This window comes from Gobius niger (assembly GCF_951799975.1).
Source record: "Gobius niger genome assembly, chromosome: 11".
NCBI classification, from domain to species: domain Eukaryota; kingdom Metazoa; phylum Chordata; class Actinopteri; order Gobiiformes; family Gobiidae; genus Gobius; species Gobius niger.
Window position 1 is genome coordinate 27,786,020 of NC_136862.1, and position 144,179 is coordinate 27,930,198.

A 144,179-nucleotide genomic window follows, 5' to 3' on the forward strand; every position below is an offset into this window, starting at 1 on the left:
CTATGATCCTTTTATTTTAGCATAGGGACTTGGATTATAAGTGACGGCCATTTACATTTGAATTTGAAGTTTCTGATGACTGACCAACTAGTCACGGTTTCCTGTTCTTTTAAAACTATCCCCCCAAAAAACACTGTTTTCGCTGAGGTGAAACTTTAGCTGGGTTTCCATGGCAATCGGACTATCAAACAAAGGAAAGAAACGATGGCAAAAGTGTTTCAGCTTTTACATTTCCAGTTGTGTTAAGTGCAGATAAACGGCTCCCCCTGAGTGACACGAACTTCCAACATGTGCAGTGTTTTTCCCACGTGACAGTGGAATCTTATGAAAACAGTGACATTCAGCTTAAGGAATGACATGTTTAACAATAATTCCAGTTTATTTTTCTTTCGTAGCTGAACAAAATATAATTACTTTTGTTGTGCAAGTGACATTCTACAATTTAAAGGTCCCCCACTTGTGCCGCTTGTATTGAATATCTATTGTATAACATCGTCATCACTGAATTGTGTAAAATCTCAGCTCGTAACATTTTAAATTAATGGGGAATTACACGGAAATACTCGTTGGAAGTCTCGTGTAAGAAAATCTTGGATTTAGAAAAGTATTTCTTACTTTTCCCTTACTTGGGTTGTTAAAGTACATGTAGTGTGAGCAACTTTTTGAAGTAACTGTACTTCCTAGAGTAGTAAATTACAAGAAAACCTGTGACAAAATCTTCATGTGACATAAAAAATGTAGTTTGCGTTTATTGCGTTTTATTTTCAGACTATTTTCATCTTTTTGTATCTGTCTTTTCTACATGCACTTAAGTACCGATACTCTTGAGTGTTTTTGTCTCATGTAGTCGGGCAGGGGACCTTTGAAGCAATCGCGTCAATAAACCTATTGTCTTATGTGCTGTCGTCTCTATAGATATAAATAAACCCTTTTACAGTGATATGTCATGTATATTATTTTCCTCCAGTACCATGACTTCGACGGAGCTCGCTGTGCCTTTGGAAAACCCGCCCTTCGTACAGTACAGTCGTGACTTTGTGCTGGAATGATTCAAGGATCTAAAAAAAGCGCCTATAGACAAGCGGTTAGTAACAGTTACGCCGTTAAAACAAAACAAAACAAAAAAAAGGGTAAAGGGGAGAGACGGGTCTAACAGTGCTATCGCTAAAAGAGCGGAGAGGAGACTTCATAACACCGCCATCTTGGCTTCACTTTGACCAGCAGCAGCAGCAGCAGCAGGAGGAGAAGGAGCAATACTGTGAAATGTGTCGCTCACACGTCGTCCGCCGGGAGATCGGGGATAGTGGACTTAGCTCGAGTGAAGAATGCCATTTTCTCCCTGAAAGCAGAAAAAATCCATTAAAGTGGATATAACAACTTTGCTAAATCTATTTATCTATTTGTTGAAAACTATGTGAATTAAGCCAAATATTAAGCCAGGTTTTGACGACGGAACGTTACATCATGGTTGAAAGTATAAAAGGATGTTAGGAGAGAGTTAAAAAGGACTTTCTAAACGTCTCCGTCCAGCAGCACAGGGAAACGAGTCCCCCACTGACCGAAGGTGTTGATGAGATTGGTCTGTTCTCCCTCCTGACCATACTTCCTCATACTCACACCACAACAGCAGTGTCATCAGAAAACTTCTGAAAGTGACAGGACTCCGAGTTGTTATAGAAGTCTGCTGTGCACAGTGTAAAAAGAAATGGTGCCAGAACTGTTCCTTGTGGGACCCCTGTGCTGCCCAGGACTGACACGTCGTTTAGACAGGTACTCTGTGATTCTCTATTGGCCTCGACTGACATGTGAGAGCAGCGACGCATGACATCATCAGTATGTATTAGTAAGTATCGATATCGGAATAAAAAGTATTGGTATTGTACCTTGCAGCAATACACTTCACAAAAACACTTGTCCTAAAGCTTAAAAAAGCACATTTTGCACGATATGACACTTTACACTCATGCATGCATCGGTGAGGTTTTGCAGTTCTTGACAGTGTGCATTCTCAGTAATGAGGACAAAAACCTGCTTGGTATTGTATTTTACCTGAAGGTCTGAACCTCAGGAACCTCTTTGCGGCTCTGGACCCTCATCTTGTTGACGTCTTTCGCTGCTGCTCTCATCATCTTCCCCACTCTTTGCTCCTGAAGCTGCTCCTCGCGAGTCTGCCACACAGCAGGAAGATCAAACAGCATATAAATTATTCTAAATCACCCGCATTGAATTGAATATAATAATAAACATATCACAGTTATACCGACCTGTTTCTCTGCGTGTTGCAGCAGCAGCCTGAAGCGCTCGTCCTGCCTCACCCACAGGGGGAGCTCTTGCTGGCCCTCCAGCCGCGCCCGCTCCAGCTGGCTCTTCAGCTCGCGCAGGACGTGCAGCTCCTGGGCCAGTCGCGCCTGTCGGGTCCTGCTCACCTGCAGGTCCATCTCCAGGTCCAGGGACGTCCGGAGGAGGCCGTCCAGAGGCTTCACCACCGCAGAGGGCTGAGTCAGAGTCAGGGTCAGAGCTCAAGCTAATAATATACGGTAATATCCATAATAACAGGCTTTATACAGCAGGCAGCAAGTCATATGTAAAGCTTTTCAAGGAAAAAAGTTAAATAGTTGTATTTCATTTTTTCTACTAGGCCTGTCTGTATTATCCTCATCTTGTGTTTTTATGTGTCGGTGATTCATTTCAATCAAATCTATTCTATTCTATTAACATTTTCATGGCACAAAATGAAAGAAAGAAAAAATATGTGTCAATATTTAATTTCTTCAAACAGCGCAATGAGGGGACATTTTAATATTCAAAAGCAAGTCAGAAGTAAAAAGTTCATTTTGGCAAAACTCATTGATTGACTTATAGTGATACTCTGCAAGATTATGAACAGATTGTGTATAACTGACCACCTGGGTCAGAAATTTGATGGAACACAAGTAATATTATATAATAATATAAATTCCACCCTTTGCTGATTTCAGACACTAATCAGAATCACCGGGATACCACTTTGACCAATGAGACAAGCTTTCCTGACGGGCCATCCTGTCAGGTCCAATCAGGAGGAAGGGGGATGGAGCTTTGTTATTTACTTTTGAAAATACTGTTCCTGCTCTCCTCATTTTACAAACTAAGAAAGGCTTTCTGGTTAAAGAGGAGAGGAATTTGGTTGTTTACTTTCATATCTCTATTCACTTTGTAAACTTACAGATTATCACTTTAATACTTCCTAATGCCCAACTGAAAACCAGTATAATTACATGAAATTAAAGACGTTAAGTATTAAAGGCAGTACCTTCTTCATCCTCATGCTCCGTCTCTCGGAGGCGTTTCTCACAAACGGGGACTTCTTGGACAAAGTGGACGAGTCACTGTCGCTGCGGTTTATCTGCAAACGCACACGGATCGTACGTTTAAAGTAACACGTCTGTGTAAAGCTCGGACGTGCCCATGAAGAAGAGCCTTACCCTGCAGATGTACTGGCTCTGCGGCCCCGGGGAGAACGTCTTGGAGCGGATGATGGTGTTTCCTCTCATGAAGGCGTTCTGCTGGTTCTGGCCCAGTTCTGGGCGCCGCTCTTTGGGCCGGACCACGGGGCGAGGCGAGAGCAGGCTGTTCACGCTCGTCTCCTTGTTCACCTGCGGAAACAAGGGAAAGTATTTAGGAGTTTTCGAAAATTTGCTCCGGCAGAGAAGATGACAAACTTTGTGTTGGTGGTCTGGTCTGTACCTTCTCCGTGAGGTTTGCAGCAGGTTTGGGCCTGACACGCGGTTCTCCTGGTTCAGTCTCCGTGAATGGACTTTCCTCGGGGTAAAACTCCTGCTCCGCTCGCTCCTCTGCCTCAGCGCTTCCATCTTCATCCTCAAAAATGTCTTCGTCCAACGGTTCGTCAGGCCTGGAGGAAAAAAAACTTTCATTTTATAGACACAAACAAGATGTCACACATTTACATTACACTTCTATCGAACTAAATGACAAATGTAGAGTGGCATGAAAGCTGCAGGGTCGGGAACATTGGTCTGAAGGGGGAAATTCGATCGACTTTGTATCAGTCTGTCCAGCCTCTGCCGGTGCAGTAAATCTCGTTATGTAAGAGAAACTTCAAAGATGTGAAACACTGATCCAACTTCAGCAGTGCGGAGGTTGAGGCTTCGCTTTGACAATCATTCCACACAAAAATTGGAAAATACAAAATATCCATGTTTGTTTAAACAATTAGGCTGCAGTTTATAGAACTGTGCAGAGTTTAAGTTATTCTATTATATATAAATACTTGTTTTTCTTCTCGATTGCACGATTTCTGTAATCCTTTGTTGTAATAATCATGATTAATTGAAAGATTGGATTAAATGCACAGCTGTGTTGCGAACTGAAAAAGACGGATACGTTTGCAAAAACTGACCATTCCTCTTCCTCTGGGGCTCTTCGACTTTCACTGGACACACGGCTCTGAAAGAAGAACATGGCACTAACAGTCATAATGTTCAGGTAGAGTCTCTCACTGTCCTGCCAAAGGACACAGTGACATGACACAGTGTGATAATCCAAAATGGATGCCAGTCCTTACCTGTGCGCCGTCGTTGCCGCTGTCGTTTTTGTCTTTCTGGCCGAGGTCAAGGGAGCGACTCAGGAGGTTGTACCACTTTGAGCTCCTCTCCTCAGAACTGCCCAGGTCGGCCAAACTGATCTGAGCGCCCGCCTGGAACAACACATTTGTTAGTGTAGTACTTTTAATATCAGTGCAAGTATTTGGTAAAAGTTTCAACCCCATCTAGATAACTCTCTTTTACTTTATTGGTTAGAATTTGCTATAATGATATAAAACAGCGTGTTCCTTGTTCCCTTGTTCGTTCTCCTTGGTTCAATGAGAGCTCTGTCCCCCTGGTTAAACCCGTCACTTACCAGGACTTCCTCGCGGCCAGCCTTGCCGGCGTGGCAGACATCGACTCGGAGCGTCTTCTGCCGCAGAGCGCTGTGGGAGATCTGCATCCCGAACACTTCGTTAAAGTCTGTGAGCTCCTGAGGCACGGCGGCGCGGGTTCTGAACAGGCATCGAGCAGCTTCCACACAGGGCAAGACCACCAGGCGGACGTACCTGCGCCAAGGAAGGGAAAGAGGAGGTAAGGCACTTTTCACATGACACGAGTCCATCAAAGAGAAGAGCATAATATAAAATAGAAATGTTGTGACAAGGACATAATAGAGCTGGTGATGAAGCAGAGGAGCTCCTTCAGTGAGAGGCTGCTCTCGCTCTCCTGCTCAAAGGATCGGCTCAGGAGATCCTTCTTGCCCAGAGCGATCAGGCTATATAACAGATCCTTGGGTGGGAGGGGCTAAATGGGAATGAAATGTTCTTTTTATAGTACCTCTATATTTTTATACTTATACATTATTATTATATTTATTCTCTGCACTATTCTAGTTATGTTTAAATCTGATGTTTGTATGTGTGACTTGATTGTGCAGCTGATGAACTGAATTTCCTTCGGGATTAATAAAGTATATCGTATCGTATCGTATCGTAATAGGCGATATATTTGATTCCAGACAAAATTCATTTTTTGATACTGGAAACTCAATTAAGTTTCATTTCTATTTTAATTTCTTTTAATATTCCAAATCTACTTCTACCTCCACCTGGAAGAGATGTCAAATATTATGGCTTAGTGCTGCAATGATTCAATTATTAAAGTGATCATCTGTAAGTTTAAATGTTTTGCTTATTTTATAGATTGTGCATAATTGCTAACTACAGCCCTAGTATGGTTACAACAAATGATTATTACTGTCTTCGTCCTCTTTACGTCCTGAGGTCCGGGCTGTACTTACATCTTGTGGCCGGGCGGCAGACAGAGGGCGCTGCAGTTGGACAGCTGCGACACAAACGCCGTGAACCTCTGGTCCCTGGACTCGAACCTGAGACCGACGTGGATCTGAGCGCAGCCCAGGGAGAGGCGCTCCTCCAGCTCCGACGGGACCCCGGACCTGAGCGGGACACAGTGACCGAAGCCAAGGTGGGATTAGACTTTTCTTTTCAAAAACTTGTGCTGCTGCATTCATAATCCGCAGCTCGGATCCGCCTCCTCACCTGCGGTCGGCCGGCTCGTACACCCCGCTGTCTCCGGCCACCGACTCGTCAGAAACAGCCGAGGTCACTCCCATCTTCGGGCCGGCTCCTCTCAGCGCGGGGGACACCTCTGGACAAACATAGGAACTCGGTTGAGTGTGGGATAGACGCTAGAAATTGATTATTCTTCTCTTCATTGTTGCAAGAAAGGCAAACTTTTAGCCTATTGCCAAAAGACAGCAGTTCTGTCTATTGTACTTTACAACTAAAGTTCATAATGGAGTTAGGGCTGGGCGATACTGACAAAAATGTACAGTATATACCTTCATATTTTTGGGGACTTTCTCGATAACAATGATGAAACTATATTTTTGCAAAAAACATGGCAAAAAATGTGCTGTCAAACATCAGAATGCACTTTTCATTTCTTCCACTTTTTTCCCCAGATTTCATCACATTGGAGATAAAAATCGATTTTGTACATTTGCAAATCTTCCAAACAGCCATTTGATATCAGTGGTTCCCGCGGGGAACACCGGGGAGCCTCAGAGACACTACGGGGCCCCCAACGCTTCTCTACAAAACAAATCCACTGAAAAATACTGATCTTGAAAGGAAGAATCTATCTATCAGCTAAAATGTACAACTTTATATCAGTATTTCGGTCACAGTCATTGCTACATGCAGCTTTTTGAGCAATATTGAGCTGTAAAATCATGACAAATGATTTTGGACAGAGTCAATTAATCCCCTCCTGGAACCGCCACCTTAATGTGGTGGAGGGGTTTGAGCGCCTGAATGATCCTGGAGCTCTGTTGTCGGGGGCCTCGTGCCCCTGGTAGGGTCTCCCATGGCAAACAGGTCCTAGGTGGCGGGTCAGACAAAGAGCGGTTCAGAAGCCCCTTATGAGAGACCAACAGGCCCGGATAGAACCATGAGGCCGTCCTTCTGTGGACTCACCATCTGCAGAAGGAGCCATAAGGGGCTGGTGCAATGTGATTTTGGACAAGTGGAAGAAAATGGATGGATGGATTGAGAGTCAATTAATATAACTGGGGGGGTCTCAGAGAGATTTCTGATTGTCTCAGGGGGCTGTGATGTCCCAGACTTTGGGAATAGCTGTTGCAGACAATACTACTGACAAGCTCTAAATGGCGTGAGCATATAAAGTGTGCCGGAGCAGGATTTATGAGTTAACACAAAGAGAATTCAGTGACTTTTATTGCTTCAGTTCATGATGCACAAACCTATGAAACGGTGAGTCCAACTAGAAACATGTTTAGGCAACAGCGGAGGGATTTCACTAAACTACCTATAACTTTCACTACCTTCCACTGTGTGATTTTGTCGGCCCGGAAAATCAAGAAAATCCAGTTGATTCGAGAATGGACATTTATCTAACAAAGAAAAAAAAAGACGACAAACCCAGGCACCTCAGGCCAATATGAGCCACACAGGGATGGCGACATATTTGGACCATTTCATCCACTTTCTAGCCCGGTAGTTTAGACTTTAAAATGTGAACCTTGATTATAAACTATAAATCACAAAACTACACTACTTTCATCCTGCAACTCTCGTCTTGTCTTTACCTTTGTGAGCAACAATTAAAGTATATTATCATCCGTGTCTAAATTCCAGCACGATTAAAAACAGATGAAAGAGATGACTCATGCCACTGTAATAACTAGGAGGAGCATATTGCTTGGAGATTAAGAGACCAGTTTCATCAAGGAGGAGAATTTAACTACTACAATTATTATCTGCAGAAACTTCATTACCTACCGTGGACAGGATTGGGAAATCTGGTGCAAAAGATCCCGGAAATGACGAGGATAGTGAATAAATGGTGTTGCGTGGAGTGTTTTTACCTTTTCAAACAATAATATTTAAGTAAAACAAAAGTGTTCTCGGCAAGCTCCAAGAGACATAAATGACAGATGAGGACGGGTTATCAGAGAAACGCATGGTCCTTCTACATCAAAACAAACATGGCGGATCACACGAGTAAAAGGAAATATAAACAAAGAACTAATAAAGATCACAGTGAAGATGGAGAGACAACGTGGACTTCTGCAGAACCAATAAGAAGGACTTGGAACGGTTGAGAACCTCTGAGGTATTTCTGTTGTTGGCGTTTGGCATTAAAGGACCACCCTGTGACTCCATTACCTTTCCCCTCCTCGCCCAGCGCCTCAGTGGGCTCCCGCTTGCCTTCCGTTTGCCCTCGCGCCTCGTCGTCCCTCCTCTGCTCCTCTCCCAGACTCATCTCCAGCTCCTGCAGCCGACTGCGCAGCTCCAGGTCCAGCCCCTCCTCCGCCTCCCCGGGCAAAAACACCGCCCCCTCCGTGACCAGCGGCGAGCAGGGCGGCGACAGCGAGGACAGGGAGGAGCGCGGGGACAGCGAGCTCATGGATTTGGGCGTTTCGGACAGTTTTTGGATGCGGTTCAACGCTGAGTTTTCAGTTTTTTGTTCCTGGGGTCTGTCGCCGTCTGTTCCCGCGTATGTCGTGGTGACCTGCGGGCACACAGGGAGGGCGGAGCGTTAGTGAGAGGCAGGAGGTTACAATAAAACACACAACAAATAAAGCATTAACAAAGGGGTAAGCTCAAGTGAAAATGAATGAATCCCTGCCACTTCCTCCATTATACACTCAGCATTAGAAGGATCTGGAGGGGACTGGGTGAGGCCAAATGTTGGAATGGGTTGGAAAAAACCCACTCATCACTGGAGGCTGCACTGGCACTGATTTTATTTCCCTTGCTTTTTTGATCTGAAATGATTAAAAGTCCCGCCTGCCGGTCCCCCTGCTTGGAGAAACCCCATACCTCGTGTTCGTGGATGGTGGGGATGGAGCTGGAGGGCCGGTAGCCCGCCTGGCCGCCATCTTGGAGCAGTAAGTCCAGCTTGTTTTGGAAGTCGGGGTCCTGCAGTTCGGGCTGGTCCAGGTAGAGGTCAGTGTAGCTGAGGGAGGAGGTGGAGCCCAGGCTGGAGGTGGTGGCCAGGGACCCGCGCGACGAAGTCAGAGAGCCAAGACTGCTGCCGGACGAGCAGGACAGAGTGCTGGCCGAGAGACTAGAGGGAGAGAGAGAAAGTTCATAAAACTGAACGTACTATCTCCACTCTGTTCCCAGCTCTAATGAACGTAAGCTGCACAAGACAGCCATGGACCAAACCATTTCTTGCCTGGGAGTTACATCATCTTATCTCAGCGCTGAATAATTTAAGGAGGTTTAGAAATGTGCCTCGAGCGGCTCCGAAATGACATAAAACGGATAAGATTGTGTTCAACGTTCAAAGGTTAAATACTTACACTGACACCAAATTAATCCTCGGCATTTCACTTAGACATTCTTTAAGCCTGACGGACACCCTGCATTATTCAGTTTTTTGTCTTGTTGGATTTTTAGATGTCACATTTCAACACGTAGAATCATGAGCCTCCACTGGTCTCCATTGTGCGATGGTTCAAACACTGAATTGTAGCTGAAGCCAATGTTTGTTGTAGCGAGTGTCAAGCTCTGGATGGCATGATGGCTCTAACTTAATAACATGAAGGTTGTGAATGGAGGCGCCACTTCAACGCTAACATGACGGGGACAAACCTTCATCAACAAGAGTTAGTGGCACTATATCTGCACAGCGCCACCTGCAGTTCAGGTGTATGCATTGTAAGGCTTTTGAATACTTTTTATTTGAGGAAAGTCACAACTGTTCCCTGTCCTTATTCCTATGAATAGTAAGTGTGTCGGGTTGAATAAAAAGATATTTCAACAGTCGGTTGTTGGAAAACATGAAACTGTTGAATAATTCCTGAACCTCTTAACCCACGCCCAAGCTGAGCACACTTTCTCCACAAATCTAAAAGCAAAACGCACTAAAACGCAAAGTAAATGAGGAAATGCCTCAAAAAAAAGCATCAAAGACCAAACAAAACAGGCAACAAAAAAGCGACAAAAACAAAACAGGTGTAAAAAACCATGACCAAAATAGCACCAAAAATACAATAAAAAGGTGGCAACAATGAGAGGAAAAATCTTAGATCCGTTGTGTAGCTCTTAGCTTTCAAACGAGGCGTTACACTGGCCAATAGACTGTAAACTCCAGTCGAGAAGCTTTTGTATTGACCTTTATTTAAAAAAGGATAGTCCCACTGAGATTAAGAATCTCTTTTTCAGAGGGGAACCTATTGTACAGGTTTTTAGTGGTAGGGGAAACCGGAGTACCCGGAGGAAACCTACGCAGACCCGGGACCTTCTAGCTGGGGCGACAGTGGCGCAGATGGTAGAGCGGGTCGTCTCATGATCGGAAGGTCGGGGGTTCAAATCCCACCTCCTGAAAGTGCACACTGTCGTTGTGTCCTTGGGCAAGACACTTCACCCACATTGCCCCCAGTGTCTGCGTACATTGGTGTATGAATGAGAGTATGAATGGGTGAGTGGATCCTTGCTGTAAAGCGCTTTGAGTGCCTAATGTAGGTGGAAAAGCGCTATATAAGTTGAGACCATTTACCATTTACCATTTAGCTGTGAAGCACGAGCACTAACCGCTGCGCTACCGTGCTTTTAGATTTGGCTTGAGCTGAACTCAAGAAAATGTGCTCAGTTACGGCGGGGGTTGAGAGGTTAAAACAAACCTTTACACAGGACACAAATACTTCAGCGGAGGAGACCTCTGTGTTTATAAATGCACATGGCTAACAGGAAGTTAGCCCAAACCTTCACAGCACAAATCCTGTTTGTTTTTCAAATGTGGTGGAGTAAAAGTAATACGTTAAGTACGTAATTACAGTGCTTCAGTAAATTCACCTGAGCGATGCAATTTGATACAAACTAAAATAAACAACACCCTGCAAAAGCGGCAAAGTTGCGTAGCAGACAACAGAAGGTTGAAGTGTCAGCTGTTTCAGGGACACAAAAGCTCTGACATCAGCAGGTGAGGGGCTTGTGTTTACAGAGCGGAAGTGGAAATGTACTCACTTTTTTGCCAATTCTGTTCTGTTTTACCTTTTGAGCTGCGAGTGCAGAGAGGAGGCGAGTCGAACCATTTCCTCCAATTCACGGACCAGCTTGTTCCTTTTACAGTGAAGACGCAGCCTGCAAACGGCAACACACAGACATTACATACATCACATCACATACAGAATATAAGAAATGTCTGCAAGACACCGCTTGGCTCCATAAATAAAGTTGTACTGTTTAGTTGTGGTTCAATCAATCAATCAATGGTTTTGTAAGGCCCAATATCACAACTGGGGTTTCCTCACAGGGCTGAACCAAACATTAAAGCAATGAAACAAAACAGTTTAGAACAGTTTTAGGTCTGTTTTAGATAAGTGGTATTTCGTTGTTCAGATTTGGTGTGAATACATTTGTTTCAATTGTATTCAACTGAAACAAATGCTCATTATTTAGTATTTTTATTGAGCATCACAGCCTTGAACTAAAGCTAAAAATTGCCACTTTACACACTCATGACTAAGCTTTGGATGAAAAGCTTTTTAAAACTGGGGCAAGAATGTGCTACTACACCTCTTCAGTCTATTCTACTGAAATGGGGCTTTTGTGCCTAATATGAGCGTCTGTATTACTCAGTGAAGTGTCGGCCTCCTCTGAGCGGCTCTTTTGTGTGAAATCGCAGCTCTAGTGTCATGTTTTTGAAAGAGTTTGGTCTCAATGAACAGCTGTTGAATGTGGAGCGCGCTCTAATGGAACAGAGGTGAGAACAGCTGTGATCAGGTTTCACTAAAATTGTCGGAAAAAAAGAGGGAAATTGGTTCGACACTTTTTATTGGAACATTTATAAATAACAACAATGGGCCTTTGCCAGAGAGACTAACACACATGCATCACCTGAACTTACGAAACCTTTAAATGTCAGTCTCTCCATCTCCTCTCTCCCTCCCTCGCCCCATTCTGTCTGGCCCATTGCGTTGGGTCTCGGACACAGGTGGCGCTTGTTCAGTCGCTACCTGTGCTCACTTTGTCTGATGTGAAACCCTAGACTGCTCCAAAGTGCCCCACAAAGAGACTTCCTTCAGTCCGTCAGAACAAGCACACGGGTTGTTCTCTGATAATGCAGCGTGAGAGAAAGATATTTCTTCACAGGCTAAAAATGTCAACTCAACCGCCCTAGAGCAAAGAAGATTTATTTTTACCAGCTATATGGTATTATCAAGAAGACGCACTTTCAATGAACTGATCTGAACTAGTCTGGTGAATCTGCCTGACCTTCTGCAGCAAAGACTATCCAATCAATTCATACAGAAGCTTTAGTTGGGAAAACAGTATGGGGGAGAAAATGAGCCTATGTGGGGCTACCGTAGTGTCTTAATGGGAAACCGTGCCCTCACCTCTCGGTCAGTGCCTTGCTCTGGTTGTCCCGCGCAGCCTGGAGGTCTTGCTCGAGGCGTTTCTTCTGCGTCTCCAGTTTCTCGGCGTCGTTCGGCTCGAGGCGTTTCCGCGGCTGAACGTACTGCAGCTCCTTCAGGAGCTCCTCCTTCTCGTTGATCAGAATAAGCCGGTCACGCTCAGGGTCCAACAAACCGGGCCACGCTTCGCTGTCCAGTTTCGCGATCTGCACCTCGATGTTTGCTATCCTACAAGAGTTAAAGAAGCATTGGTTAGTATATCATGTTTTAGAACACAAAACAGTGTCTGTATGGGGAAAAAATAATTTCTAAGCATACAAACTGCCCGAACTATCCTACACATCGCACAGAGGGGATCTCTGCCCTACAATATGAAGAATGACCTTATCAGACTGAGTCCAGAGAACACTGACTGGACTTTCTTATTTCGAACTCTTGAGAAGGAGCTTGGCTAAGTGAATAACAAATATGCAGGCTGCACAATTTGGGCAAAGAGGGACTATTCACACACATCTTGATCACTATCACGCACTATCTGATTAAGTCTTGCTAAGCATTCTTCCTGGTTCAACACGTGCACTGTCTATAAGGTTGCCTCCCCCTCGTCCCTTTGTTCACCTTCACAACAACCAAAGGTCATTGTACTGCTTTAATATTTACAGTCTCCGCTATTGGCTAGAACTTCTGAAACTAGGATAACTATTCAATGGCAACCAACTGTGCAGATATACACATAAGCAAGTCCAAATAACCTAAACCCCAGATAATTATTAATAGCAGTGGTGGTGAAAGTATTTCATTTTATTGCTGCACTAGTTGAAAGTACAAATCAGTTTAAACAAGTGTTTGCAGTTTCAAAAATATGAAGAGTCGAGAGTCAGCGGCATAGACAGTACATCTCTGAACACCTACTGCTCTGAAGTGTGCATCATAAGGCTTTCACATGCAAGGCCAAGGGAGCCAAGGGTGCTGAGCGCACTGCAGCACCCCCTGGTGGATAGTTTGCATATTGCAAGCAATATTAATAATTAGGAACTAAGCACAGAATAAGTGTGTTTTGGGGACGATCTTGTCCTTCAACACGGCCCAAGCAAAAATAAGTTCTCACAGCTCTGCTTACATGGTTTATCTTTCAAATGCAGCAGAGTAAACGTAAAAAGGTTTCAACAAAAAGACAGTTCCTCAAAAACTTAACGTAGGTAAATGAGAAGTATTGGTAGTACCTTCTCTTGGCTTCTTCATACTTTAGACTGAGACGGACTTTCTCGGCCAGTTTGTTGTTGCTGGGCATCACCTAGACAAGCAACAACACAAAGACTTAGATTGTTTTCAGGCATTTCAGCTTCAAGAATAATGCAAACTCACACGGCAAGTTTAGATACATTCATATTTATAACCCTGACCTCGGCTGGTATGTCCGTCTGTGAGCCCGCGTCGGAGAAGAGGCGGTGGATGGACAGCTCAGAGTTGGAGAGTGAGGGAGAGCTGCCCCAGAGGTCCTGCTGAGAGCCGGAGTCCACTCGGAAGCCATCTTTTAACACTGCCAGTTTCTGAAGGAGGGAGAGACAGAGACTTCTTAATATGCTTTACTCATATGTCAAGGTAAAGAAGGTGATTAGTGATTATGGGACAACGATACAAGATTTCATTTTTCAGTCAAGGCTCGAGCTGATACGCGGAAGCATTGCTGTCAGGGGGCGGGTTTTATTTTGCAAAAAAGGCTGGGGATAGATATAATATATATATTTTTCAATGCATGTACTTTAACTATACTTCTACGAAACCAATACCTGCAAGATACATTTTTCCTGAAACGTAAACTAAAATATTTGTCATCTAGAACCATGAAACAGAGCCATGTTCATTTATTCCACAAAAGACTATTTCTTTTAACCCCTTAACTCCCACATGAACCGAGCACTTTTTCTCCAGCTTTACCCCAATCTAAAAGCTTCTGGAAAAAAGGTGTGAAAATAGCGACAAAACTGAGACGAAAACAAGGATGAAAATGTGAAAAAAGTGAGAAAAATTTGACAAAAAATTTAGAAAAAATGGACAAAAAAGTGATACGAATTTGGCGAAAAAATGTGAATAATTTGACGAAAAAGTGACAAAAAGTGACAAAAAAAAAATCGAAAAATTTGTCGAAAAAGTGACAAAAAAGTCACGGAAATTTGACAAAAATGAGATGACTGCCCAGCAAAAAAAGTAATGAAAAAAAATCTGATACTGTGAGGAAAAAGATCCATTTAGTTTTGTAGGTCTTTCAAATGAGGCGTTACACTGGCCTACAGGATTTGGGTAAAACTGAACTGGAGAAAATGCTCTCGGTTCAGGTGGGAGTTAAGAGGTTAAATGAAAACTGAAACTAAGTAACTTTCTTTAGTGCTGTCCCTGGACCCAACAGGCATCAAAATTTGTCAAACCTTTTTTAATCTATATCTAATCTATATTTTTTAATCGTAGGTAACTGTAGGGCTTCGTTACGGTCAGACTGGCTGTATGAAAGTAAAGAAAATCCCCAAAGTCTTATCTAAACAGCAGGAGTGAATGAGTGATGTTTACAACACTGTATGTGACTGTGATGAACTCTGTGGAATGTGCCTTATCTCCGTGTTATAAATGAAGCAGAAAGAAAATGCCATTTCACTGAACTGATAAGATTTACTGTCAGCGAGCACTTTGGACAAAGAGGGGCTTAAATACATCAAAGCTCAAATGATGGAAGAAACAACATTTTAATAATCAGGGCTGAACAATCCTGGACAAAAGTTTTATAATTCTTAACAACATCCGAATCTAAAAGTCAGTTTATTTTACCCTCCGCATATCCGCTCAGGGTGTTTTTAGTGGAAAGTGCAGTTTCATTGAGGCAGACAATAAAGAACTTTGTGATTTCAGACTTTTGCATCAGACGCTTTAAACATTCATGAGGCAGACTTTATTATTCTGTGCGGTGCACCTGTAGCCTATGAATAAACTCCAACTCCCATCATGCAACATTAATGCCGTCTGTAGAGGAGAGGAAGGCAGGGGATTAACAGCTTGCACACTAATCATACTTTTTGACACACACAGACAAGTTCAAAACGGGATCGAGCGCCAGATTGGCAGGGATGCTCTCTAGGTCCCACCATTTCAGAAAAGTAGCCCTTTAGCTACCAAAAAAACGTATTGTGTAAACATTTTCTGACTCAAAATGTCAAGCCAGGTTTATATGTATGGTTTTGTTGAGATATCACGGATAACACGCTATTTGTTGGGTTCAAAACTCAATAAGTCTGGACATGAATTAGATAATTGAAAAAGCCCTATGAAACAAAAATAAAACGATTGTTCCGTACAAGACAAGAAAGTTAGCTGGAGATCTAAAGTTTTGAAATACATTGTGCGTACTTTCGAGGTTGGCATCTCAGCAAATGACCATATTTAAGTAGCGTTGTTTAGGAAGTCGAGAGTTTCACAACTGTATCAGGCATGTGGTAAACATTTTGTGATTTCCCGACAAAATCCCAAGGTGCAAGTATTCAATAAACCCCGTAAAGGGCGAGTTTGGTCTGTTTTTTCCCCCACTTTGGCATTAAAATTAAGATTTATTGTGATTCTTCTAGTGTTGTCCCCCTTGAAAATGAGCTGCTGCATCTCAAGGGGTTTTCCATTCATAAAATTAAAATTGTCCCTTTACCTGCATGAGCTCCAGCTTCTCCTTCTCTCCGGAGCTGATGGCGTCTCGAATGGAGCGGACTTCGTTGAGGATGGCCTGAGCCTCCTGCGGCCTGTACGCCGGCGAGTTGCGTGACACTTTCTGGTCAATCCTAACAGAAGGGGAAGAGAAAGAGGGGGGGGGGGGGGGGGGGGGGTTTGGGTGAATCAGCAGGACGACTCAATATGCTGCCAGGCCAGTTATGAAATATTAAAGACCAGCTTCGTTTTTTGGAAGGGAGTTGGTACAAGCTGCCGCAGAAGCAATGAGACGGATACGCACAGTCACAGATCCGATGGCTTTGGGGAGCGATATCTTTAAGCGGGCAACGTTCAAAAGATGTAATATACACATAAAAAAAAAAAGGCCACAGTATATCACAAAATCCTCCTCCTTAGATCCTACTTATAGATACAGATGGCAGCGCATACAAGGGGGCGTGGCCTAGCCGAGCGGGAAGAAGACCTCTCACGGGAATCACAATTTGTCACTATTTTTCTGGCGGACTTAAAACATATTCATCACACAAAAAAAAAGTCAAGGCAAAATGTTTTTTCACACCAAACTATTCAGTAGAAGCGAAAAAGGGCACTTGTAGCTAAGGTTAGCATATGTAGCATGACGCTAACATTAGCTTCATGGTTACCATTGTCAGTTTTATGGGCTGTTGAACCACTTTGCTCCTTTCCGTGTCGAACATATCGCTTGAAAATGACCATATATCGGCAATTCTAGCTACGACTGCCATTTTTTCCCGCTTCTACTGAACAATCTGCTGTGAAAAAACATCTATGTGGACTCGATTTAGACTTGACTTTATTTGTGTGCAATAAATAAGTTTATAATCTGGATCAGGAAAACTTAAAAACGTTGTTTCCCAAAAGATACTTCCTACCCCCTCGTCGAGGCCACGCCCCCTTGTATGGAGCGATGCCAGGACGCTTTCCTAACCCCCTTGCTACACTTAATCCTTGGCTTCACAACATCTGCACAGCAAAAGAGAGCAAGAGGTGGGGAATAGGACGGGATTAAGGAGATTGCACGAAAATCAGTGTATCAACATAACCTAGTGGATATTTTGTTTTAGATCAATATTGCAATTTCTAACCAATAAAGTGTAAAACAGCGACAAAGACGTATTTGAGATTAGGCCTGACAGAAAGGATGGTCTTCTTCAGGGCACGCCAAAAAAGCTCTTTATCAATGAGGAACACACAGCTAGTTGTAGCGTACATTAAAGAGACAGTATTGCTCGTTGAATGTTTTTGCATAAACTCATGCCTGTGAAGGAGGTTAGAAATGCATTGGCAAATTTGGAAAGAGTTTGGACCACAACTATTTCAATTTGACAGGTTTACATGAGCTAAATAACTGGAGCCCATGCGACTTTCCAATAGTTGCAAATAACTTTACAGTCCAAGTTAGTCACTCAGAAACAATGCTGTAGAGTAAAACGTTTCCTCATAGTGGCAAGTGTGTTTGTGATGAAAACAATAGGTAATTGTAATCGTAGCCGCAAGAGGCAGCCTCCACCGCACAGTCCAATGTCAACATAAAGTCATGCCTCGGTTTGAATGAACCGGTCCCACCGCATTCCTCCGGTCAGGACAGAGTCAGAGCGGGAGGGAGGGAGGGAGGGAGGAAGAAGAGAAATGGCTCAAAACAACAACGCCAGGGAACAGAAGAATAATCCTAAAGACTAAAGCTTTTTAAGATAAGATAAAACTTTGGCTTGCACATCAGCTGTAAAAACCTCATTGAAAAAAAATCGCAACCTCATTCAGCGTTCATTCATGACCATTTTTACTCCTCCTGCAACGAGGCAACTGAAAACGCTTCCCATAAGTAACTAACAGCATGAGCTCTCAGTCACATCTTTATCACCATCTTACACTTTGTTAATCAGAAAATGCAATATTGGTCAAAACGGTTGAAACTAAATATCCAGTTATTTCACTTCCTGACTTTCAGGCGATATCACCATAAGCAGCTCCACATAATGACGCTATAGCGAGTGTTTTTACTTAGTGTTGAAAGGATTGAGATGGAGAGGCGAGGAAAGCTTTTCCTGGATACGTAGGACCTCGGGAGGAGCTTTTCGGAAGCCATGGTGCAAAGAATAGCCACAGAGGAAGTTTCAAAGATTACTCAAAGAAGCACGGGTGGGTCAAAACACAGCTCCAGGTATGTTTCAGATGAGAGAACAGCATTGTAACATGGTACAAAGCTCAACAACAACAACAACAAAGAGTCAATATCGCGTATTACATGTGTGAGAGGGAAGTTTACGCTGCACAAACAGCACTGTCATGGCCCAGCAAAGGACACAGAGTGACATCATTTCACCGGCGATATGAAGACACACAAACTGAGTCCAACGCAAACACCGGCGGAGTCTCGTGATTCGTGGCGTGGCTGGAGGATTTCGACGTCATGTCATGCGATGCCTATTGACACAGCGTGTTGTGGTCAAAGGCAAAGGCTTTGGTGCGAGCGGTCAGAGAACTTTAGGGAGCGATCGGAAGCACATCCGGGCCCAGCTCAAGACGATCCAAGCTACTGTGAGTGGGGACCTTCGAGGAGGAGCGCTTGAAGACACACACTGGGTTGTTCGCAGACAGACGGCAACAGTTTCAACAATAGAATCTGAACAACAGAAAAGACACTAATAAGCAAAGGGGTTTGACCACAGACAACTCAAGAGATGCTTCTTGGAAGAGGAAAACTGAAACAAAAAACAACTCCAGTTTTGTTTTTGAGGAGGATACACCGATAGAACATTGTTAAAGCTTGAAAAAGTATAATATAGGACTTTAAAAGCAACGAGTTTGGGGACACAATAGAACACAACAAAAAGTTCACAACTTTTGCAGGACTTGTGACTGGAGATTCCATTCCAAAACACAGCCTCACCCTACATTTGTAATAATGACGACCGATGAGATCATGACACTGTGGAATGTGAAAGCAAACAAATGAAGCGAGGTCAAACAGTGACTTAACGGGAATGTTAATATCAGGGAGATAAAAAGATTCATAATGTGACTTTGGAGATAGTGGGGATCATTAAAAATATGGTTACGGGAATTTGTCTCGAAATACCGATTATCCAATGAGTGTGACAGGTTTACGATTCCATTCAAGTACTTTATTCATATTTTGGGCTAAAGACAACCATTTCTTCAATATTTAGAGCCGATTTTAAAGGTCAGTACCTGTAAAATACTACTCCGGGGTTTGGTTAGGAGACAACCTTCTAAGATGTGTAATATACTGAATAATGTCTCCTTCAAGCCCCTTTATTTTGGTCCACAATGTCCTCCCGCAGCTACAGTGTTGCCCTATTCCTCCGTTTGAATCTGGACTTGTTTTTATGCCTCGCGGCTTATCTCGTGTAATCATTGGCTCAGAGTTATTGCCTCTCGCCTCCGTTGTCAAACACCTCGAGAGCAGCAGCTGAAGTCAGGTGACCCATTTGCGGAGCAACACGTGTGTCGCAATATCTCATCAAACAGGCGGTGTGTACACTCACGGCAAAACCGCTACGGGGCTGAGTCAGAAGGAATGTGGACTATTGTCAACATACAAGTTTGTGTGGAGCAGGGAAATGCACTTTCGGGGGTAAAATTTACACCCAGTGTGTTTTTGTAATCTCCTTTGGTCGTATGGGGGCAGGAGTAAATATTTTTTTCTTCTGCCCACTTACCTTCCGAGTGTTGTGTTTTAACGGTCTAAAAACATGGCAGCTACAGGGTTTTGACTGTGCCACAGCTCGGTACAGCCAAGAAAGATATTGAAACATGTAGATTTTATAGCAGTTCAAGCATTTTTGTACTTGAGCATCACAAATCAGCACAAACTTCTTAATCTCTCCATACATATAACATACCAACTCACCGAGATTGATTTTGGTTCTCATCTTTGGCACATCCAAGGCTATAAAAATCTACCACAACTCCAGAACTCAATTATTTAATGCTTTTTAATACCCAAAGAGTATATTTTTAATGCTACAACTATTTCCTTTCTTAAAGATTTGCAAACATTCCATCAAACAGGAATGAGGGGGATTCGGATACAATGGGCAACTTTTGAGCAAAAAGTTGTAAACAGTTTTCTGCAGAACTGTTGTTCAATGTGTACTGAACCAAAGGTTTTGTATTTTTGAAGAACTTGAGCAGCAGTGTTGGAGGAATGTCATTATTTTCCATTTGATTTAGATTTAATGCCAGTTCGAATCCAATATAATACATTTTAATGACATTTAACGCCTTAATGTTGGCACAATTTATTTAATGAATTTCAATGCCCCATGGAAACCCTGTAGTAATTATATAGATGATATTAAATGTTTGTTATACATAGAAACAAGCATTTAAAGGATTAAATTCAGAAAATTATTGAATATTTCAAGTTTTTTAATTTAAAGTAGTAGTAGTAAAGGAAGATTTACTCAAAAGGAAGCACATCTATGTGTGTCGTTTTTTTCCCCTTTTGTTACCGTTTTCAGGCATGTACACAAGAGTCGGGTTCAATTTAAGTATTTTGTTTGTTGACAACAACAACAAAAAAGATAGTATTGTGATTTCCATTAACTGTAGTTCTTCTTGTTCATCTTGCTTTCAGCCACTCTTACTTTCTTTCGTTACAGTAATGTCTGGGGGCCGTCTCACAGCAAATCATTTCTTTCCTAACTTTGGTGATGATCCAAGAACTGAGGCTTAATTGTACATTTTCAATCAGTCTTATGTTCTGTATCCATGAAAGCCAACTTAATAACTAATTCTGCCAAAGTTAGTGCTTTTTCTTACTCCACTTTCTGATTTTCATTACCTCTTCTTCCATTTCTTTTTTAAATGTTTCATCAAAACATAAAAATGATCGCCAATAATCATAACTCCAGACTATTAAAAATCACGGCTGAAAACAACACTCGCGCTGTATTCCATCCTCAAATCGCCTTTGCCTAAAGTTTGAAAAGCGGATATCGAAGTGTGTCCTTTTCCATTCAACATCCAAAATGACTGCCCTAAGGTTGTAAAGCTGTGGTGCGCTGATGTCATTTCTAGCTCTCACAATACCTCCCACTTACCGCTACTTCTTTACTCATCGTCACGTGGTCCTGCAGAATGAGCCCCTCGACGGCTCAGTCGTTACATGAAAAGTGAATGCGTTTATTTGGGCGCGTGATGGGGAGTTTCCGTTGGGAGAGTGAAAGGCGGATTCAAGTGGCTCGACCAGATTCCATCCCTGGCTCTGGTCCTGTTTCACGCACGCCACACGTCACTCTGCAGCCGCTCGCTGTTTGCACTAATACGAAAGGGCTCAGGGCAGGAATGTGCCTCCCAGGATCACGGCGCAACTGAAGTATGACAATATAATGGGACGGTGGAGCGACGTAAAAGATTAAGCGCAAAATCAAATTGAAACCGCAGTGTTTGTAGTTACAACTGTCAAAAGGCAAAGACGACAGTTATTAAGGCAAAACAATCAGCGTTCTTTGGAGTTGTATTGCAGCCAGAAGCACAGGGGGCAATCATGGGCATAACGAAGGATGGATTAAATGAACTTCCAACAAATTCTGGGGGGAAAAGCAACACCATACGCAAAAAAGCTGAAAGGTTGGCTTCAACAAATGGGTAATGGATTGTAGACAAACTTCGAAATCCATGATGGATCACGTCAAGAGGAGCGGTCTGAAGGTCTTACCGGACCCTTCGAAGTCTCCTGACCAAAACATCATTAGAGATCTGTGGATAAACCTCCCAAGAGCAGTGCGTGACAGACAGCCGAGGAATCTCCTAGTTCTGGGAGAGTTTTGCAAGGAAGAACGGGTATAAATCTCTCAAAAGAGTTTTAGAAGACTCTTGGCTGCCTAGAAACGCATTTAAAGCTTTATTACTTGCGATATACTACGACAGGGGTAGGCAAAGTCAGGCCCGGGGTCCAAATCCGGCCCTCCAGCACAGGACTTCTGGCCCTCAAGATGACTTTGAGAAACATTCTTACACAAATCAGAGAGTACTTTTAACATTATTAGAGTTAAATGGGAGAAAAAAAGGTACAAGCACTGTCAATACACCCAATTAGGTCATATATTATGTACAGCACTGGTGTTTGAAGGAAGTGCACTGGAAAAAGAATAATCGTTTTAAGGAAGAAATTACATTCATCTATTTGAATTAACAGATAAATTCTAAGGTTTGAGTGGATTTGGTCTGGTCTTAGACGAGATAAAACCTCTAGTAGTAGTTATTCTCTTAATTCAGATAATTTGGTGTCATTTCAAGTGAAAAACAATTATTATTTGTCAAGTGGGTTTTATTCTTGTTCCATTGGTGCTAGCGTTTGTATCTTGGATTAGTTCAAACAGACTCAAATTCAACATTGAAGAACTTTAATTCAAGCAATTTTAAGTCATTTATCTCATGATGGTCATTTTTCCAGTGTTGTGCTTTACTTTGGGCTAATAATCAGCGGCTTTGGCCCTCGGTCTATTTACAATAAAGAAAATCGGCCCCCCACCAAGAAAACTTGCCTACCCCTGTACTACGAGGACTGTCTTATCTGTAACATCATTCCTTCTGGAGATCATTTCATCTTCCCTTCGCATCATTGTTCACATCAGTAGGAATTTGGATCAGAGGTGCCTAAACCAAAATCGTTCATCCGAAGTCGGCACGATCTGCTGCCGTAAACTACAACCGCAGATGCCTTTTCCGTGTTCGCCTCGTCTCACATTCAGATCCACAGAGACGCGGTTGATGGGCTTGAAGGCCATTAGAAAACTTCCTGTATTGATTTCAACTTAGTAAATCACACCGAGTGCTGCTCCTCTGACCACATCCGTCTTCATAACGCGCTCCGCAGGGACGGGGGAAATCACGGCAACACCATCGCTCTACGTCTGAACAGCTCCTTCGATAAATAAGTAATGGGTGCTGAAGTCTTTAGCCCAACTCACGACTCATGTCTGCTTTCTCCATGTCCGTGATTATCCTCTTCGGTCTTCCTCACGTTTCCTAGCAGCTGGCAGCTTGAGTGATCTTTGAGTGTTCTGCAGTCCCTCCAAGAGCAATTCTTGTGATTTTCGCGAGCCATGAAAATTATGTTTTCAAGAGTTGCAAAGTATGTTGTGATTTTATTCTGTATTAGACTTTTAGATTGATATCACATTTAACCACAGTTCTATCAAAGAGGAGTTGGGGAAAAAGAGAAAAACTAAAGTAGTAAACATAAAACTAGCATCTTTCGGGTTAGAGTTTGCACATTGTGTCTGCGCAGGTTTCATCAGGGTGCTCCGGTTTCCCCTACCACTAAAAATATGTACAAGTTCCCCTCTGGGACCAGGACTTTGCTGAAATAAGAGATTCTGAAATCTCAGTGAGACTCATTTTAAAGAAGAAAAAAGGGCACCAGCACCTTTCTTGAAAGCTGTGTCATTTTAATATAGACAAGGCAATGCTCACTATCTTTTCATAGCTCTTGCATTTTAACTGTTGTTCCCATTGGTGGCTTCGTTTGGAAACTTGTCACCGAAGGACAGGAACAAAATGAACCAGATTATTAAATGGGCCAGCCGATTGATTGGGGACTCCCAACTAAGTCTTAAAGCCCTGTCCACCAGGCAGGTGCAGCCTGTAGCCACTAACATGTGACTCTCATCCTCTGTCCGAGGAGTTTAGTCTGCTTCTATTGGGTTGCAGGTTTCAGGTGCCGAGCTGTGAAACAATGTGCTATAGCAACAGCTTTGTCTCTTTCACAGCTATTCTTTAAAAAAAAAAAAAAAAAATGGCCTATGGAGCTGGTAATAGACCAGTTAATGAATGTATTTACAGTATTATTGTTGGTACAGTGACACTGAAATAGATTTTCCTATGTATGGTGAGCCAATATGCTAATGTTTGACTATGTGTGCACTTTTTGATATGTATAACAACTATTTGTCCTGACTACGAGTACTAATAAAGTAAACCTGAGCTTTCCTGGTTAAATTAAGATTAAAAAAAAAGCTAAAATCCACGTTACAAAAAAAGCACCTTCACACAAACACGCATTGGATCACATGGGGAGCAGGAGCGGTGTAAATGCATTGATCTGTTGGAAAACCGCAAATTAGGATCCAGTTGGCAGAGAGACTCGGGGCGATGGTGTGAGGAGCACTGAGCTGTAAAGTCAAACCCGAGGTGAGCACGAGGGGGGCCTGGGGACACTTCAGTCTGAATGACTTGGCACTTTCTTATGCGTAAATTAAACAAGTAAAACGCATTTAACTTGCGGGGAAGTTGCAGAGTTTGCGGCTCATTGGGAAAAGTGTCAGGGTTTCCGAAAAGTCGACACACCAATTTTTGTCGAGCTTGCTAGAACAGTTCAATCGAATTCAAATCCTGGAGGGTCTTGCTTCAGTGCCAGCGCTTACGTCGCTCCTCGTGACCCGGAGCTCCTCCCGCGGCGCTACATAAACCAGGAAACTCTCTCCTCGCCTCCTCAGTCTTCTGTCCTATGTTAATGCTCTTAGGCACGTTAACCTCTTAACTCCCGCCTGAACCGAGAGCATTTTCTCCAGTTCAACTTTACCCAAATCCTGCAGGCCAGTGTAATGCCTCATTTGAAAGCTAAGATCTACAAAACTTATCTAAATGGATCTTTTTCCTCACGTCATCAGATTTCTTTTCCATCATTTTTGGGGGGTGTTTTCAACTATTTTTTGTAATTTTTTTGTAATTTTTTGTAATTTTTTGGTCAAATAGTATATTTTTTGTGACTTTTTGTCAATTTTTTTGCCACTTTTTCATAATTTTTTGGTCAATATTTCGTAATTTTTTGTCACTTTCTGTTATTTTTTGTCCTTTTTGTCAATTTTTTGTCATATTTTTGTCATTTAGTCAATTTTTCGTCATTTTTTGTCACTTTCTGTCATTTTTTTGTCCTTTTTGTCAATTTGTTGTCACATTTTTGTCATTTTTTGTCAATTTTTTGTCCGTTTTTTGTCATATTTTTCTCACTTTTTTGTCATATCTTCATCGTTGTTTTCGTCTCAGTTCTGTCGCTATTTTCTCACCTTTTTTCCAGAAGCTTTTGGATTGGGGTGAAGCCAAACTAGAGAAAATGTGCTCGGTTCTGGTGGGAGTTAAGGGGTTAACATGTGCACCGTCATCTGGATTCTAACCGACATGTATCGCAAATCCAAAAATGTGACTTACTCTTTGAGGGTCTCGAAGCCTTGTTCTTTAAACTGGAGCTCCTGCTTCATACAGGCCAAGTCCCGCTTCAGCTTATTCACCTACAAACAGACGACACATGAACAAAAATCAACAGCAACACTTTTCATCTTTTACTTTTGTCCAACTGCATAAAAAAAAAAAAGAAAGACGGTACAGTTTGCGTTCATGACTGATCTTTGAAAGTAATTTGCCGTTTCCCGTCACTCTTTTATAGTGCGTGTTATTTCGGCCAATCAAATCCCTGTCTTATTTATTAGCGACTCGTAGTTTCTTCAGACGTGTGTTCTGGACGGTTATGGCACAACACTAGGAACAGCATTTTGGTTTTGGGCTGTAACTTTGGAAGATATTTGTAGAAAGAGAAGAAACTTGCACAATGAGACGGCGACGTGAGGTGCCAAACGTGCATTTTACTTTCTCTTTCGACCAGAAGCCATTTAGTGACATTTCAGCACTAAAGAGCACATTTTCTCAGCGAATAAGACTGACTTCCCAGACCCCGGCCTCTGATCGTAGTTTAGTGTTTATACTGTATCTTCTCGCGTCTGTACGACAGGCAGCGATGACTCACTCGACTTTTGGACGTGGCGATCTCCGCTTTGAGGATGTCCGGGTCGTATTTACTTGAGGTGGACGATCGGGAGTTTACTGTGGAGAAAAAAAAAGAAGGTAAGATTAAAAACCCATCACGGAAAATGATACATATTTTAGAGAGTCTTAAAGAGGGGGTATTATGCTTTTTTCAATCACATAGCACCAGTCTATATCACACTACAATGATGACGAAACCTCCTGTTGGTCTGTCAATGCAGTAAATTAGAATAACTGCCTTGTATAAAATGTCTCTCTCAAAATGGCTGTAGTGAATGTCTTGAAATAGGCCTCTGTCTCTTTAAGAACCTCTGAGCCTTTCCGACACGCCCCCTCCACACGCTGTCTGTGGCATCAGTGGGGAGGGGGTTCTGCTGAGGGGCAGTGGTTGGTTACTCAGCTGGTGACGAAAGCTCGGAGGCGTCTCCAGGAGGTGGGGGCGTTCCTAGGAGGACTCAGGCAAACCTATCCCTAAAATGGCCGCCATCAGAGTTTTTACAGATTACTCAAAAATACGTGAATGTGTCAAGGCAACACTTCAGGCATGTTTTTAATGAGGGAATGACATATAACATGATGTAAAGCTTGAAAAAGTCGATTTTGCATAACACCCCCCCTTTAAGAGACTTAAGAAACCTAGCATGAAAGTCTGTCTGATCTGATCCAGCCTGCAGCAATACTGCCGGTCCCCATACGGTAAATTATTACAGATTTTTAGAAAAGGGAATTTGGCAAAGTTCCTTCGTCTCACTACCATCGGCAAATTTGAGCTTAGAACCAAGACTAGATATATCAATATATCAGTCTCCGGAACCATAAGTGACAGAGGCCTCCCGTTTGCCGCACTGAGAAGAGCACAATCAGAGCTTTAAAATGAATCCTCCCACTGTTTTATGTTGCAGACTTTTGCTTACCTTTTTTTGTTTTGGAATCTGTACGTTTTTGTCTTTAAAACGAGCTCCCTCTGAAATACCGACTAATCCTGAATGTCCTGAATAAATCAGCTCTAATTAATTGCTTCTCATAAATTGCCCCCCTGCTGTCTCAGTTCAACAACAGGATTATGGACAAGACATTTAGAAAAATCAGCCAGAACTATCTGCCATAAATACAGGTGGTGCATATCGGCATCAGCCTCAGACAATATTTTGCTGACAGATAAAAAACAAACATAAATGTAAAGGAACTAAAATCCTCTAAACTTGAGTTCGAAAGGACCGCGGCTCGACTTACGGCTGGTGTGGGAGGTGGACTTGTCTCTCCACGCCTCGCTCAGCTGCCTGTACTCCTGCTGGGCAAGTCTCAGCCGCTGCTCCTTCACCTCGTAGATCTCCCTCTGGGCGCTCAGAGCGTCCCGCGCCACAGAGAGGTACTCCTTCAGCATGGTCTCCTGCTCCCGCTGCCACTGGGCACGGGGGTCCTCCAGCTGGGTACTCTCTGCACAAACACAACACCAGGACACACACCATGAGGAGGCTTAGAACGAACCACAAACTGAACGCTATGAACCAGAATGATGAAAGTCAAGTCGTGAGGCATTTTCAGAAAAAATACCAGTGTTGTACAAAACGGGATGGGAGAAGGCCCCCCTCTTCCATCCCGTTTTGGTCAAAGTGGAGAAGAAGATGTAGAGCAGAAAGTCAAAGTGGAGAAGAAGATGTAGAGCAGAGGGACAAAGTGAAGAACAAGATGTAGAGCAGAGAGTCAAAGTGGAGAAGAAGATGTAGAGCAGAGAGTCAAAGTGGAGAAGAAGATGTAGAGCAGAGAGTCAAAGTGGAGAAGAAGATGTAGAGCAGAGAGTCAAAGTGGAGAAGAAGATGTAGAGCAGAGGGACAAAGTGGAGAAGAAGATGTAGAGCAGAGGGAAAAAGTGAAGAAGATGTGGAGCAGAGGGTCAAAGTGGAGAAGAAGATGCAGAGCAGAGAGTCAAAGTGAAGAAGAAGATGCAGAGCAGAGAGTCAAAGTGGAGAAGAAGATGTAGAGCAGAGGGTCAAAGTGGAGAAGATGTAGAGCAGAGGGTCAAAGTGGAGAAGATGTAGAGCAGAGGGTCAAAGTGGAGAAGAAGATGTAGAGCAGAGAGTCAAAGTGAAGAAGAAGATGTAGAGCAGAGAGTCAAAGTGGAGAAGAAGATGTAGAGCAGAGAGTCAAAGTGGAGAAGATGTAGAGCAGAGAGTCAAAGTGGAGAAGAAGATGTAGAGCAGAGGGACAAAGTGGAGAAGAAGATGTAGAGCAGAGAGTCAAAGTGGAGAAGATGTAGAGCAGAGGGTCAAAGTGGAGAAGAAGATGTAGAGCAGAGAGTCAAAGTGGAGAAGATGTAGAGCAGAGGGTCAAAGTGGAGAAGAAGATGCAGAGCAGAGAGTCAAAGTGGAGAAGAAGATGTAGAGCAGAGAGTCAAAGTGGAGAAGAAGATGCAGAGCAGAGAGTCAAAGTGGAGAAGAAGATGCAGAGCAGAGAGTCAAAGTGAAGAAGAAGATGCAGAGCAGAGAGTCAAAGTGGAGAAGAAGATGGAGAGCAGCGAGTCAAAGTGAAGAAGGAGATGCAGACGTAAGGTTAAACTCACTCGTGTTGTGGTCCACGAAGTATGAGCCCACCACGGGGTCGTACGCCTCCTCCCATCCCACCGGCAACTCGTCCCCGATGCAGTCCGCAAACGTCAAAGGCTTTGTGTGTCTGGAAAACACAAAATCATTTATAAATGAATGAAAATCTCCTTTTCTTCTGACCAACAATGAAACAGACTATAGTAACTGATGCTAAGGGAGGTCTTAATTGTACATAGCACTAAGTTTTCAGTGTAAAGAGGAACAGGTTTGAGTGGCGAACTGGGTGCCAATAGTTCTGGCGATTCCCAGCAAGTTTAAGTTTAGGGACTTAACACATTTGGAAAACGACTAAGACTAAAGATCTAGCGACTAAAAAGTACAAAATACAAGCTTTTAACCTCTTAACTCCCGCCTGAACCGAGAGGATCTTTTTCTTCACGTCATCAGATTTTTTTTCCATAATTTTTTTGTTGGGTATTATTCAACTCATTTTTGTAACTCATTTTTTTGGTCATTTTTTGTCACATTTTTGTCATTTTTTCGTCAACTTTTTGTCAATTTTCTATCAAATTTTTGTCATTTCTTTTTGTAATTTTTTCGTCTAATTTTTGTCATTTTTTGGTCAAATTTTTATAACATTTTTGTCATATTTTTTGTAATTTTTTTGTCAAACTTTTCTCACTTTTTAGTCACATTTCCATCATTGTTTTCGTGTCAGTTTTGTTGCTATTTTCACACCTTTTTTCCCAGAAGCTTCTGAATTGGGGTAAAGCCAAACTGGAGAAAATGTGCTCGGTTCAGGTGGGAGTTAAGGGGTTAAAAGAGGTATAGTATGTGGTAATAAAGCAGTTAGCATGGAGCATTTTTTGCGCATAGGGTTTCTTACAGAAAGGTATAACTAGTAAAAAAACACAACATAGAACCATTGAAACTATGACATGTTTTCTTCAATTATAAATATTACTAAAATTACTTATTGTACAGAAGAATTCTCATAAAACTTGTTAAAAATGTAAATTTATCTATGAAAGTGAGTCACCTTGTATCAGAGGAAAAGTGGTGTTAGTGCAAAGTTGTTTCAAAAGCCTCAAAATATTCAATAGAAAAGTGTGAATACAGTTGCTGTTATAAAGCTGCACGATTTCATCAAAAAAGCATTGCGATTTTTTTAGATTTGAAATTTATGCTTTAAAATAGGGGCACAGCGGTTAGCGCTTGTGCTTCGCAGCTAGAAGGTCCCGGGTTCAATTTCCACCTGGACGGGGCCTTTCTGTGTGGAGTTTGCATGTTCTCCCAGTGTCTGCGTCTGCGGTTTCCTCCACTACCACTAAAAACATGTACAACAGGCCAGAATGAGTGAGTGGGGGTGGTCGGAGGGGCCGATGGCACAGACTGGATGCCTCGCTCAGTCTACCCACAGTGTAGGGTCACAGTGTAGGGAGTGAACGAATAATGACCTTAGTGTAGAGCTTTGAGAAACTTGGTAACACAGGCTTGTAAAGTGCAATACAAGTGAAAGACGTTGTTATTATTATTATTATTATAAATAAATAAAGATTTGGTACTTAGTATAAATATTTCTCTAAGTAGTAGTCGTAGCAACAGCTTTATCTGACTATGTTGTGCTTGGTTGTCCTTCCCTCGTAACGGCAAAATAAATCAAATGAAAATCAGATTACACACACAATAAAAATGCCATCCCAATCTTTGTTGTGAAGAGCGAGAGGAGAATGAGCGAGAGAGGGGAGGGGGTGGAGCGTGACAATGGGAGCGGCGTGTCCCGGGGCATTCCTAAAGTGGCTCCGACACAGCCCGGAGGTTTCTGGGGCAACGGGGAGAAGAGCGGATCCCAGAATGAGGCTCCGCTGCCGGGGAAGACGGCGTGGACGGAGAGGGGAGGGGGGTGCGGCACGTGGTTGGACCGAGAGGAGATGACTTCAGCAACTGAGCAGAATCGGTGCCATAACTTTGACCAATGAGACGAGCTGTGAGCCGGGCTGTAGATTTCAAATTCTCTCTCCTCATTTTGCAATCTTGCAGACTGTCACTTTAATAGGGCTGCAGTGCTTCACCTCTTTCACAGAGGACATGAATACTACCAAGTACACGATCTGCCACGGATAAAGCAGAAGGAAATTCGATGGCATTTGAATGAACGAAAGCAAAAATCATACGCATTTTTGTTATTGTTGGTTTGTTTGTTCAAATCAGGGTCAAAAAAAGGCTCAAAAGGAACCAAACCAAATGAAATCAGAACTTAAGACAGAAATTGTCAAGCTCCCATGCATTTTTGTTTTCGGATGTGTTAGAAATGGATGATTTTCAAAATATTGAACAGTCCCTCCAGGATCAATGAAGGTCCTAGAGTCAATTTCTGTACTCTGGAGTTGAAGCGTAGAGCATTTTGCCTCTCATCCAAATGTCTTCGTCAGCAACACTAAAGTTTAAGCCCAGCACACAGACTAAATACAGAGAAGACAAAGCAACAAAGCAATGCGATTTATTCTATTTGATGCAAAGAAGGGGATTGCAAAGATCATTCATTACATTGGTGAAAACTAACAACAGCTCCAGAAGAGGATTCATCAACGCCGTAGGGAAAGCACAAGCGGCCCCCAGTCTGCTGTTCATCTCCACCTTAAAGCCACCAACCACTCCTTTGAGGACAGGGAGGTTAAAGTTTTAGCTAAAGAAAAACGTCGGTTTGAAAGAGGAGTCAAAGAAGCAGTTTTTGTGAAGAAACAAAATCCCTCCATGAACAGGAATGGAGGTCTTAGATTCCACCTGTCCCGCTGTACAGCAGCCTTCTACTCCCCAGGCCTGGAGGGCTCGATCAAGCTAATGAGGCTGATCCACAGGTAATTAGCAGTGATCAGCTCAGAGTAGGGCCGTTCAGACTGAAACTCGGGTGTGAGTTAGGTCGTTAGGACTTAGAACTACAAAGTCCTAGAACTACAATGAAGTTTATCCACAAGTGAGAGTAGCCATTAATAGAGGGGATGGACTGAGCCAAGCTAAAACTCCTCCCAGAAGATGACTCAAGAACCTTCATTGAAGATGGGCAACACCTGAACGACTGAGAGCCGACACAGCCATGTTCAGCCCTAATTAGCTTCATTCTAATTCAAGCACCCTCTACTGGCAACAATGGCTCTTTCCATGGACTTTAAAAGCTTTGCAACCAAATACTCCCCGACTCCTGTGCAACTCTGCCCCACAGTCAAAAACATATCCATGTCCGTATTAAAAGTCTGGAGGCTCGGTGCGACACGTGGCGCTGCCCTCGCACTCTCCCGTTACACCGCTGTAGTAATAGTAGTAGTAGTAAAAACAACCTCATATTTAGGCATACGAGGCCGTTGATTTGGTCAGCTGACTGCTGTGGGCCAATGGGAGCGCTCATTGCGGTGTCCCTGTCTGCAATGTGAGCGGAGCGAGTTTTTCAGTGAAAACGCGTCCCGAGGATAGTGTGACGGTGTCTGTTTCACCTGGACAGGTAACTCCATCCTTAGAGAGAAGAGCTCGGCAAATAGCTGCTTTAGGAGCCGAGGCGAGACACTGCGGGGGAATAGAACAAAACGCGATTGTGTGGGTGATTTTGGCGATGATGTTTTGTCACGATTGTTTTTTTTTTGTATTTCCTTGATCGGGCAGGAACTACAGGTGGCAGAAAAAGCCTATTTTTGGGCAATTAAATGTAAATAATGCATAGAGCAAAGATTAAAAATATGGTTTTATTTTGTTCATTCTTTAAAGATGTTTTCAGAGAGGATTTTTGATATTTTGTTTACCTATTATATAATGTAGTTATTGGTGAAAAAATCCGTAAAAATTGTTTCAAAACTCAAAATAGCTCAGGATAGGAATTAAATATGAAAGAAAACAGTGATAAAAAAAAAACAAAGACTGAAAAGTGTGGAGTCTGTAGGAGCTACTTAAGTGGAGACGTTGTTGTAAAGGTGTAAGGAAAACCTTCATTTTTAGAAAGCTGGCCCTGAAGTTTTGTCGGGCACATACGGCCGCCATCTTTCACAAAAGAAATGGCCATATTTAGATTATGGAGTCTTGTCGGGGGCATTATTTATAAGTGCATCATGTGAACTCCAAACATGCCTTAGATCAGACATTTGGACACCTTAAGTCTAGGTATTTTATGCAAAGTGAGTTAAGAGTCTGGACAAGGCCTGGGATATTGTCATTCAGTGGTTTTTCAATTCACTAGTTCTGCTTCGGTGATTTAAGCAATCCTAGTCAAGTGTGAAGTTTCAAAAGAAGAAGATAGCACATTTTAATTATCTTTTAGTGGAAACACAACATGAAATGTGATCAAATCGAAATTGTGGTCAAAGGACATTTGCTGCAGCAGGACTACAAGGAGGACATGGACAATCGGCTGTTTGGGCTCCAGGAAAATGCAACAAAACCGTGCAACAACTCAATTAATAATTTAAAGTAAGAAATCACACAAACCAAAAGACAGGCCAAAGAAAAGCCACAGCCCAGAGGAAACCAATAGTGTGATAATTCCGTTAGAGTTATACAAGACTTGTAAATACCTCCGTCTTTGTGACTCGAGTGTTGTCAGGCTAAAGGAATGTTCCGCGCTGATAAGACATAAAGAAACTGGCTGGAATCATGAGGTTTTATTTACCTGCACAAGTACAGGCAGCTAACAAAACTATAGACAATATGATAAAAACTAGAGTTTAAACTATTTTATAATAATGAAATAATAATTATTCACATCATATGTTTGGACCTGACACTCCTGAATGTAGTCGGCCCCGGGCTAAGCTCACAGCCATGCTCACATAGCGTTTTTGTCCTCGCAGCTAGAAGAGCCAGATGCAAAGATGATCTAAAAGATGTAAAGTAATGCAAGAAAAATCTACTGTTACAGAAAACCATAAGAATCACATGTTTTACAGAGAAAAAAAGCTAATGTTGTCTTTGCACCCAGCGAGATAGTTAACATTAAAGGGACTAATGGAGTTTAAAAATGTTAAAACTATGTATGTTCATCCCCCTGCATGTTCCAGCCATTTCCAAATGTGTACAATGAGCCCAGACCTGTTCACCACAACTGCCTCTAAAATCCTGCACTGTCACTCAAAAAGCTGTTACTTCGGGTCCAAAGTGGCGTCATGCACAAGCTCAACATAGAGACCGCAGTTACGCACAAGACCTAAGGTGGCAGTAATGAGCATAAAATGATCAACTTGCATCTAGTCTCTAAGATAAACCGATCACAGAAAAGTAGAACCCTTTAAAGATCTAAACAAACATGGCGGCTTGAGGGAAAGAAGAACTGTTTCAAACAGTACAAATCACATATAAGACTAGGGCTGCGGCATCGATATTTGTGTCTTACAATGATTTATTATTTGCCGAAATATTCGCCCTTAAAGCTGTTCCTAGCCGGGCAGTACACATTTCCACCTGAAACGTCGCTAGAGAAGAAGAGTATAGAGCCTGAGGCAAGAAGACGATGAGAACTTTACTCAGCCCAACAAAAGGCTGAGAAAAACTGTTGAAGCACAGTGGCTTATGTCGACTTCTAGCTGAATTTAAAAAAATCATCACAATCAAGTTGAAAATGCAATGGTTGCAATTAGCAAAGTGTAAGGAATACACTTGTTCAGATAATATAGTACTCTGAAAATCACACAAAATCCTGTGTTTGTGGGATATACGTTAATACACCTGCTACGAGTGTTCAGACATCTCCAAGTTTAGCTTTCAGTCCCGCACAAATTTCAATAAACTAAAACGTGCACTGTAAAATGAACTTTGAAACTATAATTGGCAAATCCATCCATCCATCCATCCATCCATCCATTTTCAATTCACATAAAATAGAAAAGTATAGAAATTAGAAAGGAGCGAGTTACAAACTAAAATGATCTTGAAACATGTTTTCATCTAGCTACTGGACGCAGAATGTCTCCAAAACCACAACTCGTCACTACCTGCTAAACAACGGTAATTATTGTCATTCTTTGTGGTTCAAAACATCTCTGCTATTTTCTACTCAAGAATGCATCCTGTTCCATGCCGTCTCAGGTGTTGACAAGAGACGTTTCGTAAAGCAAACTCCTCAAAGGTGATGTCCCTCTGCTGAAAGACCGCTGTCAAACTTCATTCCTAAAAACCAGATCATAACAACAGCTTTTCACGTGATGCCCCAATTTGTGTTGCTCCCTTAGTAAATAAGTTAAAAAACACAAGGATCTCTTGGCTTGTTATTTCAGACACAGGCGCCAAGCGTTGTCTCCGCTATGTCCTCTGGAAGTTCGTCGCATTGTCAGCAGTTAGGGCTGTACCGGTACCATTTTTTTACATGATAAACTGGGCTCAAGGTGGCGGCCGATACCGTTCCAATACTACGAAGTGACGCAGCTCAATAAGCCGCGCTGCGCTGTGTGGGTCAATCAGGCTCCTAATTTCAGCCCAAAGAAACCACTCCGCCATTGAAATGTGTGAGCGAGTCCGGGTAGTGGAGCGTGAACACTGAAGTATATTGAGCCATAACCGTGACCCACAAGGCTCACGGGCATTGGTTTAAAGACTATAAGTCTCAAGTGACATTTCCTGCAAATATTTGTGTAGTCAATATCTTGAAAGCGGAAAAGTCAGGACGGCAGCTCCGTAGGCAGGAGCGGACCAGAGCGGACCATAGCGGACCATAGCGGACCATAGCGGACAGGACCTGGGATCAGCCCGACACAGACACCGCCTGTCTGTGCAGCCACTTTTTAAATCATTTCAATTTGTCCTGAAATCATAGGGGAAAGTTTCAAAATGGTGTTGATGTTAAACATAGAGGGTAAATTTCCGTCAAATTAGCGATCGATTAGCCATGTTGTACCATCAGATCACTCATAAAATAATATACAAATAAAGTACATTTGGCATAGCCTATATGTGTACGTGGATCTTCGTTTGACCAAACAAAACAAGGATTCTATGTCTCATTCAGTTTAAATGTAATGAATATTGGCCACATGAGGCTGGACTTTGTCCAACAATTGCCTTCAAGGGTCAAAAATGTTGTTCTCACATAGTTATTCCAACTATGTGAACAAGGACTAGGCTAGTCGTCACTTTTGAAGCATCTCTACATATGAACGGTCGTTCAGTTCTTTCCGTTTCTGTCTATCTCCATACGCAGCCCTGGTTGTAAAAATAGACTTTATGCTAATATTGCAACAAGCTCCATGGCGCAAAAAAAAAAACGCTTTAAATCGTCAACTTTTAAAACCATAGAAATAAAAAGTTAAACGGTCCAAATCAGAGCTTTCTTCGTTGCTTCACGCTAGCTATTGATATTGTCAAAATAAATTCCATTACCCATAATGCAACGGGCGATCCGAGATGGGCATTCGGCTTATTCTGCAACAGTTAGTGAAAGGATTCTCCTCGACTTTTTTGGAGCTTTTACGTCTGAGACCCTTCATTGTTTTTATGCTGCTCTGAACGCTAGCGCAGATGCCACGGTGCAACGACCACGGCTGGCATCAGCGGGCACTTATTTAGAAAAATACTGCGTGGCATCAGATCGGGGACTTGGATTAGGAACTTGTGTCGGTATCAAAACGACCTGGTGTGATCTGCTAACGGAAAATCACATCAACTTGACGATCATTTCGTCAACCTGGATGATTTCGCTTGCAGCCCAGTTTGAAACTGTGAAAGGTCTTTTGTTTAAACAGCTTTGCAGAGTCACGGCAGCTCAGGTCATTTCCATCAATCACCTCAAAAACACTCAAATACCACTGATGGCATTTCCGTGTGTCCGCAAAAGAATGAAAAATACTTTGTTGGAAGTTCAGCGAGTCAAAAGTCAAGAAAGGGCAATAAAAGAACACCTTAGGCTACAACTCATGAAGAGCCTTCCAATACATGTCCATCACTGCTCTGGATTCATTGGGCTCTAACCTTAATGCAGTGATGGATGGATGCATCCAGCAGCCTTCGTCGGTCTGATTAGGTGGACATTTTTGTCTTGAGGCGGACATATCATGCAAATGCGACATAGAGCGGGGCTGGATCTGAGTTTTCATGGGGCTCCCCCTACAGGCAGCGGTGGGAATGCCTTGGTAATCTCAACAGTAGTGAACATACTTTCAGCGCTCAGTGTTGGATTATGGGCTTTTAAAATGTGGAAGACGGTTTTGTGTCATTTTTTCCCTATGATGCAATATAACCCAGGAAGTACAGCAGGAACTAACCAGGGAATAACAACCAAGGTGAAGAGGATTACTCAAAACTGTGTCAATGAAGAGAAACACTACTCCAGGATTGTTTTTGACGAAAGAACATTTCAACCTGGTTTAAAGCTCTACACAGTCAAATCTGCAGGATGGCTTTAACATTGAATCTCCAGAGGTCCACAACTAAGGCTTTAAGTCATTAAGATCTTCATATTCCCACATGTCCATGAAACAGAACAAGCAGAAAAACAAGCGTAAGCCGCTGGATTCCAGACATAAACCATTAAAGGGATTTGGTCTCAAAGTCCAGAGGCGCTGAGGTAACAGGTCATTCATGAACACAGGAATGTGAGCCTGTTACAAAGCACAGAAAAGGAAGGAGAGATGGATGGTTAAATTATTTCAATCTAATCATTTCAATTCCAATATCTGTCCCACAATTTGTACCCTGGACTATGAAAACAATCTTTCAACTTCCATCATGAAGTGCAGATACTTCCATCCATCTTCCCTGTGGGACCTCATGCCTGCGATTTCACCATGAAATTGTTTATTTGATACGAGACATGCCAGGCTGGATCGTGGCCACTAGAACGATCACAAATGCTCTAATTCACACGGGCCTATTGTACATGTTTCTTGTTTTAGGGGACACCAGAGCACCTGGAGGGTTCCTGCATACATGGAATCCAGAAACTTATTGCAGAGAGGTGTGAATATCTATAGTAGGATAAAACTAAAACTAAAAACCCACTAACAATGCTGGCACTCATCAAACACATGTTAAAATCCCTGCAGCGTGTCCAGTCAGTGTCAACATTAATCTGAATGTTAATAGCTTTACATAAAGACAATGACACCCAGATGAATATGGCAAAGATGGCAGGGATTAAGAAACTAATCTGAGAAAGAGCCTAAAGCCAAAGGGCACAGATGGTGACAACACAATCCAACAGCACCGGGTTTGAACAGAGGGCAGTGAACGCACCACAACTGTGTGATTGTGGGTCACGGATTGATACTTCAAAAGTCTGACCTTCTTCAGGGAATAAAAACATTATGGAAACCTCAACAATTGACAAACATTAGGAACAAAAAAACGTTCTAAGTTAAATCATGTATATTTGACACAAAACTCTGTTACGAGTTGAAGAAAATGACACATCAGTTAAATAAATGGAAGAGGATTACAGTGCCAAAACACTACTATCGTGATAATGCCTGATCTCATCGTATATCGGAGGCCAAGTGGGTTGGGACCAGGGTCTCCGTTAGCCGGCTGTAGCCAGGTTTTAGCCGGTTTGAAAGTAAATGTCCGGTAAATATTTCCATCAGCCAAACAGGCCGACAACAATAACTCTGGTGAAATATTGTATTTAGCCAATTTCCCTATTTTTCTCCAAAGTCAGTGACTGGTCGGAGATTGTCAGGCTCGGTTCTGTTTCCGTAAATCTATTATTTAAAAAAAAAACTTCCACTGGGGTTTTTGCGACCAGAAAGTCTAAGCACAAGTTGCTGAATGTTAAACGGAATCGGCTTACTTTCAATCACACAAAAAAACATCCAATGATCAGTTTTGTACAGGGTCAAATCAAAACATGGCTAAATCAACTAAATGTCCATGTAATATTTTTTGCCCTAGATAATCCATATGTCGGTCACAACCAAACTCAAGCAGACAATACTCCAGGTCTGATGCAGGAAAAGCAATGTAGCCCGGGTAAAAGCGGTACGTTTGGCGGAACATGGTTAAGATGCACCAGTAGTGGATTAGACAGTGGTGGCATTGTGTTGCGGCTTTGGGCTCTTTAAAATTGCAGCAACTCACTTTCGCTGACACTGGACACCGTGTTATCATGACAACAGCAGGCATTCCTCTGTGCCATTAGTTATACATGAACCAACCGAGTCAAGCACAACACCGCGGCTGCATCTGAACCGCAGCGAAACCAGCCTCGCCGACGGGCTGCGTGATGGGAAATATCCAACTGCAGTCTGTCTCAGGAGAGGTTCACTTCGCCAGATTTGTGATTTCAATTTAAACGAGGGCCAACTCGGGACAAAAGAAAATCTAAATCAGAATGTAGACCTAATTTAACGATAGCAAGAAGCCAAGACTAGTCTGACTGTAGTAGAAGTAGAAGTATTAGTAGTGGCACAGCGGTTAGTGCTCATACATCACAGCTAGAAGGTCCCGAGTTTGATTCCCACCTTGATGGCGCCTTTCTGTGTGGAGTTTTCTTGCTCTCCCTGTGTCTACGTAGGTTTCCTCCGGTTTCCCCTACCACTAAAAACATGTACAATAGGCCAGGATGAATGATGTGCGTACATAAATGTATGGTGGTGGTCAGAGGGACCGTTGGCGAAGATGTGTGCAGTCGCGACAACCCTTCTGTCAGTCTCCCCCAGGGGAAACTGGACACCACAGTGTGTGTGGGGTGAATGTCTCATGTAAAGTTCTTCCTTCTTCCTAAAGCTACAGAACAAAAGGTTTAGGTAGTACCGGCATCAAAAAACTATCGAAAGCAAAATATTTGCACATCTATCTTCATAGACCAAGTTTTGATGGCTGTGCTAAAGAAAGTTGTTCGGATGTTTCGGCTCAAATAAATGATACAAATTTAAAAGAAATTGTCTTTTATGGAATATATTAACACTATTGTTCATTTTTTTATTCTAGATGATAAATATTTTAGTATAGGGATCATAAACCAAGTATTGTTAAAGCTACATTATGAAACTTATTATGTGGAAAACAAGGTTGATATTTGTGCGTATTTGACCTTGTACCAGCATCGAAAAAACAATGTTTTAACAGTACCAGCCATATTTAGGCCAATCTATGAAGTTGCCTAAAAACTTTAGCAGGTTATCCCGATTGACAGCAAGATGTAACATAAGAGGAGGGAACTAGAGTCCCACTTTTATGGAAGGAATCTGCTGTAGGACGAGTGACAACAACGCATTATGAAATAGTGTTCTTCATAAAACGGTTCATAAAATGTCTTATTATCGTTGTCATTAATGGTGTTTATTAATTTTGAAGAATTCTGTGAAGAGTTGAGATGCTAGGCGTGCATTAGGAGAGAATCAGTTTAAGTTTTTTACCCCAGCATCGTTTTTGTAGATTCTCACTTGATACAGTGCATTTTCATTCGATAAGATAAGCCTTTATTGATCTCACAATGGAGAAATTCATCTTCTATTCAGCTCTATTAAAGACTCAATATGTTTTCTTAGAAGTGCAAGAAAACTAAAAGCAAAGCTGGTCCTTCAAAATACTGTAAAAGCCGACATTTGCAGTAAAAAAAAGGACTTTTGTGTGCTGTGTATCTAATTATGAAGTTTCTGTATTGAGGGTGATCAAGTTGTTGCTGTTTAGCGTTACTGCTCACTGAAAGAAGTGAAAAGTGTCAAGAACTCTTCCCTGTGAAGAACGTGGATGTTTGCAATGCATTTGGAAAGTTAGGAACGAGTTTGGACCACAACTGACTTAATGAAACACTCCCTATTTCAATGATTCTAATCAATAAAATCAGGAACACGGCATTTAACACATTGAGTGCCAAAAATGGAAACTAGACACTCTAATACACCTTATGTGTGATTTTGGTAGCTCTGTGATGAACAGAAGTGAAACACGATAAAAAACCTGTGAAGAGTCACGATCTGGACGTTTTATGTAATTAATTTCATATAAAAGAAACGCTATATATATATTTATTTATTTATTTTTTGTCCGGGGGCGTGGTGTTGCGTAGCGAAACAGTTGAGATTTTAGCGTTTCTCTGCGTTTTTAAATGGTCAAATTTGATCAAAGGACGACTGAGAAAAATCCGTGGTAAGTCTTCAATCAGAGAGCCAGGCTGTTTAAATGCACATGTGCACAATGTTGTCTTTGAAAATTGACTTGAAACTAAAATATTTAGGCATTTGCCTCTTCCCATAACGTTAGTGTCCGTCCAGAGAGGAGAGAGAGGAGTTAATCAGAAAGAAACTTGCCTCTGTTTAAGCACGTATTCGACCTTTCCGTGACCCAGTGGCTATGAGTGGTTAGCTTAGCACCTTTGCTTTCCATCCCGGGTTTCAGGTTTTTACGGTTGCTGGTAGGTTTAGGTAACTAACCATAGATACCATCAGCCGAGAAAACCTACCAGAAACCCTACAAAACAATTGGTCCGGGGAGCATTCTAGAGGCCACCGGGATGGAAAGTAAAGGCATCATGCTAACCCCCCATCCAGCCGGTGGGTCACTGAAAGGTCAAATAGCACTAATATTAACTTCTTTTTTTCCACATAAATAGTGGCATAATGTACCTTTAACCTCTATTGACAGAGTGCATTTTCTCCAGTTCAGCACTACCAGAATCTAAAAGCTTCTGGGAAAAAAGCATCAAAACGAGGAAGAAAAACGCAAAATAGCAATGAAAAAGCAACAAAAAATCTACAAGGAGAGACAAAAAACGTGGTGAAAACACAACACAGAAGCAACGGAAAATAAAGCCGCAAATCGACGATTATCGGCCCTCGCCAACCGCCCTGCCCAAAGCAAGGGGGCGCCTGGCACAGAAAAAATGTGTTATTTAAGTTTTTTGACAATGCTCACACTACATCTGCAAACTGAAGCATATTTCTACATTTTTTACTTGGGCTTACGGCTGCACCGCAGAAAATCCACAAAGTGGTTCCTCACTTCTCTAGATCTTTTTCTCCAGGGTTTACCCCGAGGAGATAGAAAAAGCGCATGAGTCGCTGAATTATGGAGTTTAACAATTTTCCATCAAAATAAAATGTGACGTTCTGGTCATCGCTACGACAACACCGTGAAAAATATGGCATGGGTCTGATCGACTTTTCTGATCGGAACGACCAAATGTAATTTTGTGCCAAATTATTTGTATTTTCGTAGAACAAAAATTTGTACTCTCCATATAATTCCTATAGGGGGCGATATCGCGTCCAATTACAATGTTCGTTTTCTTGATACATGTGCAACGAGTGAGCGCTTCGCACACTCGATACGATTTCAAGAGCCCCCAAAAACTAGACAAAAAAGAGACGAAAACCTGACAAAATTGCTCACGTTCTAGAATGTGATAATAATCGCAGGTGGGGGCTGGGGCCAATACAGCTCTATTTCAGAAATACAGTTTGTGGAAGAAATCTCCAAAACGAAACCTGACATATGCTTTTCCTCATCAGTATTCGACAGTGTTTGGATTCAGAGACCTGACATTTTATTCTTATGGCTGAAAAAGTCCTTCCTACTGGACAACCTCACGCATGTTTTTGAATATTGTCACCAATTTTGGATGCCTTTATGAATGCATAATTTGACAATAGTTTATATGTGCTGACAGAAAAGACAAAGTACTGTGAGACAGTTTTTGTTCCATGTGGATTCTCCCAGTAATGACTGAGATATGAGCCAAAACTAAGACAGCTGCAGTTTGCCAGTTACCATAGTTACCATAATGGACTTAATGGACCTCAATTTTAAACTATAGGCTCTTTAGAATGTTGTGACGTTACGTGACACAACCGGCGACAACGTGACAAAAAATAAAATCACTCGTGCAGGTCATAGCTTTCAAATGAGGCGTCACACTGTTGATCTCCAGTTAAGAAGCTTTTAGATTCAGGTAAAGCTGAACTGGAGAAAATTGACTCGGCTAAGGAAGGAGTTAAGAGGTGAAGTGTTTTACTATTTTTGTCTTCATATAAATGCCACTCCATTAACCCTGCGATACTTACCAAGAGCAAGATCTCATCACACTAAAAATAATTTAAAAAACCATCATGCACTTTTTATCTTTTTATGTTTTGCAGCACAAGTCAATGGGGGATCAACACTGCCAAAAAAATCAATTCATCAATCAATAAATTAATAACATACGTGAAAAATCATTAAAGGGGGGGGTATTATGCAAAATCGACTTTTTCAAGCTTTCCATCATGTTATTATGTCATTCCCTCATTAAAAACATGCCTGAAGTGTTGCCTTGGCACATTCACGTATTTTTGAGTAATCTGTAAAAACTCTGATGGCGGCCATTTTAGGGATAGGTTTGCCTGAGTCCTCCTAGGAACGCCCCCACCTCCTGGAGACGCCTCCGAGCTTTCGTCACCAGCCGAGTAACCAACCACTGCTCCTCAGCAGAACCCCCTCCCCACTGATGCCACAGACAGCGTGTGGAGGGGGCGTGTCGGAAAGGCTCAGAGGTTCTTAAGGGGAGACACTACAGGCAAAACTAAATTTTTTCAGTTTTCAGGTTTTGGCCCAAATTGGTCTCTGAACATATAAGCTTTCACTCGAAAACAGAAAATATGCCTAATCTTCACAATAACATGTTTAAATATTGCGCTGATTCAATGTCCCCCCATAGACTTGTATGGGAGAACACAATTTCAAGGGCCTTTTTCTCAAAACACATTTTTCTGTCATTGTGGCGACACTATGTCCACGTCAGTCGGACCTAAAGACTTCACATTTTCCAGCCTTGGACTGAACAATATTTGGAAGATTTTTTCAGAGGGATTTTTTATTATCTAATCCCTAAACCTCATTTATTGAGTTTTAAATGGCAAAAAATGAGGCGAAAATTAAATTTTTACAAATTGTTCCACTTAAAAACAGATTATTTTAAAACTAAACAAGAAATCCTGAATCCCCTCTGAAAAAGTCTTGGTAACTCATTCATCAATTAAATGAAACCACACATTTGAATGTAGCTCTATCCATTATTCAGATTTCGTCGCCGAAAAGATGGGAAATTTGGGGCATTTTTAAGCATAAAACACCTTGTTCTTATATGAAAAGATAAAATGACAGAAAACTTGCCATGTATTTTTTTTCTCACATTTATGCCAGTGATCGACAGCAACAGTTTCAAATTGATATCTTTAAATTTAATTTTTTTCCCTATTCACCTGCAGTGTCTCGCCTTAAAGAGACAGAGGCCTATTTCAAGACATTCACTACAGCCATTTTGAGAGAGACATTTTATACAAGGCAGTTATTCTAATTTACTGCATTTACAGACCAACAGAAGGTTTGGTCATCATAGTGTGCTATAGACTGGTGCTATGTGATTGTGAAAAGCATAATACCCCCTCTTTAAAATACCACTGAAAATGCTGAAATAAAATTATATTTTTATCAACATGGTATTTTTGGGTTTACATGAACAAATAAAGTCCTATAATTATTATGTTGCTGCCTAAATACATTAGTAAAAAGGCGTCTCTTTTTTTATTAAAATAAAAATGATAAAGACATATAATTATATTCTGTCTACATTTATTTAATCCTTCATGTATTTATTTATTTATTTATTAATGTATGAATTTATTTCCACTTTTATTATATATACATACATATACATATATGTACATATACATAATCCTCTTCTTGATTTCTCTCACCTCTTGCAAGTTAAGGGGGCGGGGTCATTGGCCCCCTTAATTTGCAGAAAGAAAAGAACAATGTAGGCTGTAAAAATAACAGTGGAAGTAAATAAATAAATGCATAAATAAATGAAAGAATAAATAAATGCAGACAGAAAATTATTACTGTATATGTCTTTATTATTATTGTAAAACTATATATATATAAAAAAATAAAAATAAAAAACTGGGCAGCAAAATAAATTATAGGACTTTACTTGTTAATCCAAAAAAGCATGTTGGTTGAGAATATATATTTTTAATGCATTATTTTGGCAGTTTTGGTCCCCCCCACACGCACCTGGCGTCAGCGCGCGCAGGCAGGCAGCCCCCCCCCCCCCGCAGACTCACCTGTCTCGCGGGTCGATCCAGCTCGTGCAATGGTTGATGTGATCGATGTAATAAACCTTCCCATCGTAGTCTCTCGCTTCCTCCCAGCCTTCGGGTAGTGGCAACTCGCTCCTCGGCATGTCCAGCCAGTCCCCATGTAATATCGCCTACCCCAACTTTTTTTTATTTCTCAGAAGCGCCGCGAAGGGGAACCGTCGCTCTTCTCGGTCATCATCCCGTTAGGTTTTGCTCTCAGCGATAAAAAATCCGGCTTCAATTCCGGCGCGCAGCCAGGAGTGTAATCCGAAAAATCCATAATAATCCACAAATAGGTCAAATTCAATGGAGGAGGCCGGCGAATGTTGCGCCCCGACCGCAATTCATTCCTTGTTTTTGTTTTTTTTAAGGCGCTAAAATCAGACAAAATGATGCGGTTTGTGGTCGTAAAGGTCAAATGTGATGCGTTTTCTCAGCTACACGCAAACGGTTCGTAACTTTACCGAACTCCCGAACCCAACTTTTTGGAAAGCGGGACTACTTCTTGAAAATTATCCACGGTTCACGAGACACGAACATTGCTGTGCGTCCCTCTCAACAGTTGGCTTGTTTCAGCGGGAGAAAACTACTCCCAGAGGCGATAATTTAAACACGAAAAACAACTTAAAAGCAGCCGATATGTCAAAGTGTGATGAGATTGTTATTAAGAGTTCCAGGACGGTCCATAAAGGGGCTCCTCTTGTTGGGGAAAGGCCACCTCCATGTTGAGTCGAGCAGCAGCGAAACGGCAGCGGCCAACCAGCCAGCCGAGCACCGAGCGCCGGGGAGACACTGAGGAAACACCGCCGAAAACAGTCCCCGAACCTCTGTCGAAACGGATAAAAACTTGGCCCCGGGTCCGGCGGGTTTATCCCGGTGACGTCCGCGGTGAAACGGCGGTGGGAAATACTGCTTTCGCGGCGGTAAAGTGCTTCGTTGACAGAGAAGTCTTCAGTCCCACTCCACTTCGGCCGCCATCAAGTCTCCATCAATAATACAGTAACCGGAAGTCCTTCAAAATAAAAGCGCCCAATGCAAAGCGTACATTCGCCACTTCCGGTTTAACAGTTTAACAGTTTAAACAGTTTAGAGCAGTGTTAATTTTGACAACATATTTTAATTTAGTTTTAGTCTTAGTCTTTTGACGAAAATGTGATTCGATTTTAGTGTAGTTTTAGTCAAAAAAATATCTTCAATTTTAGTCTAGTTTTAGTCGACTAAAATTGCATGTCAATTTAGTCGACTAAATTTAAGACGAATTTAGTCGACTTTGCATTGATAATATTCATTATAATCATATTTAATCTTGTTCCTCTGCTTCATGGAGCTGCTCCACATGAACAAAGCTCAGAGCTGATCCTTTGGCAGAGACTTTACATGATCTGAGGCTCTTTCAGACGGTCAATAGAAGTTTGGATGATTTTAGTTTCTCCCTTTCATTTTTATTTAGTCTTATTTTAGTCTACGAACATATCTGGACATTTTAGTCTCATGAAAAACTTTTAATTTAGTTTTAGTCCAATTTTAGACGTCAAAAATAACACTTTGACTAAAATTAAGACTAAATATTTTAGTCGACGAAATTAACACTGGTTTAGAGGCCACCAAAATCACTATGTAAACATTTAGGGGCTCCCACTGTACAAAGAATTCAATGCTAATGATAATACCAGGCAGCCAAACGTCTACAATCTAGTTTAGTTTGCCTCGTTATTTTACTTAATTTCACAAATATTTGGTGTTTTCAAGTCAAAATGAGCCTATATTAAATACAGTGTCATTATCTGCCTTTTTTTTTTTTTTACATCTTGAAATAATTTTGCCCGACCCCTGCCAGGTTATCCGTTCATCTATTATTCATCACATATTACACAGGCCTTATGAGTCCATTGATAAAGGACTTTGATTCTACAGCGCCCTCTAGAGACGGCAGCAGTTAGGTTATAGCAGGGGTGTCCAAAGTGCGGCCCGGGGGCCAAATGCGGCCCTCAGACCAATTTATGGTGGCCCTCGGCCTCTTGCTGTATCGGTACACATCACCAGAGATGGACCTTTTTATTTGAAATGTAATAATTCTGTACAATTCTAACTGAACAACTAACATTTTATTGTGAGACTGAGCTGGCATGAAGGTTTTAAGCTTAAATAGAGGTATGGGGCACAATTTAAACCTCTGCTAGTCGAAGGTTTTGCGGCACTAACTGCAGATCTACGGCCCTTCACCCCGTGTACACTTCAACATGCGGCCCCCCATGAAAAAAGTTTGGACACCCCTGGGTTATAGAGAATGAGTTCACGTGAAATAAGTCAAACAATGAATATTGCATTGACTACAAATGTTGCATATAATGAGAGCATAGTAGCACAGATTGCTACTATAAGTCCAGCAGTCATCTTTAAAAAAAACAAAAAGTAAAACAAAAATAAATCAAAACAAGTAAACTACATTTATAGAAATCTCTCGATATAAAATAGACCCTTTGTCACTGATTATTTTCCAAAACAACCTAATATTTGAGGATGTAGTCTAATATTGAGCAGAGGGAAACAGCCTGTAGATGGTGCTATAGCTCCATCCTCAGCTGTCGGTCCACAAGTTTGCCTGTATATAGGAGGCTATAGTGCCTTTCAAAAAAATAAATCATATTTCTTTCATTTGCACTACATTTTATTTTATTTTTTATTTTATTTATTTATTTGAGCATGTAGTGGGTTTACATAATTCACACAGGGAACCCAAGTTCCGGAGTTCCGGGGGGGGACAATATAGAGAGTGGGACATTTCCTGTTCACTCGTGTTGTGAGAGACTTAACATTGAGTTCTACCGTTGTAAAACGAAAGGCTTCATGTCATTAAAAGAAGCATCCTCTTTTGACACTCCGCCTCCGACTCCCGTCCTTGCACACTACATTGGTGACCCCGACATCAGTCCCGCTGAAGATTCCGAGACTGAACAGAATTCCGAGCGAGACGACATGGCAAATTCCGCCGTTCTCAAGTTGCCTGAGTTTTGGGAGACGTCCGCTGCAACGTGGTTCGCGCAGGCAGAGGCTCAATTCGCCCTCCGTGGGGTTACAGACGATGTCACGCGCTATTACCACGTCGTCTCGGCCCTCGGGAGCTCCACTGCGGCCAGGGCAGTGAGTTTTATCACAGCCCCTCCCGCCCAGGAAAAATATACGGGGCTCAAAGCTTACCTTCTCAAGATTTTCGAACTGTCGCGATCCGAACGTGCCCGACGCCTGCTCGCTATCCAAGGCCTAGGAGACAGCAAGCCCTCTGAACACATGGAGATGATGTTAAACCTGCTAGGTGCTGAGGAGCCGAATTTCCTCTTCATAGAGCTGTTTCTACGACACATGCCACCGCACGTCCAGACGGCGCTCGCTAATACATCTATTACAGAGCCACGCGCTCTGGCGGAGGAGGCAGACCGATTCTTCCTGGCCACCCAGCGTTTCGCCCCTGACGTCCTGGCCCCGACGCGCAGCTACACGCCCCCAGGCGCTGCCGTTATCGCTGGCAAAGGACACACTGCCGCTGACAGCCGTACCAGCCCAGGTTTGTGCTACTTCCACGCACGTTTTGGTGCCAAGGCTAAAAGGTGCCGCTCCCCTTGCAACTTCAACGCGACGGGAAACGCCAAGGCCTGCGCTCAGTAGTGGCCGTGAGCGCAGGCACAAAAGGCCGGCTGCTGTTCATCGTGGACACCCTCTCCAAGCGCGAATTCCTGTGTGACACCGGCGCCCAGAGGAGCGTGCTGCCGGCTACAGTGGAGGACACAGCTGGAGGGTCGCAAGGCCCGCCCTTAACATCTGCCAACGACACCCCCATCCGGACATATGGCACAAAGACTGTGGACGTATGTTTTGGGGGTCAGCGCTTTACATGGGACTTTGTCACAGCCGACATCTCCTTCCCCCTCCTCGGCGCAGATTTTTTGTGCGCCCACGGACTGCTCGTTGATGTCAAAAATGGTCGTCTGGTGGATGCGTTGACCTTCTCCTCGTTTGCATGTGTCCGCGATGAAGGGACATATGACGGCCTCTCCAGCTCACTCTCTGAGGGCGACAAGTACCAGCAGCTTCTCGGGGAGTTCCCCAGCCTGACACAGCCCACATTCTCGGCCACCACGACTAAGCACGGAGTTGAACACCACATCGAGACCAAGGGGCCCCCCATTCATGCCAGGGCCCGACGACTCAACCCGGAGAGACTGGCGACTGCAAGGGCCGAATTCGCCAACATGGAACGACTTGGCATCATTCGCCGTTCCGACAGCCCATGGGCCTCGCCCCTCCACATGGTTCCGAAGCCAGACGGGGGCTGGCGTCCGTGCGGCGACTACCGTCGCCTGAATGATGCCACCACGCCCGACCGCTACCCTGTTCCCCACATTCAGGACTTCTCTGTGCATTTGGCTGGGAAGTGCCTGTTCTCTAAAGTGGACTTGGTCAGGGGTTACCACCAAGTTCCGGTGCACCCTGCAGACATACCGAAGACGGCGGTGGTGACTCCTTTCGGGTTATTTGAGTTCCTCAGGATGCCGTTTGGCCTAAAAAACGCGGCCCAGTCCTTCCAGCGACTGATGGACTCAGCTCTTAGGGACATGCCTTTCATCTTCGTGTACTTGGATGACGTCCTCGTCGCCAGTTCGTCGGTGGAGGAGCACCTGACGCATCTCCGGGCTCTATTCACAAGGCTCGACCAACACGGACTGATCATTAACCTGGCAAAGTGTGTCTTTGGGGTGCCGTCCATCCAGTTCCTCGGGCATCTGATCAGTCGTGATGGGGCCGCCCCTCTCCCGTCGAAGGTGGAAGTTGTTTCCGCCTTTCCCCGCCCACGCTCGGCCCGGGGGCTCCGGGAGTTCCTTGGGATGGTTACATTCTACCACCGATTCATCCACCGGGCAGCCCACGTTATGCGGCCACTGTACGAGGCCCTCAAGGGTAGAACCCCCAACCAGGACATTGACTGGACCGCCGAGAGGGACAAGGCATTTGAGGACACAAAGGCTGCGTTGTGCCAGGCCACCATGTTGGTTCACCCGTTGCCTGGAGCCCCAGTCGCCCTCACAACCGACGCATCGGACTACGCGGTTGGCGCTGTTTTTGAGCAGTTGGTTGACGGCGCCTGGCAACCGCTTGCATTTTTCAGCCGCCAACTGGTCCCCAGGGAGCGCAAATACAGCACCTTCGACCGGGAGCTGCTCGGTGTCTGGTTGGCAATCCGCCACTTCCGCTTCGTCCTGGAAGGGCGCGAGTTTACTGTTTTCGTCGACCACAAACCACTCACGTTCTCCATGTCCAAGGTTGCGGAGCCGTGGTCCGCCCGCCAGCAACGCCAGCTGTCTTTCATCTCGGAGTACACCACAGACATCCGACACATTGCTGGCAAGTCCAACGTGGTCGCAGATTGCCTCTCCAGAGCGATTGTCAACACGGTGCAGCTAGGTCTCGACTACTCAAGTATGAGTGCAGATCAAGCCTCGGATGATGGGATTCAGTCGCTCAGGGATTCGGACACGGGCCTGCGTCTGGAGGAGGTCGCGGTCGGCGACTCGGGGGTCAGGTTGTGGTGCGACCTCTCTACCGGTCAGCCTAGGCCTCTGGTCCCTGTCGGATGGCAGCGGGCTGTTTTTGAAGCAATACACGGCCTCTCCCATCCCGGCAGAAAGGCTTCCACGAGGCTGGTGGCTCAGAAGTTTGTCTGGAGAGGGCTGAAAAGAGACGTGCGGGCCTGGGTTGACTCATGTGTGGCCTGTCAGCGCGCAAAAGTGCACCGCCACACCAAGGCCCCATTGGAGCTGTTTGCTGTCCCCGAGAGGCGGTTTGACCACGTCAACATTGACCTGGTGGGTCCACTCCCCCCTTCACAGGGTTTCACCTACCTCCTCACAATGGTAGACGGGACGACCCGCTGGCCTGAAGCCGTTCCCCTCACCTCAACAACGTCTGCTGACGTGGCCCGAGGGTTCATCAGCGCGTGGGTCGCACGTTTTGGAACACCTTCAGACCTATCCTCCGACCGCGGTGCACAGTTTACATCGGAGATCTGGAACGTGGTCGCCAGGGACCTGGGGGTCAAGCTACACCGCACCACCGCATATCACCCCCAGGCTAATGGGTTGTGCGAGAGGTTCCACCGTTCCATGAAGGCAGCTCTACGCGCCAGCCTGACAGATGGCAACTGGGTGGACAAACTTCCCTGGGTCATGCTGGGCCTTAGGACGGCCCCCAAAGAGGACCTGCAGTCTTCGTCTGCTGAGCTCGTCTACGGCCAGGTGCTGCGAGTTCCTGGAGACTTCATTCCTGACGCGACGACACCCTGGTCCGCGGCCAATCAACGGTCCACCCTGCTGGAAGTCGCAAGGGCGTTCGCACCCATCCCCACATCACAGCACTGCGCCCCTGTTTCCCATGTGCCGCCGAACCTGCGCACGGCGGAGTTTGTGTTCATCCGCCATGACGCCCACCGCGGACCGTTACGTCCACCCTATGACGGACCCTTTAAGGTCTTGCAGCATGGGGATAAGAGCCTGGTCGTGGACATTGGTGGTAGGCCTGAGACTATCTCTATTGATAGGATTAAGCCTGCTCACGTGGACGTTTCCAGGCCATTGGAATTGGCCCAGGCCCCACGCCGCGGACGCCCCCCGGCGCCTCGTCCGGCAGCTCTGGCCGGGGCTCCTACTGCTCTGTCAACGCCATTACTGCCTAACTCTGCGCTTTGTCCGGATGCGCCGGCCACCCTTTCCCCCCCCTCGGCCCCTGCCACCTTTACCCGCCGTGGTCGGGCCATTATCCCTTTCCGACACGGGGACTTTGACTATGGGTGAATTCTGGGGGGGCTTGTGTAGTGGGTTTACATAATTCACACAGGGAACCCAAGTTCCGGAGTTCCGGGGGGGACAATATAGAGAGTGGGACATTTCCTGTTCACTCGTGTTGTGAGAGACTTAACATTGAGTTCTACCGTTGTAAAACGAAAGGCTTCATGTCATTAAAAGAAGCATCCTCTTTTGACACTCCGCCTCCGACTCCCGTCCTTGCACACTACAAGCATACATTTTGCTCAAAAGGAGTAGGCTGAAGCAAAAGCTTATGAGCGCCTGCCCCCAACTCAAAATGATGAACTTTTCATTTCTCATAGTATAATCAGTGTAAACAAAACAACAACAAGGAACAACAGAACTCGTTTCCTTTCAGAGCAGCTTTTTGACTCACAGCCACTGTTTGAACTATTCACATAATAACAGAACCAAACACTATTACACTATTACTATTTACTACATTACATTTATACATTTCCACGGGTGTAGGGCGGTAGATATTTAGCCTACTTAGATTCCTAAGGGGATTTATAATAATAACAAAATCAATCAAGTTGGGAAGAAAAATCTAATGTCACACAAATGATTCTGCTTGTGGACTAGTTTCTGTAAAATATGTTTTTATTTATTTAATTACGTTTGGTAAATGTCTTCACAAACACCAAGGCTGATCTTTCTCCCTCTTTATAGCCTATAGATCTGATCTAAAGTTAGGCTACGTGAAATGGGTAAGAGTCCCTGTCATTTTTATCAGCCCCAATCCTTTAATTCGCATTAAACCGGTACTGCCATTTGCCTGCCTTTATTACACTTTCATACACGCCTCTCATGCCCTGCACGTCACGCCCTCTTGGTGCCGATTGGCTTTCACCGAAACAAAAACAAGCGCCTCTCTCACTCTCACATGTAGTAGCGCGTTTCGTCCAAACACGACCTGGTCCTGGTCCGCTCCAAAAAAAAAAAACACCGGTCTAAACGTGCTCTCGCGGTCCTACCCCTTGGTCCGACTCAAACCCCAGTTGTGGTCTGAGCCCGAAGATGGTCCTGTTAAAACACGTGCACGTCGCTCTCTCTGCGGCGACGGCTGCGCTCGGATCAGCCTTGTTCATCGCCTTCACTTCTTTCTACCAGCGGCGAGTGTGGGCCCCCCAGCGGGACTACTGCACCATCAGCGAGGTGAGCGCCGTGGGGCCGGGGGGACTAGGACCCGGGGTAGGGTCGGGGGGGTGGGGTTATTACAGTGGACTTTCGTGCGTAAACCTGCGCGTTAGAGATGGGAAGCGTTGGAGGAATTTGGTGAAGTGAAACTTGAAAAGAAAACGTGACACAAACCTGACGCGTGTTTTTTTTATTATTATTATGGGGTGTAAATCAAGACTGAACTGACATGACTAAAGCAGAGCAAACCATGTCTATTCCAAGACTAAACCAGGACAAAACCTGGACTAATCTTAATCTCAACAACGAGGTTTAGACCAGGACTAACTAGTGGCGACAGTGGGGCAGATTGTAGAGCAGGTCGTCTCATGATCGGAAGGTCTAGGGGTTCGAATCCCACCTCTTGAAAGTGTACACTGTCGTTGTGTCCTTGGGCAAGACACTTCACCCACATTGCCCCCAGTGTCTGTGTACATTGGAGTATGAATGGGTGAGTGGATCCTTGCTGTAAAGTGCCTTGAGTGCCTAATGTAGGTGGAAAAGCGCTATATAAATTGCGCTATTTATATGGATTAAATCAGCGCTATATTAATTGATATAATCCAAGACTATCCAAGACAAAACCTGGATTAATCCAAACTAAACTACTAGGTCTATACCAGGACTGATTTAACCAGGGCAAAACAAGGACTAATCAAAAGCTAACTAGGACAAAACACGAATCTCGATCTCAAACAAAAGATTAACCTAAACAGCCTGTCCTAAACCAACACTAATCCAAGACTAAACCAGGACAAAACCTGGACTAATCTTAATCTCAACAACCCGGTTTATAACAGGACTAATCCAAGACTAAAGCAGAATAAAACTAGGAATAATCCGAGATTAAACCAGGGCAAAACAAGGACTAATCAGAAACTAACTAGGACAAAACACGAATCTCAATCCAAACAAAAGAATGACCTAAACAGCCTGTCCTAAACCAGGGCAAAACCAACACTAATCCAAGACTAAACCAGGACAAAACCAACACTAATCTTAATCTCAACAACCCGGTTTAAACCAGGACTAATCAGGGTAAAACCAGGACTAATCTCACAATAAACGAGGACAAAACCTGGATTAATGGAGAAGTAAACTACCCGGTCTATACCAGGACTAATCCAAGACTAAACCAGGACAAAACCTGGACTAATCTTAATCTCAACAACCCGGTTTAAACCAGGACTAATCAAAGACTAAACCAGGGTAAAACCAGGACTAATCTCACAATAAACGAGGACAAAACCTGTATTAATCGAGAACTAAACTACCCGGTCTATACCAGGACTAATCCAAGACTAAAGGAGGAGCAGGATAAAACTAGGACTAATCTGAGATTAAACCAGGGCAAAAACAGGACTAATCAGAAGATGAACTAGGACAAAACATGGACAAATCTCAATCCAAACAAAAGATTAATCTTAAACCAAACAGCCTGTCCTAAACCAGGACTACTTCAAGAAAACCAGGGTAAAACCAAGACTAGATCTAATCTAAACTAAAATGAAACAAAAAAAAACACAGTCTAAACCAGGACTACTTCAAAACTAACCTCAGATTAAACCCGTGCTAGTGCTAATCCGGGGGGAAAAAACGAGACTAAACCACAATATATACCGTATTTTCTGGACTATAAGTCGCTCTATTTCTCATAGTTTTGGCAGTTCCGGAAAAGCAGGACTGAAACCATTGTAAACCAGGATATATTCACATAAAACAAGGACTAAACCATGACTAATCTGACACTAAATCAGGATTACCGTAATAACCCTGGGCCAATGAACCAATTAGACCAAGTTCAATACTAAACCAGGACTAACCAAAGAGTAAATGAGACTAAACCTGGACCAAACCACGGCTGACCCAAGAATAAACCAGCAACAACGCAAGATTATTGGATTAATAGACTTGAATATCAACGCGATACAAAGGTCTTCCATCATCAATAGAAGATCTTGCAGAAAAATGACTGCGGCACTGGACGGGAAAATAAATCTTGTGACATCGCAGAGGCTTATCAAAACAGCAGTCCAAGAAAATATTACCAGTTATTACCAGTTGACCGGTGTTTATGTGCAGTTTTCTCTCCACAAGACGAGTGGAGCAGACGTGGGCCCGGTTGAAGGCTTTATCTCCTCTGGGATTGTGGACTGTCGGAGCGTTTCACATGTCTCACGCTTCAGTTGGGTTCAGGCTCTTGAGAGAAGAGCGAGAACTGGCAAAGCTTCTTTTTTTTTGTTCCTCCCCAGTTTTAAGCCAGATGTAACTGGAGAATAAAAGTTGTTTTCTTCAGTGACAGCTTCTAGTGGAGTAGAGATTAGTTAGTAGTATTTAGTGCCTTTTCTCATTCATTGTTGGGTACTGTACTGTAACTACATTTTCAAGACATCAGACAGTTTTGGGTTGTTGTTTTTTTCACCTTCTCATCTGTTGTCAGATAAGTAATTTCTTGATGTCAATTTTTTATGGCACATTCTTTGGATTTATCAGTGTTTGTGTGGCTGTAAAGTTGAGTTCTTGCTGTCACCGATTTGTGAATTCATCTTGTGCTGCTCCCACTGATGTGTTTGAATCCGAAACCAGAAGTGGTTTGGGCCAGTCTAGTGGTCAGTATGGTCTTTAATAAAACACTGAAACATAAATTAATGTGCAGCTCACAGGAAAAACACAGGAGAGGCATTTTTACAATTTAAATGTTCATATATAATTTTATTTTTGGGGTGAAATGTTACACAGTGTGGCTTTAATATTTCGATGACAGAAAAGGCTACTCCCTGCTACAGTTTCACAAACGCAAGACATTTTTTGTAATCTAACTAATCTAACTATTAACCTCTTAACACCCACCTTAACCAAGTGCATTTTCTCCAGTTCTACCTGAATCTAAAGCTTACAGCCTCTAAGCCAGTGTAGCGCCTCATTTGAAAGCTAAGACCGACAAAACTGATTGTAACTTTTTTGTCGGGTTTTCGCCGCTTTGTTGTCACATTTTTTAAGCGTTTTTGTCAGTTTTTTTATTCACATTTTTTGTTGCTTTTTTGTTGCTTTTTTTGTAGGTTATCTTTTTTTTTTTTGCATTTTCGTCACTTTTCTGTCACTTTCCACTGTTTTTCCATACTGAGATATGTTCTTACCTGAGCTTAGACGAGTTCATACGTACCTGTCTGGTCTTTATGCGTACGCTCAGTCACGCACAATGACCAAAGACGTTGTTAGCATTTGGCCTCTCCTAGCATATTCTGTAACTACACTTGGATCGTGTAACTTTTCCCGTAACCGTATTTAAATTTATTCTGCAAAATTGACTTTTTCAAGCTTTACATCATGTTATTATGTCATTCCCTCATTAAAAACATGCCTGAAGTGTTGCCTTGGCACATTCACATATTTTTGAGTAATCTGTAAAAACTCTGATGGCGGCCATTTTAGGGATAGGTTTGCCTGAGTCCTCCTAGGAACGCCCCCACCTCCTGGAGACGCCTCCGAGCTTTCGTCACCAGCCGAGTAACCAACCACTGCTCCTCAGCAGAACCCCCTCCCCACTGATGCCACAGACAGCGTGTGGAGGGGGCGTGTCTGAAAGGGTCAGAGGTTCTTAAAGAGACAGAGGCCTATTTCAAGACATTCACTACAGCCATTTTGAGAGAGACATTTTATACAAGGCAGTTATTCTAATTTACTGCATTTACAGACCAACAGAAGGTTTGGTCATCATTGTAGTGTGATATAGACTGGTGCTATGTGGCTGAAAAAAGCATAATACCCCCTCTATAAATAGGGAAAACGTGGAAGTGCGTGGTCGCTTCTAACTCCACCCCTGTTTGGAGCTATAGGAATATGCTGGGAGACGCTACATGCTAAAAACCTCTTTCGTTTATTTACGTGACTGTGGGCACGCACAAAGACCAGACAGGTACGCAGCAACTCGTCTAAGCTCAGGTAAGAACATATCTCAGTATGTAAACGGTGGCCTGGTCCTTTAAACAAGGTGCGCTTCATCCAATCAGCAGAAAATCCTGCGCCAAAAGTTCATCGATTTAAACTGGAGCAATCCCAGATTGATATCAGTGCTAATGTTATTGGCACAGTGATATCAATATGGCTCTTGCCAGGTTAATGTTCTGTGTCCTATTACAGCAACTCAAAAACATAATTCAGACTTTTATGCTCTAACAGTTCGCCAATCATTTAAGTAACGTGACTCTGACTTGAGTGAATATTTTGCTGCTCTGCTCACCTCTGTTTCTATCCTTCACAGCACTCACAACCGACCTCAACATCTTTGACCTTTTCACTTGAGCGTGTTCCAGTCAGAAAGTAAAATAACATACCTCTCATCTTTTCAAATGGAAAAAATATCTCGTGAACTAGAACAGGTACAGTACATCCAATCCCAGGCCAAGCGGTGACTCAGACCGAGACAAAACAACAACAACAACCCAATTGTAACCCAACAACACCAAACAGGACTAAACCCTGACTTTATTAACATTATTTACAAAAGGAGCCCTTCCTCCAACACAGTGCAACATATCCAGTGAGTGTTTGCCAGTAAATAACGGCCCTTTAATTAAAACTGGATGGAGATAGCAGAGGGACTCGTGTTTTTCTCTGAAGTGGGATTTGGATCTGGCCCAGAAACAGTTTGAGCAGCTGAATCTATGACTCAGCTCCTGCATTCATTATCAACATTCAACAAATCTGTATGAAATTTTACCATGAAGCAGCGCTTAAGAATACATACAGCAAGTGTTTCATATTGTGAATTTAGGAGGATCTAGATGGAGGACTGGTCGATACATGAGAAATGACAATAGGGAAACTATAGTAGTGCAATTTGGGTGCACTGTGCAAGCCAGACTAAACAGAATAATAAAGAAATAAATAAGGCTGGAGGAAATCCCATCTGAGGAGCCGTCTGCGCCGGGAGCAGCAGGCTCCCACAGGACAGCACCCACACAGCAACAGCCATCACCGCTTCAGAGGCAGAGGGCCCCTTCAGAGGAAACCCTGGGAGAGCCTAAAAATATAAGAAACCATCCAAAAACATTCATAAAAGTATAAAATCCGGAAGTAAAAACAATCAAGGAAGCTAGAAATAAATGTAAAAATATCAATGAATATCACAGATTATCAAGATGAACAAAGATATAAATAATTAGGACTAAATAAATAGATATCAGTGAAAAGCTAAGCTACAAAGGTGTGTCTTGAGCCTGCTCTTAAAAACCTGAATGTTCCCTGCGGCCCTGAGAGCTTCTTCAGGCCCTTCCAGAGGCGAGGGCCGTGATACTGGCCTCACCGTGAGTGTGTGTTCTGACTTGATGATAAGGAGACCTGTGCCGTAGGAGCGCACCAACCGCGAAGACAAAGTCTTTAAATTAAGACATTTAAAGACCATTAAAAGAACCTTAAAGGAACAGGCCACCGTTTTTCCATACTGAGATATGTTCTTACCTGAGCTTAGACGAGTTGATGGGTACCTGGCTGGTCTTGGTCGCTTCTAACTTCACCCCGTTTGGAGCTATAGGAATATACTGGGAGTGACTGAGCGCACGCATAAAGACCAGATAGGTACGCATCAACTCGTCTAAGCTCAGGTAAGAACTTATCTCGGTATGGAAAAACGGTGGCCTGTTCCTTTAAACTCGATCCTGAAACACACAGGGAGCCGGCCGGTGTAATGTAGTCCCACCTCCTGCTCTTCGTCATGGCACAAGCTGTTGAATTTTGTAAAATTTATAAACCTGAGATACTGTTATTGGAAAGACCAGAGAGCAGGGCATTTCAGTTGTTGATACGACTGGTGATAAAAGCATGCATATGCTGGCCCGAAAGATATCAATATCGTGCTCTCCTATTTTCTTGGGAAATGTCTTTCAATTTTTATATATGTAAAAATTACAAAGACACTACCGGAGTCTGTTATTGCTGGTGATCTCATCTTTATGGCTTTGTTTGTACAGTATTACAGTAAATCATTCCATCACTAGACTAAAGACTAAAATAAGTTTAACCAGAACAAAGATCTATCACACAAGACTCTGATTCTGGACTAAGCCAGGACTAAACTAGAAAAATCCGAGTCCAAACCAACTCCAAATCCTCCATAGACCCAGAGTCGAGGTATTAAGATGAGAGAAATGCTAATGTCCCGTACTCCGCCGCTTCATTACCGCACAGCGCTCTCAGCTGAGACACACATTCAAAACAACTTCAGCACCAAAAACAAAACAATCGAACGAGGGGAGAAAGCCGAGGAAGATTCCACTGGGATACTGTAGTTACTGTAGCCTCGCTTTCAGCCGGTCACACCCAAGTGTCAGCAAACTGCCACAGTAGCAAATAATTAGCCTAAACAAATATAAGTGTGCAGCTGCAGACCGATTTTCCTCTGTTTGTCCTCAGAGGTTGGAAATCGGAGCCGGGAAAGTCATGTTTTCAGAGTGACAGTGCTCCAGACCAGCTGTCAGGTTGGGAAATGTAATGACTCCAAATAATTTAAGCTACAAAGCAGGTAAAAAAAGACACAATATGGCCCGAATTGAGGAATTATGAAAACCCGAACAGTGTGATTATAGATTTGTAATCTACTAAATAATGTTGCAAATCTATTTGAGTCAACAACAGTGAGCGGGTAGTAGAATACAACTATAGGGTTAAGAACACAAAAAAGTTTTACTTTTATTGCAGTTTGGTGTTTTCATTTACTGCTATCACTGTGCGTCGCCCATGCTGTTCATCCTTGTGAGGATTGTCCGAGGACTTTCCTTGGACGACTGACTTTAGGGGCCATCCTGAAAACTTCCCACTCCAAAGTTTGAAATTCCCCCCTCCGAGTACTAATAGAATATACTGCCACGTGATTGGCTCGAACCGTTGGTGGTGCAGATTTAAAACAAATCACTACAAACTCGCAACTAGGGCTGGGTGCCATTAAAGGAGACCAGTTTGGTATCGAAAAAAAGGTTTAGGTACTGCTGGTATCGAAAAAATACAAATATCAAAAGCAGGGACCGAAAAGAAATATAAAAGCTTTATGTTCAAGTTCTGATGCAGTTGGTCATCAAAATGTAAAAGAAAAAGAAAAAAGTAAAAGACAAGTTGAATTTTATTTTTATTTTTTTATTTTTAAAGTGGAGGTGGGGGGAATTGTGGAAAAAAATTTACATTTTGGGAAAATTTTGGAAAAAAACTGTGAAAAAAGTTGAAAAATTGGGGGAAATTATAATTAAATAATTCTTAATTATTGGTTAAAAATGGGGGAAACAATAAGAAAAACTTGGAAAGTGTTTTTTGTACTCTTTTGTAGTTCAAGGAAGTTTCTTGCTTTCACCTCAAACAAAATATCCAAATGCAAAAGAAATGGTTTTATGGTTCTATGTGATGAATATTTTTGTATCGAAAAAGGTCGTTTAGGTATCGGTATCGAAAACGAAGAAACATTGAAGTATCAGTATCATTTTTTTTTTTTTTTCGGTACCCAGCCCTACTCAAAACTCTTGTGTTTTTGTGAGAACCTGCAAATACCTCAATAGTTCAGCGAGCAGGCAAGGTTACTAGTTATTCAATAAATGCACTATTGGAGGCTTTTTAATGCCCAATGTTGTTTTTACCAAGGTACAACGTTGTCCCCCCAATAAAAACATACTTGCATTTAATAAGTATGTGTATGAATATTCTTCATTTCCCTAGGAGGAGGAGGAAACTGTGAGGCGGCAGGTCCTGGTGCTTGGTTTGGATGGAGCCGGGAAGAGCAGTGTTCTCCAGGGTCTCTCCAGGTCCGGACCAAACACTGGGCCCAGGACTGAACAGAGATCCCAACCGACCAGACCCACCCGAGGGTTCAACTTCATCAGCCTGAGAGTGCCCCGCTGCCAGATAGACTTCCTGGAGAGTAAGGCACATTCATTCAGCTTCCACTTCAACAAGAGATGCCATTTAAAACTATAAAGATTACATTCATGTGGCATCATAATGTTCAAACAAGCCCATCTATAGAAGAAGAAATTAATGAGGAAAATCATTAAATACTCCTTGTAGTGAATGCACATGGGTTGTTTGGATCGATAAGGGGGCCGGGCCTTGCTGATCTTAGGAAACAGAAAAATAAGGTGTCAAGAGGATGTATTTTACTGAACTACACACATCTGTCCAGTAAACTTCGCTGTGCACCTAACACAAGCTGTGATTACTTTACTTTAGTTTATTCGAGGAGCAAAAACAACATTTTCACTTTACATAAGTTGTGTTGTTTACAGTAAACTCTTAATAGGCACGTCTAGTATCTATTGGTACTCGTTGATGATCGTACAAATGCAAAACATTTCTTATGTATTTTCTCGGTCCTTTGAGGTCCATTATATCACCTATTTTGTTGTTTATGAGTGTACAAATTATAAAAAAGGAAACAGGTTAAACAAACTAGACAGAGTAATATACTTTACGTTTGCCCCGTTTCAACTTCCTGATAACTTTTGGATGTTATGGCTTTGGAACAACGTATGGAGTACAGTCCAGCAGTTCATTGACCCATCAGGTTTGCTCATAATTCAAATAAATATACACATTGGACTTTAGGCTGGACTGTTGAATCACTGACTTGGGACTTACTTGAACTTACCTGTCTTTCAATCTTTAACTTGACTCAGGCCTGAGGTCAGTGACTTGTGACTTTCAAAACAAGAACATGTTCCTCTAGTCAGCAACCAAGCTAGAAGAGTAGCCTATTTAGCATGTTCTAGGAATTTAACCTGTGACCTTCCTGTTATGCAGTTTGTGGAGTACACAAGTTGGGAACATGGACCTAAATGTAAACATTAGCGTTAGTAGTGGATAGATTTATTGACAGCAGTTGAGTTAATGCTTACAGAAGTACAGAAAGTCAAGTCCAAACTCCAGCTAAAACAAAGTAAAGTAAAGGCCACGCTCACCATGCTCACCGTGGTGAGGGGATAATTTACTTCCTTGATTGTACTTGATGCTGATACCGGCACTCCCGGCTTCACACATTTCTTGGCTGATCACTTTCAGTCTCTCATTCACACAGCTGATTGGTTGATCGGTTCATATTATCAATATACAGGTAAAAATCTCTCATCCCCTGTACGTCAGATGGCGGGTGAAGTGTGTTGTATATGGACACTAGAGTATCCACTGGTCAGACTTTCTGGTAACAAGGCGACCCACTCAGCCACCTGAGCCACGCTTGTCTTCAAAATAATAGCTGAGGCAACACTCACCTTGACCAGGTCTGAACCATATTTGAACCAGATCTGACCCGTATTTAACCCTGGTTTGTGCTTCTCACAGTCAATAATAATCCAATACCTTAAAAGGAGGCACTTTGTTATAAACTAAAATTCCACTGTGGGTCTGATTTTTGACTCAAGGATAATGTGCTTGTGTTGTTTACCTTCAGCACATGGGCCCTGAATAATAAGAAGCTCTGGCCTTGAGTCACTTCTCCTGACTCAGTCTGTTATAACTGTTTTTCAGTACAGCAATACTCAAACAATATTATTCCTAGTAGTACTTTAAAAAATTGGGACAATCCTGAATTCCAGGCTTTTGTCAAATTAACATAAAATTGTCCCGAAAATGATACTAGCCCCAGATCACTGGTAGTTATTGCCTGATTTAGTCATTGCCTTTTATTTTAATCTAATCATGATTTTAATAAAGGTGGATCATGATAATGGCGTGGTGCGTTTTAATCGAGGAGAATAGGCCACTCCTCTCGCATTCTGGAAAAAAAAGCTGCAACGCCTGTCAGGTCAATCTCAGGGATACTTGGCCCACACAAACAGAAAGCACAGGATGGCACATGCGGCAGCCAGAGGAGAGGACCTGGTGATTTTACGTGTAAAATCAGCTACAAAGTTGCGCTAACTGGTCTGGGGCAAAACAGAAACACACGGGGAGCCTCAGAGGACCAGGACGCGCACAGGGATGAAGAGTTTAAACCTTCGAAGATGGAAAACTATCGCTATTTGAACCATGTGGATTTGTTTTGAGGCTACAGATTTCTAACAGCCTAAGTTTGATTGTGTTTTTTACTAATAAATACGCAGTTTACTCATTTCTTTATGTACACACTAAGTTGTTAGCGCTTCCCTCCGTGATGTCGTGGCCTTTTGAAGCCCTTCGTAATCTGGTGTTTCAACATCGGTCCTGTGAATCCACACGCCAAGCTACTATCCTGCTAAACCATGTCTTATCATTACCAGTTGGCGGCGGGGAGGACCTGCGTGGGTACTGGAGTGACTACCTCAGAAGAACCCATGTTCTGGTCTTCATCGTGGACTCGTCTGACTGGAGCAGACTTTCCGTGGCCAAGTCCGAGTTGCACCGGCTGCTCGGGGCAGAGCCGCAGCTGCCTGTCGTGGTACTCGCCAACAAACAGGTAAATCATGGTCCGGCTCAGCGATATGATTCAAAAACTAATCATACTTTTTAAAATTCATATTGATCTTTTTTTCTTCTAATTAAACAAACAACAATAAATAGGTGTTACTATTACAACACTGAAATATTCGGTGTCTGTTGGGGCACTGCTTTAAAGCAACACACAACTCACACACCCACATTCGCAGTCCAAAACGATCTGTCATGTGGGCAGCGCCCGGAGGAACGACGAGAGCGGGCGAGAGCAGGGAGGCGGTCTGTCTGTGTCACGACAAACAGCACCCACAGCGTAAGAGACAAACATAAGAACGTTTCAGGCCGGGGTAAGGGGGGGGTGCTGTCTTCTCTACGGAGCGGTGAGTGCTCCCACTTCCTACGCCTTCCCCTGCGCGGTCTGAGCGAGAGTATGAATGAGCAGCTCCTGAGATCGCCGTGGGGTCATGACATAGAAAAAAACTCCAAATTACAGTTCACCGTTTAACAGAGAACGGCGGATTTAGACGATTAGTTCCTCACTTTGCATTCTGGGAAAATGGGCTTGAATCCAAACTTAAATGGTGATTCGTTGCTATGCCCACCTCATTAAAGTGAAGCTTTATACAGTTAAGGGAAATCGAGACAGTGTTTTTCTGCACTGTCTCCCCTTAACTAAACCACCCTCTTTATGCTGGAGACAAGCCTGTTTCCCTCACGCTGTTCTCCGGAGATGATCTACGCTCCTTCACATTTTCAGTGGCGTCATCTTTCACAGGGACGGCTCAGGGCTGAATCCATCAAACCTGAGGAGGTCTCTATTTACACGCCTTAAAAAAAACCTCTGTGCACCCTCTGTCAGTTTGTTCTGGAGTCACGGCTGAACAACTATGACGAATGCCTCCGAGAGCGCGGTTAAGATCAACCGTGTGAGGCTGGAGAGACGATTCATTCACACTAAAACTCTACGATTAACACTCACTCACACATCTGACTCATTCTAATTATAAGGTCATGCTTCTAAGTTTAAAGCTTCAATGACACAAGTGACGGCAGTCTTTATTCCCACACAGTAGAGAATTCCTGAAGTGGGGTCTGCCTGGTGGGCTGCAATTTAACTTAAAACCTTGTGCTTTATGGGGATGGGATGTGTCGGCGCTATTGTAGCCACAGAGGGGGTAGACTGACGGAGATAAGGCTGCCAATCTGCGGCCCCGGCCTCTCCGAGCTCCACTCACACATTGATACAAGCAGTGCACCAGGCTGTCACGATAATAACTATATCGACTTAAAGGAATAGGCCACCGTTTTTATATACTGAGATATGCTCTTACCTCACTTTAGCCAAGTTAATATATCCCCGTCTGGTCTTTGTCCGTGCGCTCTGTCACGCAAACGGAGCACATACGCAGCCTCTCACACATGTCACATAGCTCCGAAAAAGCTCACGATAGAAGCTACCAAGCTCTTCCACGGGTTCCCTATTTAAATAAAGTTACGTGGAGTGTTTTCATGCGAAGTATATTTACACAGAAATGTAGCATGTCGATTTTATAAGCAGATAAAAAGGGGGACTATATTGTGAGGCGTAATGATACGAGGAGTAAAACGTCCGCGCAGTAACTCCTAAAGGTTATTGACGGAAGTGAGCGGGGGAAGTCTTTAGGAGTTACTGCGCGGACGTTTTGCTCCTCGTATCATTACGCCTCACAATATAGTCCCCCTTTTTATTTGCTTATAAAATCGACATGCTACATTTCTGTGTAAATATACTTCGCATGAAAACACTTCACGTAACTTTATTTAAATAGGGAACACGTGGAAGAGCTTGGTAGCTTCTATCGTGAGCTTTTTCGGAGCTATGTGACATGTGGGAGAGGCTGCGTATGTGCTCCGTTTGCCTGGCAGAGCGCACGGACAAAGACCAGACGGGGATATATTAACTCGGCTAAAGTGAGGTAAGAGCATATCTCAGTATGTAAAAACGGTGGCCTATTCCTTTAACATTCAATAAATAACAGATAAGCTATATATTTTTGGGCTCGATATTTATCTTCTGTACATTTATTAGCGTTACCCCCCTAGTTTATCTTTGTAAAACTTTGATTTCTAACTGAAGCAAATTGATTTACATTATATTTCAAGTTTATTACAGCTGTGTGGTATTTTAGGATATGATTATGCACTTTCACAAAGTTTGCTGTCATTTTTATGCCTGAGAGTTGACAGTATCTAGTATCGTTAGAGTCAATAATATCGTTTATCGCGATACTTCCCTGCCTCAATATATCGAACTTCAAATTTGTTATCGTGACAGGCCTAGCGTGAGCCGTGATTCAAACGGTCACCCTTCTAGTTCTAAGACGATTTGCGCTTGTATTGGAGCCACTGTCTTATGAATTTTCATTAATGCTTTTTTTTCTCTTTCTTTCCCCCAACTTAATAATGCACTTTAATCATTACCCCCATAATGTCAAGCACAATGGATGTCGATTGCACGTAGGGTTGGGCGATGTCCCCTTAATTGGCCGTTGACGATGTTTACAGAGAACCATCGTCTCTCATAACAAGCATTTTTAAATACATTTAAGATAAGATAAGATGATACTTTCTTGATCTCACAGATGGAGAAATTGCATTCGATTGCATTCCACAAATTTTGCAACAGAAATGTTTTAAAACTCGTGCGTAAAAGTCTGAGAGGAGAACGATTTTTTCAGGGCGTCAACTCCTCAATACCAAGGCTCTTCTCACACTAGTACAAATGTAAATCGGAGCTTATTATTTGCATTTGCTCAATTTTAACGTTTACGTCTACGTCTACGCCGCCCGGTCCGTGTGCTCGTAACCTCGTACCTCCTGCACCGCCTCTTTCTCCTCTCTCTTTCCTCTCTCGGGCCTTCATGAGAATTATCCAAACCCATGCGCGCTCAGCTAGCTCCAATGTGAGATTCATTGCCTTTAGTTTCCGTACGAAGCAAAGCAAAGCGAGACCACGCGGTGTCAAACTCTGAGCTGCAGAAAGAGAGCCCCGCGCGTCAGAAATAGAGCAGCTGCGTCTTTACTTAAATAATTACGGCTAACACATCATCGCTTTTGGCAGGCTACTGAAACTAGCGTGCATATTAGGTATATTCGTGATTGAATTTACAGTGCAATCCCTGCAAAGTTTGTAGGTTTGCAAGGCCTACAGAAGACCAGTGCCTGTTTCTGACAGAATATGGAATCTTGTACCTTTACATATTTTCAAAACCTTGCTCCAAAGAATATTATTGTTCCTAAAGGTAGAGTTCCCTCCTGTGACAACACTGAACGCATTTTGTTTAACCACACTGGTTTATGTTTTGTATTTTGTCAAACTTTGAGCTTTGGTCTTTTGATTGACAAATCTTGGAGAACAGTGGACGAAGAGTTTTTGGTCTGACAAGTGCTGTTGTAAAGTGCTCTAGACATAAACTTTGATTGATTGATTTTAGGAATATGCTCTGTAGCCTAATCTACCATCTCTCAACTTGTGGTTAATAATGTAAATGGGAAGGAGTGACAAATATCCGTCTTAATGTCTGTGTTCAAGATTCACCGCCTGACCACAAAAACTGTTCTGATCTAGGGTTGCTGCACTTGGTCAGGGCTTCAGCAACACTATGAGATTAGTGGATTTCTTCTTCCAAGATGACAATGCCAGGATTCATCGGGCTCACATTGTGAAAGAGTGGCTCAGGGACGATGAGATGGATTGTCCAGATCTTAACCCCTTTGAGAATCTTTGGGATGTGCTGGAGAAGGCTTTGCGCAGTGTTCACACTAGATCTTCTGACATTGCAGAAGCTTATTGAAACAATGACACGGTCCAACATTTAATATATATAACAAGGTTTTATTATTCAAACAAGGGGGCGTAATCTGCTCCAAAGAACTGCTAACTGAAATACAGTAACACATGAAATGCTTAATGAACCCCGTCCTTGTCTGTGCTTCAGGATAAGGCGGAAGCGGCCAGTATCTCCGAGCTCCACAAGGCCCTCTCTCTGGAATCCGTGTCCGAGGAACGGAAACTCTTCTTGCTAGCTGCTCAGCTGGACCCGGACGCAGCTCCTTATAACTCCACGACAGGACTACAGAGCTTCCAGGACCTGCTGCAGCAACTGGTCTGACACAGGTCCTGATTGACACGTAACTCAAAAAAACAAACAAAAAAACAAACAACAGCCATTTTAACACACTGGGGAAGCATTTCTAAACGTATTGAGCAGACACATATCGAAAATAATATGTGGTGGCCAAAAATAGTCAAATTTTCTACTACACCATAATCTAGAAATAAGATGCAGAATGAATTGGCTATACAATAGAGCTGAGGTGGGTGACCAGATGTCCCGCATTTTGATCTCAAGCATCATGCCAATTGGGGCTGAGTTCTGAATTTTAGTCTTCTGTTGAAACTTGATTTTAAATGTTTTGTGTCTGATTGGATTTTCTTTGGATTTTTTCCAGCCCTTTGAATGCAAGTTTTATTTTTTCATCCGAGTTAATTACACCTTCGATCTGGTCACCCTAAAGCGGGCTTGGGAAAACCTTTTCATCCAAGGGCCAAAGTGGGGTTTGGGGTTTGTCAAGGTTGCGGTTTTTCACCTTTCTTTTTTTTCTGTAGACAAAAAAGATATATAGTTGCAGTTTATCTTTATCTTTCTTAAAATCTGAGAGAAAGTTGGTGTTGTTTACCTTTTTATCCAATGGATCAAAGCCAGTGGTTGTCCTCAGAGCTGATCTCAGCTGTTGGTCAGGCTGGGGTTTTTGGATGGAAGGGCCACACTTTTCCAGAGTATCTCGTTCACAGTGAGGGAAAGGCGGCGATTGAAACACAGATGCATGGATATTGTAGCGCGATTCATAAATGTTTCTTTTTCAGATAGTAATTATGATATATTTTTTCAACCTTTCGAGTTTTTTTTTCCTTTTTTACTACATACGTGACTTTAAAAGACTGATTGTTTATTATTGAATGTAAAAACTCAGTGAGGGTCACAGGGTCAAAAGGGGCAGTTATATTTTAAATAGTAGTTTTATACCTTTTTACTGTCATTTCATGTCTTTGTGTATAAAATAACCTGTAACGTGTGTGCTGCATCATTGCTTTGTAAACGGACCGAGCTGTGAATGTTTTTAATGTCATTATTAGTGCATTTTTAACTCCCTTGCTCTGTTCCACGGTTTGTAATGCTATATTTATTTTACTTATTTTCCGAGACTTTGGAAAGACATTGATAAACGGATACATAATAATATCAACTGTAAAAAAATGTGCTGTGCTGGAATAGATGGATAAGCTTTATTACAGACTCATGTTCTGGACTAAAAGACAAACAGAATAAACACATAAATGTAACTGCCGTGTCTCGCCATAACATTGTACGCAGCATGTGTGATTGTACAATATATTTATTTTTCTGTGTCTTTATGAATAGCTCAAGCTGTGGAGAGAAAAAAATTAAAAGGATTCTTGTATACTATTTAGATTATTGTGTTTCATGCATTTCCATATCAACTCTATTAAAGGTGCATTATGAAACTTTTAATACGTTTGATACTCGTGCGTATTTGACCTATTAGTGACCCAGCGGCTAAATGGGTGGTTAGCATGTGGCGCCTTTACTTTCCATCTAGTGAAATCATACCTCACACCCTTAAATCATTTTGATTTTACCTTTATTTAACAAGGAAAGTTGTACGTATTTTTAGTGACAGGGGAAACTGAGGTGAGTTTAAGAGTTTGCTCTAAATGATTCCAGTCGTTCAGGGTCTGACTGGGACTGAAAAACAGCCCTGGACTCTGACCTGCCTGGCCTAAATAAGCGTAATTGTGCACTTCCACAAATACATATTTTAACCTCTTACCCGAGTGCATCTTCCCCAGTTCGGCTTTTTATTATTATTTTTTTGATTGGTATCATCAGAAAAAGAACGGGAAAGGTGGTCGTAGAAACAGAAGCAAAATCATAAATAATAATGGTCCCAAAACTGAACCTTGTGGTACACCATACTCCACGGAATTCCTTTTAGATTCATGTTTTTTTATACTGGGCTTTACCCAAATCTAAAAACTTCTCGACTGGAGATCAACAATGTAACGCCTCATTTGAAAGCTAAGACCTACAAAAGTGATGGAAACTTTTCGTCACGTCGCCACATATTTGTCATATTTTTGTTGTGTTTTTCTCACGTTTTTGTTGACTTTTCATCCTCTTTTCCTCACTATTTTGATGCTTTTCTTTTTAGCTTTTAGATTTGGGTAAAGCTCGGTTGAGGCGGGACTGGTGGCCCTAGAGCCAGTGGCCCCTCTGTGCTCTTCCAGAATGGACGTATGGCCAGTCCGCCCTTGCAGTCGTTAGAAGCAGAGAACTGAAATGAGAATTGACCAAAGGATGTGTGAACTCTGGGAACAGAGAGGTTTATGTAACCACTGGAGCGAAGCGTGTGTCTGGGGTTATGGATGTTTAACAGAGAGTTGACATATGGGAGGAATTTGCCGGAAACCCCAGAGGAGGAAGAAGAAGAAGAAGAGCTTAATTCATATAGCGCCTTTCACAGACATGGTCACAAAGCGCTTTACATGAGACCATTTTACATGAGGAATCCTACGCAGGCATTGGGAGAACATGCAAACTCCCCACAGAAAGGCCCAGTCCGGGTGGGAACCGAACCTGGGACCTTCTTGCTTGCTGCACCGCCAATAAATTGGTCTTGGGGGGGTCCCAGAGCCGACTTGTAGGTTTTGCATGAAAACTTCTATAACGCACCTATAAAGATGTAATAGATTGGATGTGGAAAAAACTACAAATCAGTGGTTCTCGAGGATTTTGCCTGAAATGACTTTTGATATACAGTATATTGTATTGATTGCAGGATTTTTAGGTACAGGGAGCAGTGAGTCAAAATTGATGCTTTTACTGCCATTTTAATGCCCAAATACTATATTTTGTTCTGTCACAAATCAATGCATTTATTAGTTTCTTCGAAAGATTTGCACACATGTTGAGAAACATTTGGATATTTCAAAACAACTTTTTCAAGCAACAATGTGTGTAAATTTGACAAAGATTTCTGCAGCTTTTTTTTTTAAATTTTCATTGCAAAAATAATAGTTTAAAGGAATAGGCCACCGTTTTTACATACTGAGATATGTTCTTACCTCACTTTAGACGTGTTAATATATCCCCGTCTGGTCTTTGTCCGTGCGCTCTGTCAGGCAAACGGAGCACATACGCAGCCTCTCCCACATGTCATATAGCTCCAAAAAAGCTCACGATAGAAGCTACCAAGCTCTTCCACGTGTTCCCTATTTAAATAAAGTTACGTGAAGTGTTTTCATGCGAAGTATATTTACACAGAAATGTAACTCCTAAAGGTTATTGACGGAAGTGAGCGGGGAAGTCTTTAGGAGTTACTGCGCAGACGTTTTGCTCCTCGTATCATTACGCCTCACAATATAGTCCCCCTTTTTATCTGCTTATAAAATCGTTACATTACATTTCTGTGTAAATATACTTCGCATGAAAACACTTCACGTAACTTTATTTAAATAGGGAACACGTGGAAGAGCTTGGTAGCTTCTATCGTGAGCTTTTTTGGAGCTATGTGACATGTGGGAGAGGCTGCGTATGTGCTCCGTTTGCGTGACAGAGCGCACGGACAAAGACCAGACGGGGATATATTAACTCGGCTAAAGTGAGGTAAGAACATATCTCAGTATGTAAAAACGGTGGCCTATTCCTTTAAATGGCAGATTTACTTGACAAGTCTAAATTACTTAAAGGCACACTACGCAACATTTTGGACTATACATCATCAATACAAAACGTGCTCCTAATGAGCTCAACACAGAAAACGCTATTACTGCAGTGGGTGAGAATGGATTTAGATGAGGCCCTAACTTAAGAGTCCACATCTCCATGGAGACGAGCTGGAGACGTACCCACTCCTGGTCATGCCTGAGGAGAGCTGAGCCCCTCACAGCAAAAGCACATGTGTGTTTATACATTTATGAGGTATTTTCAATGATGAAAATATCCGTCATAAAATAAATGCTTATATTTCAGCTTCATTTATTGGGTAAAATTCTACGCGGTGTGGCTTTAAAAAAAGATGTCTTTTATTTGCAGCGTAGACCCTAATAATTCTAGTGGTAGGTAATCGTAGTTTTTGTTCATCTGCAACACTACAATGTTATATTCTAAAAGAAAAAATAAGCTCAGACGGCCACCTCTGTGAAAAGGAAATGAGCTCCGTAAGGTTGTCAGGAATAACACGTCTTACAACATTGATGAACAAACTGGAGAAAGTCGTGTCAATGATGATCCAAACTGTGAAAACGTAAGCGAAGTCTCTCCTCAGGCTTTGACGTCGTGACACCTCTGCGCCGGCTCCCACACTGAAGTCTGTTCTTCTCTGAGTCACCGGCTCACAGTGTTACAGGCGGGTGGCGGAGGGAGGCTCCTCTTTAGAACAGCTGATTCACCCTCCGCTCCCTCTCTCTCTCTCTCACAATCTCAATAACACTTGGATGACTAAGCATATGATAAATAGGTCAAATATGTCACTTAACTCCCACCTCACAAGAAGCTCCACGCAAAGATCGATGCATACTTCATGATATGTCAAGAAATGTAGATTTTACTGCCAGTTGGAATCCAAAGGTCTTTCAAATCCAAAACAAGAACCACCTCTGCACAACCACTTCCTTTAATTACAACACAATATACAATAATTCCATATATTCAAGAAGAGCGACAAAAGGGAGAAGTTCAAACACAGTGAGCGTGTTTCAATGTTCCTGATGGCGTCTGCCCGTCCTGGTTGTCTCTGGTCTTTTTTTAATGTGCGCTACAGTCACTGCTCCATGGGCTGTGCTGCTGTGGACAACGAGCTCATGAAGGTGTTGAAGTGATCCGGATGGCAGCGCTTGTACTCGTTGATCTTTCTCCTGATCTGTTTGGGGGTGTCCTGGTAGTAGTTCTTCTCGTCTCTCGCCATCGCCTGCAAAAACATTCCATTAATTGAATTGTTCTCTTCAGTTGGCCGTAGCCATGAGCACATCTCCGCCCCCCCTTCCTTTCTTTCCTTTTGTAAACGTGTATAAGCAACAGTAGGTCATTTTTATTCTTTCGGCTTCAATACATCAGTCATTATTTAGTTGGATTCTATGTCCCCAGGACATCACTGTATCGGACGTTTTAGCCTGATGAGAAATGTGAACAACTTCCATCAGTTTCCTGCGGTGTCCAGTGTAAGGCGCAGTTTACGCGGTGACAAAGTGGCGGTACGTTGCTATCTTTGGTGGTGGCTCTGGTGAACCCCAGGTCTTGTGCTGCGCAGTACCAGTCTCTTTGTGGAAACATTGGTATAGCTGTCTTTTATAATCTTGTATGTTTTGTTTATGTGAGTCTTGTCTATGTACATGTACACGTTACTTTTACACAACAACGCACACGGCCTCAATGAAAACTCCGGAGGAGGTAGATCCATGTCTCAGAGTGAGGCCATTCTCAGCCGCTCTGCTCATGTAAACTGGACCAAACGAGAATCTCATTATATGGTGTTGTGAAGCTTCTCACATTCATATTTAGTCAAACAACAGCCTGAAAATAATTTGCAATGACTTACTTTTAAGTCGTCGCAAATTGCTCAAGTCATTCCAACTTCAGAGTTGGCTTAAAAAGCCATATTCATCCCAGGAAGCATACATCGATAAGTTGTCTTCCTCTGTGCACTCGCGGCGCATATAAAAGCATGTGTTAGGAAAACAGCGCCATTTCCTGGACAAAGACGTGAACTGCACTTTCAGTGGTTTTGTTGACAAGTCCTCATTTTCATATAAAAGCAGATCGAGAGAGGACGAGGCTGCTGCGTTTTCCTTCAGATTATTGCTGTGTAAACGGAGCCTAAAACCACCTCTCCTGTCGGATGATTCTGTGTGCACACAAAGAGGGCCCCATGGAAACCTCTGATCAGCCTCCACACTGTTTGTTTTTGAAGGACGATACGTTTTGTATTTTATCTGACTTCTAAAAACAAGGACGTGCTGCACTAATTCTCTCGCTTCTCTCATCCTCTTACTCAGAACATGTATTTGGTGAATGTTTGGGGAAAAGTGCTTAAAAATGTGTTTGAGAATAAAAAATATATAAAGTCTGGTTTACTCATGTGAGGAGGCAGAACAGGAGTCAGTGGTGGGAACAAGTGGCAGTGAGCTCAACATGAAGAGTGGCATCTTCACTTTTAAAAAGATCTTTGGTACCTAGTCTTTATTTAAAGGGGGGGTACCTGCCCCTTTGTTGTTGTAAAGTAAATGTTTTTACCACCACAGAGTATTTAGTAAACACAGCCTTTCCGGGATTTGGCATTTTTTGTGATGGTTTGGGGCTAAAATGCCTGATTTCGCGGGGCTTTTTCCAAAAGTTGAGATGAAAAGTTGCGACACTAACATCATTCTTAAAGTTTGTGTGCAAAGAAAGCACCAACCCCTCAAACAAACGCCCCCACCGCATCAAGGGGGAAAGAAACGATCTGAATTCTTATCAGATAAAGCCTATATCGCCAAATAAAGATCCAGGAGCAGAGAAACCACCAACTTTTCTGCAGCGTTACTGCACAGTTTGAGCACCCAGCAGGATCGCAGGTCAGGGAAGACAGAGTGCACAGGTCTCGAGAGGAGTTTGGACACGGTCTGAAAACAGCTCAGCATTTCAGCCTACAGCTTGTTTTTCGCAGAGATCTAACGTAAAGCTAACCGCTACAGCTGCATGACCTCTGCCCCTCGACTGCCCTCTGCCAAATGCAGCATCACAGTATTTTATTTGTGTAAATTCAAATAAAGTACTTCAACCTATACTTTATTTTTGGCTTGTCTGTTTTTGCCAATCATTTAGTTTCTCCTTATGCATCATGTGTTATAATACAAATCACTAAGTATCAGAATAAGTGCTTCTCAGTTGATTTTATTTTTGTGTCAACTAACAATAATCCTACCTATCCTTTGTTTAAATTATTTGTGCAGTCCAAGAAAAGTTCGACTTACTGCGGAACATTCCACCAATACACGGAAAATTAGCCATTTAAGTCAGACGATGGGACTAGAAAGTAAAACCAAATCCTTTTCATTTGACTTAAAGACGCCAGCGCCCCCTAGAGTCCTGTGTGTGGGTAAAGGCGCGTCGTTTTACCTTGCAGTTGTCCCCGTGTTCGCGGATCATGTACTGGACGTACTCGATCAGGTCTGAAGACAAGCTTTTAGAGCCCTTTTCCGGAAGATTGGCCTCCTCCTCCAACTCTGCACAAAACACACAATTTATAGAACAATGTGGGATTACAAAGTCACAGAGAGCCGGTGTCGGAGCCCACAATGGCTGTCGATGATAAAACACGCCCACCTCAGTCATAAAACCATCCGTGTGTCCATTCCATTAACCAATGTCTAAATTAAAATGCGATTTGATGACAATGAAGACATCTGTAAATTCAAGGCAGCGACGTTTTGGGCTGGTTTGCTAATGACGAGCTTTTAGAGCCGTTCAGTGTCTGACAATGCTGCTTTGTTCCGACTGGATTTCACTGTTTAATTATACAATTCAATTGCTTTCCAAAATGCCCTCGACAATTAAACCAAGTGTAATTTCAATAACTACCGCTTTGTGTGAAGAGGGTGCGCAGCGATTACTTTCATTTATTCATTTAGTCTTTGTTTATCTAGAAAGGTTCCGCTGAGGTTTCAGAATCTTATTTTCAGGGGAAGCCTGGGAAGCAGAGCATCAGGGCTGTGCAATTAACCACACATTTCATTCATTCATTGTGATTATTGCAACCAATGACTACAAAAATATTACAATGGACAAAAAAAAACAACAGAAATGCTGCATCTATGACTATATCCACACGAAGACAAAAAGCTTCAGAAACTTTCCCTGTAAAGATGGAGCCTAAATGAGTGCGTCCACATGAAGCCAGTCATGTCTGTAAAACCGTTGCGATTCATCTACCAGGCCTGTGTGTGGCGCTGTGACACTACCACAGATAATAGATAGCGCATTCTTCAGATAACAAAGCAGAAAAACCTGTCAGTGAGGCTTCATTTACACATGCACAATCGTATGAAGATCTCAAAGTGAATTTATAAGTGTTGTTAAATGAGCATTATTTAGTTCACAGTGCACATTTTGAACGTAACAAGACTAAGATACAAAAAAAAAACAAATCTGCCACAAAAAAGGCCACGTCTTAATATTTCGTCGGACCGAGGCGACAAACTAATTGCTGTTGTTGGTACAATAGAGGCGTTTACAAGAGCAACAAAATGGACATTAATGGAACTGACTGAAATGAACCCCTGACCACTTTCACGTGACGCGTTTGCATGTATGAGCCTCGTGTGTTCATTACGACAAACAGGAAGTTAAAATTGTGGACATTTTAAGGAACAAAGCAGACTTACTGTTGAGGACGTAGGGTTTTATGACGATGCCGACTGGAGCTTTAGACCCAGATTCTTTCCCAATGAGCTGCGAGTCAAGAGAAACAAATCATCAATCCAGTTGTTGATTATTCATGAACTGATGGCTTTAATATTTTGTACAATCAGTTATTAAGAAGAACAACTATTAAATAAACAAGAGGCCTTTACAAAAATAACAGAGAAAAGTGCAGAACTCTGGTGCCACCTTCTGGAATGAAAGTGGAATTACACAACACTGCACACTTAGAACAGAGGACACACTTTTAGTGCCATTCAACGATCACTAAAACATCATCTCGAGTCCGAATGAGTCATGTTTATACTAGTGCATTATTTGACATATAGTAGTGCTCCTTTTACCTTGGTTTTCTTTATAGGCAGACTCTTGTTCGGGTCAAAGGCCAGACCCATCTCCTGGAGATTCCTCGCCATCGACTTGTTTTTGTCCCAAGCATTTCGGATCTGTTCACTGACAAAAAGAGAAACAAAATATAAGAGAGAAATAAAAAGCAGCGGCCGTCCGGGTTCAAGCTGATGTAATAAAAAAGTAACTGTTAAGTACATTTCCTATCGACATTCCTCTTTGTTTACTGGTTTTGTAGACGGGCTTTGGGAACCACTGGATCAGAGAATATCAGTGTTCTCGTTTAGAAAGGGATCAAAAGCAACTTTAACCTTTTAACCTCTTAACTCCCGCCTGAACCGAGAGCATTTTCTCCAGTTCAGCTTTACCCAAATCCCGTAGGCCAGTGTAACACCTCATTTGAAAGCAAAGACCTACAAAACTAAATTGATCTTCTTCCTCACATCATCCGATTTTTTTTCATCACTTTTCATCTCATTTTTGTCAAATTTTCGTGACTTTTTCGTCAAATTTCTCGATTTTTTTTGGGGGGTCAAATTCTTATCATTTTTTTGTCCATTTTTTGTCACTTTTTCGTAAATTTTTTTCTCCATTTTTCTTACTTTTTTGTCAAATTTTTGTCCGTTTTTTGTACATTTTTTGGCACTTTTTCGTAAATTTTTTCTCACTTTTTTTCACATTTTCATCCTTGTTTTCGTCTCAGTTTTGTTGCTATTTTTACACCTTTTTTCCAGAAGCTTTTGGACTGGGGTAAAGCTGGAGAAAATGTGCTCGGTTCAGGTGGGAGTTAAGGGGTTAACCCCGCTTTAAACTAAAAAAAAGTTCACAGCCTATAGGCAAGTGTAATGCCTCATTTGAGAGCTAAAACTGAGAAGATTGATCCCAACTTTTTTGTTGCGTTATCAACGTTTTTTGTGTCACATTTTGAAGGCTTTTGTTGTGTTTCTGTCTTTTTTGTCATGTTTTCATAGTTTTCTTTTTAATGTTTTTGTTGTTTTTTCTTTTTTCATCACGTTTTGGTAACTTTTTTGTTTGTTTGTTTATGTCGGGTTTTGCTTTTGTTATTATTATTGTTCTTGGTACTTTTCCATCATGTCTTTGCCTTTTTTTTTTTTTTGTTCCTTTTTCATCACCTTTTTGCTTTTTCCAATCTGTTATTGTTGGTTTTATGGCCCGTTTTTGTTGCCTTTTCATTACGTTTTAATAATGTTTCTGTCGCTTTTTGTCACTTCGTTGTGTTTCCATACTCATTTTTGTCACTATTTTTGACGCTTTTTTCCCCCCTAGAAGCTTTTAAATTTGGGTAACGCCGAAGTGGAGAAAATGTGCTCAGTTCGTGTGGGGGTTAAGAGTTTAAAAGGGTTGTTTCAAGCTGATTCTGCGCGTTTAACCTCTTAACTCCCGCCTGAACCGAGAGGATCTTTTTCCTCACGTCATCAGATTTTTTTTCCATCATTTTTTTGTTGGGTATTCAACTCATTTTTGTAACTTTTTTGTCATTTTTTGTCACATTTTTCATCAATTTTTTATCACATTTTGGACATTTTTTGTCAAATTTTTATCACATTTATGTAATTTTTTGGTCACATTATTGTCATTTTTTCGTCCATTTTTTGTCAATTTCTTGTGACATTTTTGCCACTTTTTCGTCACTTTTTTGTCAATGTTTTCTCACTTTTTTGTCACATTTCCATCATTGTTTTCGTCTCAGTTTTGTTGCTATTTTCCAGAAGCTTTCGGACTGAGGTAAAGCCAAACTGGAGAAAATGTGCTCGGTTCAGGTGGGAGTTAAGGGGTTAATACAGACATTAACCTCAAACCTGAGCCATTATTCACGGAGCGCAGACTATACATATGCAGTCATTGAGTCATTAGTTAGTTTTTGCATTATTACAAGTTTATGTTTATTTATATTTAGCCTGAAACACCTAAAGATTTACTTCTAGGTTTTTCAAATAACACAAATTATAATCTTGGCATATGTTTGGTTGTTGATTAATATTAACATTTTTAGACTAAACAAGAGCACGAGTGGCTAACACGCTAAAGCTAACACTCACTTTTCGATCCTCGGGTTGTATTTCTTCAGCGTCTTCTTCTTGAGCTTCTTTCTGTTCTTGCTGTAGTCGAACTTCTTCCTCTTCTGCGACTGTTTGGTTTTAGGCATTTTCTCGACGCACAAACGAACAAAACTAACCTGAGATGCTGTGGCGACAAAAAAAAAAACGTGCGATAACAGGAAGTAGACCGGAAGCACGTGCGAGGGGTTGGTCTTCCTCTATTCTTGTTTCGTGTCCAGGCATTTCGATTACTGCCCCCTATTGGTCATAATGAGTCTGTGCAGCATTCTATGAGCACAACGCTGTTCTTTTCCAAATTTTCTTTACATAATATTCAATTGGTACCGCAGTCATCGAGCTCAACACTTCCCTGTCCCACACGTACCATTACAAAAATCTGCTTAGGGCACCAAGATGGCTTGCAGTGACCATGATGAAATGATATTAAAAATAAAAGCATAAATATGAAAATCTAAGCCAGGATGTTAGTCGGTTGCAAATGACACAACACATTTAAACGCAGTCATGGTGTGATTGCAAAGGTTGTGACCTAAACGGGACAACAGAACATTGTGATAGCACATTTAGAATCTAAAAGGACCATTCTCAGTGTCATTTTGGTTGGAAAATCAGCTGTTTGAAACTCTGCCTACCACTACAGAGTTGATTATTTGATGATTATTGATTTGTCCATTCATTTGAGGTTCTATTTTAATTTATATTTAAAGCAGTACTAAGTAGCTCATGCCCCTAGAGGCCATAAGCGCCACTGCAGGTGTCGTAGCATGTTAGGGTTTTTTACTCATTTATTGTCCGTGAGAGTAAATACTACGCTGACAGAAAAGACAAAGGGAGAGAGGGATGTTGCACATCCAATTACACAATGGAGATAATTTTTTTCACTTAAAAACTTGGCTGTTAATACTGTTTAAGTGGCGCTAGCCCGCAGTTAGCTTTGCCCGTTAGCCTGTTAGCTTCTTCATGATTCCAATAGTGTGTATTAGAAACACCAGGGGGAGATGAAAGAACCCCCGATCATCCCATAAACACTTGTATTACCCCCAGAGGGACTAAGAAAAGGATTTATTAAGGTAAACAAGTGACTTAGTGCTGCTTTAAATATGCACCATTCCAAACAGCTGATTGCCAACCAAAAGTCACATGACCGAGATGGTTTATAGAATCTAAAATTGAGGCAGTGGGCAGCAGAAAATTTGATGATGGAAAAACTAAGGTAAGTGTCAAAATGCAGATGTTCTTCTTTATTTTACTTGGTTTATGACTAATATCTCTGTTATTGTTTGGACAATCCATATTAAACAAAAACTGTGATAAAGTTCAGCATCTTCTCAGTCAGCGCTTGTGAACTACGATCAAATAATTTTATCATGAAGCTGTACAAAAGTGATGACAACATGTCAACATGAGAGAAAGGACTTTCAGCCATAGGAATAATTTTTCAGGTTTGTGAGTACAATAATTTTCCATTTTCTTTCCTTCTTCTTTCAAAATCTGCTTCACTACCATAGAGTTGTAGTGACTCCTGCCGATCTGAGTTTATGACATTATTAAATTCTTGAGTGTGGACTCGACCCGACCAGAAAGCATCAAGCACTTATCCCATATTTTACTAAACAAAACCGACCAGGAAACCAAACACACTGGTCACTTGGCATCTCCCCACACTCCTCCATTAACGTCAATTAGCCCTGTTTATGTCCGCGAGCTGTTTATTTATAATGGCACTGACACAGGAAGCTGATCCCAACGAGGATCGATACAAGGAGGCCGCGCCCGACTCCAAACTAACTGCGTTTAATGCCGTTTAATGCGGCTCCATTGATCCCTGCTGAAAACTCACTTATACTAAAACACGGCATCGACTTTCCAGTAACAGAGGATAAACTTAGAGCTACAAGAGAGGCTCAGATCATATTGGTAGCACAACGGTGACAATGCTACATGCTTCAAAAACAGAGAAGCTTGGGTTGTTTTCAGATTTTAATGCAGTTATGTCCCTATCACAATATAATTGGAATGCAATGACATCACAATCCAGGCATTGTTATCAGGGGGGAAAAGTTCACCAGTCGGGTTCATAGTGGCCTACTTGATTTCATAATTTGAATAAAAAATATTACTTAAAGGGAACATGCATATGGGACTTTTAAAAAGACTTTGAAACTTATTTTGCATTGATATTCTATGTTTTTAAATGATGTCTCTATAGCAGCAAGGAAATAACAATAAACAAAACAAAAAAGGAAATATAGGCGTGAGAGCTGTTGAAGACCTTGAGTGGGGCTCCTCCTACTGGCAGCTGTAAAATAAACTTATTGAAAAACTAAGTTTCAATTTCGATTTAATGTTGGGTATTATGGGCTTTGACAATGTGGCGGACAGTTTTAGGTTTTAATAATGACGCAAATGTATCCAGGAAGTACAGAACAAATTTTGCATAATATGTCGACTTTAAGTTAAAGTACTGAACTATTTGCTATAGAACTAGTACTTAGTACTTAAGTATGCCTTTTTAAAGTAAGAAGTAAAAATCAGTTTACATGTGTGTTATGAACATGAACAAGTGTGTCAAAAACATGATGGGGACAAACTTTCTTCCTTGCGGTGTCGGTGACTGAACATCAGGCACACTGCCCCCTACTGATTTTGAGTGTGCATTATAAGGCTTTTAAAATCAACAAAACACATGGCCAAATTTACTTTTTTTTTTTTTTTTAAACGTTGGAGTCTTTATAGAATGTAATAGTGTAGAAAGTATCATTTTTATCTTTCATCCTTCTTGGACTAAAAGTTATAAGTTCTCAACCGGAATACTACTCACGTAAAGTAGATCTTCAAAAACACTAAACTAGCCTTTAAGTAAATTGACTTTGTTACAGACAACTCTGGGATCCACAGGGGCAATAACATCCTCATCCAGTCTGGTGGTCACAGACCTCTTGCTGAATAATACATGTCTCAACAGGACTAAACAATCAAACAAACAATTAAACAATGTTTTATGGTTTGTTTGACAAAAGATTCAGGAGCAAAAAATGTGCAATTTGCTGCTGGTGTGCTTTGTGTTTTAGCTTTATTTTCATAATTCTGATATAGCCTCAGTCTTGGTTCTCAAAGTGGATCCTGCGGACCCTTTGGGGGCCATGGACGCACTGCAGGTTTGCCTCAAAAAGTTACACATGACAATAAGTTGTGTATTTGTTTGATAACCAACATTTAGCGAGGAAAAACTAAGGGTGCTGATGAGGCTCAAAGTATGTAAAGAACCTAATGTATATGGGCCCCTGAGATGCCTGTCTGAGGGCAACTTGGGTCTGTTTGTTTTTGAGATAAGATAGGATAAGATATGACTTAATTCATCTCAATGTGGAGAAACTCACTGTTGCAGCAGCTCTTAAAACATGGGTGCACATAGTTGGAAAATGTGCAATCATTTGTACAAGTAAATGTGCAATCATTTGTGCAAGTAGCCTACTTGTACACACAAGTAGGCTAAAAACAATAAAATAAAGTTATCATGCAAGAAGTAATCACAAGGAAGCAATAAATATAGGCTAATTACAATATTTAAAATGTAAAATGTCAAAGTTAGCAGCAGTGAAAAGAAACTATAGACTAGGCTATATGTTAGGCTGATAAAGTCATTTAAGCCTAATTTGCACGTGCAATAACCTCTCTAGGCCTCGTATTTAATCGCAGAACTTTCCAGACCTATTCATCACTGAACTTAAAAATCAAGTTCTAAAGTAGCGTAAAACAAGCTAAACTACCAACATTTACTTTTAGGCTACTTTCTTACTTCATTACTATGTACAGCACACATGGCTGTTATAACCGAATTATGTGCAGACAAAGGCGGAGGACATCCCTTCCGCGTCAGAGAGTGGGAGGTCTGCCGTGTTCAGGCGGACCCAGGGCGGGGGAAAGAGGCGCTGCGAGGCGGGGAGGAAGCGCTCTGTCAGCCGGGGGGGGGGGGCACCACCAGGGACCAGCCGAGAGACAGGCTCACACCCAAGTTTCCTCCTCCGCCTGCCGCTCGCAGTCTGCACGGACGGACTGCCCCTTTGGAGGATCCCCCGGTGGTGGACTGGAGCTGGAGAGCCGTCAGAGGAGACACAGGGAGCGGGCTTTCTGCTGCCGTGTGCCCGGACGTCAGCGCCATGGAGCTGGAGAACATCGTGGCGAACACCGTGCTGCTCAAAGCCCGCGAAGGTGAGAGGGACATCCGTGTGGTGTGACAGCGGCTCCCGGCGGGGCAGGGAGGGGAGGGCGGAGGGGGGCAGAGAGATGCCAGGGCAGTTGTGACACAAACTGGTTTATTTGCACTTTCTTTTTTGCGTAATTCGACGCGAGGGCACGAAAAATACTTTGTTTTTGTTATCATGACATGAGGCTTCTCTTATCGTGAACTGTCATGACTGTCACACGCTCCGAAACAAGAACCCGAACCTTACTAGAAACCCATATAATTTAATAACGCATTCGTTATTGCTTGTGGTTTACGGTCGTAAATGGGAATTAATGTACGGCATTGGACAACTTACCCACTGACGCCTAATTCGGCTTGTAAATTATATTAAACTAAAGGCCATTGTCTCTTATTACATTAACTTACCAAACGTCGAGCTTCCTTCTGGTCGGGGCAAGACAGGAGCGACAGACAGGGGTTCTTAAACTTATCATGCCGGGACCCCCAAAAGAAACGAATAAAGTGATTTTTTGTTGTTCACTGTATCGAATAAATTGTCCCACAGGCGCGATTGTCTGTTGAGAGGACTTTAAAGTGGGCATGAATTATTGAGGCGTACGAACGTTCTTTTGGGCGCCTCAGCACTGATATTATTTTACGTAAAAATGTGAAATACGGTCTGTACCGGAATGAATGAAGTGATAGACTGGCCGCGTCAGGATTTTGAAGTGGCCTGGAGTGCCCTCTGCAGGCAGAAATGGAACCGGCGCATGACACAACAGCGAAGACAAGCTTTCACTTTCCGCTAAACGGCATGGTAGCAAATCGACAGCGCCCGCGATGAACACACTCGAAGTCGGCGGGGCTCGGGAAGGGGCCCGGTGATGGATAAAGGGCCTTTCAGAATGTTCGTGTTCCCTCTACGACGCCATGAACTCAAAGAAATTCAAAGTAAAGCCAAATGAGAGTCGCCGTTGAGCCAGGCGAAGTGTATTTGTTTTTCGACGCTCATTCCGAAACGTAACCCAAATTGACACTCATTCGGCTGCCGTTTGCCAAGCTGAGAGATGTTATCCGCATGCCCTCTATTGTACGTAAATGATCACTTCTGAAGCAAGCTGACGGGAAAGAGGCAGGAGAGTGGCCTGTTTTTCTTTGTAGTGACTTAGCTCCTTGCTAGTCTCTCGTAGGGCCGTTTCTGTTAGCTCCGGAAGCGCCGCTCTATACTCTCGAGCTTGTTAACAGTGTGGGTTTCCCTCGCTGATGTTGCAGCACGGCGTTGGTTTGTGAAAGAGGATGTGGACACTGCTGATACAAAAGGCACTGCACCAACAATCCTCAATCTTATCTAACATTAAACAAGGACGTTAAAATACCCACACTTTAAAGTAAACTGAGCGTTTATTTTTCGCTTTTTTAAACCATGTTCTAACTTCTAGTGTTGTTCTCTCGTGGAAAACAGTGAGTAATCCAGTCGGTCTCCTTCTCGAGAGCTCGAAAGGCTCGATAATGCACCTGCAGATGTGAGGAGGTGGCCTTTTAACCTCTTACCCCCACCTTAACCGAGCGCATTTTCTCCGGTTCGGCTTAACTGGAGAGCAACAATGTAATGTCTCATTTGAAAGAAAGCTGTCGCATTGTTGGTGTGGTTTTTGTCATGTTTTCGTCTCTTTTTATGTTGCCTTTTTGTTGTGTTTTCGTACCTTTTTTAAAATTCTTTCTCATTGTGTTTTTGTCACTTTTTTGTTTCTGCTTTGTTGTTTGTGGGTTTTTCTGGTCGCTTTCACAATGTGTTTTTATCACTTTTCTATTTTGTCAGTGTTGCTTTTCCGTCACGTTTTTGTCGCTCTTTTGTCACATTTGTGCGCCATTTTCGTCCTTGTTTTTATTGCTGTTTAGATGCTTTTTTTTCAAGAAGCTTTTAGATTTGGGTAAAGCCAAACCGAAAATGTGCTTGGTTCAGGTGGGGATTAAGAGGTTAACCCCTTAACTCCCATCTGAACCGAGCACTTTTTCTCCAGCTTTACCCCAATCTAAAAGCTTCTTGAAAAAAGGTGTGAAAATAGCAACAAAACTGAGACGAAAACAAGGATAAAAATGTGAAAAAAGTGAGAAAAAAACTGACAAAAAAGTGACAAAAAATGGACAAAAAATTGACCAAAAAAAGTGAGAAAAATTTGCCGAAAAATGTAGAAAAAATGGACAAAAAAGTGATAAGAATTTGGCAAAAAAGTGACCAAAAAAGGACCCAAAAAAATCTAAAAAAGTGACGAAAAAGTGCCAAAAAAAAATCACGAAAATTTGACAAAAATGAGATGACTGCCCAATAAAAAAAGTGATGAAAAAAAAATCTGATAATGTGAGGAAAAAGATCAATTTAGTTTTGTAGGTCTTAGCTTTCAAATGAGGTGTTACACTGGCCTACAGGATTTGGGTAAAGCTGAACTGGAGAAAATGTGCTCGGTTCAGGTGGGGGTTAAGAGGTTAAAGCATCTATTGTTTTCGCCCTCATTAGAAGTGCTTAGCCCTACACCGCTCCACTAAAGGAGACATGTCATGCAAAAGGTTTTTGAGCTTTTAGACACTTTTTAGTTCCCTTTACGAGGCATTTTCGCCCCATTCGCAGTTTCCCACGGTATTGTTGAGTAGAACGCGAATAAAAAACAAATTGAAAACTGGGATTGTTCATTCAAGCTGTCGACGCACTAAAGGAGATCAAGATAATGAGCCCAATTTGTGGGCACGATGACACTTTAGTAGCACGTTAACCTCTTAACTCCCACCTGAACGGATCCCATTATCTCCAGTTTGGCTTTACCCTAATCAAAAAAGCTTCTTGGGAAAAAAGCACCAAAACAGCCACAAAAAAATGAGAAGAAAACAAGGATGTAAACGCAACAAAAATGTGACAAAAACTCAACCAAAAAAATGACAAAAATTCAACAAAAATATGACAAAAACTCAATAAAAATGTGACAAAAATTCAACAAAAATGTGACAAAAATTCAACAAAAATGTGACAAAAATTCAACAAAAATGTGACAAAAATGTGACAAAAATTCAACAAAAATGTGACAAAAACTCAACAAAAATATGACAAAAATGTGACAAAAATGTGACAAAAACTCAATAAAAAAATGACAAAAATTCAACAAAAATGTGACAAAAACTCAAAAAAAATATGACAAAAACTCAATAAAAATGTGACAAAAATGTGACAAAAATGTGACAAAAACTCAACTAAAAAAATGACAAAAATGTGACAAAAATTCAATAAAAATTCAACAAAAAAATGACAAAAATTCAACAAAAATGTGATAGAAATTCAACAAAAAAATTACCAAAACATAAAAAAGGTGACACAACGCAGCAACAATGCGAGGAAAAAGATCAGTTTTGTGGGTCTTAGCTTTCAAATGAGGTGTTACACAGACCTATATAATGGCCAAAGAGGACAGACTGCATTTGGTTCAGGTGGGTGGTAAGAGGTTAAAACTTTCTCATACGCAATCATTCATTGTGGTGCCACTGCGGTTGTGTTTGGACGCTTTGTCGAGTCACAGCCTCCAAAACAAATCAAATCATGACTGTCAGACATGTTTGATATCTATGATTGTTGCCTGCGATTAGAGCGATGCTAATGTGGCGACAAACAGCCAATCGGGAAACTCACCGCCACGATTAAATCTGTCCACTCACAGCCACCCTGGGACTGGCCATCTGGAGCGCTGGGAGTTTTCCTGGAGGCTGACGTACTTTTGTGCCAGTCTGACCAAACATGTGTGAGCGGTCACGATGGGCACTTCCACTTCCATGTCGTGCTGCAACGTCCCGTTTACATTAAAGGAATATTTCAGCATAGGGCCTCATTTCCTAGTTATCCAGAGTCTTGTTGATTTCTGGAGATATATATATTTTTTTTTATTCATGCAGTCCTTGTACTTGTAAGAGTTTAGTGGTGCTAGGCTAGTGCTAGGCTAGTGCATGTCTAAGGTAACTAGTAGCCTGCATTAAAAACCTCTTCACAATCATGGGGTCATCCTCCAAAGATAATCAAACTCCTGTAGATCCGGTAACCTAGCAGATCACTCCGCCACTGCTTAGCTTACAACCAGGAAGCTGATGAGCACATTTTCTCTAGTTTGGCTTTACCCCAGTCCAAAAGCTTCTGGAAAAAGCTGTGACAATAGCAACAAAACTGAGACGAAAACAATGATGGAAATGTGACAAAAAAGTGAGAAAACATTGACAAAAAAGTGACGAAAAATGTATGAAAAAGTGGCAAAGATGTCACAAGAAATTGACAAAAAAAATGGACGAAAAAATGACAAAAATGTGACAAAACGTGACAAAAAAATGACAAAGATTTGATACAAATTTGACAAAAAAATCTACAAAAAAATTACAAAAAAGTGACAAAAAAAAGACTAAAAAATGATTTAAAAAAATTGACGAAAAAATGTGACAAAATGTGACAAAAAAATTACAAAAATGTGATAAAAAATGACCCAAAAAATGACAAAAAAGTTACAAAAATGAGTTGAACACCCAACAAAAAAATGATGGGAAAAAAATCTGATGACGTGAGGAAAAAGATCCTCTCGGTTCAGGCGGGAGTTAAGAGGTTAATGCAAAATGGTTATATTTTGAAAATGATTCAGTCGACACAGACATTTATCTCTGTCGTCTGGTGTTATCAGTGATTTGCCTCAGGTGCACTGTGCTTGGGTCAGACTGTTTTTAATGCAGGCTACTAGTTACCATAGACATGCACTAGCCTAGCACTAGCCTAGCACCACTAAACTCTTCAAATATAAGGTCTGCATGAATACAAAAATTAAAAAATACATATACGTCTGCTCTCCCCGCATAATTTGTGAAGAAAATGTTTTATGTGTGTGGTCTGTGCACTTTGTATTACTTTTTATTGCAAAAGATTTCTAAATGTCCCAGGCTGAAGAATGTGATGACTTCTCCTTACTTCAGGTTCTTACTATTGGTATAAATGTCAGTGTCTTGTCATTTCCCTTTCTCCTCGTGAGTGCTGTTGTGAAAGCCTCCAAGACCTAATGCTTGTGAGTCTGAAGGAAGATTGCGGATTTGCCATTCAAATTCCCCCATGTCACAAAATGAATGGGGAAACCATGCAAACCTGTTTTGTTTTGCATCCGGAACGCATATAGACCATATCGTCCTCCATCTCATCATACCCCTCCGACGAACCGGAGATAAGGCGGCAAACAACAAACACAACGTGATTTATGCTTTACAGGGACACCGACCGCCGGGAATCATGGGAAATGAGGTCCAGATTGCGGGAGAAGCAGTTATTAACGGGTTCAGGGAGAGAACAGTGATGTTTGCATTACGCTGGATGGGTCGAGGATTCTTGTTGTTGGCTTAAGCCGTCTTATATGATTAATACCAAGCAAAAACAATGTTGTAGCAATTTTTGTGATGAACCTTTTTAGGGCAGTGCAGTTTTAGGAAAAATACGGAATCTATATAAGGCAGAGGTGTGCTTATTGCATGGGTTACAGGCTTTGGAAGTCATTCAAATGATTGCCTTAGATCTAAATTTCCTGGAGGACAGTGACATGACTGGACTATTTTTACTGCATGGGTGAATTCACTGCTAAAACATAAATTTAACTATTACCCTTCAGGTCAGTTTATTATGAATATACAGTCAAAACATTGACATATTAGTTCAAGGAATAATGCATATTCATAAATGGGACAGCCTTGAAGCAACAGTTAGCTTATATACAGTGGGGAAAAAAAGTATGTGGCCAAAATCCAATAGAATGTCTATGTGAAACTGACCAAATACTTTTTTCCCCCACTGTATGGGGCCCAAAATAATACCCTCGAAGAGCTACTTTGTTATTTTACTTGAGTAATTATTTGAGATACTACTTTTTTCTTCTGCTGTAGTAAATTTGTTATTTATTGTAAGGCTGGGTTCCTCTTCAGACTGGAAGACTAGCCTATTGTGCGTGTTTTGGGTCGATGACATTATTATTGTTATTGGCGTTTGAAAGCAGACTGTAACTAACTGTTCAACAATCCACTTTACTGATGGGACGATAAACAATAATATCGTTAATCACCATAAAAAAATGCGGCAATGAATCGATCGCCACATGATTATTGTAATTATCGTGATTATCGTGATTATCGTGATTATTGTGATTGTCGTGATAGTCGTGATTGTCGTGATTGTCGTGCTAGAAGATAATAAACTCCATGGAGATGTGACTTAAAGGGACTATAGGGAGTGTAAAAATGTTAAAATTTAGACCTGTTCCAGACCTGTTCACCACAACTGCCTCTAAAATCCTGCACTGTCACTCAAAAAGGTGTCACTTCGGCCCGAATTGCCGCCATGCACGAGCTTAATATAGAAGCTGCAGTTACACATATGGCCTGAGGTGGCAGTAGTGAGTATAAAATGGCCAACTTGCATCCAGCCCCTTTAAGTCAGCAGTATTTAAGATTTCAGTAGGTTAGTTCCTCATCCAAAATCATTCTTTGATGACCCACGGCAGAAAGAAATAGCATTTTCTGCGTCGAGCTGCTCATTAGCTGCACGTTTTGTATTGATGACAGTATAGTCCAAAATGTTACACAGTGTGCCTTTAAATACTTGCTTTATGTCTCACTCAATATGACATTTACAGCAGACAATGAAGAGGAATATTTTATAAATCCAATCCCCATCCTTTCTGCAGTTTCAGTGATTTTTTTTTAAACCAGCAAATATTTTGATCATCTAGTTAATCGCCAAAATAATCGTGACCCCAACTTTCATTATCGGCCCATCCCTAATCCTTACAGACTATCACTGCTTAACAATCTACTTAAAGCAGGGGTGTCCAAAGTGCGGCCCGGGGGCGAAATGCGGCCCTCAGGCCAATTTTTGGTGGCCCTCGGCCTTCTTGCTGAATCGGGACACATCATCAGAGATAGTCCTTTTTATTTGAAATGTAATAATTCCACACAATTCTAACCAAACAACTAACCTTTTACTGTGAGACAGAGCTGGCATGAAGGTTTGGAGCATAAATAAAGGTGTGGGGCGCAATTTAAACCTCTGCTAGTCAAAGGTTTTGCGGCACTAACCACCGATCTATGGCCCTTCACCCTGTGTACGCTTCAGTATGCGGCCCCCCATGAAAAAAGTTTGGACACCCCTGGCTTAAAGGGATTGTCTGTAAGTTTGCAAAGTGAGGAGAGAGAATGAGGGCAATTTGAAAGTAGACCATCAAACACGATCAAGCTCCTCCCCCTCACTTCTGATTGGACCTGACAGGCTGGTTCACAGGAAAAGCTTGTCTCATTTGTCAACGCGAGAGGTTACTAGGCTCTGATTAGTTGCCGAGATCCTGAAAAAAAATTTACCCTTACTTTTCATCAAAATGCAAGCCCAGGTGGTAAATTTTGCACATTTTATAACATTTTTAAAACATTTACACTTCCAGACTGTCACTTTAACCCCTTAACCTCCACCTGAACTGAGTGCATTTTCTCCAGTTTGGCATCACCCAAAACCTGAAAGCTTCTTGAAAAAAGCGTCAAAAAGGAGACAAAAACAGGGTAAAAACACAACAAAAATGTGCCGTTATAGACTGGATTAACCTCTTCAGTCCTGCCTGCGGAGTCTCGATCAGTGACAGGTCTGACTGACTGAAGGACAGCTTCATCTGGCTCCCTATTGTGTGTTGGATATTGCTCTGACTGGGTCGCATTGGAAAAAAAAGTCAGATCTGTGTTTTTTTATTGAAAAGATCCGATCCTGGTCAAATATGGGACAAAATCAGATTTGGATGGAATCTTTATTACTTACTGAGAAGATTTTTGTCTTTCCCTTTTGTCCTTTTAAAGATCCTTTTCTGCGCACACCAGTTCTCTGATCCGTCTTTGAACTAATTGAGCGCTGGTCGTGCGCCACATGACTTTAACGCAGTCAGAAAAAAAACCAGCTCTTCTCTGTCTCCGGGCGCTTTCATGAAAAGGACAGAAAGAAGAAAAACTTTTATGTGTGAAGGAAGAGACTGACTGGATTTGACACTTAGGATGATGAACCGAGGAGACAGCAGCATGTGGCCGGCGGCTCGAACACATGTCCAAACAAACAATATTTTTGGCTTCATAAGAGTTGTTGTCATTGTAAATTTAGATTGAAATAAAGTGAAAAACACAGTAAGGAGTGAGAGACTGGGCTGGTCAGGATTTTCCAATTAGCCTGGAGCCCCTAACTGGACATGGATGAGAGGAACACACACAATTACAACCAATTTATAAAGTTAACTCATTATTGGAACCCATTTATTTTTGTTGTCTTTTCCATTCTGTGGACTTTCTCCCGCTCGGTATCCCTTGTTTTTAGCGGTAGTTGTTGTGGTAGTAGTGGAAGCAGTGGGTGACGCAAAAGGCCAAAATGCGTTGCTAAAAGGACAAAAGACGATTGGATGAGGGTCTTGAAGCACTGCAGGCATATCCCGAGGCCACTACAAAGTGCTCTCTCTGGGTATTCTCTCTCTGGGAGACTCTGGGCTAGGAAAGTAGTAGTAGTAGTAGTAGTAGTAGTAGTAGCAATATTAATGAATTCTAGTCTTTAATAAAAAGTGGAATTTTGTGTTCCTTCTACACAAATGAAATCTAGAAAATACTGATTGGAGTGCTTCAGCAGTAGAAGAAGAAATGACGGGAAAAAAAACACAGGACTTTTCATTCAAATCTTAATGAAAATGACCATTTACTGCACTGGGATCTCGTTACTGATGTAAACAAATCCCAAGTCCCAAAAGAAAAAGGCAACAGTTCCGGAGCGACTCCTTTGTGTATGCAGTAGAAATAAGTTGGTCTTGTTGACAAGGATGTGGTTCTCACTCAAGATTGACGGGTATGAAAGAACAAAGGCCACAGCGCCTGCCGGAGGGACCTCTGATAGATGCCTCTCAACTGTTGTCAACTATTGTAGTCATCGATTAATTGTTTTCTAGTAAACACAGACTTAAATAGAGCAAATGTTTTGAAAGTTAGGGTCTGCAGTGTTTTGTACGTTGAAAATTTCATAAATATCTGTCTGTGTCTCATCCAATCAGAAATCAGAATTGGCACTCGGAGCCTCCAAAAACACTCACTATAAGTTTACTCCATCAACATGTCCTCAAGCGGCGCCACTTTTGTTTCATGTGATAAAAAAATTAAACATTTTCATACACCATTCACAGCCAACTGACAATACTTGAGAGAAATCCAGAACTAAATCCCAGATGGAACAGTTGAGAAAACGGGGCACTTCTCTGGACCTTACGAATGGGGAATACTGTTTCTTCTTTGCTTCAAGTTTCCCTCTGGCTGTTAATATGTTTCTGCGTTGACTTTTCTCCAGCTTCAAACTATTGTAAACTTTTGTTTTTCAGGTGGAGGAGGCAACAGAAAAGGAAAGAGTAAGAAGTGGAAGCAGATGCTGCAGTTTCCTCACATCAGTCAGTGTGTGGAGCTCCGACAGTCCATCGGTGAGACCCGTTCATCTGCACTCAGTGTGTTCAGGGTTTGCAACATTCAGCACAAATCATTCAAATCATTCTTAGGGGGGAATGAAATCTACTTCAGTTGTGATTGATTATAGATTTGCAATTTACGTTTCAAAAATCACATTCAGACTTATGAGTTTTGAGAGAATTGAAGTGCAATAGCCGATTAAAAGCCAGGCCGTGGTTGTAATACAAGCCCTCTTACTTTTCTTCAGTTTAAACGTGTTTTTGCTAACGCACCGCCGCCATCACACTTCTGGGTCGATCCATGTGACGAAGCGCTTCAGGATAGTTGTTTTCTTCTTCACAGCAGCTGTTTTTGAATAGCGCTCCTTTGTGCCTTTATGGAAAACCGTGAAATATCTTAGAATTATTGCATTAGAATTATGTAGGTTACAGTCGACCGCCTCAGGAGAGTCCTTACGGAGGCACCACAGTCAGCTGCAAAATAGTTTACCAAAATAGATCAAAGCGTTCAGTTTTGCTAATGTGAATTGATGGGGCTCATGTGACATCGTTGCGTTCTATCTTTGATGAAAATGAACCTTTAACGGTCAAAATGCCGATGTTTGGACCTGGTTTACGCTCGACGTCTGTGATCACTGGGCCTGTCGACGTGAAACCATAGCTCGTGCAAAGTTCAACATCTCAATTGCGTTAATAAGCGGTTGAGTTAGTCACACCGGCTTCGTGGTTGTCAGTTGAAAGTAATTCATATTGAACATACATTATGATCATTGTGGCTTTGACTTTTCACGTTTGTGAGTAATATTGACTTGAAGAGTGATGAGGCGCTCGTAACATCTCGTGCGACGGTGGTGCCGAGAGTAGAGCGGGTCTTGTGATCGGAGGATCGGCGGTTTGAATCCCGCAGGTGCACACTGTCGTTGTGTCCTTGGGCAAGACACTTCACCCTCCTTCCCTCCAGTGTCTGCGTGAATGAGTGGTTCCCAGAGTGGGGTGTGAGGTCTGTTTTTGATGACATTTTGTCTTCAAATTATAATTATATTGTATTATGCTTTTTCCAGTCACATGGCACCAGTCTATATCACACTACAATGATGACCAAACCTTCTGTTGGTCTGTCAATGCAGTAAATTAGAATAACTGCCTTGTATAAAATTGCTCTCTCAAAATGGCTGTAGTGAATGTCTTGAAATAGGCCTCTGTCTCTTTAAGAACCTCTGACCCTTTCTGACACGCCCCCTCCACACTCTGTCTGTGGCATCAGTGGGGAGGGGGTTCTGCTGAGGAGCAGTGGTTGGTTACTCGGCTGGTGACGAAAGCTCGGAGGCGTCTCCAGGAGGTGGGGGCGTTCCTAGGAGGACTCAGGCAAACCTATCCCTAAAATGGCCGCCATCAGAGTTTTTACAGATTACTCAAAAATACGTGAATGTGCCAAGGCAACACTTCAGGCATGTTTTTAATGAGGGAACGACATAATAACATGATGTAAAGCTTGAAAAAGTCGATTTTGCATAATACCCCCCTTTAAGGCTTTCATTAGACCCAACAAATGTGGCTGTCCATCTAAAATAGTGACCAATGTAGTGGATTCTACCTGTTCCAGCTTTTGCAATATATTTCGTTCACGTGACATCACAACATTCTTAACAGGCTGTAGTTTAAAATTGAGGCGGTGGCCAGGTACTAATGGTGCGTTCATGTGGTCCTCTGGGGAAACGACTGGGGAACTCGGGTCAAAACGAGCAAATCGTCTGATTTGTTCTTTTATCGTCTATTGTGAACTTTTTAGGTAAACATGGCTTTGAGTTTAGTGTTTGCTGTCAACAACAAAATTGTTCTGAGTCTTAGTGAAATGGCTTTTGTGACTAAAATTCCCATTCAATTGTGACTAATTGTGCCTTTCGAATGTTTAATCACTAACCAGGCTCACTGATCAACTCTTGAATGAAGAATGCAAATTTCAGCGCTGATTTACTGAGAACTGGGTCGTTTTATGCACTGAAGCTGAATGTTTTAACCGCAGTAATCGGCGCAGAGAGTTCGAGGCAGCTGAAAATTGCTCAAGCCTCAGAGGAAACTGTGGCCTCAGCTCCAACAGGAAGTCTGTGCTTCTCAACGCACTTGATGCACTTTCAGTTTCCACTAACGACATTATTATCAAGTTGAAGGAACCAACTGTGAGACTGGCACCGAGGAACTGCCCCATCTACAAACTGCAACCACATGTGTTAATCCAGAAACTTTCTGTACATTATAATTCTCAGATCAGCTTTTGACACTGATGTTTGAATTTTTAATGGACAGAGTTCAGCGTGTCCTGGTGAATAGAAAAGTGTCAGATGCCCTTGTGTCCAATACCTCCGCAGGGGTGTGTGCTGGCCGCTCTCCTTTTCATATTATATACAGCTGCAGAAGTCCAAATAACAAACGCATTTGTCAGATTCTCACATGACACTGTTGTCTTGTAGCTTCTTCAAGGATGGCCCAGCCCTTTCCTCTTTTGTGACCTGGTGCGACAATAATTTGTCCTAAATGTCTCACAACAAAATAAATTATTAGTGTTGACTTTAGGCAAAGTAATTGTGAGCATTAAGCCAACAACATACATGGTGAAGAGGTGCAAATTGTGGAGAGTTGTTTAGTATTTGGCAGTGTTGCCACAGATTACTTGAAAAAGTAATTTATTACTTATTACTTATTACTCCATTGAGAAGTAACTTAGTTACTTTACTGATTACTTGATTTTAAAAGTAACTAAGTTAGATTACTTAAGTTAGATTATACGTTTCTTTATTAGTTACATTCAGCTGCGACAACATCTCCACCGTCACAACACACTAATGTCAAACCCTTTTGCCAAAACTCAATTTACTGGAAGTGCATTTCAACAGTAACATCAACAAACCTGACACAGACTCAGTAAAGTGACGTGTTTCCATCTCTCTTCCCAATCAATGTTCATGTTCTTAGGCTGAAAACGTGATTTGTCGCGTTATGTTACGTCACTCGCCGAGATGCAAAAAGAAATGTATTTTTTCCAAAAGAAAATAACAAAATAGTAACTCACAGTGATTTGGAAAAGTATCTTAAATCTGATTACTTGTTTGGAAATAGTAACGCGTTAGATTACTAGTTACTAAAAAAGTAATCCGATTACAGTAAACCGTTACTAAGTAATTAGTTACTGGCATCACTGGTATTTGGGAACTGTGTTTGAAAAACTGAAATTTGATGTAAACACAGACGTTAGCTCTGGACGTTAGCGCTAAAAAGGACAGCAGAGAGTTCATCTGCTGCCTAAACTTCACTCCTTCAGTGAGGCGTCAGTGAGGGGATTCTTAGAGTCTGCCACAGCCCCCACATAGAAAGTCTTCTCACGTTTTCTTTCATCTGTTGGTTCAGTTTTCAATCTGTGAGCGATAAAAACAACTTGAACAGAATTGTTCATGTGTGTTCCAAAATCATTGTGTCCGACAGAGAGCCCTGACCTCGCTCTGGAGGGGTCGGGACACTAAAAAGGCTGGTCAGATCATAGACTTAGATCAGAGGCACATCCTGTCGTCATGTTTTAGATTAATGCCTTTTTACCTGCCTATGATCCAAATGAATCGGTGTTCAAACTCATTCATCTCTTCTGCTATAAGCTTCTTAAATTCAAACTAAGAGTTTGTGTTTTTTATTGGTTCTCGCTTTGTGAACCTGTGAACTGTTGTGGCACATACTGTAAATGTTTGTTCTGTGTGTATGTTTGGCAGGGTCACTGCAAAGAATTGCCCTTCATGGGATTAATAAAGTTTTCTGATTCTATCTCACAATAGTCACTGTGTTAGGGTTGATCCAAAAAATGGATACTCATTTTGTAAAACTAATATTTAAACAATATTTAGGCTACTCATTGAACAAACATTTTACCTTCCTGACTTTTACTGTTATCGAGGGCATGCAGGTTATGGCACAGCAGCTGTCCCGCCCGTTCCGGAAGTAAAAACTGCCACCACATTGTATGGCTGCAACCAGAGGTGGTAGAGTGGCCACAATTAATTAGTGACGCTACTTTGAAATAATTTTGCTCAAGTAGAAGTAAAAAGTAGTGATCCAACTAATAACTAAAAAAAAAAACCCATAATATAATCCGATTAACAAAACATTATGTAATGTTACCATTTCCTAATGACAACACCCTGAAAACCTGGAACCTTGTTAAGATCCAAGCACGTGATTTGTGATTTTTTGCCATATTTCAACTGGTCTTAAACCTTTGAGTGGGACTGTATTGTTTTCTATGATGCATACCCTGTAGGTTTCAGTCACAACATTTCAGATCAATATCAATGTTTCAGATGCTCCCGTCAAAAGCTTTTTTCATGTTGGTTGGATACATTACATATAGTCTTCAACCAATAATCTTGCAGCCCCAAAGCCCGGACTATTTTGTTCATAAGATAAGATGGTACTTTATTGATCTCACAGATGTTTGTTCATCATTCTATTTTGTTCATCATGAGGTACTTTCCAGCTCTGCGTTCAAATCGTGTTAGTTGGACTTGTGATTTTTAAATGGCGAAAAAAGACAGTGTTTCCTTGTGTTTGTGTGAACTAATAGTGTTTGGGATAAAGCAGTGGTGTCACTTTGACAAACTGCATTGTGAACTCCTGACCCTGCCCAAATACAGTGCGTTGTTTCTTTGGGGCTTTGAATAAATGCAAGACCAAATCTGAGGTTTGCCTCGAGGACAGTGTGATGTTTCAGGAGAAGATAAGTGTTAGTAAAAAGGAAATGGCAATGCATTGGTGATTTATAGGTTATAAAGCAGCTGCCTTATTGTCAAGTCACATACAGAAAATTTCAGCCCAATTAATCGGACCCGCTGGATTATCTTGACATGAATGTCGACCCTTCCCCACAAAACATAGCTTCTTTAAAGGCTGGGTATGAAAGAAAGGATTTGTTATCAGTCACATGACACTCGCCGCCATACTGCACCTTGTTGCTAACGTAAGCTCATGTCAAACTTCGAAGGAAAAAGATATTAGCTGCTCAGCTGTCGTGAATTTCTCACTCTTGATCGTCAGATGGGGTCACTGCAGCCACTGCGTTTACGGCAATAAGGACAATGACAACTCACAGCATGAAAATGGTGATAGCCTAGAATTCTAACAAGTGATTAGCATCTTTGATTAGCCTACAGCTCCAATGATGTGCTGACCTTAGCCCTTCAGCAACGGAAAAATGATGTGTAATTGTCTGAAACCTACATAATTTGTGCAATTTGTACTAGTATGAAAAAATATAAAAAATTCAGTAGAGGTTGATATGGATATGGCCGATGCCGATATTGCATTCAAATGTCTGGTCTATAATCCAGTAAAAACATAAATACTTGGCCACTCCAGCAGTGGCCGATTTCATTTGATTACTTTAGGTGATTCAATCATAGTTTCTGTTAGTTGCAGCATTAGCATACTGCCGTTAGCATTAGCATTAGCATTGCTAGGCGCTGCATTTTGCAAAAAAACTGCAAATCCAAGTTCTGTGCTTCAAAATGACATGCAGCATGTCCATATTGACTGAGGTTTAGTGAAACTAACTTAAAACAATACTAAGTAACTTGTTTACCTTAATAAATTATTTTCATAGTTCCCTGTGGGGGTAATACAAGTGTTAATGGGATGATTGGAGGGTCTTTGCAACCACAATTGCGACCGGAGCCACCAATACACGCTAATAGAATCACGAAGAAGAAGCTAAAAGGCTAACAGGCAAAGCTAACTGGGGGCTAGCGCCACTTAAACAGTATTTAAAGCCAAGTTTGAGTGAAAAAAAATTATTCCCATTGTGTAATTGGATGTTCAATATCCCTCTCTCCCTTTGCCTTTTCTGTCAGCGTAGGATTTACTCTCACCGACAATTAATAAGTTAAAAAATCGCAACTTGCTACGACACCTGCAGTTGTGCTTTGGCTTTAAGCCAAACTTGAAGCTAGCCCAATTTTCATCTTAATGTTTCTCCGTTCCCCTGAGGCTTAGGAAGTTGTGGGAAGACTCGTTGTACAGCCCTTACTTAACCCTGTCCATTGCAGGAAACAAGAAGTCTCTATCACATTCAGTCTCAAAGATTATCGGCTTTTATCGCCGTTAGATCGGCCGATATTGTAAAATCCCCAAATATCGGCTTTAATTTTGAGATTGATTTGGCATAAAGTTGGCAAAAACCTGGTTGTTCGATCAAATCACAATTAGTCAGAGATTGCTTTTGTGACTGGACATTTCAAACACCTGTGCGTGGCCACTGCTGGACCTGATGGGACACGGCCACTGACCCAGACTTTGAAGAAGCTGCATGTTTGTGGTGAAGCGTCGGGTTTGATGTCAACAAACTCCAGCGGGTACGATTGATTGGACTGTAAGTGAAATCGAGTGAATTTTGATTCAGTGCTAACCGTTAGCTTCAAGACAAAAACACGGAAGTATCCTGCAGGGAAGCTGCTCGGCGCTCGTGACTGTCCATCAGTGACTCGCTGCCATGTAATCTTGAGCTGTTTGACTATTTGGGCAAGACGAGGCCTCTGGAGAGTTTAGTCAGAACTCACATGTCGCTCGCGCGCACTGAGCCTTACAGCATGCACTCTCACTAATGTGCCTGACGTTGTTCATTAAAGGGCCTATATCATGCTAAATCAACTAGGTTTTAACCATATTATTATGTTAAAGAGGGGTTATTATGCCTTTTCCAGGTATTTGATAATAATCTTAAATACATCTTCATCACTATCTTTCAATATTGTCTTGTTGGTTAGAAAAGACAATATTGATCCATCAGTTTCACTTCCTGCTTCCATAAGCCCCTCCCACACACACCCCCTATTGCAGGGGTAGGCAACGTCAGGCCCGGGGGCCAAATCCGGCCCTCCGGCACAGAACCTCTGGCCCTCAAGATGATTTTGAGAAACACTATTACACAAATCACAGAGCACTTTTAACATTATTAGAGAGAGAGAAAAAAGGTAGAAATACTGTCAATACACCCAATTAGGCCATAACACTGGCATTTGAAAGAAGTGCACTGGAAAAAGAATTATCATTTTAAGGAGGAAATGACATAAATCTACTTGAATTAAGAGATTAAATCTAAGGTTTGAGTAGATTTGGTCTGGTCTTGGATGAGATAAAACCTCTAGTAGTAGTTATTCTCTTAAGTCAAATAATTTGGTGTCATTTCAAATGAAAAACAATTATTTTTCTGATTCCAAGTGGGTTTTATTCTTGTTCCATTAGCGCTAGCGTTTGTATCTTGGATTAGCTCAAACAAACTCAAATTCAACATAGAAGAACTTTAATTCAAGCAATTTCAAGTCATTTATCTCATGATGGTAATTTTTCAGTGTTGTGCTTTACTTTGGGCTAATAATCAGTGGCTTCGGCCCTCGGTCACAACTCCAGGTGTGTTTTTGATGAGAGAACAACATTGCGACATGGGAAAAAGCTCTCGATTCTGCATAACCCCCACCCCCCATCTAAGTCTCTTCAAAAGCTTGAGTACTTACTTGAGTGGCGTTTTGTTTCATTCAAATGTGTTTCAGTAATTTTTCATACTCAGTCCGTCTCCCTCTTCCACACTAAAAACGTGGCCCCCAGGACGGATGTACAGTACGTCACCAGGTCATTTCCAGGTTTCTCCCATTTTGACAGTATAGACTTCTTCTTTGTGTACAACGATGACTATAGAGGGATTCTGATTCTGATTCTGAACATCTTACCCCCGCCTTAACTGAGTGCATTTTCTCCAGTTCGGCATTACCCAAATCTAAAAGCTTCTCGACTGGAGTCTACAGCCTATAGGTCAGTGTAATGCATCATTTGAAAGCGAAGACCTACAAAACTAATGGTAAACTTTTTTCACGTTTATGTCACGATTTTGAAGCGTTATGTCCTGTTTTTGTTGCCTTTCGACTAGGGCTGCAGCTAACGATTATTTTGGTAGTCGATTAATCTACCGATTTTTTTTCTTCAATTAATCGATTAATCGCTTGGCTGTGAAAGGTGCATGGAAATTGTATTTTTTCCATTTTTTTATCACATAAAGCTAAAGTGACGCCGCTTGAGGACATGTTGATGGAGTAAACTTAAAGTAAACGTTTGTACAAGGCTATTTGTGCTAATTCTGCTTTCTGATTGGACGAGACAAAGACAGATATTTATGAAATTTACAATGTACAAAATACTGCAGACCCTAACTTTAAAAACAAAGTAGGTTTTCATCCAAAATACATAATTTTCATGTCTTTTTTGCTCTACTTTAGTCTGTGTTTACTAGAAAACGATTAATCGATTACTGAAATAGTTGACAACTATTTTAGGAATCGATTAGTTGTTGATTAATCGATTCGTTGTTTCAGCCCTACTTTCGACCTCTTTTTTCCATCTCTTTTGTGTCGTGTTTTTGTCGCTTTCTTGTTGTGTTTTCGTAGATTTTTTGGTTGTTTTTTTGTTGCTTTGTCGTTGCTTTGCTGGCGCATTTCCGTCACATTTTGGTCATTCATTTGGAGTGTCTTTTTGTCCATCTGTTTATTGTGCTATTGTTGCCTTCCCTGCACGTTTTTGACGCTCTTTTGTCACTTTTTTGTTGCGTTTTCGTCACTTGCTCAGTTCAGGTGTGGGTTAAGAGGTCAACAAGCTGGTGCTGATCCTGTCTGTGGCTACTGTGGCGCTGAGTAGAACGTCAGCCCGTGCTTAGATGTTTTAGAAACCTAGCATTCACCGCGCGAGGAGGAAGTGGGCCCTAAAGCATCACTGCACTTTATCTTGCCTTTATCAATATTTCGACACATGCGTTTATTTTAAGTCATACTTCATCAAAGGTGGCACTATCGGTATCGTAACGTGCCACTGTGATGCACAATGACGCACGGGCACCGGTTCAGTCTGGCTCAGTCTCTTTTGTGACAGGGAAATGGAAATGAAGTGTTTTGAATAGACAGCAGAACAGAATTGTGCTTGTTTTTAAAAGTGCAGTTCTAAGCCATGTCTAAATCGGGTTTAGAAAAGGACTAACCCAGGATTTGACCAGGTCTCGAGCAGAACTCAGAATCAGAACTAAAGATATTATCCAGTTTCTCGTAAAAAAAAAAAAAGCCATGTTTTGTGTGATGGATTTGTCCTGTTCTTGATGCGTCCGAGGAGGAAGTAGGGGGGCGGGGCTCTTGAGACACTCCAAGAAGCAAAGTCACTTCCTGGTTCCAATCTTGTCATATTCAAACTATTACACAAGTTTCTCCTGAAAATTTCAACACAGAGCACACTTCCCGCTGCAGACGTGTTGGCACATGATTCATTGAGGGCAACGGCCCAGTTGGAAAAAGCTAATGTTTTTAAAGTGGTGCAATGTCCTGATGGTGCAATGAAGGGGAAATGTCAAAAATATACAAGAAATTAGGTCACACTCCTGTATCATAATGGTACTTTTATAATAGAACAGAGATGATTTAGAACTACAAGGATTTTCCTCTGTACTGGCTTTTTCATTCGGGGGTTGCCATATAGATACACCACAATTCTTCTTTTGTGGTACTGAATTAGGCCCAGACCTGGCTTAGACCTGTTTAGTTTGACTTAGATCTGGGTTTATATAGCACTCTTCATAACATGGTTTAAAAGTGCTTTACACCTGTGTTTCCCAAAGTTTTATTTAAATGAAGGCAAATACATGCTCCAAACAAACGCTAATAAACCCCACCTTCAATCTTGTACATCTGAAATGAAGCAATTATGAGCCTGAAAAGTTGGAAACTCCTGTATTGCACAATTCAATCGACACAAAATAAAGATTGAGGTTGGAATAAACAACAGTCCCTCAGCACAGTATGGCCTATATAATTCCTCACTTCCCGGGAAGCCTAGCGAATGCACTGAGCGAGTGAGTCGTTGGTGGTGGTCGAAGGGGCCGATGGCGCAGATTGGCAGCCTCACTTCCGTCAGTCTACCCCAGGACAGCTGTGGCTACAATAGTATCTTACCACTGCAAAGTATGGAGTGAACGAATAATGCAATGTAAAGCTTCTTTGAGTGTCCAGAAAAGCACTATATAAAACCAACCTATTATTATTATTATTACTATTACTTGATGATGGTGATATTTTAACATATTATTTGGTCAATCTGAGTAATCATCATCAGCGAGCTTTATAACTGTCAGGTTTGCGGCCATGTCTTTGGCAGGCATACAGCATATAGTTTTGTTGTTTAGCTGAGACATTGGGAGGTAATTGTCTCGGTGTGTAAAAAAGGGGTTCCAAAACTGCGGCCGGTACCCCTCGGGGGATCACGAGGCCCTGGGTCCGAAAGATAATTTCAAGATGAAATAATAAGGAGAAGGCCACTGTTTTTAGATTTACATTTCCAGTGTAATACTGTATATATTTGATGAAATCCAGTCAGGTATCAAAATAATACATATTGTTTTTGCTGCTCTAAAGTAGAATAAGAGGCAATACGTTTTTACAAAAGGGGCCCCGGAATGTTTGCATGGTTATTTTGGGGGACGGGACCATAAAAGTTTGGGAACCTCTGTCTTGAATCAGCTTGAATTTGAGCTTTATGTAGAAAGGTCTGTTCATAAATCAGCTACATGTATTTGCTTTTATGAGGGATGCGCCAATCCAATACTGGCGTCGGAGATCGGAGCCGATACCAGAAAAAAATACGATATCGGGTATCGGCTACAAATATACTGAACCGATGCCAGTTTTGGCTCTCACCGCTTTAAAAACACAGCTTTCACCGACTAAATCTAAGTGAATATGGACATGCTGTATGTCATTTTGAAGCTCCGAACCGGGAGAATTCAGTCGCTCTAGTTTTAACCACCAAAATATTTTTGATCGCTGCGAAAAATGCCACATCTAGCAACAGTATGATAAAGCTAGTGGCAACATGCTGATGCTAACGTCAGCTATCATTTTGTTTGCAAGAAAAATGTAGTCTTTATTGATCTCACACTGGGAAAAAGAGGACACACTTTTTCACACACAGCAACAAGTCTTAAGGAAGTCTCTTGGTATCGGTTAATATCGGATATCGGCAGATACTCAAACCCCCAGTATTGGTATCGTTATCGGTGCATCTCTAGTTTTTATCATGAAAAAAAATTAACAATAAAATCTCAGGTTGATCAATATGAGGGACATGAGGAGTGAGTAAGTCTGTTAAATTTCATGTAAAATAATTGATTCCCCACAGATTCTTGTTGATTTAGGCATTAAATCAGTCTCAACCTAAAATAATGATCTAATAATGATCCCCAACCTTTTGTGTCACCTTGAGTCTTTCGTTCATTCTCTGAAAATCAATGTTTTCGACCTAGAGCTGGTAAAGACCGTACCTCCTTGTGAAAGCTTGTGTCTGATCTCACCTCCAGCTACAATTACTTCCACATGAGTAGAAGTACTGCACAGTCCCCACTCTCCTCCTAGTATGTTGCTCGCGTCACGCCGGTCCCTGCTGTATACTCTCCTTTACGTAACGCCATGGATGCACAGACGCAATTAGCTTCATTACTGAGTTGTTCTTGGAAGGGGTTCGTTAGTGCGCCTCGCTCCGATGGCCGTTCTCAAAGCAATCTGCTCACGTGGATACCGTTCCCATATGAGCGAGGGCACAGAGAGAGTTCGGTGTATAATTGCTCGGTCAATGTACACAGGGCATCCGGAAAGTACAAAGCAGGAACCAAGCCCTGGAGTCAAAGGAGGTGTCTGAAGACCTCCGAGGCACAGGTCAGGTCGAGTTGGAGAATTGAAGGTCCCGAAGAGCACAGTGGCTTCCATGGTTCATAATGGAAGAAGATCAGACCCACCAGGACTCTTTCTAGAGCTGGTCGCCCGCCCCAAACTGAGCAAATCAGGGGAGAAGGGCCTTGGTCAGGGAGGGGAACAAGAAACCGACGGTCACTTTGACAGAGCTCCAGCGTTATTCTGAGGAAATGGGAGAACCTCACGGATGGATTTCAAAACAAGGCAAAAATGGAAATGAGGATTAGGAAGATCATGACTGAGCTTTTACATATTTTTTGCTTAACATGTGTTTTGTTTTAGGCTGTGTTTGTAAGTAAAATATGTAAATCTCAGTCCGTTTTGGTGAAAAGTTGTGGCTACTTGTGATATTATGGATATTGCGTCACATAATACTCATGCCTACACTGGGGCTGCAACTAACAATTATTTTAGTAATCGATTTATCTACCAATTACTTTTACGATTAATCGATTAGTTGTTTCCGCCTCGCCCAACACTGAACTAAAATGAGTCTGTCACAAAAGAGACAAAATCATTCCAGATTCAAACAAAAACAAAAATATCGCTCGACGCAGCATTTGCAAATAATCAGTCTGAACAAATATCATTTGTTCTTGCAAGAAACATCTTTAGCCAGGGTGTTGTGTCTTTTTCAAGCCTTGTTTTGACACAATTTGATGAAAAATACATTTTTATTGTGCATCTTCAGTTCAGTCATTATGCGCATGTCATTATCTCTCTCCCCGTCTCCTCTCCCTGTCTGCTCTGAATACCATTTGTTTGCACACTGGCCTCCCGTCGCACTTTGCATTTGGATGCAAATGCACACTTCCTTGTGTCGTCACAGATGTGGCGGCGGCAGCAGCGACAGAGATCGGAGAAATAAAGCAAACAGCTCCGCTTTTATTAGATCCCAGCCATAAATTACACACGCCATAAGTGACTTACTCTCTCGTTACAAAGAAACTGTCAAATCCCAACAATCCCATCCTTGTTCATTGGACCCTCGGGAAATCTTGGCACCCCTCGTAAACATGAGAACATAATGCCGTGAAATGTATCTTTACTGTCCGTTCATAAACTCAAGATGTGCATAATAAGTCAGCATATTTATGATGTCAATAAAAAAAAATGTTCCAAACACTGAAAAAAATAAAATAAACAGCACATATTCACAAATTATTGCCGCCCTCAATCACATTTTATATTTAACTATTTTTGGGTTTTGGTTGCTTCAGGACGACTGATCCCAAGACCCAAATACAGTAAATACAGTACTTGTGCAACTCTTAAAGATTGATTCTTGGAGAGTTTAGGGGAACTGGAACAATCCCTCCGAGAGAGAACAGCTCCACACACACGCACACACACAACCTTGTAGTGCTATCTTAGTGAGGACACTCAGACATAATGTATTATCCAGACCCTACCCCTACCCCTAACCCTAACCCCTAACCCCTAACTCTAACCTTAATCCTAATCCTAACCCTAAACTAAACCCAATTCTAACCCTAGCCCTACAACCACATCTTGATCCTCAAACAGTCCTTCAAATAAGTGAAGACCTCACAAAATGTCCTCACTTTCCAAAAATGTCCTCACTCTGTTGGTTAAAAACTCAAACTGGTCCTCACAATGTCGTAAGTACAAGAACACACACATGTCTTTTGCCCGGTTGTTTCATAGAAAATATGGCCTATTTGTGACCTCGCACTAGGGCTGGGCGGGATATGGACCAAAAGTCATATCCCGATATATTTTGGTTGAATATCGATAAACAATATATATCACAATGTTTTTTCCACAAAGTGAGAGCTGTGAAATTAAATGTTAAGTCAAAGCCAAATACAAGTAGTTTTATTGAAAACTCTCTATGAAATGTAAACATAAACTCCGTAAGGTGCACAGTTAAATAAAAAGAAAAAAAAACATCTTAAATAAAATTAGCCTAGAAAATAAAATAGGGCAGAATTTATATATTAAGAGATAACAAAATAAAGTGCTCAGTTTTAGAATAAGATAAAGTTATTTAAAAATCAGCTTGAGATTACGTGTTTCTTTTTGTTAACTTAATAGCTTATCTGAATTTGAAATATCCCGATATTTAAATATATATCGATATATCTTAAATATCGATATATCGCCCTGCCCTACCTCACACTCATGAAACAAGAAGTAACGAAAGAATTATCCTTGCATGTGATGAAGGGCAGGATGACTTGTCCTTAAATATACAGAATATGTAAAAGAGAAATATCATGGCAACGATACATTTGACACCGGTGAACAGAAACTGGAAGACTAGAAGACTGGAAGGGAGCTCCAGGCAAAACTATGACCAGACCCTTGTGTGCCTTGTCTTTACATAGACATCATTTCAAAATATCAGTGCAAAGGTTGGCCTTGATTATAGTATGTCCATTTGAAGTAGAAAAGCTTTTCTCGGGTCAGTTTTCCCATTCTTCCTTCACTTCTTCATACAGACTTAACATTTCCAGATGAAGACACAATTTAGTCAGTCGGTCTATGTGACCCGCCGCGCGTCGTAAAGTTTTATTAGATGAGCCGCAAATGAGCCGCTCTCAACCGCATTTGTTTATTTAGTGATGGATAAGACACGATGAACACAAAACACTATCTGTACTGAAGGCTTCCGCGCTATCAGGCCATGGGCAAGGTCCCCAATCTGATGGTGGTGGACTGGGACGTTCATTCAGTGTGTCAGACTGTGTTTATAGTTCAGCGGAAGATTGTATTTGACAGTTTTGACAGTAAATGGCGGTAATGCAATAAAACCTAGCTTGCCAACAGCAAAAAAACAGAAAGAAGAAGAATGGTGTTGCTGTATATACGTGAATAAGTGAATTTTGGTGCAATTTTTATGTATGTTTATTGTTATGTATATACATTTATTCAAACTGTTTTGTGCATTCTGCTTTGAATACTTAAGTAACTTTCTGCAGCAAATACTCATGTACTTTTATAGTGTGTGTTGTAGAAAATAAATGAAAGAAAATTGCAATATGTTCTTTTTGTTGTTGTTGTTAGCATATTGCCTAAGGTCCTGTACCCAACTATTTTGTTGTAGTACAATAACATTAGTGTTTTCCTCTCACTGTCGTCATGCCAAAAAAAATTAAATAAAATAAAATTGCAAAGTAGCACAGTAACTGGCTAGTTGTTGTTAGCAATAGCAATAGCGCTTAGCCTCTCAAAGTTGTGACGAAGTGTACAGCGCGCCTGGATATTATTGTAAATGCTAATAATGATAAAAAACCTTACCAGTGTTTCACCTTTCCCTCCTCAGAGAAAGACTACAGCAACCTCTGTGAGAAGCAGCCGATCGGGCGCCTCCTCTTCAGACAGTTCTGCGAGACTCGGCCCGAGCTCAAGCGATGTGTCAAGTTCCTGGACGCCGTGGTAACAATCAAACACACAACTTTAATTTGTCTGACTCTTCAATAACCATGTGACAGGGAAGGTTTCTGTCATGATGCAACCACAGCTCCGTTAGTATAACCAAAAAACAATAATATAACTCCACATTTTGCTTACTTCCTGTTGGCCAGTGTAGAGTAACAACTACTTCCTGTCCACATTATTTATGTAATTTGAATCTAAAATAATGTTTAAAAAGTATGTAGCGTCAAATTAACGTTAGCCTTTAGCTTCAAGGCTACCTACAGTCAACACAGAGGCTTCACTCTTGTGAAGTAGGCTATTTACATCCTGTGTAGTTTTGTACATGATGAAGTTCTTTTCCAACAACTAAAGGTTACCCGAACCGTTTAAAAAAAAATATATTTCAGCGAGACACGGCTAACTCTCCATAGAAATAAAATTCGAACAGGAAACCGCCATTAGCATCATGTTGCTAAAACGATTTAATCGGACGAGACGATTATGAAAAAACAATGTGACCTTGGTTGGTTTGGTTTCTTTAGGAAAGTTGAATAAAGTCCTCGTAGCCAAACGCGCTTCTTTTTCTCCGTGACATTATCGTTAGGTAAGAATAAAGAACAGGTGTGACCAGAGTAGGTTATAACGAGCTCCATCTTCACAGCTGCAGCGCAAACATGACGTCTGTTCAGACGCTCAGGGATGTGTTTGTTTTGACCCCAGCTGACCTGGAAGCACCTCAGGCACATCCATTTTTTTTTTCTCTCTTTGCTTCTCTCTTACGACAGAAATAATGAAAATGTTGTTTTACAAATTAGAATCCGGCCGTAAGCATAGAATTAAGACACTACATTACAGACATCGAGCAGTTCCGTTCCGCTGTTACGACACAACTGAGCAGGTCAGTCGTTCACCAGGAGAGGGAGGAGCAGCTGCTCAGAGAGCAGGATTCAGGAGGATTGCTGAGAACTGCGTGAATGAAGCCAAAAACCACTTTGGTTGTGTTTTTGATAAGGAAATTGTATAACAACATGGCTAAAAGCTCTAAAAAGTCGATTTTGCATGATAAAGGACCTTTAAGAAAAAAAAAAAGAAAAAAAAAAATATATATATATATATATATATATATATATATATATATATATATTTATTTTATATAGAAAAGCCCAGTGATAGCGATATTATTCTGTACACCAAATCCAAAACATCAGCATTTTTGACGGTTACCATTTTTTCCGCTATAGAAAGGTCAATTATAATAAAGGTTTTGAGTGTGATGTCATTGTGTTGTAAGAGCATTACAGATAGCACAACTTAACAACCACATACAACAACTGCGCAAAATGAGTGGCAAGTCTGCAATGTTTTTCTTTGATTTGCCACTCAATATGCCAATGTTGAAGGCTCTGTTTCTGCTTACAATTAAAATGCAGGGTCCTCAATGTTGTGTTGTCACATGATCGTGGAAATGACACGAATGAACTCACAAAGCTCTCTGCGCCATCTTGTTTGGATGGAATTTCCTTTTTTTTTTCTCCTAAACAATCAGCAAGCTAGGTTTTTATAACAGACGGAGAGGAGAGGGTCAGATGTAGCAAAGGATGTAGCAAAGGATGTAGCAAAGGATGTAGCGGGCCTTTTCGAGTGTCTCTCTGAGTGAAAGCCGGTCTGAGATTTGATTAAACACTTAGTAAAGTCCACTTCCCTCAGATCACATTACCTCCATCTGATCTGCTTCCTCCAAAGTCTGAAGGAAACTAAACCAATAATGGACTAAAAATACAGACGACAGGTGAGTTACTGCAGGATCAGGGCGTGTGGACTGTGGAGGATAGACAGGAGCAGACTGGGGGGTTCTCTCTCTGTCGCTCTTTGCATTGACAACTAGGCCCGACCGATATTTGGGTATTTTCGATATCGGCCGATAAAAAGGCCGATATCTCCGGAACCGAAAGTGATAGAGACTTCCCGTTGCCAAGCTCAGTCAGAGCTTCAAACCTCTTGACCTCCACTTTAACCGAGCACATTTTCTCCAGCTTCGGCTTTACCCAAATCTAGTAACATAAACGATCATATACAAATTGTATGTATGTAAATGTGGCAGATTATAGCAAAACTGCTAATTTACATCTGTAGTCCTGAGGCACGCCACACAAGCATGTTGTCGACTTTTGCATATCATCTCAGAACTATAAGAGAGAGACTTATGGTTTATTTTGTTTTGGAAACTGCTGATTTTTGTTTTTCAAACGAGCTCTCTCTGAAGCACCGACGAAGCATGAATGTCCTGAATAAATCAGTCCTATGCCCCTCATACAGCGCCCCCTTTTGTCACAGTTCAACACTGAACGTTTAGAAGCTTCATACACAGGATTATAAACCAGACATTTAAAATAAAAATTGCCAAAATATCAGTAGTGCATTTTTGGATTTGGATTCACAAACCTGCCACATTATTCTTCTGGGTGAATGTCCTTTCTACTGGCAAAACGAGTTCGACACCTCGCCATAGTTCATATGTGATGGAAGAGAGGACTTTAGAGTTTTTATTCATGTGAATTGGCAATAAATGAACACTAGAAATCTGCATAAAGACAGTTACCATATAGTTTCGCCATGGAATTTTCAGTTGCCATCCTCCTCAACTTTAATCAATACGTTTGTTAAGTGTGACGTCACGACTTCCGCTTCCGAGTCCTAGCAGACCGGGAAATCTGTGAGACAAAAACATAAAAAACTCTTTAACACAACCATCAATATTTCTGAAACTCAGCGGAGAGTTGCTCAACCTACTTATTTCTCAGACTCATGAGCCAAAAATGCCGCACCTACAGCTAAAAAAAGTAATATTTAGTAAAGTCACAACTTCCGGGGGTTAGCGTAGCTGCTGCGCCGTTAGCATTTATCTCCACTAACCTGGATGTAGCGATTTTGGTAAATATTACTTTTATAGCAGTAGGTACAGCATTTTTGGCTCATGGGCCTGATAAATAAGTATGTTCAGCAACTCTCTTTTGAGTTTTAGAAATATTGATTGTGGTGTTAAAGAGTTTTTTGTAGTTTCTCGCACATCTCTGGACCCGGAAGTAGAGCTGTGACGTCACCACTTAACAAACGTATAGGCTCTTTACAATGTTGTGATGTTGCGTCAACGCATCCTATTAGATATATTTCTATACATCTATGATTGAAACCTTCCTGTAATACTAAAAAGGCTTTTTGAGAGATAAAAAAATACATTAAGTTAAATTACTTACAATATCAATCTATATATTGGCCATGCCAACATTTTTTAATCGGTATCGGACCCCAAAAATGCTTATCCCTATAACAGCAACCATTTTGAATAAAGCCCAGACACCGGCAGTGCACTTATGCATTATGTTCACCTTTAACAATATTCTTTAACACATAGTTTCATCTGTCGATATTCACAGGCGGATTATGAAGTGGCTCCAGACGAGAAGAGGAAAGAGTGCGGAGAGGAGCTCATCGAGAAATTCCTCAACCCAAAGGTAAGAGCTTTAATTTAGTCTGTTTCATTATACGAAGAGGATATAAAATGACGACGTTGCTCACACTGGTGCTGACGTGACGCAGCTTGACCTGGGCCGCCCTAAGCTACACATGAGAACAAAAGCACATTTTGCAGCCGCACAATTAATGCTATTTTTCTTCCTTCTATTTATAAAACCCTGTTCTAACCCCAGCATCGTCTCCTGACTCGTGTGGGAACCTTCAGAACGGGACGCATTACTTCTTTATCCCGAGGCTGTAATGAATATTTACCTTTGTGAAAGTCACTGAACACGTCTCAACATGAATCACAGGCTTCAACATGGACAGTGTCGTCATTGTTTTTGCCTAAGCCTTGATGATGCCCCTTTGTTCTGGTTCTTTGAGTTTCTTTGAGTCAGAAAAGCCTCTAATAATTAAAGAGGACATATCATACATTGCACCTTTGTGAGCTTTTCACCACAATGCAACACGGCAAAAACATTTGTGGAGAAGAGTTTTACTTCATTCACACAGGCTTGAGTCATCCTATTCACTTTGGTCTTTCCTTCTTGCCTTTCAATTTTGTTGCGTAATAGAAAGAACACAGTTTGTCCTGCACATTTTCAAAACCCACAAACCTGCACTTGTACCGCATTTCTTAAGGTTCCATCATTTTTTCCAGAATGCTAAAATGAAAGCTTGTATTTTCCATGTAAGACAGACAAACAATCTCCCTTGCTACACGCAGGTGCTCCAACCAAACAAAAAGATGCAAACCAGTCCCGGTTTTCCTTTCTCCACTTCAAAGAATGAAGACACTGCCAAAAGTAATCTTGAAATAAAGAAAATGTCATGTAATTTTGTCCTTCATTTGAGAGTTTAATTTCAAGAAATCTGTCCATAGAGCAAGATATTTACACTTAACCCCTTAACTCCCACCTGAACCAAGCACATTTTCTCCAGTTTGGCTTTACCCCAGTCCAAAAGCTTCTGGAAAAAAGCTGTGAAAATAGCAACAAAACTGAGACGAAAACAATGATGGAAATGTGACAAAAAAAGTGACGAAAAAGTTATGAAAAAGTGGCAAAAATGTCACAAGAAATTGACGAAAAATTGACGAAAAATGAAAAAAAGGTGACAAAAAATATGACAAAAATGTGATATAAATATGACAAAAAAATGTCAAAAATGTGACAAAAATATGACCAAAATGTGACCAAAAATAATAAAAATTCGATAAAAAATGGACGAAAAAATGACAAAAATGTGACAAAAAATTACAAAAATTTGATAAAAATTTGACAAAACAATTACAAAAATTTGGCGAAAAAATGACAAATGTGGCAAAAAATTACAAAAAAAATGTAACAAAAAGTGTGATAAAAAATTGACGAAAAAAGTGATAAAAAATTGACGAAAAAATGACAAATGTGGCAAAAAATGACAAAAAAATGACAAAAAAGTTACAAAAATGAGTTGAACACTCAACAAAAAAATGATGGGGAAAAAAACTGATGACGTGAGGAAAAAGATCCTCTCGGTTCAGGTGGGAGTTAAGAGGTTAAAGTACCACGCTCAAAAGTAGATGGAAAATCTTAATTTACTCTTAAACTATTGTGTAAATATGTGTAAATATCTTGCCTTAGTCACAGATTTCTTGAAATTAAACTCTCAAATTAAAGACAAATTGACTTATTTCAAGATTGCTTTTTGCAGAGCATCAAGCATGGGTTTAATAAATGACTTTAATTGTCCACTGTCCACTCATTTAGACGTTATCCCTGATTGGACCAAGATTACTTTGCTTGTTTTGTGGCGTTATGATGGCGACACCTTTCTTGCATCAGTGACTCTGCAGACGTTGGTGTGTCTCAGCAGGTTTAATGACTCTCCAAAGGGTGAAACTAGAAAAAGGCAGACAGAGAACGCAATTACATGAACCGCATTTGTGCTGCACCGTGTATAGCCCAGAACCACATGAAGCATTTAACTACAGAAGACGGGACGCCATATTGCCGACCCTCTAGTTCGACGGCAATAGCTTGTTACAAATTCAATGCTACGGTTGCTTATCCCACTCTTGAGTAATGAATGAACAACATAAAATACATTTGTGAACAACACATACCGGCGCTGCAATCTCAAAATAAAGAACATTACGGTCTAAGTCAGATCTGATAGAAAAAGTTCTCATCAAATCAAATGTACATAATCGTACCGACCTGCATTGTCCACTAGATGGCGGTGAGCACATGCGAAACAATAAAATAACCAAAGGGAAATATCATATTAAGCAGGTAATCTTAGGAAAGTAGGAAAGTAGGAAAGTAAAGCTGCCAATAAGAGTCATTTTCTTACCCCAATGACAAAGAAAGGATTCTAAATGCAAAATGTATTGGGACGTCTCGGAGACATCTCTGTGACTCGAGTCTCCAACTAGTCTCCAGGCCCTTAAAGGGACTAGACGGAGTTCAAAAAAGTTAAAATGATGTATTTTCCTCCCCCTACAATGTTCCAGCCATGTCCTAATGTGTAGAATGAGCCCAGACCTAAAATCCTGCCCTGTCACTCAAAATGCTGTTAATTCGGGTCCGAATATAGAAGGTGCAGTTACGCATAAGACCTGAGGTGGCAGTAGTGAGTATAAAATTGACCACCTAGTCTCCGGACCCTTATTATGCTTTTTTCAATCACATAGCACCAGTCTATATCACACTACAATGATGACGAAACCTTCTGTTGGTCTGTAAATGCAGTAAATTAGAATAACTGCCTTGTATAAAATTGCTCTCTCAAAATGGCTGTAGTGAATGTCTTGAAATAGGCCTCTGTCTCTTTAAGAACCTCTGAGCCTTTCCGACACGCCCCCTCCACACGCTGTCTGTGGCATCAGTGGGGAGGGGGTTCTGCTGAGGAGCAGTGGTTGGTTACTCGGCTGGTGACGTAAGCTCGGAGGCGTCTCCAGGAGGTGGGGGCGTTCCTAGGAGGACTCAGGCAAAGCTATCCCTAAAATGGCCGCCATCAGTTTTTACAGATTACTCAAAAATACGTGAATGTGCCAAGGCAACACTTCAGGCATGTTTTTAATGAGGGAATGACATAATAACATGATGGAAAGCTTGAAAAAGTCGATTCTGCATAATACCCCCCCTTTAATATAGAAGGTGCAGTTGCGCGTAAGACCTGAGGTGGCAGTAGTGAGTATAAAAATGACCACCTAGTCTCCAAACCTATAAGTCGATATTTGAACATGCTCGTCTCACACAGTGTTTGTCTGTTTCAGTCGGACGAGCGCGTGTCGGAGTTGGAGGAGTCCATGATGACCCAGTGCTCAGAGCGACTTCAGGAAAACGCCTCCAAAGAACTGTTCAAAGACTGCACCAAGTGAGACCTCCCTCCTGTCACACCCAGGGGCATCCCGTGAGGCGTTTTAGACTCGATCCATGAGCCTGATTCGCTTTTTCCCAAGGTTCAAGTCTTCAAAACCTCGAACACGACTGTCACTCGCAATTACGACGACGCCAAACAGGCTCCTCGCCGCCTCTGCTCACATCCCGCTCGCTCATCTCTAAACTAAACATGGTTAAAAGTCCACTTCACGTCAAACTAAAACCAGGGGCTGTTGGATGATTTCTGTATCGCTTTCTTCTGATTTTGCCCTTTGAAAACAACGGGATAATTTGTTGAACTTTAAACCCCGCGGCGCCTCGTCATGTGGCTCTTTGTTCCATTCATTGCAGATTCTCTTATCTCTCTCTTTCATCTTATTTGCTGCGATTGTTAATGCGTTTTCGTTCAGGATATTTGCCCCCATCCACCGAGCCTCGCTAAACATCTCCGCGTCCTCTGCTCCCACGCCAGCACTAAAATGAACAAGTTTTAGACCCATGTATTTGAAAATCCGGGAAATACAGATTGGAGTGCGTCAGGAGTAGAAGAAGAAACTCCACATAGACAGAGAGAGATAGAATTATTCGTTTGAAACTTTTGGGGTTGTTTTCTGACTCAAATATGAGAAAAACAAGATTTCTTCAGAGGAGACTTGCAAAAAAAAAACATAGTAGGAGTAGTATTTCACTACATTCACGCAGCTGTGTGAGTAATCTTTTTCACTTCCTGGTTTCTTTTTTCTGCTAATGTAGTGCTCTGGTCTGTCCTGGGTTGTATTTGCATCATAGGTAGAGCTAGGGCGGGACAAAAAATCGATTTGAATTCAAAATCAACAAGTCAAATTCATTTTTGAATTACTTTTTAGTATTAATTTTATGGATGTTTAAAAATATTTGTTACGAACTGCACAGTGACTAGGGCTGCTCGATTATTGAAAAAATAATAATCACGATTATTTTGGTCATAATTGAAATCACGATTATTCAAACGATTATTTGTTGCCTTTAAAAAAATCCATCAAAAAAGTGACAAAAATCCATCAAGAAAGTGACAAAAATCCAGCAAAAAAAGACAAAAATCCAGCCAAAAAGTGACAAAAATCCAGCCAAAAAGTGACAAAAATCCAGCAAAAAAGTGACAAAAATCCAGCAAAAAATGACAAAAATCCAGCAAAAAAGTGACAAAAATCCAGCCAAAAAGTGACAAAAATCCAGCAAAAAAATGACAAAAATCCAGCAAAAAAGTGACAAAAATCCAGCAAAAAAATGTCAAAAATCCATAAAAAAAAGTGACAAAAATCCATCAAAAAAAATACAAAAATCCATCAAAAAAATGTCAAAAATCCAGCAAAAAAGTGACAAAAATCCATTTAAAAAAGTGACAAAAATCCATCAAAAAAAAAGACAAAAATCCATCAAAAAAAGACAACAATCCAGCAAAAAAGTGACAAAAATCCCAAAATTAAAAATTTGAAGAAAAAAAATTAATAATTTGAAGAAAAAAAAATGGAAAAAATAAATTAAATTAAATTAAAAAAAAAAAAATTTAAATCGATTTTTTTGCGATTATGCTAATTTTGTAATCGTTTACTGTTGTAATCGAAATCGTAATCGAATTTCGATTAATTGCACAGCCCTAACAGTGACATTTCATTTTTTTTTTTTACAGTGATTGCCTTTGCTATTTTTGGGTTTGTAGATGCACTTTAAAGGCACACCGTGTAGAATTTTACTTAAATATAAATATAAATATAATTGACTCCATGGAGATGTGACTGAAGTCAGCAGAATTTGAGATTAAAATACTTCAGGTCCTCATCCAAATCCATTCTTTGATTATTCCCTACAGTAATGGTATTTTTCTGTGTCGAGCTGGTCAATAGGAGCATGTTTTGCACTAATGGCAACAGTATAGTCCAAAATATTACACAGTGTCCCTTTAACGAAAAACAATACATATATATATTGAAATATATTTACAGTCACCAGTTATTTTGTTTTAAAGCAGTACTAAGTAACTTGTTTACCTGAATAAATCCTTTCCGTAGTCCCTCTGAGGGCAATACAAGTGTTAACGGGATGATTGGAGGGTCTTTCATCGCCCCAGAAAACCACAATTGCAGAGGAGTCGGAGTCACCAATACACACTAATGAAATCAAGAAGAAGAAGCTAACATGCTAACGGGCAAAGCTAACTGCGGGCTGGCGTCACTTAAACAGTATTTACAGCCAAGTTTGAGTGAAAAAAAATATCTCCATTGTGTAATTGGATGCACAATATCCCTCTCTCCCTCTGTCTTTTCTGTCAGCGTAGTATTTACTCTCACGGACAATTAATATGTAAAAAAACGTAAACGACACCTGCAGTGGCATTTATGGCCTCTAGGGACATGAGTTGCTTATTACTGCTTTAAATGGGGGGTGGGGGGGGTCGCATGTTTATCTGCAAATTGAAGATTTTTGAGGGGGAACAAATGGCCCAGCTCTAGGTAGAAAATAAAACTGTCCTTCACATTTTTAAAGCTCATAATCCAGCAAACGCTCCGATGTTCGAAGTCTGTTCATGAAGTCGTTGTTTAATCAAAGTGGACTTTTGTTTTTTGCCATCATTCCCACGGAGCTCCTCAAACTCCAGGCTCTGGCCTCTGTGTTTTAGAGCCACTGTCTTATCCTTATAATGATATATTTCAAATTATAAAATGGAAAAAAAAAATCAACGCTCAGGAACCCAAGAGAATATTTTTAAGCCCCACCTGCACTGTATTTATTTTGATTTGGAATAAGGGCATTCTGTATGTGAAAACGTGCAAAGTTGTCTATATTAGAGGCGAGGAAATCTATAAATCCATTTAGATGCGGTTGTTCTGTTGGCATATTAGGAAGACATTTTGTTGGCTTTACCTGCAGTGTCTCCCCCTAAAGGCCATGGAAACGGCTCAGCCACAATCAAAGTGTCAAAAACGTTCAATTTAGATTTTATTGTTGTTTCCTTGATGTTTAGAATGCGCTGTTTACAGAAATCCAAATTTCATGAAGTATGGAGCCTTGCATTTGTAAGCTTCTGACGTCTACATTATGAGCTGAGCAGAGCGTTACGGACACAACACGTCTTTGAGCCAAAGGAAATGTTTCATGGTTTCCCTGTTTTTTATCATGCGCCACAAAACACTTATTTTTTCTGTTCACTGCCACCAATGTGAAACGATAGAAAAAAGATAACCTGCTGTGTGTGTCCCGTTACAGACACTACATTAAACCCCCCGCCTGAACCGAGTGCATGTTCTCTCTCTTTACCCAAACCTTAAAGCTTCTTGACTGGAAAGCAACAGTGTGACGCCTAATTGGAAAACTAAGGCCTACTAAAGTGAACCTAACTCTTTGTCGAGTTTTTGTCGCTTTTTCATAGTTTTTTCATTGCTTTTTTTGCCGTGGTTTCGCCACATTTTTGTCACTATCGTTGTATTATTGTTGCTTTTCTGACACGTTGTAGTCGCTCTTCTGTTGCTTCTTCTTCTAACTCCTGTAAAAAACATCAGGTTCTGTTTCGCTCGACCTGCAGCTGAAGCAGAGAAGCATGTTGAAGATGATGAATAAAGGAAATGGTTAATTTAGTTCTCGTGATATGCAAATGTGTTACTTCCAGAATTAGCCCAAATTGACAACGCTGTGACAGGTTAGAAAAATATTGGCTCAAGTGGCTCCAAAGTGACTTACACTTATTGGATATTTATTGTGCAAAATCTTTCATCTGCGTGGGTGTTACAACAACTTTGATTGTGGCTGACCCGAAAGCTAAATAAACCCCTATTGTGATTCCTTTCAGCCTGAAAATGATTAAAAGATCACAAGAACCAATGAAGTGGAATCACAAGTGGATTCACTGGACTTGAAGGAGTTGATTTCATTACAGCAGATTTATGTAACACCGCAGTCTTAGATAATAACAACAACAGAACAGAAATAGTGCAGTAAGGCCGGGCGCTTTGTCAAGAAAAACAAACAATATTCCCTCATATTGAGAGTTAGATTTTTTTCCTCCATAAAAATGAATAAATATGGCTTCTCTTACTAACATGTTATGAGATGATGTAACTGCGCACAGCCTGAAACAAAATAGGAAAAATGATTTTAATTTAGTTCTAGTTTTATGACTTGTTTTTCAACATGTTACAATGTTGTTCTTTCATCCAACATACCTGGGGTTGTGGTTTTCGAGCCGCTTCTCCACATCTTTGAGTAATCTTTGGATCTTCACTCCCAAAAACACTTTCCTCACCGCTCAAGCTCTTGCTAAAGTTAATCCTTGCATCTCCAAGTAAAATCCCCCGCCATAGCTTCACTTCACTGTGACACTGACCTGCGCATCCCTGACGCTGACCGAAGAGCCTCACTTTACAATAGTATGAAAGTATTAAAGGAGCGCTCTCCCTTTTCCATGTAGCAAAAATATAAATTCCTGTTTTCAAACCTTGTGATACTTTTTTGTTCATTTCAGACTAATCCACGGCTTCCTGTCCATGGCGCCGTTCGCCGACTTCCTCGACAGCATGTTCTTCAATCGCTTCCTGCAGTGGAAGTATCTGGAGAGGTGAGTCCTGAACACCAATACACCGAAAGGTCCAAGCATGTTTTCATGAACCTAAACAAATGGAATAGAGACCTTGGTAGGCTGCAGTGTGCGACATGCAGGATTTACACAGTATCTTCATGCACTTTGACCATAATTGTGCTAAGTGTGTGTTATTTACGGATGCAGTTATTCGCCTGAAGCTCATGGAGCTAATGGAATATGTATGAACTGACCTCTAAAACCAACACCACTGTTACTTACAATTGTGTGTGACCTGTTTGCCTTTACTTTAGAGCGAGGGCTTTATCTCGGGGGATTTCCTTCACAAAGAAATTGCTCCATGAAAAGAGTGATTCGACTGCCAGACAAATGAACCACACACAGAGTCACATAACTGCCAAAAATGATCAAAATGATTCCTCTTCCTCTCCAGACAACCGGTGACAAAGAACACGTTTCGACAGTACCGAGTTCTGGGCAAAGGAGGCTTCGGTGAGGTGAGTGTCTCAAGTTCCACAGAGGTCATGTGCGTTTACTACACAGTGCACTATTGAGGGATGTATCCAGTGGTCTGTTACAGTATGTACATTTTTTATTTTTACTATCAGATCTACAGTTACTGCTGCGTGTCAGCATAAAAAGCGTTTAACCACATATCAGCAAATACCCACAGAACCAACGTCACAAACAACTGGCATTCAGACTCAGAGCATCTGACATGTGGCTGCAGACACAACAGGGCAAATGTTTTCACTAAACGACAAACAGCTGCATTAGATCATTTAAACAGCAGACTATTAACTAGCAATGCATTTACCCTAAGCACAAAGTTAAGTTAAAGGTAAGTTAACAGCGCTGTACACAGGCAGAGCCGCGGCATTGGTAACCATCTGAAAGAAATATATTAATGGCCACCGTTTGTTACTTGCTTTGTACTAGACGTGTATTCGACCGCCGTGCTTCGTTTCTGTTATCTATATGACCACTTCAAACAATGCTTTGTAAGTTTGGTCTGTGTTAAAATAGCCACTTTTTGAAGTGTAGCAGTTTCTCTTTTGGCAAATCAAAATATGATGCTACTAATAGTATGATTGATGATTATTTTTGCCCCAATCCTTTTCTTGTTTTCCCAATTTTTTCCCCTCATTGTTATATTACTAATATTTCCCTATTTCTACCAATTTTTTACCCAGTTCATTCCCATTTTTGCCCCATTTTCTCCCAAACGATTCCCCATTTTTCTCATATCTCTGCACATTGGCGATGAACCCGATAGTGTTCATTTGCAGATCTTCCACACATTATTGTTCTGCTTTCTGGTTCTCCATCCATCCATTTTCTTCCGCTTTATCCGGGGCCGGGTCGCGGGGGCAGCAGTCTCAGCAGAGATGCCCAGACTTCCCGGTCCACACACACCTCCTCCAGCTGTTCTGACCCCGAGGCGACACCAGGCCCGGAGACATTGTCCCACCAGCGTGTCCTGGGTCTTCCACGAGGCCTTGTCCCACTTTCCTTCTATATTTCTATCTATATTTCTGGTTCTATACGACAAATATTTTTGTATGGGTATCGCAAAAAGTATCGTTCAGGCATCAGTATCTAAAACCAAGTATCGTTAAAGTACCGGTGTCGAAAAAAATGCTTGTAAAACCACGCCTCCAACCTTCTGCGCCAACTACCCACTGGAATCTGGCGGCTCTGTTCTCGACCTGTCAGACCAATAGTTTTACAGCTTTATGTAAGACCGTCGCCAGCAATGCCCCCCTCACTGCTCACAGTCTCAATCAGCTCAACTTGTACATTACATACTAAAATTCTTAAACGTTTCAGTGAATTCGCACTTAATTAGATTTGAGTGACTGGTTTGGCCTCCTCAGAACAGAGCTGCACTGTTGCTCTTCTGGACATGTATAGTTGACTTTATAGTGCGTCCATTGTACAGGACAGAATAATGCCGTTTTCACACCAAAAAGAGGTTATAAACGTTTACAAATCATTTACAAAGATAGATAAAGATAAGATGTGTTGTTTTGATGGTGTAGAGTTATAAGTATAATATATTTAAGGGCGGCATGGTAGCACAGTGGGTAGTGCTCTACTCTAAGGCCCTTTGTTCAATTCCCACCTGGACGGGGCCTTTCTGTGTGGAGAGACAGACTCGAATCACAGGGGCCTTTTCTCTAAAGCCGAAGAATAGAGATTCAGATAAGAAAACTGATTTGCTATAATGATTATTTTTCACACTTCAATAAAGCAATTATTAATGTCAATGGCCATTTGTCCTTAATCCATGAGGACTTTTATACGTGGCTCTTTTCCTCAAAGGCGCTCAGGCGTGTGAAGAGAAGCAGTAAACTCATTTACATATCACATTTGCGGCACAAAAAGTACGCACAGTTTCTATTTGGTAAATCAGGTGCAACACGGCCACAGAATAGCAATGGCCAAGTACTTCTCAATTGAGCACCGAGCTTTTGATTCCCTTTTCCTGAAGCTACTTTCTGTTTTCTGAAATTGTGATTCCTTTGCCTTGTCCGCGTGCCCAGGTGTGTGCGTGCCAGGTGCGGGCCACGGGGAAGATGTACGCCTGTAAGAAGCTGGAGAAGAAGAGGATCAAGAAGAGGAAGGGAGAGTCCATGGCTCTGAACGAGAAGCAGATCCTGGAGAAAGTCAACAGTCGGTTTGTGGTGCGTATTTAACGACAGCATCCCGGAGATGTTTGAGGCAGAAGACGCAGCAACAGTTAGCGGCTAACAGTTTAGTAGGGATGCACCGATACCAGTATCGGGTATCGGGCCGATACCACATGCTTGTACTCATACTCGTTCTCATTCATGAGGTCCTGATACCAGAAACCGATACCATTTGACGTGTGGCCAGCTGAGCTCTCAGCTGAGGAGAGAAGAAGCAACAAACTGGAGAATTCTTTACTGGAAATACAATAATCCACATAGAGCTGACTAATTACAAACCAGTCTGCTGTGAAAAAAGTAAGAACGTTGAAGAAAATGCCTTGTACTCGTATCGGTATTCGGTATTCGGTATCGGCGAGTACTTAAATCAAAGTACTCGTATCAGTTTTAGGAAAAGTGGTATCTGTGCATCCCTACAGTTTAGCATTGTGACCAAAGTTTACAAAAACATCTGACCGACCTGTTGTGATGCAGCTGAAATCCTCGTGATATGTCCGTTTGTTTATTAATCCAACATCTACATGAGCCGTCAGGTCGTTTTCTTCCTTATGATCACAAAGCAAAGCAGCACCGGAGGAGAGGCTGTGAGGCGTTCAGGGGTTGCGGTGAAAAAGGCTCTGTGCTGTAAACTTAGTTCTAAATGGAAGTATGTTCTAAATGTCCGAAAATGATAGACCTTCATGAAAGTTGCAGTTTAGAAAATAATTGTAAGTTTCAAAATGTTTACTTTGCTACACATCTTATTAATGCTGATGAATGTGTGTTTCACACAAGATTAATGAGATTTCCGTATCTCCTTGATTACGATCAGATCAGCTTATACAGTGTGGAGGGGAGTGAGGGGCGTGGGTGACGGGGGAAAGCCAGGTGAGGGAGGGGGGTGGTGGTGGAGCAGAGCAGGGTTCACTACTCCACCTACTGATGAAAATAAGGCCACTTTAAGTAATGAGGACTAATTAGTACACTGTTAGTCACCGCCTTTATTCACCATATAAGGACCAAAAGAGGATATGAACGGCAAAACGCAAATCCAAAACAAACGAAATTTTAACCAAGAAAACTCAGCCTTTGCTCTCATTACAAAATGATGAAATAGATATAACCTGTACATCCTTAAGCGGTTTCCTTCTCTTGTCATTTCCTGAAATACAGTCAGTGCGACGCTGTGACGTCCTGTCTGCGTAGCTCAACAAGGAGAGTGCGCACTTTGTAAACACAAAGAACTGAGGCCGACCCTCTAATTAAGATTTAATTTTGCACGTAAGAGTCCTTCTGGCTGTTCTCAGGATTTGTTCTTACAGAGGAACGTTTTCAGAGAAGAACAAGTTTTGTGAATGTCAAAAACCTTCCTAAGAAGGCAGTAAGAACAAATGTTTGAGAACGTGTCGTAAATGAGGCTCACTGATTTCTGCACTGGAAATGCCTTCGGTGCTGAGTCACATGATCACTGTTTGTGTAAAACTTTTATCTACGGCAAAGTATGTTTTTTCCATTCCATGCACATTATTATATCATCCCTAATGAGGTCGCCGAGGCACATATGTTTTTATTCTGTTCAGCCAATCATCAGGTGTATGAACTTGACCACTGGTGTCCAAACCTTTTTATTTAAAGGTGCATTATGCAACTTTTTATGCGAAGATAAAAAAAAGTTGACATTTGTGCGTATTTGACCTTGTAGAGACCAAGCAGCTGTATGGGTGGTTAGCTTAGCACCTTTACTTTCCAAGGCCATAGAGGTGTAGGCTCTGTCACATAAGGTTTTTCCGTGTGTTGTGGATCCCTTCTGCCGGGGCTCAGGCCTAATCCCACGCCTGCTTCTCTGCTTTCCATTATCAGGTGAGCCTCGCGTATGCGTACGAGACCAAAGACGCGCTGTGCCTGGTGCTGACGCTGATGAACGGAGGAGACCTGAAGTTTCACATCTATCACATGGGGGAGGCGGGCTTTGACGAGAAGAGGGCGGTTTTCTACGCCGGCGAGATCTGCTGCGGCCTGGAGGATCTGCACCGGGAGAGGATCGTCTACAGGTGAGAGAAAACACAAAGGAATCGGTGAGTTTAGTTTGGACAATTTATTGCGCATACGGGTACAGTCATTTTTGATATGTTTGTGGGCTCTATTGTCTTCACAGGGATCTAAAACCGGAGAACATTCTGCTCGACGATCACGGTGTGTGTTTGACGATGATGTTGCTAAAAAACCCTCTGTGACTTCTGTGGTTCAAATGAATGATTAATGATTCTGTAGCTTTTTGTAGCCAAACAAATTCTACCAATAGAGGGAGCTAGAGCTTAATATACATAATATACTCTTGTTTTCTATTCTTCATCGTTTTCTAATCATGTGTTTGTCTCCAGGTCACATCCGTATCTCTGACCTGGGTTTGGCGGTGCATGTTCCTGAAGGAGAGACCATAAAGGGCCGAGTGGGGACAGTGGGATACATGGGTGAGTTGTCCCCAAAAAACAGGGAGGCAGTGCAGTAGAATTAGCATGACAGATCTATTAGTGAGCTATAGATCAGAAAAAAACAAACGCTCTCCTCATGCATATAGCGAGTCTAACTTGTCATTTTAGGCAAATGGTTGGTCTCATAGACGGTAGAATTAAGAATGGACTGAACTGATTTTGGAGCCAGATCTATTATTTAGAATAGGGCAAAAATAAAAGCGGTAAAAGGGTAAAATTAGGACAATGCGATGTTGCGCAGATTAAGACAAAGACATGGAGGTATGAATGACAAGCATGTGTTCAATAATGACTTATCGAAGGGCAAAATAGTTTTAATGGAAAGTCAATATGAGTCTGGAACTTCCGGAGCCAGCCGCCATTTCCTCATGGTTTTCAGAAAGACACAATAAGTGTCGGCCACAATAAGTCCATTCTTAATTTTACTGTCCCGGTTGGTCTAGACTCTGACTCCTGTTGTTTACTTAATAGCAGCCTTTGCGATTTGCTAACGGTGATCATTAAAATTGGTTCAATCAATTCAAGACAGATTGTTTTTGGCCAACTTCCTGTTGCCAGTGTAAGCCTACTTCCTGTCCACATTTTAATATGAAACAAAAATAAAAATAAGATTACAAAAACAGAGGAAATATTTTCTGACCCATACTCCGGAACAGTAGGAGGCGATAATGCTCCTTTAAGCTGGTTCCCAACCGCCGCAAAACACGAAGAAGAAGAAGAAGAAGAAGAAGAAGAAGAAGAAGAAGAAGAAGAAGAAGAAGAAGAAGAAGAAGAAGAAGAAGAAGAAGAAGAAGAAGAAGAAGAAGAAGAAGAAGCATTTGAACATTTGTTTGCAAAAATCTATCTAACATCTACATTTATAAACATGTTTTAATTATAAACACAGAAGTCTCCTCTGGTCATCACCATTTACACATCCTGTGTAAAGTTTTTAACACTCTGTTTTTAACATATTGTTTAAATATTTAGCCCAGGAAGTTAGCATCATGTTTCTATGCAACAAAATCACTGAGGTTTTCCATCTGACTGAGATTTACACTTTACACCCCAGCCCGCAGGCTCAAACAAAAACGCATGGGAACTATTGATAAAAAAAAACTAAATATCCAGTTGTTTCACTTCCTGGTTATTTAAGCAATCTCACCATAAGCCCCTTCCACTCCTCTCTCCTTTTGCTCCCCTTTGCTGCGCAGCTGTTTCAGAAAAATTAAATGATTAATATCCAATGATTAATAGAGAGGGTCGTCTCATGGTCGGAAGGTTGGGGGTTCGAATCCCACCTCCTGAAAGTGCACACTGTCGTTGTGTCCTTGGGCAAGACACTTCACCCACATTGCCCCCAGTGTCTGCGTACATTGGTGTATGAATGAGAGTATGAATGGGTGAGTGGATCCTTGCTGTAAAGCGCTTTGAGTGCCTAATGTAGGTGGAAAAGCGCTTTATAAGTTGAGACCATTTACCATTTACCATTAAGTTCCCCCCTCCTCTGTCTCCGCCCGTCCAGCTCCGGAGGTTGTACAAAACGAGCGCTACACCTTCAGCCCGGACTGGTGGGCGCTGGGCTGCCTGCTGTACGAGATGATCGAGGGCCAGTCCCCGTTTCAGCAGCGCAAAAAGAAAATCAAGAGAGAAGAGGTGGAGCGTCTGGTCCAGGAGGTGCAGGAGGAGTACTCGGCGAAGTTCTCGGAAGACGCCAAGAGCGTCTGCAAACAGGTGAGGGGCGACGGAGGACGTGCCAAATACAGATTGACGTTGATTCATCCTGTGGCCTGATACCTTTCAATCTTAGCTAATGGCATGCTGCACACTTTGATCTCTCATAAACGCTAAAAGATCACAGCACAAACTCTCTGCTCTGATGTTTGTCTTGTCTTCTGCAGCTCTTGGCCAAAAACCCGGCTGAGCGGCTGGGCTGTCTGGGGGGTGGGGCCTCTGAGGTCAAAAGTCACCCCATGTTTAACTCCATCAACTTCAAGCGGCTGGAGGCCGGGATAGAGTCTGCGCCGTTCATCCCCGACGTATGTGCCGTACAAATGACATTCCCAAACCGCAACCCCTATTTCAGTCACTCCCAACAACATCCTACTCCTGTTTTGGAAGTCGTTTTATCAGTGTGAAAGGTTAGCAGATAAGATGGGGCAACAATCAATATAAAAGTGTAGCTACACACTATTTTTTTTATTTTTTTTATGACATCCTTTTCAAGCAGCCCGAGTTTGGTGAGAAAATGTGAAAAAGGGCCTAGAAATCACTTTTGTAGTTCTGAAACGTTAGCGGCTGACAGACATATTTTTTCATTTATACATTTAAATGCACTTGTAACTTGAGTTACGTAAATATTAAGTAAGGATTAAACAACTCGGAGCCGTGCATTAGACGGTTATAATGCACGACGCGGAGTCAAGAACACCACAACGCGCAGCGGAGTGGTGGTGCGAAGTGCATTATAACGTCTAATGCACGGCTCCGAGTTGTTTAATCCGCTTATACCAGGGTCCCACAAACGTAACATTTATAATAAGTATTTGTTTCATTTACTAAAGTCACTAAATATGCCAGACCACCGGGACTATTTTGTGTGGTTATTAGCCGGTCACTGAAGGCTCGTCTCAGAGCGAGTCATTCTCCGCAGCTATTACGAGGATCTCAGTCAGGCTCAACGACACAACATCAGCACAGAATCACAACAAGACTAACCCGGAAACACTTTTCCGTGGAAGTAAACACCGATATGCGGCACTCGTGGGCAGGAGTTATTTCACTTTTATGCTGTTTAACCTGAAGCTAGCTAGCTAGCTCAACCAGCTCAACTGTTTATGGAAACAGCTGCGGTGGGGCCCCACGAACTGAAACTTTTATGTTTGACTTTACTAATCCAGACAAATATGCTTAAATGCAGGATCATTTTATGTACGCCTGAAAATGATGAATAGCCTTAACCGTTTTCAATAGAAATGGAAACCTCATATTTTATTAACAGTAGCTAACCTAGCTGCTCACTCTCCTCTACAAACTTTTAGCAAACGTTTTGTTTTGGCCAAAAACGTTGAAATTAAACAAAATCCATCTCATACGTTCCTGTCAGTCACTAATTACGTGTTTATCTGATTCAGCTGTGTCATGCGTTGCTATGGCGATGCCCACAGCGGAGTGATATCCCAGTGATTTAACTACCGGACTACGTGTGCGGTTATACCAAAATAATGCACCAGCCAATCAGAATCCAGTATTCACCCAGACCATGGTATAATGACTAATATATTCCCGGATTTGGAGTAAATAATGTTACTATATTCCTTAGTTACTGAAAAAAAGAAATATATTTTTTAAACTTGTTACTTTTGTAATATGTTACCCCCAACAATGGCTCAATTTCAGCTATGTACTGTGTGTCATATAAAATGAAGTTTGCACTGTAGTTTGACATGATATCACCTCACAGGACGTCTTGGCCTTATAACATCTTACATGAAAGACATCTCATATTAACATAAAAACATAGTTGCCAGCCCCTAACTTTCCGGAACCACAAAAGTGAACCGTTCAGATTTTTGGGGACTCACTGTCATTTTTTTGGTAAGGATTTCACCTTGCCTCTGAAAATTACAAGAGCAGCTACACCGTTTAGTTAGATATAGTAAATCTAAGTTTTCAATCAATGCATTTCAGTAGCTCCTTCTGTCCCTTAAACACCGCCGTTATTTCTATTCATCCCCTTTGTTCTTTTCTCCTCAAATCCTGAAATTCCGTGACTCTGTTTTGTTCTTTTCGTGACCAGCCTCAGGCCATCTACTGTAAGGACGTGCTGGACATCGAGCAGTTCTCCACCGTCAAAGGAGTGGAAATCGAGGAGAAAGACGAGGACTTCTACAGCAAAGTGTCGACGGGCTGCGTGTCCATCCCCTGGCAGAACGAGGTGAGGGGACGCCGTCACTGTCCATGCAGATACGATGATTATTGTGTATAACGTATGTTCCTCCTGCTGCAGATGATCGAGACGGAGTGCTTCGTGGAGTTGAACGTTTTCGACCAGGAGGGAGCGGTTCCCCCGGACCTGGACTGGAGAGGACAGCCCGCGCCTCCTCCCAAACAGGGGCTGCTGCAGAGGCTGTTCGGACGGACGGTCAGAGCCCTGAAAAACACTGTCCATAATCGGTCTATCTTCAGTTCAGTTCAACTAGCTTCAACTCGGACGCATTTAAAGTGCACAGAGAGAATGGAAAATTGTATTACTCCTAAAGGAACAGGAACACTATATACTCCTAAAGAGCAATATCAAAAGTATGAATTGTGTAAAATCCTAGGGTTAAATGTTGCTCAAAATATAAAAACAAATGTCAGCAATACCGGCGTAGCCACACATTAGGATTAGGTCTATTTCAAATTATTTATTTTGGCATTTTGCAACAAAACCTGGTCTGTTCAAGCCTTAACATGGATACAGACGGCATCACGTCATAGCAGAGGGTGTGGCCTTTACCGAGGAGGAAGGAAGAATCTTATGGGAAACACAATATTTCACTCTTTTCAGCCGTTTTCTGTCGGAATAGAAACTTATCACATACAATTGAAGTCAAGTCTAAATCGGGTCCATATGGATGTTCTTTCACAGCAGATTGTCCTGTAGAAGTGAAAAACACGGCAGTTATAGCTAGCGTTAGCATGCAGCATGATGCTAACATGCCGTTATTTATGTATTTATGGGCTGTTGAACCTCTCCATGTCTTTGTATTTTTATTGGGTAGAAAACTATATTCATAATTCAGCATTTGCTAAAGTAGTTTTGGATTAATTATAGAAAGTTTAGATTTTTCTCCTCTTTATTTTCCCCCTCAACGGCTTCATACATGACCATATGTGGGAGATTCCATTGACATTGATATTGAAAATGAATACTTTTTAAACAGTAGTGGCTAAGAAGGTCTACAAAGTCCTCAAGGGGAGACACCGCAGGCCCAACTCTCACTGATTTTCACAACAAGCTCCTTAATTATTGAGTCAACATGAGATTTATTTGGGAAATTGAAACTTGAAGGGCTATTTTTTCCAAAATGCTTATTTTCTTGCATTTTTGTGTCAACAACTGCACCAAATTCCAAGCCTGATTTATTGATGTCTCTCCCCTAATAACCAGCCTATTCATAAACTAAACAAGATATCCTAGATCCCCTCTGGAAAAATCTTCATATCAAGTCACTAAAACAAACTCATAAAAGCAATATAATCATCCAATTCATCCCCCCAATCATATTTATATCAGTAATCACAGCAAAAGTTTGAAATAGACATATCTAATTTGATCTATTTGTTAACTTTCCATAGAGTGAGAGACTTTGATCTGTATCTAATGCTTTGTCTCCCTCTGCAGGACTGCTGCGGTAACTGCAGCGACAGCGACGACGAGCCCACTCGCCTGTGACCCTCTCTGTTTACAACATTTTTGCACATTTGGAGATTCCCACAAACAGTCGTCGAATGTGCACTCTTCCGCACAGCCGTTTTTTGTTGTACTGTTATTTAAAAACCGCTGACGACGTAGACTGACTTTTTAGTTCAGATTTCTTCTTCAGGGAACGCACCGGCTTCAGCGCTTCGTTTCAGCTTTACCTCTGCGCTTTTCGCTCCCGGACGAATGTCTTATTTTGAAAAGTGCCTTAGCTCAACGGCACTGCGGCTGTAGAGGAACCACTTTCCTCAGGGAATTTAACCGTCATCCTGGACACGTCTCAGCCCATCCATCCTTAGGTTTTACCGCGTGTGGATGTGTGTGCGTGAGAGACCGGACGCACTGTCCTGATCGCTTTTTTTTAAAGTAAGTTATTATTGACTTTTGGTTTAGTGAAGTTCTGGAGTGGGCCATGCTCTGAAGCGGTACGTCATGTTGTAAATATTCCTTAAAAAGTGCAGTTTGAGTGAGAATGATTTTACAATCCATTCCAGACGCTTGGATTTGGTTGAATAATGAATGAACCTCAACCTGCGGAAGTAGTTTTACATCCAAAGCTAATACGATCACTCTCAGTGGAGAAGATTCTGAAATGGTCGAATTAGATTAAAACGTTCTAAAAAGGATTGCTACTGCTCCAACCACATCCTGCTGTCTGATAAACTAACTGCTGTTGCTTAAAGTGATAGTCTGGAAGTCTAAATGTTTTACAAATTTTATAAAATGTAGAAAAAAAAACCCGGTCTTGCATTTTCATGTAAAGTAAGTTATGATATATATACATTTTTGTAAAGTCCCTCAGTAACTAATCAGACTCTAATATCCTCCCGCGTCGACCAATGAGACGAGCTTTGCCCTGACAACGGGGCTGTTCTTCTGGTTCATGTCTGTGTAACCTTTTGTTTCTCTTTTATACTTTTTAAACAGATAAAAAACTGAATTTATCACTTCCGCTTAAATGCAGGCACAGATCTATTGGTAAAAAGACGTTTTAAATTGATGTTGCCCTTATTTATACTTTTTTACGCTGGTTAAAAACTTTTCAAACTCTGGCTCTGTGGTTTCGCACGGGACTAGAATCCCCCGGGGACCTCAGAGTCTGCAGACTTACCCTTAAATAATATATAATGCACATGTAAAGTGGATGTGACAGAATACATTCACCAGAACATAGTTAACAACATTGTGTTTAGAATCTCTAGTTTTCCTTGAGTGGCTGAATCTGAAAAAACACGTCTGGGCCCAGATGTTGCTCACTTGACAATATTCCCTGTGCTTTTTCAGGCGTATCCACTTGATCGACACCTTCACTAAACACAATGACCCTGTTGACACATGAAAGCCACGTGTTCATTGTTTGGTCAAAGTTGTGCAGTTGGTGTCACTATAAAGATGGAATTTGGCATTTTTATCCTCATCGTGTCAGGATATTTCACACCTACTTTCATACTCATGTAATGTCTGTGTATATATATGACCTCATTACAGTTTTAGAGAAAGATCCAGTGTGATGGATCAAGAAAAGTACAGTGAAAAAACAAAAGACAAAAGACTACTGTAGATCCACACAAGTGTGACACTCACCGGCAGAAACGTTTCTGCAGGAGAGAGAAATAAAAGTTGAGTAGCCAAAATATTTACTCAAGTGCGAGGAGTAGCATTACTTTTAAATAATTTTACTAAAGTAAATTTGAAGTAAAAAGTAATGGCCCAAATAATTACTCAAGTAAGATTCACAGAAAATGTGAGTAACTGTGAGTAACTGAGCGTAAAAGTTTGATTTATATTTCAGCAGAGACATAAATTATGAGAAACAAAACATGAAATCATGTTCAAGAAAACACCATAAAAACAAACTACAGGAAATCATTCTGAAGAATTAATAAACAAGAAATATATTATATATGTACATAATGACGTGTAAAAGGTTTACTCAGTGGCATGAGTGACTTTTTTTTTTACTCAAGTTAGACTACTGCTACTTAATTTTAATATTACTAATAGAAGTATAAAGTACTGTATGGAAAAAGTACAGGTACTTAAAAAAGTGTACTTGAGTAAATGTAACTTTCCACCTCTGTTTGTTTATGACCTCATTACACAGATTTACAGAATCATCAATCAATCAAACTTTATTTATAAAGCGCTTTTCATACCAAAAGGTATCACAAAGTGCTTTACAGATTACAACATTCAAAACAATGCGCCTGCACAACCTCCCGTATATATATTTTATATATTAGGATTAAATAAATAGATTAGTCAGTTAAAGGCTAAACTAAAAAGGTGGGTCTTGAGCTGCTCTTAAAAACATTTTCGTTCTCTGCAGCCCTGAGCTCCTCCTCAGCCCTGAGCTCCTCCTCAGGTCTGAGCTCCTCCTCAGCCCTGAGCTCCTCCTCAGGTGGTTCCAGAGGCGAGGGCCGTAATATTGGAAAGACGCCTCACCATGAGTCTTTTTGTTGACTTTAGGAATAACTAGGAGGCCCCTGCTGGAGGAGCGAAGGGGCCGTGAAGGTTCAGAAGGTAAAGGCAGTTCTGAGAGATAAGAAGTTGACACTCTGGGAGCCAATGCAATGATTCCAAAGCCGGTGTAATGTGGTCCCGCCTCCTGGTCTTCCTCAGGACACGAGCTGCTGAATTTTGTAAAAGTTGTAAACCTGAGATACTCTTTATTGGGAAAATAGTTGTAACATTAGAGTTTTGCGTGGATATTTTTCACATTTTTATTATCAACTTAACAATTCTTGCCCAAAAATAGATACAAACATGTCATTTTACAACTAAAATAAGTCTTTTGAGGTTGGACATCTTGTTTTGTTTCCCTAAATGAAAGGACCAAGCAAGTGGCCACAGCTGAAGCATGTCCGCTGGAGGTTATTTTAACAAAAATATCATTCATAGGAATGTTGTTGTCCAAACTTTCTGTGCATGAGAGTAATAAGTGGGTCCCAATTTAAGAAAAAACTGGGACATCTGGGACAGAGCTTGTATCAAACTGGGGCAAACCAATAGTTTTGGAGAAATCCAAGGGGACAAATCTGGGACTGTCCCGGGAAAACTGGGACATCTGAGTGTTTTTCCGCCATAATTATGCATGATACGTCCACTTTAAATAAGGCTGAAAGACTATTCCTGCTTGGAATGTTAGCAGGACAGGCCTCGCACTGAAGGCAATTGTAGCTTTGAAATGATCAGGTGAATGTGTGTATGAACTTTAAAAACATGTTTTCAGAAAATATCACTCTTGTAACATTACAGCAAATCTACATTCTAGAAAAACAACGATGTCAAGAACTGGAGAAGCCATATCTGAGTTTTCTACTAGTAAATAATGTTGGTCAGACAGTTTTGTTTTTTTTAAATAAAGGATTGTGTGAAACTTAAGCTCAAAAGTGTCATTATTGTACGTTTCAGCAAAATGAGTGCAACTTTAAACAACACATTCAGATGAATTGTTCCCCAGAGCTCTACTTCTATATTTCTCCCAACCGAGGGGCTTTAAAGGCTCTGCTTTCTTGGGCACTGATCTTCAAGCATAACTTTTCTCCAAACTCAAGTTACATTTGCAGCAATAATAATAATAATAATACATTTTATTTATAATGCACTTTACATTTGACACCAAATCTCAAAGTGCTACAATGGACAGCATAGTTAAAAACAAAACATTATAAACTACTGATAATGATCTTCAGATAGTGGCAGAAACAGTAAGATGTGATCTCTGTTACAGGGAAAGATTTACTTAATGGGACAGATTTACTCCTGAAGTTAAAATGGACTTAACCATTTTTAGTGTAGCTACATTTTAAAAAGTCAATGATATTATATTAATTGCACTTTTGTGTCCCGCTTATTTTGATCCCGACCTTCCACCAAGGCTTTCTTCTGGAGGGATGTGAATGTGTTCATCTCCACTCATGTAATTTATGCTTTATTATAGATAGGTTTTGTTCGGCGACCAAGTGGATTAAAGCTCTTATAGTGAGTGCTGTCAGTGAGGGGCGGCTCTAATGATCATCAATGTGCATTAGATTCATGTATAAATATCATTAAAAACATGTAGCTAGACTTGGTGCTTATCGGGAATGCAAAAAAACAGCAGATCACATGACTAATCTAGAACATGTTCTTGAAAAAAGTGAATTCATCCTTAAAGGCACACTGCGTACAGAGGCGGACTGGCCATATGTCCATTCTGGAAGAGCACAGAAGGGCCTCATGGCTCTAGGGCCACCGGTCCCGCCTCAACCGAGCTTTACCCAAATCTAAAAGCTACAAAGAAAAGCATCAAAATAGCGAGAAAAAGAGGATGAAAAGTCAACAAAAACATGAGAAAAACACGGACAAAAAAAACTACAAAAACGTGAGAAAGACACAACAAAAATATGACAAAAATGTGGCGACGTGACGAAAAGTTTCCATCACTTTTGTAGGTCTTAGCTTTCAAATGAGGCGTTACATTGTTGATCTCCAGTCGAGAAGCTTTTAGATTTGGGTAAAGCCCAGTATAAAAAAAAACATGAATCTAAAAGGAATTCCGTGGAGGATGGTGCACCACAAGGTTCAGTTTTGGGACCATTATTATTTATTATTTATATTAATGATTTTGCTTCTGTTTCTACGACCACCTTTCCAGTTCTTTTTGCTGATGATACCAATCAAAAAAATAATAATAAAAAGCCGAACTGGGGAAAATGCACTCGTTAATGTTAAGGCGGGAGGTTAAAATATGTATTTGTGGAAGTGCACAATTACGCTTATTTGGGTCCAGGGCTGTTTTAAAGTCCCAGTCTGACCCTGACTGTGTAACATTTTGGACTATACTGCCATCAGTACAAAACATGCTCCTAATGACCAGCTCAAGACAGAAGGCAACTTTTTAAATTAAAGCAGTGCTAAGTAACTCATGCCCCTAGAGGCCATAAGCGCCACTGCAGGTGTCGTAGCAAGTTCCGTTTTTTTTATACTCATTAATTGTCCGTGAGAGTAAATACTACACTGACGGAACAGACAAAGAAAGAGAGGGATATTGTACATATAATTATACAAGGGAGATATTTTTTTCCCCTCAAACTTGTCTGTAAATACTGTTTAAGTGGTGCTAGCCCGCAGTTAGCTTCTTCTTCGTGATTCCATTAGTTTTCTGGAGACACCGGGGGGAGATGAAAGCCCGATGATCCCATCACGAAAAGGATTTATTAAGGCAGGGCTGCCAACTTTTCACCAAACTTTGGAGTGAGATATTGGTCGGTCCCGAGCTGGGGGGCTTTTTCATGGTGATAGTGTCTCGTAATCGTATTAAATTCTAAGCCAAAAGCAAGTCTACGATCGACATGACTGAGCACATCAGGAGCTGCATATGGATCAGAGGGGGTTTGGCACCACCCCACATGGCCATCAGAACCTATTGAAAGTGTGGGAGGGTACTCTGAAGGGGGTTTTGGGGGTCCTCCCCCAAGAAATGTGTTATTTATAGCCCGGCCTACCACAACTGCTAGATGCACTCATGCAGTGTTCATATTAATTGAGTTTTAGCGCTTTGAGATGGAGCACGTTTTGAGAGAAATCATTATTATAGGGGCGACAGAGGTGCAGCTGGTAGAGCGGGTCGTCTCATGATCGGAAGGTCGGGGGTTCGAATCCCACCTCCTGAAAGTGCACACTGTCGTTGTGTCCTTGGGCAAGACACATTGCCCCCAGTGTCTGCGTACATCGGTGTGTGAATGAGAGTATGATCCTTGCTGTAAAGCGCTTTGAGTGCCTAATGTAGGTGGAAAAGCGCTTTATAAGTTGAGACCATTTACAATTTTCAGTTTTAGCCACGTTGGTGTAATGTATGGGACAGTGGAATCTACCTTGTAACCTAGCATTAGGTCATATTCCAAAGTGTGTCATGACACATTCCTTCCTGCTCCATATGGAATGCTGTGTCTGTTGCTATGGTGAGTCCAGGTCATTTCTGCCAAACTGTTGGTTTAGTTCACATTGCGACACCGTCTTAGCAAACGCTCAGCACTTTCTCACAGTTTTGATCGACTTTTAGAAACATTTGTGACATTAGCAAAATGGAAAACACCCAAGACACTTCTGACAGTGTTACAGAAGGAGCTGAAGCGTTTTCTGACAAAGACGAGAAGATAACAAGAGACAAACAAGAGATCCAGGAGCTCCATGACAGAGAGCGTCAGTGGAGAGAGGAGAGATCAGGTCTCTCCACTGTCGTTCTACATGCCAGAGAAAGACAGTGGTCAGAGACGCAATTTGAGAATGAAAGACGTTGGAGTGAGTGGAAAGTCCTGCATGAGCAGCAGCTACAAGACTTTGAAAGCGCCGCACGAGAGTCTGCAGTACGTGAGGAGCTTCTCTTAAACGTGTTAAAAGAGGATGAAAGGCATCTCATCATCGAAGCTGAAAGAACATCAGAAATATGAATCCCTCAGACGAAGAACACACAGGGTTCAGGAGCAGAAAACGTCCAGCATTTGAGTCAGCGAACAGCGCCAACATGAGCGAAGGCCACAATAACCACGCTTTGCTCACATTTGGGGATTTTCCCCCAGAGCTAGAACGATTTCTGAACGATCCTTCAGTGACAGTTGTAGAAATGGTGCCACTAAGACCAAAGCATCAACAAATTAATATGTAAATAGGTCTAAATTACTTAAACTCATATTATTCTTAGTTTGAAATGAAAAAACTAAGAATACGGATTAGTCCACTTTTAATAGTGAAAGTTGTTTGGTCAAATGAAAACTGTGTCTTCTAAAATATGAAGATATTCTTCTCAGGGATAAACACACATCTCAGCTCCCGTTGGTTTCCTCTGCAGGCCGGAGCACTGAGGCAACAGGCGGCCGTCCCAGGAGGAGAGCGCCCCCTACAGGAGACCAGGGCCCAGACAACGTTGAGCTGAGGAAACAGCTTAATGCAGGTGCAAGGACGATGCTGCTCGAACGACAGCGGGCCACAGAGCGAGGACCTGCAGCTGCGTCTGGAAGCCTCTGACCCCGGGGTCCCGCACGGTGGGGTGGGAGGGGCCTCTGTGGCGAGCGGACCCGACGAAAAGCTGATTAGTCGTCAGGGAGGTAAATTTGCTGCCATTGGTGACAGGGCCGGTGTTAGGACGGGGCGGTGGTAGTAGGACTTGGGGCGGGGGGAGGATTAGGACAGGGCGGTTTTTGTAGGACTGGGGGGAGGAGGGGGGGGAGGTTTTAGGACAGGGCAGTGGTTACAGGAGTAGGGGGGGGGGGGAGGTTTAGGACAGGGCAGTGGTTACAGGAGTAGGGGGGGGGGGGGGGGGGGCGGTTCTCTCACATCAATGGCATTAAATTTGCTTCTGCTGGGCTCAGTTTGGTAGAGATTTGATAGTCCATGATGGGACGGCATGGGGCAAATTAGCGAGGGGTAGGACAAAGGGCGGGGCATTAGCGAGGGCTGGGACATCGCGCGGCCTTTAGCGAGGGCTAGGACATCGCGCGGCCTTTAGCGAGGGCTAGGACATCGCGCGGCTTTTAGCGAGGGCTAGGACATCGCACGGCCTTTAGCGAGGGTTAGGACATCGCGCGGCCTTTAGCGAGGGCTAGGACATTGCGCGGCCTTTAGCGAGGGCTAGGACATCACGAGGGCTAGGACATCGCGCGGCCTTTAGCGAGGGCTAGGACATCGCGCGGGGCACTAGCGAGGGCTAGGACATCGCGCGCCTTTAGCGAGGGCTAGGACATCGCGCGCCTTTAGCGAGGGCTAGGACATCGCGTGGCCTTTAGCGAGGGCTAGGACATCGCGCGCCTTTAGCGAGGGCTAGGACATTGCGAGAGAGGATAGAGCGTGACATTATGGGGCGTGAGGGTACTGCGTGTAACCGGACTGGGCAGCGACAGGCTAGCTTTTCTGAGTTCAGCTCTGGGACAGATGAGTCACCAAACCCCCCCATGTGCAGGACCCGGGGCCGGGCTCCACGCAGCTGCAGTGGACCTCGTTCTGTGGCTGCTGTCGCGGGCAGCATCGCTTTGTACCTGCATTTAGGTTGTTTCTTCAGCTCAACGTTGTCTGGGCCCTGGTCTCCTGTAGGGGGCGCTCTCCTCCTGGGACGGCCACGTGTTGCCTCAGCGCTCAGGCCTGCAGAGGGAAATAAGGGGAACAGCTGGTGTGAGTTTAATCACTCCTTCCCTCTTAAACTCTGTACAGTTTGGGTAAGAGAGTAAGAATGTATGACAAATGTTTAGAGTTGATCAGGAACTGTCTGTTTTTGAAGTTACAAAGATGCTTTTACTCAAGTAAAGTATTTATTTTAATAGTAAAAGTTGTTTGGTCAAATGAAATCTGTGTGTTCTAAAATATGAAGATATTCTTCTCAGGGATAAACACACATCTCAGCTCCGGTTGGTTTCCTCCGCAGGCCGGAGCACTGAGGCACCAGGCGGCCGTCCCAGGAGGAGAGCGCCCCCTACAGGAGACCAGGGCCCAGACAACGTTGAGCTGAGGAAACAGCTTAATGCAGGTGCAAGGACGATGCTCCTCGAACGACAGCGGGCCACAGAACGAGGACCTGCAGCTGCGTCTGGAAGCCTCTGACCCCGGGGTCCCGCACGGTGGGGTGGGAGGGGCCTCTGCGGCGAGCGGACCCTACGAAAAGCTGATTAGTCGTCAGGGAGGTAAATTTGCTGCCATTGGTGTGACAGGGCCGGTGTTAGGCGGGGCGGTGGTTGTAGGACTTGGGGCAGGGGGAGGATTAGGACAGGGCGGTTGTTGTAGGACTGGGGGAGGAGGGGGGGAGGGTTAGGACAGGACGGTGGTAACAGGAGTAGGGGGGGGGGGTTTAGGACAGGACGGTGGTTACAGGAGTAGGGGGGGGGGGGCGGTTCTCTCACATCAATGGCATTAAATTTGCTTCTGCTGGGCTCAGTTTGGTAGAGATTTGATAGTCCATGATGGGACGACATGGGGCAAATTATCGAGGGCTAGGACATCGCGCGGCCGTTAGCGAGGGCTGGGACATCGCGCGGCCTTTAGCGAGGGCTAGGACATCGCGCGGCCTTTAGCGAGGGCTAGGACATCGCGCGGCCTTTAGCGAGGGCTAGGACATCGCGCGGCCTTTAGCGAGGACTAGGACATCGCGCGGGGCATTAGCGAGGGCTGGGACATCGCGTGGCCTTTAGCGAGGGCTAGGACATCGCGCGGGGCATTAGCGAGGGCTGGGACATCGCGCGGCCTTTAGCGAGGGCTAGGACATCGCGCGCCTTTAGCGAGGGCTAGGACATCGCGCGGCCGTTAGCGAGGGCTGGGACATCGCGCGGCCGTTAGCGAGGGCTGGGACATCGCGCGGCCTTTAGCGAGGGCTAGGACATCGCGCGGCCTTTAGCGAGGGCTAGGACATCGCGCGGCCTTTAGCGAGGGCTAGGACATCGCGCGGCCTTTAGCGAGGGCTAGGACATCGCGCGGCCTTTAGCGAGGGCTAGGACATCGCGTGGCCTTTAGCGAGGGCTAGGACATCGCGCGGCCTTTAGCGAGGGCTAGGACATCGCGCGGCCTTTAGCGAGGGCTAGGACATCGCGCGGCCTTTAGCGAGGGCTAGGACATCGCGCGGCCTTTAGCGAGGGCTAGGACATCGCGTGGCCTTTAGCGAGGGCTAGGACATCGCGCGGCCTTTAGCGAGGGCTGGGACATCACACGGCCTTTAGCGAGGGCTAGGACATCGCGCGGCCGTTAGCGAGGGCTAGGACATCGCGCGGCCGTTAGCGAGGGCTGGGACATCGCGCGGCCGTTAGCGAGGGCTGGGACATCGCGCGGCCTTTAGCGAGGGCTAGGACATCGCGCGGCCTTTAGCGAGGGCTAGGACATCGCGCGGCCTTTAGCGAGGGCTAGGACATCGCGCGGCCTTTAGCGAGGGCTGGGACATCACACGGCCTTTAGCGAGGGCTAGGACATCGCGAGAGAGGATAGGGCGTGACAGTATGGGGCATGAGGGTACTGCGTGTAACCAGACTGGGCAGCGACAGGCTAGCTTTTCTGAGTTCAGCTCTGGGACAGATGAGTCACCAAACCCCCCCATGTGCAGGACCCGCGGCAGGGCTCCACGCAGCTGCAGTGGACCTCGTTCTGTGGCTGCTGTCGCGGGCAGCATCGCTTTGTACCTGCATTTAGGTTGTTTCTTCAGCTCAACGTTGTCTGGGCCCTGGTCTCCTGTAGGGGGCGCTCTCCTCCTGGGACGGCCACGTGTTGCCTCAGCGCTCAGGCCTGCAGAGGGAAATAAGGGGAACAGCTGGTGTGAGTTTAATCACTCCTTCCCTCTTAAACTCTGTACAGTTTGGGTAAGAGAGTAAGAATGTATGACAAATGTTTAGAGTTGATCAGGAACTGTCTGTTTTTGAAGTTACAAAGATGCTTTTACTCAAGTAAAGTATTTATTTTAATAGTAAAAGTTGTTTGGTCAAATGAAATCTGTGTGTTCTAAAATATGAAGATATTCTTCTCAGGGATAAACACACATCTCAGCTCCGGTTGGTTTCCTCCGCAGGCCGGAGCACTGAGGCACCAGGCGGCCGTCCCAGGAGGAGAGCGCCCCCTACAGGAGACCAGGGCCCAGACAACGTTGAGCTGAGGAAACAGCTTAATGCAGGTGCAAGGACGATGCTCCTCGAACGACAGCGGGCCACAGAACGAGGACCTGCAGCTGCGTCTGGAAGCCTCTGACCCCGGGGTCCCGCACGGTGGGGTGGGAGGGGCCTCTGCGGCGAGCGGACCCTACGAAAAGCTGATTAGTCGTCAGGGAGGTAAATTTGCTGCCATTGGTGTGACAGGGCCGGTGTTAGGCGGGGCGGTGGTTGTAGGACTTGGGGCAGGGGGAGGATTAGGACAGGGCGGTTGTTGTAGGACTGGGGGAGGAGGGGGGGAGGGTTAGGACAGGACGGTGGTAACAGGAGTAGGGGGGGGGGGTTTAGGACAGGACGGTGGCTACAGGAGTAGGGGGGGGGGGGGGCGGTTCTCTCACATCAATGGCATTAAATTTGCTTCTGCTGGGCTCAGTTTGGTAGAGATTTGATAGTCCATGATGGGACGACATGGGGCAAATTATCGAGGGCTAGGACATCGCGCGGCCTTTAGCGAGGGCTAGGACATCGCGCGGCCTTTAGCGAGGGCTAGGACATCGCGCGGCCTTTAGCGAGGGCTAGGACATCGCGCGGCCGTTAGCGAGGGCTGGGACATCGCGCGGCCTTTAGCGAGGGCTAGGACATCGCGCGGCCTTTAGCGAGGGCTAGGACATCGCGCGGCCTTTAGCGAGGGCTAGGACATCGCGCGGCCTTTAGCGAGGGCTAGGACATCGCGCGGCCTTTAGCGAGGACTAGGACATCGCGCGGGGCATTAGCGAGGGCTGGGACATCGCGTGGCCTTTAGCGAGGGCTAGGACATCGCGCGGGGCATTAGCGAGGGCTGGGACATCGCGCGGCCTTTAGCGAGGGCTAGGACATCGCGCGCCTTTAGCGAGGGCTAGGACATCGCGCGGCCGTTAGCGAGGGCTGGGACATCGCGCGGCCGTTAGCGAGGGCTAGGACATCGCGCGGCCTTTAGCGAGGGCTAGGACATCGCGCGGCCTTTAGCGAGGGCTAGGACATCGCGCGGCCTTTAGCGAGGGCTAGGACATCGCGTGGCCTTTAGCGAGGGCTAGGACATCGCGCGGCCTTTAGCGAGGGCTGGGACATCACACGGCCTTTAGCGAGGGCTAGGACATCGCGCGGCTTTTAGCGAGGGCTAGGACATCGCGCGGCCTTTAGCGAGGGCTAGGACATCGCGCGGCCTTTAGCGAGGGCTGGGACATCACACGGCCTTTAGCGAGGGCTAGGACATCGCGAGAGAGGATAGGGCGTGACAGTATGGGGCATGAGGGTACTGCGTGTAACCAGACTGGGCAGCGACAGGCTAGCTTTTCTGAGTTCAGCTCTGGGACAGATGAGTCACCAAACCCCCCCATGTGCAGGACCCGGGGCAGGGCTCCACGCAGCTGCAGTGGACCTCGTTCTGTGGCTGCTGTCGCGGGCAGCATCGCTTTGTACCTGCATTTAGGTTGTTTCTTCAGCTCAACGTTGTCTGGGCCCTGGTCTCCTGTAGGGGGCGCTCTCCTCCTGGGACGGCCACGTGTTGCCTCAGAGCTCAGGCCTGCAGAGGGAAATAATGGGAACAGCTGGTGTGAGTTTATTCACTCCTTCCCTCTTAACCAAACTGTACAAAGTTTAAGAACGTATGACAAATGTTTAGAGGTGATCAGGAACTGGGTCGTCTTCAGAAGTTTACCGTCATATTTTTGAAGTTACAAAGATGCTTTTACTCAAGTAATGACATAGCATAATTAATTCTTTGGGACTGAACTTAGAATTAAACCCCAAGGATCTAATCAACAAGATGGATGATTTCCATCCTCTCCAGACTGGCATTCCTTTGTTTCTCCTTTTGCCAGAAGCAAGACCCCCACTGGGATGGCAAGGAACCCGCTAAAAGTAAAAACAGGAACTGATGTTAAAACTCATTCACAAAGATGAAACTTCCTTGAGCTTTTAACATCTGCTGAAAAGCCACACTCCTCTGGATTCAGGATTGAAATGGGGGAAGGTGGCCAGCCCTGACTCTGCTAAATCTCCAACATCTTGGCCTTGTGTTTGAGGTCAGACAAAGTTCCCCCACAGACAGTGGATTTCCATGCAAAGACTGTCCTATCACAAAGAAAGAAACAGATTTCAACTGTTTGGTTCTTTTTTGACACTCATGAAACAGGTCTGAAGCTTCTGCTGGCCATGGACCCTCTGGACGAGACCAAAGACTCTTTACTGACAATGTGACTAATGTACATATTAACTGCCTCACGATGTGTGTCACACAAATGTTTGACTCTTTGGTGAATATTTATCACTAATTGATGGAGTATTAATGTTGCCTTCAAAATTAGAGGTACGGCCTGATCTCGCTCTCTTATAAAACTTCTCTTTGTTGTGGTGACCATCCTCGTGGTCACGCTCGTCTACCCTCCATTTCAAACCTCTTGTTTCTCATATATTTTTCTTTAAAAATATATACATTTTTGAGCTCAGTATAATCGTATACTCTCCTTTTAAGTCGACAATTTACCATTTGGAGCAAATCCTGGAAAAAAAAATAACTTTACAAATTTAATTTTCTTTTTAATTTTGTAATTAATTAATTTATTGGTTTATTTGGTCGGGACAGCGCGTGTTAATTAACATACATGGGTCTCGTGCATGTAAACATGCCACACTGGATTGCAGCCTTGGGCTAATTCCATCCGTTTTTAGTGGTAGGGGAAACTGTTTTTTGATCACAACTGTTAAAAGCACTTTTTGCAACATAATGAAGCCCTGGACGGGCTCGACCAAGCGCCGGCCGCAGTAGCTCTAAAGAGCAGCTCAGCGCGGCTCCACGAGAGTACCCGCGCTGGGCCTGAGCGAGTATACTGGAGAGCCTCTGGGGACCCACACAAGGAGAGAAGTGGTCAAACCAGGCGCACCTGGCTCCTCTCGGGCGCCACCAGGCTGACCACCACGGTGCCAAACCCGTCCTCCAAAACAAGTGCTGTCCACCTCCATGGCCTCCAGGTGAAAGATCGCCTCCATCCTGCGGTGTCTGTCGGCTTGGTGTTGAGCGCAGGCTACTCCAGCTCTGACCAATGTCCCCTTTGACCTCGCCATCGCCATCCGTAACTCCGGCCGATGATTATCTCCCGACATGTTTCGTGTGGGTCTGATCTCAGTGGCCGCGTTACATCGGTTGATTTTCAACCTACCAATCAGCGAGCAGGGGAGGCGGGGCTTGTAGGTGTAGCATTTGATCGCTCACTTCACTCACTCGGGCGCATTACATCGCCTACGTGAAATCAGATCAAACTATAAAAGGAGTTCACCCCTACCACCTGAAAATGGAGCTCAATTGTGAAGATCCAGACCCTCTGTATGAAATGAGCATGAGGTAAGACCAGGCTACCTTTGACCATTTTTATCTAATTACCTTTAAAAACCCTTTGTAAATCGATCAGGCCAAACCGTATTAAAGATAATTAGACCAATGTAACAAAGATACTCCATCCACTACTGTAATTGTCATTCACCTTAATAATAAAACCTTAATAATGTTGAGGCTTAAGTGTGTGTGTGACCTCAAATTTTGAATAAATATTCACATTTGCATTTAAAGTTTGGATTTCTACGTGTTATTGTGCTTTGATTTCGTCAGTATAGTTAAAAGATTCAAGATTTCATTCCTTCAGATGTGTTAATAGATTTATATAAGACTTTCTTCCTGAATGTCCATATTAATCTGTCAAAGAACAGAGTTTGAGCGATAGTGTTCTAGGGTTTGTTAGGATCTGGTTCTTTTGTATCACGCGAGAACAGTTATTTGGATATGGCCAAAGCAAACACTGGAGATAAGTTGTCTCAAAGAAAAGGCTTTGAGACAACAATGGCTTTTACTGCCATTGTTCCAGCTACAAAGAAGCAAAACCAGCTGGTGACTTCAGAGAAAGAGAAGAAGTCCAGACCTTTTATCTCCTTTTATCCCAGTCTTGCTCCTCTGTGCTGAGGGTGACTGTCTATCTGTGAGTCAGTTGTTTGTGTCTATGTGTTTGCAGATTATCTGGACTTTACGTTATGTTCAGAATGATTAATAAGGTAAACAAGTTACTTCGTTCTGCATTAAGAAAAATGTCGATGCGATGATATAGCCAATATTTTTTTTCCTTCTAAGTTTACCTCATGGACAGATTTCTTGTTCTGTTAAATTAAAGACATTTTTATGTTTCTTTATTTCTTCAGAAATCTTTATTTGTACACATCATTGATCATATATTTAAAAAAGAAAGTAAAGCACTTTAGAGCTTAAAGCAGTACTAAGTAACGTGTTTACCTTAATAAATCCTTCCCGTAGTCCCTGTGGGGGTAATACAAGTGTTTATGGGATGATTGGAGGGTCTTTCATCTCCCCCTGGTGTCTCTGGACAGAAAACCATGTTTGCAACTTGACTGCCACCGGTCCGGAGCCACCAATATACACTAATGGAATCACGAAGAAGAAGCGAACATGCTAACGGGCAAAGCTAACTGCGGGCTAACGTCACTTTAAACAGTATTTACAGCCAAGTTTGAGTGAAAACAAATATTTCCATTGTATAATTGGATGCACAGTGACCCTCTCTCCCTTCGCCTTTCCTGTCAGCGTAGTATTTACTCTCCAAGACAATTAATAAGTTAAAAAAATCGCAACTTGCTACTACACCCGCAGTTGCGCTTATGGCCTCTAGGGGGAAGAGTTACTTAGTACTGCTTTAACTTTCCCCTGA

General features: G+C 42.3%; 4 protein-coding genes across 4 annotated transcripts; 2 read left to right on the forward strand and 2 right to left on the reverse strand.

Annotated features, from left to right (window-relative positions):
• Positions 1-880: 880 nt before the first annotated feature.
• wwc1 (WW and C2 domain containing 1) lies at positions 881-45,133 on the reverse strand. The gene is made up of 23 exons (XM_079565943.1): positions 44,506-45,133; positions 28,513-28,622; positions 27,187-27,390; positions 25,934-26,010; positions 25,342-25,421; positions 16,121-16,250; positions 13,839-13,985; positions 13,659-13,729; positions 12,418-12,663; positions 11,072-11,161; positions 8,894-9,140; positions 8,237-8,582; positions 6,086-6,194; positions 5,827-5,982; positions 4,900-5,092; positions 4,565-4,696; positions 4,400-4,446; positions 3,727-3,892; positions 3,465-3,635; positions 3,293-3,385; positions 2,265-2,495; positions 2,050-2,168; positions 881-1,339 (listed from the first exon to the last, which is right to left on the reverse strand). The coding sequence occupies exons 1-23, from the start codon at positions 44,622-44,624 to the stop codon at positions 1,273-1,275; spliced, it is 3,351 nt and encodes a 1,116-aa protein (XP_079422069.1). The 5' UTR covers positions 44,625-45,133; the 3' UTR covers positions 881-1,272.
• A 7,252-nt stretch (positions 45,134-52,385) lies between these two features.
• On the forward strand, positions 52,386-67,136 carry arl10 (ADP-ribosylation factor-like 10). The gene is made up of 4 exons (XM_079566002.1): positions 52,386-52,532; positions 60,252-60,453; positions 62,786-62,961; positions 66,917-67,136. The coding sequence occupies exons 1-4, from the start codon at positions 52,395-52,397 to the stop codon at positions 67,088-67,090; spliced, it is 690 nt and encodes a 229-aa protein (XP_079422128.1). The 5' UTR covers positions 52,386-52,394; the 3' UTR covers positions 67,091-67,136.
• A 4,514-nt stretch (positions 67,137-71,650) lies between these two features.
• Positions 71,651-78,063, reverse strand: nop16 (NOP16 nucleolar protein homolog (yeast)). The gene is made up of 5 exons (XM_079566071.1): positions 77,866-78,063; positions 75,802-75,910; positions 75,421-75,487; positions 74,156-74,262; positions 71,651-71,969 (listed from the first exon to the last, which is right to left on the reverse strand). The coding sequence occupies exons 1-5, from the start codon at positions 77,970-77,972 to the stop codon at positions 71,823-71,825; spliced, it is 537 nt and encodes a 178-aa protein (XP_079422197.1). The 5' UTR covers positions 77,973-78,063; the 3' UTR covers positions 71,651-71,822.
• Positions 78,064-81,825: 3,762 nt separating this feature from the next.
• grk6 (G protein-coupled receptor kinase 6) lies at positions 81,826-129,328 on the forward strand. Its single transcript, XM_079565978.1, has 16 exons — positions 81,826-82,098; positions 91,507-91,602; positions 106,681-106,793; positions 110,210-110,287; positions 113,554-113,654; positions 118,155-118,247; positions 118,663-118,726; positions 120,776-120,916; positions 122,762-122,952; positions 123,057-123,094; positions 123,283-123,372; positions 124,898-125,106; positions 125,274-125,411; positions 127,172-127,309; positions 127,382-127,516; positions 128,762-129,328. The coding sequence occupies exons 1-16, from the start codon at positions 82,047-82,049 to the stop codon at positions 128,810-128,812; spliced, it is 1,728 nt and encodes a 575-aa protein (XP_079422104.1). The 5' UTR covers positions 81,826-82,046; the 3' UTR covers positions 128,813-129,328.
• The last annotated feature ends 14,851 nt before the right edge of the window (positions 129,329-144,179 follow it).

Bases quoted from the DNA above. Each gene is read 5' to 3' on its own strand.
- wwc1 (XM_079565943.1), bottom strand. From the start codon at position 44,624: ATGCCGAGGAGCGAGTTGCCACTACCCGAAGGCTGGGAGGAAGCGAGA. The intron at 25,422-25,933 runs GTGAGTCATCGC...GTCTGTTTGTAG, and splicing joins TCGCCACGTCCAAAAGTCGA to GTGAATAAGCTGAAGCGGGA. The intron at 8,583-8,893 runs GTATGGGGTTTC...GTGTGCCCGCAG, and splicing joins CCACCATCCACGAACACGAG to GTCACCACGACATACGCGGG.
- arl10 (XM_079566002.1), top strand. From the start codon at position 52,395: ATGGTCCTGTTAAAACACGTGCACGTCGCTCTCTCTGCGGCGACGGCT. The intron at 60,454-62,785 runs GTAAGGCACATT...TATCATTACCAG, and splicing joins CCAGATAGACTTCCTGGAGA to TTGGCGGCGGGGAGGACCTG. The intron at 62,962-66,916 runs GTAAATCATGGT...TCTGTGCTTCAG, and splicing joins TGGTACTCGCCAACAAACAG to GATAAGGCGGAAGCGGCCAG.
- nop16 (XM_079566071.1), bottom strand. From the start codon at position 77,972: ATGCCTAAAACCAAACAGTCGCAGAAGAGGAAGAAGTTCGACTACAGC. The intron at 75,911-77,865 runs GTGAGTGTTAGC...TCTTTTTGTCAG, and splicing joins TACAACCCGAGGATCGAAAA to TGAACAGATCCGAAATGCTT. The intron at 74,263-75,420 runs GTAAGTCTGCTT...TGTTTTGTGCAG, and splicing joins AAAACCCTACGTCCTCAACA to AGTTGGAGGAGGAGGCCAAT.
- grk6 (XM_079565978.1), top strand. From the start codon at position 82,047: ATGGAGCTGGAGAACATCGTGGCGAACACCGTGCTGCTCAAAGCCCGC. The intron at 118,248-118,662 runs GTGAGTCCTGAA...CTTCCTCTCCAG, and splicing joins CAGTGGAAGTATCTGGAGAG to ACAACCGGTGACAAAGAACA. The intron at 127,310-127,381 runs GTGAGGGGACGC...CTCCTGCTGCAG, and splicing joins CCATCCCCTGGCAGAACGAG to ATGATCGAGACGGAGTGCTT.